At 44.9% G+C, this 144,179-nt stretch overlaps 1 protein-coding gene across 1 annotated transcript; it reads right to left on the minus strand.

The window, feature by feature from the left end:
* Positions 1–18,475: 18,475 nt before the first annotated feature.
* Positions 18,476–118,402, minus strand: LOC147628797 (uncharacterized). The gene is made up of 8 exons (XM_086814049.1): positions 115,554–118,402; positions 59,556–59,630; positions 59,363–59,434; positions 59,201–59,281; positions 58,407–58,504; positions 19,394–19,519; positions 19,248–19,296; positions 18,476–19,052 (listed from the first exon to the last, which is right to left on the minus strand). The coding sequence occupies exons 1-8, from the start codon at positions 118,200–118,202 to the stop codon at positions 18,894–18,896; spliced, it is 3,309 nt and encodes a 1,102-aa protein (XP_086670175.1). The 5' UTR covers positions 118,203–118,402; the 3' UTR covers positions 18,476–18,893.
* Between the last annotated feature and the right edge of the window lie 25,777 nt (positions 118,403–144,179).

The raw sequence follows: 144,179 nt of genomic DNA on the forward strand, positions 1-144,179 counted from the left end.
ACACGTCTACCTCTACCTCAACACCACAAGCAATTACCTTTACACCCTTGATGACTCCTAGGCACTTGATGCATGCATTATTGGCTAGTCTAGCTTTATAGGGAGATGGAGCATTGACTTGTAGCCCTAATCTATGCATGGTTTTCTCTGTCATAACACACATTTGGGCACCCCCATCCACAGACACCTTAGGAATCTTATATCCCTTAATCCAAGCATCCACTAGAGGAACAACATCTTCATCAGAATTAGATTTAATTAACTTGACTGATTTTGTATGTTTTCTTCTAGTGCTAACTGTCTTTGACCATTGCCTTCTCAGATTAAGTGCTATTTGTAAGAGTTGTGGCCATGTGATGTTGGGATGTTGAGTGCTCATATTAGAGATAAGATTATAGCACTCGTAACCTTTACCTAGTAAGAAGTCCTCCATATTGATCTTCCTTCTTGGTCATGGAACTTTCTTGCTTGTTCCTTTAGGGCCCTTGCTTCCCCTCCTCTTGGTGTCTGATTCTTCATCTTTGGCCCCTTCTTGAACTCTTGCCCTTTTGATTGGCATGGCATCCATCTCTTCTATTGTTTCTTCTCCTTCAAGCAGGTCTCCATGCTCTATTACATTCATTGTCCTCTCTTCTCCTTGTGGTAGAGGTGGAATGTTAGCTCTAGTTGTTGAGAGGGTGGTTGCCATTGAAGAAGTTGGGATACTTGGGGAGCTTGAGGAGGACCTGGCTGTTGTTGAGGTTACATGGGCCTTTGTGGTGGATAAATGTCACCTGAGATCCTTCTTGGATATGGGAAATTATACATTCCATGCCTTCTCTTGTGCTTGCCTTCTTTGTGCTCGACCTTCCCTAGGTGGTTGTGTCCTAGGTGAATGGAATGTATAATTGTAAGTATTACTACTTTGAGTAATGCTATTACGGAAGGAAGACAATCATGATTTTAAATGACTTTAGATTTTTACATTTTCACTCTATGACTTAGATCCAAGGGTTTAAACTTTTCCCAAATGATCATTTAGTAAGGGTCATGAATGGCTTATGGTGAAACACATCTGCTACTACTGGATAGATAGATATACATACTACATAAGGTTTTGATATTGGATTCTCCAACACACAGACTCGAGCCCTTCTGTTTGGGCTATAGCCTTCCGACAAGTGACAATCGTATCTTAAGATTATGATTTAAAATTTGAAAGAGTTGCTTAATGTACCTTTATAAAACACATAAATAGATTGTTCATGTAATGCACTGCAGAAGGAGATCTGTCGTTCGAAATTCGAAATGCTTGTATTGCATCCGCCCAATGATTGGTTCGTTTGTTAAGGCTTGTAAAAGCAAGTCGACCAACCGAACCTTCGGTGTAAACACGAATCATATTTTGGCCCACACATTGGAGATGGTGAGTTTCTCACAATCACATCAAAAGCCACTTTTTCTACACCCCAGATGGTCTCACCAAGATCATTAGTATCACCAAGCTCATTATAATGCATCTCAAAATTGTTGACAGTGGCATTGTAAAACACATATAATCTTGTTCTTGGACCAAACAGTGGTGAAGGTGCCCCAGTGGGGTGGAGGTGCTAGCACTCATTCTGGGACCTTGCATTTCTATCCATCTTAGATTTCGTTTATCCAAGAACACCACCCACAAGTGCACACTTCTATCATTGCCCACCCCTTGATGGAACAAAAGGACTTTTGCAACGGTAAAGACATGATTCCAATCATTAACCCAAGCAAAGGTGTACTTGTTCATGTATCAACATTAGCCACCCAACACAAATTGATTAAGATTAGTAGTCACTCGTGGAACCAACACAAAATGGTTAGTAGTCAAGTCTCGTGGAACCAACACAAAATGGTTAGTACTAACTCATGAAACCAGATTCAACAATACATGCTAACAATAAAAATTTACATTATTAAATTAGCACTTGGACAATAAATTAGCCACTCACCTGCCACTCCCACTATGAAATATGGAGCTCTCTCACTCACTCACACACACACACACACACACACATGTTTGTATCAAATTTATCTTGCAAATCATAAACTAGGGAGCATGTTGATTAGCATTGAACCACAAGTGGTTCAATCTCTCTCTCTCTCTCTCTCTCTCTCTCTCTCTCTCTCTCTCTCTCTCTCTCTCTCTCTCTCTCTCTCTCTCTCTCTCTCTCTCTCTCTCTCTCTCTTCGTTCTACGTAATGTTAAGTGTGCAATATTGAATTATTGTTATGATCAATACTGTTCTATGAGAAAGAGAGAGAAGTCTCCTCAAGAGTGAGTAATTGTAGAGAGAGAAAGAAAGAGTTGAAATATTGTGTCTGAGTGTGTGTGTGTGTGTGCCTCTCCTTCTACAAAATCTTTGCACAACAAGTTATTTTTCAAATTATATTTGGTGGAGAAAGAGGGAGGGAAAGATTATCTTTCCCTTCTGGTTGAGGGTATCACCATTACCATCATGCAATTTGTTTTCGCAAAGGCTCTGCTAGGGTGAGACAATTTTCTATGGAGAGATAGATAGATAGATAGATAGATAGATAGATAGATAGATAGATAGAGAGAGAGAGAGAGAGAGAGAGAGAGAGAGAGAGAGAGAGAGAGAGAGAGAGAAGTAGTTGAGATGATTTGATATGGAAAGTTGAGAGAGAGAGAGAAGATGATTTACTAGTGCCTGTCTTGCTCTACAACCTTACTTCTCCCTGTGTTTTTCTTCTCCTTGCTTTTTTCTTCCCCTGCGTTTTGCTTCTCCACGCTGTATTGGCAAAGATCGAAATGTTTTTTTTTTCAGGCCAAATCTTGTGAGATAGTGACTTTTAAAGTTAAATCATCAAAGGTCGGTCACACTTTTTCTTTCTTTTTGGGCCGCATCCCCCCACACACACATAACCATAAGCATAATTCTAATAACTACCTACATTTCAAAAAAATTATATTATATATTATTTTGAATTTCTTTTTAATGATTTTTCAATGATGTCATGCCACAAAAATTGTTACATGGGTCATACCATTGAGGGACTGTGGTGGCCCCCGCACCCCACCATAGGGGGGCTTGGCGGCCCCCCTGCCCCCCAAATCCCCCATCTCGAGGGGTTAAGCTGCCCCCCATACCCCCAGCCTTAATAATTCCTGGTAAATTGGGTATCCCCAACCGCTCAAAAAGACAAGCCAATTACCAACAATAAGGACAAAAGTTTGGGAAATCATCCCTTTTTTTGGGCCCATAACGTCTTGTTCGAGCATGTATGTTGCCCCCATAACATCTTGTTCGAGCATGTATGTTGGAGATGTTCAAGAGCATGATGGATAGCCCTCACATATATGTACATACATATATGTATATATGTATATATGCATATATATAGGTGTGTGTGTGTATGTATATATATATATGTGTGTGTGTGTGTATGTGTATGTACGTGTGTGTATATATATATATGTGTGTGTGTGTATGTACGTGTATATATATATATTATATATATACACATACATACATACATATACATACATATATATATATATATATATATATATATATATATATATATATATATATATAAACACATACAAACATATATATATACATATATAGATATACAATTATATATATATACACATATAGATATAAACTCACATAGACACACATACACACACATGCACACACACACACACACATATGTATAAACACATACACTCACATATAGATATATAATATTTTGTTTATATATATGTATATAAATATATACATACATACCTACATACATACATACATATATAAACACATATTTCACATATAGATATATAATATTTTATTTGTATGTATGTATGTATGTATATGCACACATACATACATACATACATATACATACATACATATATATATATATGTGTGTGTGTGTGTGTGTGTGTGTGTGTGTAAACATATACACTCACATAAAGATATATAATATTTTATTTATATGTATGTATGTATGTTTACACACACACACACACATACATATACATACACACATACACATGCATATACATACATACATACATACATACATACATACATATATATATACATATATATATATATATATATATATATATATATATATATATATATATATATATATATATATCTACATTTGTATATATGTGTAGATATATCTAAAGGTATAATGAGGACAATTGGCCAGAACTAGGGCCTTGTTAGAGTTCCACGTTAGAGATTGATTTGGACACTTGGTCAAAACTAGGGCCTTGCTAGAAATCCATGTTAGAGGTAGATTTAGACACTTGGCCAAAACTAGGGCCTTGTTACAAATTCATCTTAGAGGTTTACTTACACTTGGCCAAAAATAGGGCCTTCTTAGAAATCCATGTTAGTGGTTGATTTGGACACACTTATTCACAAAAGTAGAACCTTGCTAGATTTCCATGGTACAAGTTGATTTGGACACTTGGCCAAAACTTGGTCCTTGTTAAAAAAATTTATTAGCCCCATTGATTTGGACACTTGGCTAAAGCTAGGACCTTTCTTGAATTCCAAGGGTAAAGTTGATTTGGACACTTGGCCAAAACTAGGGCCTTGCTAGAAATACATGTTAGCCATTAATTTGGACACTTGGCCAAAACTAGGTCCTTGTTAAAAATTTGGATTAGCCCCATTAATTTGGACACTTGGCTAAAACTAGGGCCTTTCTAGAATTACATTCTAGAATTACATGGTACAAGTTGATTTGGACAGTTGGCCAAAACTAGGGCCTTGTTAGAAATACATGTTAGCCATTGATTGGAACACTTGTTGGAAATACATGTTAGCCATTGATTTGGACACTTGGCCAAAACTAGGTCCTTGTTAAAAATTTGGATTAGCCCCATTGATTGGACACTTGGCTAAAACTAGGACCTTGCTAGAACTCCATGGTACAAGTTGATTTGGACACTTGGCCAAAACTAGGGTCTTGTTATAGAAATACATGTTAGCCATTGATTTGGACACTTGTTAGAAATCCATGTTAGCCCATTGATTTGGACACTTGGCCCATTGATTTGGACACTTGGCCAAAACTAGGGCCTTGTTAAAATTTTAGATTAGCCCCATTGATTGTTGAGATATCGAGCTCATCTAGTGAGGCGGTGGACACTAATGACCCACCTGGGGGATAGGCCCCACACTTACACCAATGGCATGGTTGGTGAGATCATGGGTGATATGCGGCCAGTGGGATGACAAGCTGTGTGTGATAGCCATTCTAGAGACTGGCATAGTTATAGCGCCAGCTCATTTTAGTTGGGTTCACACTATAGAGAACCCTAGTATGTATTTGGTTAAGTACCTCTTCATATTGTGTGTACTCTTATCTTTGTATATGGTGTGTTGAGTGTTGTGTGAAGAAGAAGAAGATATTCAAAGAATATCTTGTCACTATTGGCTTTCATGTAGCCAATGCAGATTTCTCACTGTCTCTCACTATATGTGAGACACAGTGATAGAGGTGTTGTACTTGTTGTCATCTATAAAGATGACTTGATCATTATAGGGGACCATGATGCAGAGATCTTTGATGTAACGATCTTGCTTATACAAAAGTTTGAGATGAAGGATCTGGGGGAGCTTAGATATTTCTTACGCATTGAGGTGATTAGGTCACCACATGGTATTGGATTACTGCAGAGACAGTATGGGTTGGACATGTTGTCCAAGTATGGTATGACAGGCTGTAAGCCTATCTCAGTGCCATTGGATCAGAATGGCAAGCTGAGTGCAGATTCAGGAGAGACAGTATGGGTTGGACATGTTGTCCAAGTATGGTATGACAGGCTGTAAGCCTATCTCAGTGCCATTGGATCAGAATGGCAAGCTGAGTGCAGATTCAGGAGAGATTTTGGAGGATCCTACTATGTATAGGCGCATAGTAGGAAGCTTGCTCTACATGACGATCACCAGGCCAGATTTGAGCTATGCTGTTAGTTTGGTGAGTCAGTTTATGCAGGTTCCTCAGAAGCCGCATTTGGATGCATTGAGACGCATACTGAGGTTAGTGAGGTCTACTTTGCATTGTGGACTATTTTATGAAAGTGGGACAGAGATATGTGTACATGGGTACACATGCTGATTGGGCTAGTAGTATCTCAGATAGAAGATCTACTAGTGGCTTCATGTTTTCTCTGGGGAGTGCTGCTCTGACTTGGAGCAGCAAGAAGCAACCTACGGTTGCTCTATCCAGTACACAGGCCGAGTACAGAGGTGCTGCTATGGCAGCATGTGAGGTAGCTTGGTTGAGAAAGCTACTTGCAGATTTGGGTCTATCGATGGATAGACAAGTTGTCATTTTTTGTGACAACATTAGCAGTATACAGTTGGCCAGGAACCCAGTTTTTCATGCTCGCATGAAGCATATAGAGGTCCACTACCATTTTGTCAGAGAGAAGGTTTTGGCAGGAGACGTTGACCTTGTTTTTGTCATCACACAAGATCAGGTCGCTGACATCTTCACCAAAGCATTGGGTACAGAGAAGCTCCGCAGATTCAGGTCTTCGCTTGGTGTACATGAGATGGAGTTGAGCTTGAGGGGGAGTGTTGAGATATCGAGCTCATCTAGTGAGGCGATGGACACAAATGACCCGCCTGCTGGGGGGGGATAGGCCCCACACTTACACCACTGGCATGGTTGGTGAGATCATGGGTGATATGCGGCCAGTGGGATGACAGGCTGTGTGACATGAAAAGATGCAGGAGGGGAGAAGAGAGCTTGAGCTTTTGCAAGCACACACACACTCACAAAAACCTAAAAGAGAACACACAAGGTGAGAGGCTGAAAATCTTCTTCTTCTTCACTCAACACTCAACACACCATATACAAAGATAAGAGTACACACCATATGAAAAGGTACTCAACCAAATACATACTAGGGTTCTCTAAAGTGTGAACCCAACTAAATGATATGGCACTATAACTATGCCAGCAGTCTCTAGAATGGCTGTCACATTGCCTGTCATCCCACTGGCCACATATCACCCATGATCTCACCAACCATGCCAGTGTGGTGTAAGTGTGGGGCCTATCCCCCAGGCGGGTCATCATCAGTGTCCACCGCCTCTTCACTAGATGAGCTCGATAACTCAACACTCTCCCTCGAGCTCAACTCCATCTCATGTACACCAAGCAAACACCTGAATCTGCGGAGCTTCTCTGTACCCAATGCTTTGAATTCTAAGAGATAGATTTGGACACCTGACCATTTCTTTAGAGTTGTGGCATTTGTAAGCAGGAATGGGATATGTATAAATATTTGGGTAATAATCCCAAAAAAAAAAAAGTAGTCCATGTATTCAGTGGAGTTAAAGGATTTTGCCACCTGGTGACCTCAAAAATATTCATTTGTATATAGATTTGGAAAATTTGTCAATTCTATCAAGTGGTAAGTGAAAGAAGATGATACTAATGATAGATTATAACGTATATTCTACTAACTAAATTTGGACACTTGATCTAATTTGGAGAACTGGAAAATGTCATCTCAAATTTCTCATGGAGAATGTGTCAAGTTGATCATCAATAATGTGATGGTGGCAATAGGCAAGATACATGCAACCCATGAGGAAGATATGTGCCATGGAGAAACACTTGGGAAAGACCATGTCTCTATGAGCATTGATAAATGCTTCAACCATGACATTGCACTACCATTCCCAACGTTAAATACAAGAAAATTAGTCGATGCAATTGTAGCATTGTCAAATGGTGTAAGAATTCTCTAGAGATCTTGGGTGTAGCACCTAACATTCAAGAAGTTGTGGGCTCAACCATGGACGGTGGACATGATTCAAGAGTAGTGCCATATGATGGAATTTCAATTCGTGAGAGTTGGAGAGAAAAAACTGTGTTATTGTGGTCAGAGGGCAAAGAAGAATGTGTTGGGAAAGGGGACATATTGTTGGTCTTTCCATATGAGGCTACTAGTTTTGAAGCTTTAGGTGGAGATGATGTGAGTGTGGTGGTTGATCAAGCCATCCAACAAGTTCAGTCACCAGTACCTTCTTTATAATGGTGTTAATCTCATTAGGTGGCCTATTAAAAGACTCACATTTAAGGATGGTTCAGCACTCCTCATTGAAGAGGATTCTAATGATATGGATGACCAATTCATTGATGAATGTGTTGATGCTCCAACTAAGAAGAGGAGATACTACATGGTGAAGAGGCAGCCCAAAGTGTTGGGAATAATAGGGAATTCAAAGAGGACAACACTAGATGTTGTTTCCCAGAGAAAATGTTGCCAAGTTGCTGATCATGATGCAATGATACAACTCCGCAAAGTTTTTTGGGGAAGTTTCTTGCAATCTCGCATTGATTATGTGTATGATTCCATGGAAATGGCATGCCATGTGGATGGAGTGGGGACAAGATAGTATAGCTTCACATTCAATGGTATGGAAGTATGTTCAAGGCCATGGTATGAGATGCATGGTATTCCAACTACAACATTTTACAGATACAGGGGTCAGTTTGAGAATGGTATACAAAGGTCAATGCATGGAAACAAGGGGATTATAAGAAAGGCATGGGATCACACTAAACCAGGAAGGGAAATAATTTGAGAATTTATACAAAACAATTCTAAGAAGATGCCTCACACGAGCAGGACCATGACAGATGGTTCTAGGGAAACCCAACTAGTTATTCCAGGTGTCTACAAACAGGTGGACATTTTGAATGAGGTTAATATGACATTGAAGAATATCATTCAAAAAGAAATGTCGGTATCAACATTTAGTATGATCTAGAATACAGAATTCAAGCATGTTAGCCTTGCCAAAACAAGCAAGTTTTCAAAGTGCACTATATGCAGTGGAATAAAGGATCAGTTTGGGAGCCACAAAGTGCCAAGATGAATGTAATAGATTAATGCGTCAAAGCAAGGCCCACATGTTGCAACAACTTAGTTGTGGGAATATCTACTATGCTTGAAGATTGACCTCACAATTAAATCCTAATAAGTACTTATGCATAATACATGATAAGATGGACCAAAAGAAAACAGTGATCCCAAGATTGAAGGTGCATTTCAAGGAGAGACAGATAAGTCAACACAATTGCCAGTGTCACTAATAGGAATGATAACCCATGGACATGGACAAGGGCACTATATGGACATTTTGCTATCATCTTATGGCCATCTGATCAAAATTTCATAATAGTTTCTCTTTGCCTTGTGTCTAAGAAACATGAGTATGGAGATCTTTCCAATGATGGTATGCCTAGATCTACTAGCACATTGTTGAATGCTTTAAACTCTAGAAAGGCTCTTGATCAGCATTACCCACATGAGGGTGGATACATGGGAGCTTGCTCAACTACATTGAATGATGTTGGGATAGCAAGACAAGTGTTGAACACAAATCCTAGTTTAGACTTCAAGAAGTTGCCAGAGAATTTGATGTTGCAATTGGACAATTATCCATCAGAGAACAAGAATTGGTATTTGTTTGCCTATCTATCATTGTTCGTTGCCAAAGGAGTATTTAAGATGGTCTAGTTAGGATTTCTGATGGTTGGTCATACACATGAGGATATTGATGCAATGTTTAGCAGATTTTCTAAGAAACTAAGGACTAGCCAGACATTCACGTTCCCACATTTAATGAAAATATTCAAGGATAGCCAAGTATCTGTTCCAACCCCATTCTTGATGACAATGTCCCAGACTTCAAGGGATTCATTAATGGGTACTTGTCTGATGGACAAGATGTGCTAGTGGGGCACTCAAAACCATTACAATTTAGATTCTTCATGCAAGAAAAGGTTATAGTCATACAATATAAAGTGCATCCTAAATCCATTGAATGGCTACCAAAGGATGGTGGTATTGAATTATGGAAGAAGGTAGTGATGGTAACACAATAACGATAGGGGTTCCATGTGTCGTTCCAATGTTTGAGTACATTAAAGATCACTTAGATATGGTAAAAGGAATTAAGGATTACATACGATATTGGAAAAGATGGGCTAATGTTCAAGGATCTGATGCAAATTTCACCTTGTACATCAGCCCAATGATTGAGTATTGGGAGGCCATGGTTCAGGTACTAGAGAGACCAAGTGTCCAGGACGGAGGCTTCTATCAAAACTTTTGGCCAAGAACTCTAGGCACACATGTGGATGACATAACTATTGATATTGATGATGAATTCTTAGGATAATTTGGAGGAACTTGATGATCACTATTGTGGACCACAAAATAAAAGGCCCAAGAAAGCTTTTCAACCCATGGTTGATGTTATAAAGGTAGACTTTGTAATTATGCGACCATCAAAACCAATATATCCTATATGGTTGGGTGTAGCGCAAAGTAACATAGATGCCAACAGAACATCTAAAAACTACAAGAGGATTTTAATACAATACTGGGCATGAGTATGCAAAAAGAGAAATGTTAGTGATGCTGATGTTTATAGAGATTGTTGGAACAAATTTTGGATATGTAACAAGAAGGATCCTATGCGTTGGGAACTGTCAAACACGATAGTGTTTGCATGGGCACTAAGGGGCAAAAAGTGCCAAAAAAGATTAAGATTCTAGCAAATGTGTGTACTAAGGCAAAGGAGAGTTTGGCAACATCCGAGGATTGTGATGAAGGCCAACGAGTTCAGATCATTATAGTACTAGTTGGATCTATGTTGGTCACCTTTTGTTTATGAGTTAGTACATGGTAGTCTCCTACTATTTAGAATTTGATTATTTTTTATACTTCTCTTTAAAATTTTATGGATATTTTCTTGGCTACACTATAGCTTAAACAGTGTTTGTAAACACCCCATATGTGTTATTAGCAACCTTGAGTAGCAACACTTTCTCTTTCAAATTTAATGAATTACTAAATTCATCGAAATTACCAAATTTAATCTAAAGATATCAATTTCATTTTTTCCAAAATGCATGGATTTTTTCCAATTCCCTAATATGGACTTAATGCAAGAAAAGGGGCCACCTACTATGAAAAGCACATGTGATATATCAACATTTATGGAATACACTTCAAGAAGGCAAAAAGAAATGCAAGAAAAGGGGCCACCTACATCAAAAGCACGTGATATATCAACATTTATGGAGCCTCAAAATGTTGACTTTATGTATCTTAAAAAATAGGAGAAATTATCCAATCATAAAATCCACATATGCTTGAAGAATATATTGGGATATTCTTTGTAAAGTTGCCTTTATAAAAAAGGGCACAATCTAATGGAAGTGCAATAAGCATACAATCTAATGGAAGTGCAATAAGCATACAATCGAATGGAAGTGCAATAAGCATACAATTTCTCTAACTTTTGTGTGTGTCTCTCTCTGTGCCCAATTAGTGCACAGTTATCTTTATCTCATTCCATTAGCTATGTTTAAAACATGAGCTCCTTCTTCTACTCTGATCCACCCGAAACCTAAGAACTACCGCTTAGAGTCAAAAGATAGGGCTTTGGTGCCTATAAAAGGATATTGTACTTGATAGTTTTATTCTATCAATCATTTTCTTGTGGTGTGCCCAATTTTGTCTCTTGTGTGCTCAAGCTTCTCCTTCTCTCTCTTCTTCACTTTGTATCTCTTGTGTGCCCAATTTTATATCTCTTGTGTGCTCAAGCTTCTCCTTCTCTCTCTTCTTCACACTCCATAATCATGGAGATATTTCATCCTCCATAGCTCCATGATTGATCTCTTGTGATTTGCCAATAATTGGAAATTGTTATTTCCATTGTTTAGGAGTTAGAAAAGCAATAAAACAAGATTTTCATCAATACTTACATGGTGGTAACTCTATAATCATATCATGATTATGTAGGGAACACCCATTTGTTGCATTTTTTGAAAGCCATTGATCCTCTTGTATACTATCATTTGAACATTCATGTTTGTTGCAAAGGAACAATATGGAAAATTTGAACTAGAAAAATTATGATTTGCACTTTTAAATCATTGATTTTATGGTCGAAACCTACAGAATCATGTCCATGAGTTTGTAGAATCACGCCCGTGACTTTTTATCATGCCCATGATTTTTTATCATGCCCATGATTTTTTATCATGCCCGTGATTCTTTGACAAATCCAGCTATCCCATCTACTATGGGATTACGCATCAAAGGAGGCTTATCTCACAGATTTCATCTTATCCAATCGTGATCATGGATCACAACCCGTGATTTGCCAATCATGACTATAGTGCCACATCATAAATCACACCCATGATCATTGATTACGTCATGATTGCCACGTCACAAATCACAGAGATAAAACTTAGCAATTTCATAAGATAGACATCTCAAACAGTTTTAGTAGGGGTATCAAGGAACTCGTTTGAACATTCATTGGACTTGTTTGCATGAAGACAACCACAATAATTCTATAGAGGATCATGGTCAACTCTCAATTGTGCAAAATCACGTCAATTGTATCTTGAGAATCAACAAGGAAACTGCTCAAGGATGTTTCTAGGGACTTATTAATACTGAGAATAAACAAAAGCTTCACGTGATTTTTATCGTAAGTGATCACGTAATTAAAAATCACTTTCATAATCATCATGATTGTGATTATGTAGCAATTTGTTAAGTTTAGACTGTATAATTCCAAGTGCGTGTAGATCCAAATTTTGATGAGTTAAAGCCATTTCATGCACTTAAGGTCGGGAAGGCTTGTTGGTGACGTGCATCTAACTAACCAGGATTCTCCTACCAAAGAGAAGTTTAGGGTCAGCTCGCAAAACCAGCACACAAAGAACTCTGTCTACTTTTGCAGATGCTGAATTATTTTGAATTGTCAACTAGCGCGAAATCCATGGAGAATCCTCTTAACGAGAAATTGGTGGAGAAAAGGGTATTTCTTCTCCGTGACACTATTTCGAGGGTTCATGGAGTTACTCCGAGGAATCCTACGATATGGTCACGAGCCTGAAAGGAAAGCTCTATAGGCTGCCAAGGAACATCCATCAAGCTCGGATAGAGAAGTAAGCATAGAAAGAGCTAGAAGTATAGGGCTACAACAACTGAGAGAACCATTGCCAAAGGAGAGTAATCCTCAAAGCCCCCCCTCCTGATACAACATACTTCGAGAATACAAAGGAATCCTATAAGTGCCCAAAGAATGGGGGTAGTATACTTCCCCACTTCCAAAGCACTAGAGATTGAGGAAAGAATGAGAGAATCAAAAGCCAAACTTAGATGGCTTAAACAAGAGAAGATCAGCTTAGATCTCCACAGGGAGTTGGTGGGTTGAGAGATGTGCTTTCATACAGTAATGCACGGAGAAGGTTCTTCCAGCCTCAATGGACAGCCTCAATGGACTAAGGCATGATAAACAGGACACGGTCGCATGAGGCAGTCTAGAGAGATTGAATAGGAAATGGAGGGTATACCACCTGTAGAGCCTATTCTAAATGAGCCTCAAGAAGACCTAGCTGCTCTCGCAACAATATTTGTTGAGATATCAATGATACGACCACTACTTCTAGTATTCATAGCATTCTTGGGAGTGCTTATGTGGATAGAGTTCATGTATTTAAGTAGTCAGGGATAGTGCATAAGAGTAGTGATGATTTCATTGAGATGAGACATCGTACGAGAGGTAGGATTGTACATATGGATCTAGAGAGCTTTATATTTGATTTAGACATTAGAGAGGTTGACTTATTTTGGGATATAGGTTATACATGGACACCATTGATGGACATAGACCATGCTCATGATGATGACTTTAGAGATTGTGAGGATGACATGGTCAATGATTTGGTGGATGATGCCACTTTCATCTCATGTTTGGGTACACTATCAGTATATTCAATAATGATGATGCTTATGGTGATCCTATTGATCATGCTTATGGTTTGGAGGACCACATATGCGGAGGGTTTCATACATGAGGGAATGTTGCATATTTTAGATCGTGCCTATACACACATTGATGAAGTGGATCATACCTCGGATGATTCGAGCTATGCTATAGTGGTTGATGACATTGGTTCACATGGGTTCCTGCACGATGCCGACTTTGAGATGTGTTTCTTTAACTTCCATGATTGTCTACACGACCTAGTTTCTTTGGAGCCAGGATATTCATATTTGGGTGTATCATATGCCACTTGGGATGTATGGTAGATGATTACATGGCTTACCATTCAAATGCACTTGTGACATCTCTTGGTCTCGATCTAAACAAACCATTTGATATTCTAGCTAGCAGTTTTTTTCCCATTTGGCATAGATACCTTGGATGTCAGTTCCATGTTATGGTCGCAAGGATGGGCTCATGAGCCCTCGAACTTGAGCTTTCCTTTTGACATGGGAGCTATTGTTAAATTGGATTCGAGGGTCCATGATGCATACTACATTTGTCCATTTGACACACGAGAACTCATACCTAGCTTCATCACTGACATTGCTTTTCTACATTTTCCATTCGGTCTAGGTGGTTTGAGAGTCATTGCTTTTGAGTCCACATGGCTTAAATTTATTTTTCATCCATGCAATCGCAATTGTATAGATTACCTCATCTGTGGGGTAACACTCATATCTTTCCCATTTGATCCTAGAGAATACACGACTAGCCTCATCATCAGCAGGAGTCCCATATCTTTTTCATTTCACCCTGGGGGTCATGAGATTCATGTATTGGTATTTGTTCCTCTGCGATGGTGACACTTAGTCATGTATTGGGCTTTTTGTGTATAGCCTTTGTATTTTTTTGTGCATGATCACCCTTTGGTTTCGAGGATGAAATCATTGTAAGAGGGGTCATTTGTAATGAAGTAGATTTGGTATGAATATGGGCATAGGACCTAGGCCACTTGGGCTTAGGGCCATTTACATGTGTACTTTTGGGGACCTTGGACATAGGGCTCATGGACATTATACCCTTTTGATGATATTTTACTCTATAAACATCTTATCTTCTTGGCGCTTATGCCCAAGCTTTGATAGTGACCTTCACCCATGTCTAGACTTTCATTTTTGTAATGAAATAGATTTGGTATGCATATGATGGGGCCCTAGGCACTTGGGCTTAGGGCCCATCCCCATGTGCATGTGCATACCAAATATACTTCATTACAACTGCGAGCCTAGAATGGGGTAAATTTTATGATCAACCGCGTTACTACACATGTGACAATTCACCAAGAAAAATATCATAGAAGTTAGCTTTTATGTCTCTAAAGCGTAAAACATCTCCAAGACCAAGAAAGAGATGGCTTGGCTCGCTTCTTCTTCTCAAAACCTATAAAAAAGCTTCCAAAAGCTTCAAAAGTTCATGTGCAAGTATAAAAGAGAGCGTTGTGAGGAGAGAGAAACCAAAAAGGTAGGTGGTCACTTTTCTTTGTGTTTTTATAAATACTTTAAAGGCATAACATGCTATAATTTTTATTGGAGTTTATACCTTGGGTAGCCTAACGTCCTTGCAGGAAAGCAAGCACACAGAGGGTGACGAACTGGACGAGTCTCGCCCGTGTGAAGTCAGGATGGCCAACAAGCAAAGCACCTCATCTTTGAGCATGTGTAAGACCATCATTTTTTTTGACGTTATCGGGGCCGAGGAAGACGATTTTGGCACACGAGAGACTGTACAACAAGCAAGCAATCTAGGCGGCCAGTCTGAATCATAATTGTTGAGGTCAAAGTTGTTGTATGGAGACACGAACTCTCCAAAGCTATCTAGCTTAATTGTAGATGAGTCCGTGTGAGGTCAAAGTTGTTGTATGGAGACATGAACTCTCCAAAGCTATCTAGCTTAATTGGTGTATCTCGTATGCTGAGAATTGGCCCTGATTTCTGGGTTGAACTTGTTCAACATTATTGACCACCAAATTGTCGCAGCTAAGCCATCAACATCCACATTGTGGGCCACTAAAATTAGGAGTAAGAGTACCCTCCAATTCCCCACTAAACATAGGCGAATGGTGACTCACAAAAATCCTTTGACTCAGAGGCTACTCGCATAGCACGAAACTGATGCCCGATGTTTGGGATCTCCTCAGCACTCATAAGCGCGAGGTTGTGAGTAGCCTATGATCGACGATCTCATGATCAAAAAAAGCACTAGGTGCTAGAAGCTTCATATTTGAAATCAACTTTCATCCCAAAGCGACGTTGAGTTAAACCAGTTAAACCTGAGACAGTAGCAAACGGGCACATAAGGTTGAAGAAGAGTCTCTGACAGTTTGTGAACCGAGCTCGCAAGCTGCACCAATATGAAAGACTACTGGCTACAATAGCTTGCATGCCAGAGAAGAATTGGCACTCTCCTTCCTATAAAAGTTATCCTAGGTGTTCTCTCTAGATTAAAAGAAGCTTTAGGGAGAACACCATTTGTTTTGGGACAAAGGGCTTATTTCATACTTGCGTGAGCAACACTGACAGCGGTTATAGCTCTACATTAATCAGCAATCGTGAAACAATATCACACAAGACTCATTGCATCATCGACTTTAGTAGTGCAAACTGTCAAAGGTATTCCTATTTTCCTCTCTTTTATATTCGAACAAACTAATGGCCACTTTCAACACTGAAGGCGTATCTTCGGTCCACTTTCGAAACCGAGAGTGTTATTCAAGAAACGGGGGAAACAAAAAGAATATGACTAGCAAGTATAGTGCCCCTACTTCCACATTACATGCATCGACTGCTAATAAGCAACCAGCTACATACCTAACTTCTTAGCATCATAGATGTGTTAATGAGCGTCACTTCCATAACAAATGCCATCGCAAGAGGCATTCTCAAGAGAAGATGTATACTAGAAAACCTCCTAATCTGTTGGTCGACTTATTTTGACGAGGCTCGCATATCAAAAGACAGTCTCCCAACCAGTTTGCAAGCATACTTGCATACAATATAGTGAACAATCCAATTATAAAGAAGTACAATACACTTGCAGAGCCCCCTCACACAAGGTTGGGCATGTATGTACTTTTGCCAAAACGTTGTAAACATCATCATCAAGAACCACGTACAAGATGCCCCATTTTAGCTAATGACAAAAGCGGAGACATATAGTGAACTATCACTGCTGCAAAATTTAGCAAAGCACAGAGCCTTCAAAGCAAAGAGCGATCTGTACATCCGACAAACGCGAGTTCGCTTCGATACAATTGCGTGATGCTGCAATACTAGCAGAGCGCACTGCAACATTTAAATATAATGGCTTACCTTACAACCAATCTGACTTTGCTGATAACACTATTGAAACTAATGATCTCCGTTATCTTTTCCCCTTTGGACATGGAAACTACCAAGAAGATATCTGTTTCAGTGACCATATTAGAATAAGGATTGTAACATTGTTCTCGGTCTTCACATTATACAACCCATACCTGCTAATGATATGCCAACTAAAGCAAGCAATGTTGATTGCAAACAATTTAAACAATATAATGTTATAGCACGACATCAAAACATACAAGAGATTGAATAAGACAACAAGTGATCAGGATGCTATTGGGAATATCGTGCGCTACAAGTTACCGTCTTTGCCAGACACCATCTTGGCACCGAAAAAACTTAAAAGACTTGATTACCATGGTGGACATGTGAAGTCTCCCAAACTTGTTTGTGACATTCACAGTAGGCGAGGTGTCTGAAACGAAGTGGCAAGAGATAACATCAATCAAGAACATAGTTCATGAATTCAATCCAATTTTCACCTAGAAAGATTTGCACAATTGAGTGCGCTCTGCTATTTCACACACGGCTTCACTTTGAAGTGGTTTGTTTGAGCACACTTGTACAAGCATAGAAGGCTACAAAGCATTCTAGTATAACGCAAAAAAGCCGCTACAAAGCATTCTAGTTTAACGCAAAAACCCCACGCATAACTCGCAAAGAATAATCGTGTGCTTCTCCCTACTTTGCTAAAATAAACACTCCTCCCTCACGCCACTATGCTGCCTGTTACACAACTGCCACACTACTCAGCATGCCTCTACTGTACAGAGTACTTCTCCCGTACACTAGGGTTTGCATAAACGCCACAAAAGGGTTCGAGGGATTTCCACAGAACAATTTAGCATACACCTCTCTCTCTGTCTCTCTCTCCCTAAACAAACCCACACTACTTCCAAGCAAGCGTGTCAAAAAACGAAGTACATACCCTTCCACCAAAATCAACCCTAGCATAGAGAAACACTAGATTTCGCAACAAAACCCAAAACAATGAAGAACATACGCAAACCTTGTCTCATGCTTGCCTGCCTCTTAGTTTAGGATGCTCTATTCAACCCTAGCGTCCAATACCGAGGCCTTTAGCAAGCTACCTGCAGCATGCTATGGACTAGCATGAGTGGTTCTCACTCATGGTCCAGATACTGACCACATTACATCAGACTACACTCAACCAATCCCCCACTTATATAAGTGGATCTTATAGCTATATTACGATACCTTATGGGGTTATCATTTATGAATCTTAACCTCTAGAATCAACCCTGACTTCCATTTTCAACATATTCATTGCACATAATCATCTTTTACATAGTTTACAGCAGATTAGGTTGAAAGGAAGCAAGTCTTCTGGCGTCAATTCTCCTTTCTTCTCTTCCTACTTACTGTGCATCATCACTAGTCTCATGGATGTATCAACTCAATGGTAGATCAGCACACTTGAGAAAATTTCCACAAGCAGAATTAAAACTACATCAATTTACCCTGTGCCAAAGTGCACTGCTTGCTTCATATACAAAAAGTGCCGAAAATTGTTGACCAGCCCAATCCTTTCCTATGATGGGTTCAACACCCGAAATCTTCTCAAGCATATTTGTTACGTCCCGCCCTAGAGGGTTGATATAACTTGGAGAGAGCTAGGCTTCACCCCTTTTCCTTCAGAGAAAAAACAGTATCACCCTTATCTATCAAGCATTCTCGACGTGCAGCCAATTAAGATTGGTGATCCCTAGATCTTGGAAATCAAGGCTGCTCTCACTGGCTACTAAGCCAAAAATCTGCGACTCTTCATCAGATAGCCCTTCTCGGAAGATCCTTGCCATTTCTTGGGCTTCTTGGAATACTTGCTGCGACAATCAAACCAAGGAGAAACGTTAAGAGAAGCTACAGATTTAAGTTCACAGATGACAGTTTTCAGTAATCAGTTTGTCAGCTATCAATAATCAGTAATCAGTAATCAGTAATCAGTAATCGGTGAACAATTACCAATATCAATTATCATTTATCAGTTCAAAGCCAGCCAGGTTGAGACGTGGGATTACCTCTTTATCCCGGAAAATCAGACCCTTGTCGCTTTCCAAGTCTGCAATGCTGTATTTTTTCGGAAGATAGAAACGGGTCACAGCAAAGAAAGAGCATAACATATGATACCACTTTCCCATTGTTGGTTGATACACAGCCAGCTTACCTGAACGAAACTTGCTGTGGATTTCGGCCTTTGATCAGCATAACTTTAGCCTTGTCACCTTCTGCGAAAATATCCGCCACCGACCTTACAAACTCCTTCGAAAAATTTGAAATGTGCACAAAGCCTCTGCAAACAAAAATTTAACATTTGTGCTGCATTAGATTTGAGCCCTAGATTCTTACTGCACATGTTGTGTTAAAATGTCAGGTCTCCATGCAAGGCAAGGCAGCCTAGATCTCTGATTCAAGCCTCATCCAAAAACCGTGAGAGAAGAACTCAAGAAAAGCAAAACAAACCTAGCTTGGCATAACATGTTTAACCACCCAACCATTATATATACCAATGACCCCGGGCATCCAACGTGTACCTTCCCGGCCACAACACCATACTCATGCGCCCCCTGTGTCCCCGCTGGTACCCTCATGCTACACATCACTGGGTCTTTGGCCTACAACCGTCACCCACGAATATTACCCGTTCACACTTATTAATATAAGCAGTGATGTGCAATAGTATGTCGCCATTGGTTTTCCCACGCAACGTCTGCGTGTCCCACGCATTACTTGCGTGTTAATCCCACGTATCAGTGTGTGCGTGTCCCACATGTTGCCACATGTAAAGGTCATAACATTCTTTCCCCTGTTAGGAATCATCATCCTTGATGACAAATTGAGGATAACGCTTACAAAACTGAAACTCCATTTTCCAAGTTGCATCTATCAACGGATGTCCTTTCCACTCCCGAAGAAAACGATTTCGCAATCGTCTTTCTCTTCGTTCCAAGATCTATTCTCGTCCATGATCTTCTTGATCAAGTTTCTCCAAAGCAATCATACCATCAACTAGATTATCACCGTCGTAAAGATAACACTTTAATCAACTCACATGAAATACTGGGTGGGCACGATAGTCTTGTGGTAAGTCTAACTTATAAGCCACATCTCCAACTCATTTCAAAATCATCCATGGCCCACAATATCTAGGCAACAACTTAGTAAACTTACCCCCACGAAACGTCTCAATACTCCGAGGAACAAGTAGAAACACTTTCTCCCCCTCTTTAAAAGAACAAGCTATTCACTTGGGATTAGTATACTTAACCGCTCAATCCATAGCCCAACGGATATAATCGCAAGTTCTCGCTAAATTTAACTGCATCTAAGACAGAAATTCAACTGCACCAAGTGTCTTCTGAAGTAATCCAATTGTCCTTGGCATCAATGGATTATATCTATAATTCAATTCAAATGGAGAAAAGTCTGTAGACGAATGCTTGCGCGAATTATACGCAAACTCCAATAAAGGTAAATACTTTTCCCAATCACTCTATCATTCTCCGACATAAGCTCTCAACATATCCAAGATTTGGCTGACTATCTTAGTCTATAGATGATCACCGCTACCCATGCAGAGTTGCATGCCAAGTTTACTAAAAACATGCTGCCAAAATTTACATGTACACCGTGGATCTCTATCCGACACAATAAATTATGGCAAGCCATGTAATCTAAGCACGTTGGCAATAAATGATTTCGCTACTTGCGGAGCTTCAACTTTGTTCGTAGTAGAAACAAAATGTGACATCTTAAAGAATCTATCACAATAACAAAGATAGCATTATAATCTTTCTTCGTTTTCGATAAATCCATTGAAATGCTATGTCATTTCCTCTCTGGAATATACGACGGATGTAACAATCCGGACGACTTCACACGCTTGACATTGTAAACAATGTGTCACATAATAATTAACATGTTTCTTTAACTATGACCACCATTAGAAATGTTTAATGAGCTCAATTGTTTTCTTAATTCCCGGGTGTCCAGCACATTGGCTATCGTGACATTCTCGTGTCATTAATATCCTCAAATCATCTGAGTCCGGAACACACGACTTACCATTCCTCTTGAGAATTCCATTCTCAGTGGTAAATCTACGTTTACCAACAATAAATCAAACGGGACTGATTCCTCATCTACTTGGCCAGCCTTATTCCATAAGGCTTAAACATATGGATCTCTTTTTTAAGCTTCACGTATTCTATGAATGATCTCATTCTCGACTATAGTGAAACTCATCTCATGCATTATATGAGACAATGCATCGTCAACAACATTCTCTTTGCCTCGTCTATACAAGATTTTCATGTGAGACTCTTGAATCAATTCGGACCATCTTGCTTGACGGCCTCTTAAATCCGGCTAGTTACAAAAATACAATGTATCATGATCCGTGTATACCTTACTTAAACTCAGCTCCATATAAGTAATGCCTTCACACCTTGACTGCATGTATAATTGCATACAATTCAAGCTCATGTGTGGGCCACTTGCGTTGCAAACTATTTAGTTTCTTCCTTTCAAAAGCCATTGGTCGGCCTTCTTGGCCCTACACAGCTCCTATGGCAATGCTACTAGCATCTGTCTCAATGACAAAAGATAATGACAAATCCACGATCTTCAACACAAGTGCTGTTACAACCACCTGCTTTAATTTATCAAAACTTTGTTGTTGAATATCGGTCCAAACATATACAACGGTAACTTACAACAAGTCAGTCAATGGCGTTGCTATTTTAGAATAGAAAATAATAAACTTTCTACAAAAACCAAATAGTCCTAAGAAAGATCTGAGCGCAGTAATGTCTTGTGGAACAGGCCAAGCCAAGATTACTGCTACTTTCTTCATATCCATCTTTACGCCTAGCGCCGATATAATGTCCAAATATTCAACTTCCTCTTGACATAGAAAAGTCTTTTGTTTATTGACATACAACACATTTTCCCAGAGCATGCCAAATACTATAAACAAGTGTGGCTCGTGCTCTAGTAAAGATTCACTATAAACCAAAATGTTATCAATAAAATCTACCACAAATTTACCCATGAATGACCTAAAGACATCATTCATTAACATCATAAATGTGGCGGGCACATTAGTAAGTCCAAATGACATTACAAGGTACTCATACTGAAAAAAAAACGAGTACAAAACAACAGTCTTAGATACATCTTCGTCTTTAATACGAATCTGATGATATCCACTTTTTAAATCTATCTTCCTAAAGACCTTAACTCCACCCAGAGCCTCTATCAAATCATCGATCCTTGGCATCGGATATCGATGTTTTACAGTAAGTTTATTTATGGCTCTATAATCGATACACATTTGATAAGAACCATCTTTCTTCTTAACTAGAAAAATCAGAGAAGCGAACGATGAGAAACTAGGACGAATAAGTCCTTTCGCTAGTTACTCCTCAATCACCTTTGACACCTCGTTCTCCTCGACCAAACTCATCCGGTACGGAGTTCTATTGACCGCAATTGCACCGAGCACAAGCTCTATTCAATGCTCCACATTTTTACGCATAGGCAAAGAAAAGGACAGGTCAGATTTGAAAACATCAAAAAATTCGGTCAGAATCCTCTTGCAAAGATTTTGTGGCATTACAAGTTGGAGTTCCACTTTCATGCGTGTCTATAACACTTGGAACTTTTTGAACCCAACCTAAAAAGAGAGACTTACAAGATATTCTAAGCAATGCATTCTTGGGTAGATCTAGCTCACCTTTAAAGTGATGCGTCCTCCCCTCATGCATAAATTGATAGACATGCGTTGCGAAGTCGATGACAAGCTTCTTCCGTGCATGTCATTCTTTCCCTAGCACAACATCAAAACGTGCTAGTCGAGTAATATCAAAGTTGAGCTCCTTAAAGTAGGATTGAATGGTGAGACCAAGGTCTACAACCTGCTGATCCCAAACCTCTATTCCTTTGCCATCTACGAGCTCAATTGTGTACTGATATGATGATGGTTGAGTTTTCAACTTTAACTTCTTGACAAGTTGCGGACTAACCACATTATGACTAGAGCCCGTATCGAAGAGTACCTTTATTGGTTTTCCTTCAATCAAACCCTTCATGACAATAAGTTTTGTAACCGGAAACTAGTAACCGCGACTAGTCTCTGAAGATAAGACTGTATTTGCAGCCATGGATACCCGTTTCTCAATTGACACTAAGAGTATCCTAGTAGAATGCTGGGGTGTCTGTTTTGGAGTATCACCCAATAAATCTTCCTCGAGATCATCCCCGTGATCTAAATCTATAGACCCAATGGTCATATTTGCAATTATATGTGTTGCTTCTTCAATGGACAATCACGCCTTTGATGCTTTCACATACAAGCATAGCATAAGCCTTCACTTTTTTCTTTCTCAAACTGCTCTAGAGTGACAGAAGATCTGCAGTCAATCTTTCTTTTTTTTTTTTTTCCGGGAAAAAGATCCTTCTATTAGTTAATGAGAAAACGCCATAAGGCTACAAAGCTCACCTCGCAAGGAGGGATAGAACACAGTGAACTCCTGAGCTCCACCCCCGTGGCTGGCCGCTCTCTGGGGGGGGCTACCTAGTAGTACATGTGGGAGGTGAGAAAAGCCAGACTGGAGGCCTGTAGTGCCAAGTGACATCCTCGCCCCTCGCGGTGAGGAAAGGACCAGGGTGCCAAGTGCGGAGGAAAGCCTTGCGGCGCCCTCTCATGCGATCCGAGTCGCCCTGGAGTTTCCCCCAGTGTCCTCTCAAGGTGTGAATGATGTCCACCCAGAGGGCCTGTATGACCTCCGCCGGTGGAGTCGCCTGGCGGTCAATGGCCTCCCTGCATCGGGCTCTCCATATGTGCCAAGCCGTCATGCTGCTGATCATCTCCCATCTGTGCCCGACCCCCTCCTGAGGGGCTGCCGATGAGAAGTCTGGCGTCGGAACCACCGCCATCGCCCTGTCAGAGACCTGGATGGTCGCGCTGCCAGGGACGTCCTCATATCCAAGGGCCGGGCCGCTGTCCGTGGCCCAAGCCACCGCACCCCACGTCACCAGCATCTCACCTGGTGAGCCTGCAAAAACCATCCTGAGAGCGCGCTGCCAGACCTGCTGAGCCTGTGGGCAATCCCATAAGCAGTGCCGCTGCGACTCCTGTGCATGGCCGCACCGAGGGCAGGACGCTGGGTGTCTGCCAAAAGCTAGCCATGCCCCCACAGCCAGTCCTCTATGCGCTGTGAGCCAGAGAAAAAGCGTCACCTTCCGGGGCCGGAAGCTGGCCCAAAGGCGCTGCCAGAAGTCCCTAAGAAAGGCAGGGGAGAGCCCCTGTCGCCGCCAATGCTCGGCCGCCGCCGGGGTGCTCGCTATCCTGTGCCTCTGAATCCGCCGCCCCAGCCTCGCTGTGTACTGAAAAAAGGGGATGCCTGGGCTGGTAGGGGCCAAGTAGGGATCTCGCCAAAACCACTCACCTGGATCCCACTGAAGGCGAATAAGAGGCCTGCTGTCCCAAGCCCATAATCTCCAAGAACAGTCCTCTCCTATCGAGGCCGGTGAGGGGTCTACATGCCACTGTCTCTGATGAAAGCCGACCACCCGCACCCTCTGAAGAATACAACCCTGGAGTCCATCCAAATCTAGTCGTGTCCTCTGAAGCTGGCCACCCTCTCCCACCTCGAAAGTGAGTGGGGCGACTCTCTCCGCTGTGCCGCAGACCGCTAGAAGGATCTCATGCCGAGTAAAGACACCCATCCACTGTGGAGGTGGAGGGTCCTGTACTGGGGTCCGCCACTCCCGAGGGATGGCCGCCTCAATGTCCTGTCTCATCAACTCTCTGCCCCTCATCCCACTGAGTCTCCTCTCCTGGGTCTCTAGAGGCAGCTGCTGAAAACATATCCAGTCGTCCAGGGACTGGGCTGGGCCGGAGCTCAAAGGGCCCCACGACACGTGAGACCGCGATCCAACCATATGGCCACTGGGAAGTCGAATCAAGGGGTTCCAGATCAATGGCTGCCTCAGGCGCTCCTCATCGGTGCCCGGAGGAGTCTGGAAGAGTGACGGCCTCAGATGCGACCAGGCCCTCAGAAGGCTAGCTGCAAAACGCTCCTCGAAGCCAAGGCCCACTCCTCTGGATCGCTGCTCTGTAAAGATCCACCTAATGCTGGGGGTCCAGGGGCCGCTAAGAGAGGGGGTGCGGCTGAGCATCCTGGAAACAAGAAACTCCTTCCACGGCTCAGCGCCTGGCAGGAGGCCACGAACTACCAACTTGCCAAGCAATGCTCGGCTTTGGCAAATAGGATCAACAATGCCCAGGCCGCCTCTCTCCCTCGGCTGAGTGATCACCGCCCATGCCACCTTGGCCCTGGCGGGCCGCCCGTCGCCACCGGACCAAAGAAAGTTCCTGATGAGCCGCTGCACCTGGCCAATGCATGCCCGAGAGAAGGCCCAGCAGGAAGTGATGTACCACATAGTAGCAAGCAGAACCTGGTTGGCCACAACTACTCGGCCAGCCAGAGATAAACGAGCGGTACTCCAATACAGAAGCTTCTTCCGAATGCTCAGAAGAAGGGGGGCTATCTGCTGCTCCGGAGATATGTCAATGCCCACATAACATCCCAAATAACGCACTGTAGTACCAGGGGGCAGCCACTGAAAACCGTCAACTGGCCTCCAAGTCGGGGGGGGCATAGAGCTGACCCACAGCCCACACGACTTGTGCCAGTTGATCAAAGCGCCCGAAGCTCTGCAAAACCTGTCCATGGCTAAGGCGAAGCGGCGGAGGTTCTCCTCACCTCCCTGAAGATAGACAGCAGTGTCATCCGCAAACTCCGAGTCTAGGAGCTCCTCCGAGGTACGGATGGGAAGCTGGAGGCCCCGCAAACCTGTATCCTGTGCCGTCAAAAAAGTGCTCATGGCCTCCGCCACAAAAAGAAAAAGAAAGGGCGCTAAGGGGCACCCCTGCCGCACCGAGCGCGAGAGCTGGAACCTCTCTCCGCGCACGCCCTGTATCAGCACCTGGCTATGAGCCGATGAGTAGAGTGCAGAGACCCCACGGATCCACTGAGGGGGGAAGCCCATCCTCTCCATAGTGCCTTCCAAGAAGGCCCAGTCCACCCGATCATATGCCTTCTCGAAGTCGAGAAGGAGCACTGCCAGATCCTCCTGTCGAAATCTAGCCAGAGCCGTAGCCTCCCAGAAGGAGAAAATGTTATCCAGAATGCTCCTATCCTGGATGAAGCCAGTCTGCGTGGAGTGGATGATGTCCGGAAGGTGAGGCTGAAGCCGCCTGCTGATCGCCTTAGCTAGGACCTTGTAGGCCGTGCCTAGCAAGGTGATCGGTCTCCACTGTCTAATCTCCAGTCTGTCTCCTCCCTCTTTGGGGATCAAGTGGATCAAACCCTCAGCCATGCTGTCCGGCATGACTCCTGACTCCATAATCTCCTGGAATGCCAATCTGAAGCCCCTGTGTAAGAGGCCCCAGTACCTCTGGAAGAAAGCCACTGAAAGACCGTCCTCTCCTGGGCATTTGCCCCGAGGTAATGCCTGAAGAGCCTCCTCCAGTTCCGTATCCGAGAAGGGGGAGAGAAGGGAGTGCTGTAAATGGGCCGGCACAACCGGTCTCGTGAAGCTCCAGACTGCCTCCCGGGCCTCTCTCACCCTGTCATCTGCTGGCTCAGCAGAGAGAAGGTCCCTGTAAAAATCTGTGGCTATAGCCCGAACCCTGGGGGGATCCACCACAACCTGGCCATCAGCCTGCCGGAGACGCCTGAGACCCTCTCGTCTGAAGCGAGGCCCTGTCGCCTCAAAGAAATCTCGAGTCACTCTGTCCCCAGCCTGTGTCCAAAAGGAAGCCCGAGCATGGAATCGGAACTCCACCCTCCTCTCCTCGATGGATCTGATCTCCGTGCGAGCTGACTCCATCTGCTCTGAGATCCAAGGGCTCGTAGGATCCCTCTCCTGGAGTCTCTGGAGGGATGCTAGACTCCTCCGTAGGCTCCTCTCCTGCTCTCTGAAAGCCTCCAGCCGGTCCGAGGCAGCCTGTCTGAGCATCTGGCTAACCTCCTGCAAGCCACTGGCAAGATCGCTGGCTGCCGATCCTCTCCTGAACTGCAGCTCCTGCCAGACCTGCTCAACACCGATCGCAATCTCGGGCTCCTCTATGAGACAATCTGGAATCCGGACGCTCTGGCTCTGCTCTCCTCTCGTGGGGTCCTCAATCTGGAGAAGCACTGGATAGTGATCTGAAAACGAGGAGCCTGCAAGTATGCCCACAGTGCCACCTCTATCACAGGCCCACTCATCAATGTAAAATCTGTCGATGCGGGATAGGTTAACCCCTGTGGCCCGTCTATCCGAGCGCGAGAAAGATAGGCTCCCCTGCAACCTGCCAAACTCCGGGAGAGTCCACGGATCCTGGCCTTTCACCTGAAGCACTAGTTCCTCCCAGGCAGCTAGCTCCGGCCCATGAATGGTCTCCTGGCTGCCCCCCATCCTGTCCTCTGCATCCTCCAGCATGTTGCAATCCCCTCCGAGGCACCAGTGGTCTGCCAAGGGGAGGGACTGCCTAATGGTGCTCCAGAACTCGGCTCTCCCGGTCGCCCCATTAGGGGCGTAGAAGTTGAGGAAGCCAATGCGGTCTTCCCCAACCCGAAGGATGATCCACTGCGCACGACCCTGGACCAGAATGCCAGAGTCCACAACTTCAGATAGAAGCTGCTCGCTGACTGAGATGCATACTCCACCCTGGTTCCCCTGGGAGCCATATGCCGGTGACCAAAAAGTGTGACTCCTGCCTGGCAAGATCTTCCCGCAGGTGCGGGTACGCCCAGCAGAAAGGTGGTGCTCCTGGATGAAAAGGATATCGATGGGTCCTCCAACGAGAGCCCTCTGGATCTCCTGGCGAAGTCTGCCCCGGCCAATGTAGCAGCGATGTCCACCGAGACCCTGGATGTTCCATGAGAGGATCCTCATGGATGAGCTATGGCAAGTGAAGCAGCCTCCACTGGCTCACCCCTCTCAGCCGGCCCGGATGATCTGCCCTCCACTCTGTGAGTCTTGGGCGCCGGCTTGGAGGGAGAATAATCACTGTCTGTCCGGGTGCGGAGTCTCTCCAAAAAAAGGGTGACCTGTCTCTGTGTCCAGCCCCACTCCGCCTTCGCCCTGTCCAGGGCATAGGCGTGAGACCAATCCTCTGCATATATGTATCTAAAGGTAGGCTGCACCCTCGGGGCGGCATGGAGGAGAATCAGAAGCACCGCCTCAACTGAGGTGTGGACAGGATCCGCCCGCCAGTCTCCTATACCAAACAGGCTCATGCGGGCTGAGTGTAATCGGGTCTGCAATAGGTCCGTGAGCCCCAAGTCACTGAAGTGATGAGAAAACTCCAGTATCTGATCACGCAAAACTTCCTCTACAAAGTTGCAATCCCATGCTGTGTCTGGGGCAACACTGAGAGGAAAGGAGAAAGCCACCATGCTGCTCACCACAGAGGGAGAACGAGAGGGATGGCACACCACGCAAACTCGCAAGGGCGCGACCAGTGTCTCGAACGGGCCAGCATCCAGCTGGAGGCACCTGAAAAAACCGTAATCCACTGGTAGCCCCATCACTCGCGGGGGCCCCCCAGGGGAGGCTGGAGAGAACTCTGTGGCGGGCGAGGCGAGGATCGCCATCTCCACCGGCCCGGAGTGGCGGTGGAACAGCCGCTGGACTGAGCTCTGGCCTACCCAGCTGCGCTGCCCCGGGGCAGTGGGTGGTCTGGCGAAGTATCCTGGAGAGGCCGAGGGAGGGATGGGGGCTCGTGGCGAGGAGGGGGGAGAGCGAGGAGAGGATGGAGAGGCATCTGCCAGAGGATAGGTGTCAGGGGGGGCCGCCGGGGGAGGCGGGAGAGGGGGGGCTGGGGGGGGAGAAGGAAGGGTGGAAGGAGTGCTCTCCGGGTGAGGGGAAGGGGAGCCGGGGGTCGAAGAGTGCGGCCCAGGATCCTCAGGAATCTGCTCCAAGGAGGGTGGGGGGCCCCCCGCGGGGGGAGGTGGGAGCGGGGTCTCCACGTGGGAGGCTCCACCAGCGGCCTCAACGGGCACTGAGTCTGAATCCTCGTCCATCGGGGTGGGACCTGCTGGCCGCCTATCCCTGACAGGAGCATAAGTGCGGATAGGTGCCTGTACGCCAGCCGGAGTCGCCTGTCCGCCAGCCTGTGCTGCCTGCTGGCGTCTGCGACGACGGTCCCTGCGGGCCGGGCGTTTCCGCCGGCGAACCTCCTGCCATCCGCCAGCCTCCTGGGACTGCGCGGCATCCTCCGCCGGGGCCTGCTCGTCTGATGATGGCGCCTGCTGTGACGAGCCAGGGATGTCCGGTCTCTGAAGTGGATGGCTACCCCTCGGGTCTCCTGCAGGGGGTCCGAAGGCGGCATAACGTGAAGGATGAGCCCCCTTGCGGGGACAGGCGCGTGCGAGATGGCCCATCTCCCGACATATGTAACACTGGCCGGGGAGGCCCGAATACTCCACGCGCTGTATCATATGTCCTCCAGAAAGACAAGGGAGAAGGATCGTCTTCGGGAGGGACTCCGGTGACGGAACCACAACCCGAATGGCCGGGAGTCCTGCTGCCCGAGCAATCACTGAAGCCGCTGTCTGAGGCGTCTCCACCACCTGCCCGAACGCCTTGCCAATGGATGACAAGAGGGGCAAGTACTCCCTACGGAGTCCAGGAAAACAGATAGTGACGGGGAAACCTGTCGCACCTGCTAGCGGGTCAGAAGCGGGGTCGAAACCATGAGTCCATCGCGCCAGGAACGCCCGGGAAGAGCGGAGGGCAATGGGGCTCCGAGCCAGCACCATCTGAGCTGCCTGTGGGGACTCGAAATCCACCTGATAGTAGCCACGTCCCAAAAAATCCACGCTGACGATCTTGGCGGGCACACCAACAAGGCTGCCTTGCAGAAGGTCGCGAAGCTCTCTCCGCATCGGACGGCTACCCACTATCTTGCAGACCAAGGAGGAGGCCTCAAGAGCGGAAACTGTGGAAACAAACAACTGAAGATCTTCAGCTGTGAACTCCAGACGGAGACCGGAATCGGCAGGGTTAGTCGGAGCGGCTTCCATGGAGTCCTCCAGAGGGAAAAAGCCAGAAACCGGGGTCACCAACGGGAGGGACACAGCCCTGCGAGGAAAAAAGAGAAGCGGCGGGTTACAGGATAGCGGGGGCGGGGCGCGGGGGGGGGGGGAGCTGAGGCGGGGAGGAGTTAACGGTGGGCGGAGGGGCGGGACGGAAGGGAGGAGAAAGAGGGCGGAGGGGGGAGAGGTGGCGAGGGAGAGAAGAGAGGGGGAGGCGAAGGATGAAAGAGAGGCGGAGGAAGAAGGAAGTAAACGGCGGGGGGAGAGGCGGGGAATGCAGCGAGGAGGGAGGCGAAGGAAGAGAAGGCGGGGGGGGGAAGAAAGCGAAGAAGAGGAGGGAGGCGGGGGAGTGGAGGCGGGGGGGTGAAGGTGGAACGCGAGGCAGAAAGCGAAGAAGAGGAGGGAGGCGGGGGAGTGGAGGCGGGGGGGTGAAGGCGGAACGCAAGGCAGAAGGCGGAGGGGAGGCGGCGTAGAGGGGTGCGATGAAGAAGGCGGGGGAGAGGGCGGAGGAGACCGCGGAGGGCTGGCGGGGGAGGGGAAGGTGAGGCGCGATGGCGAGAAGCAGCGGGGGGGGGGGAGAGCGGAGCTCGCAGGCGACCTTGAGTCGTTGAACAACTCCACTGTTAGTTATCTGCAGTCAATCTTCATTGACACCTTTCTCTTAACTCCTGCAAGAGTCTTTGTAGAGGAATGTACACTAGCCATAGATGTCTTTCCCTTTTGCCCACTAGTGTAAAATGAGACTTGGAAACTTGACCGACTACTTGACTTTAACCCTTTCGACCATCTTCATGAATAAACCAAAGCCATTTCTATAGCTCTGGATAAGGTTTGACACTTCTCACGGCGCACTAATGATCGAAGTTTATTATTTAATCCCAAGGCAGATTTACGAACCTGTAAGAAATCTGGTAAAATTTACGAAATTTTCATCATCTCTCAGTACTAGTCTACATACTCCTGAACTGCAAGGTGGAAAGGTAAGGTAAGGTAAGTTATGGTAAGGTACACATTCAAGTACGTGTTGAGATTTTGAGGTACGTTAAATACGTAAGGTCCGTATATATATATATATGTATGTATGTATGTATGTATGTATGTATGTATGTATGTGTGTGTGTGTGTGTGTGTGTGTGTGTGTGTGTGTGTGTGTGTGTGTGTGTGTGTGTGTGTACAAAAAAATGAATGAAAAAACAATCCATTCTGAACATTGAACATTCAACAACAACACAATTACCGAAATGAGAGCTATCAATAAACAAAAGCATAAATAGATTTCACAAAATGGAATCACTCGAAATGTTCAGTACCCATGACTCAAATGCCATTGGCCATAAGTTACATACTATAAGCATTGAGCAATCAATCAAAATTTAAAAGTTAGAAGGCAATTTACTATCTAGAGAAGCCAAAAAATAATAGTTCTAGTCACTAGTGTCACTATCACTGCACATTGCAGAATGCTCAATGATCAATCCACTTCATCATCATCAAATGATGTATAAGATAAAGATCCAAGATCTCCATCTCTCAACATGTTTCCTTTCCTAGCATACTCTAGCTCTGCAATAGGGCAGTGACCGCAGTGGCACCTCGCACCGCATCATCATCATCTCTCACTGCAATGTCTATATCAATGAGAGGAATGGCTACGTTCACACGACTAGGAACTGGTAGCTTTCCTCTTCTGATGCTCTCTCTCCGTGTAGCCTCTAGATCTAGGTCTGGCATCTGTAACTATATGTCATAAGCTCGGGCACGTGCTCTCACCACTCACCGATCCACACTCTCAAGTTCCCTATGCAGTTGACGAAGCAACTCTTCTTGCTCATCTCTCACTAGTTGCGCAGCCTCATCTACAGCACCAAGCGTAGGATCTACACTCATCTTGATGCTATCTGGATCTACCTGTTGAATGCTAAGTCGTTAGTACCAAAAGTATGTGCGTATCGTGCGATAAAACACACACATAAGTTAAACAAGAAAGTGCAGGTGCCTTGTATCCTCACCTGCTTCGGTGTCCCCAACGTGTGGAGACTCCGCACAAGCTTCAAGTTTGCCTTGCAATACACTAACTTCTCTAACTGAGAAGTACTCAAACGATTCCGAATCTTGGTGTGTATGAGCAAGTATGAACTCCAATTTCGCTCACACGCACCTCCAGAGCAATCCTATAGGCACAAGCATAATGTTCATACCATAAAAGTTAGACTATACTTAACATTTTGGGACAAACTTACAAAGGGACCCACGGCCGAAAATTAGTAAGATTACCTGATAAAATACGAAGAGCCAAGTGGCACAATTTTGAAAGTCCATGGTAGCCATAATTATGGCACCATGTCATAGGAGACTTGCAAGTCTCCTTTCTCAAAGCAATCTTCTTCAAAAAAGACGAGCCCAAGCTATTCATATAGTTGATCATCTCATGATCAATCTGCATCTGCTCGTCTTTTGAATATATCTTGTCGACGTATGCATCTCGCATAAAGGATGGAGCAATGCAGTCATCCCATGGATGGGACGACTCATATACGTCCATCTATAGTCAATAATGGCTATAATGTCGTCCCGGCTGCAAATAAATCAACATTCAAGAATGAGATAGTCAAAGAAACCCACCCAAGTTCCCTAGGGTTTACATGTCCTCATTGTAACAATTAAACAATGTAAGGTTTAGGTAGATAAAATACCATTGCTATGTAAGCGATGAACAAGCTCTGACATGGGCCTTCATCTCCATGAAAAAATAGTAGACAAGTCCCAAAGTTGACCCCTCCAGGTCGGTCATGCGTAGAAGGACAAAAAATGGCTTGAGAGCCACTCTAATGTTCTGCACCTCCGTCCAGAACTGCTCATCAAGCACTTTCCTCTGTATATACCTTGTGGGCTCAGACTGAGCATGATGCATCAACCTGCACGTAGGATCCACCGCTGTATGGCGAAAGAGGATCTCGAAGCTTGAACAGCCTCTGCAACACAATGTACATGTATGCAAATCGTGTCTTCGAGGGACGAACCATGTCAAAAGGGCTATGGCTCCAGAAAATAGCTAGTGCCTGATGCTTCTTGCAAAAGAATGTAGTGATCTGTGTGGTATCGCCAACCACAAGTTGTACCCATGGGAGCTTCCCTATGCCCTCCATAAGCAAGTCTAAGCAATGGGTTGCATAGGGGGTCCAAACAATGCAGGGGAACTCAGCCTCCACCATCTCTCCATTGCCTTGCAGTTAGACGCATTGTCCATGACAACCTGTACCACATTATCCACGCCCACCTCAATGATTGTCTGTCGAATGTGTGTGAAGGATTGCCTGTCGAATGTGTGTGAAGATGACCTCCTCGAAAATGCGTTCACCTGCCTTCCTAGCATCAACCGCACGTAAGAAGTATGTGCCAAGGCAAGACGACACAAGGATATTGATGATGTGTCGTCTGCAGGTATCACTCCAGCCATCAGAGATGATAGTGCAGCCAAACAATTTCCACCCATCACTCACGGGTGCCAAAGCCTTATCTATTGCAGCCTTCTAATCATTCAAGACTATAGTGCGCATCTTGGTGTAGTCAAGGCCTGTCCATGTGTCAGTATGGCCAACTTTTGCGATAGCCCTAACCATCCTCTTCCATTGGTCAATGCGCAATACATTAATGGAGATATTGCACTCAATGAGAGTTCGTGCTATCTCCATCTCTGAAACCTTCTGTCTTTCATTTACCCATGAATGTGCAATGATGCGTGATTGCAAGGTGGATTGTCTTTGCTGTGATATGTAAGGGATTTGACTGTCGTAAACACAACCTTAGGCTGACTAAGATGCACTTAATGATGCTTAAGAAATAGGCAGATAGTGTCAATGCAATGCAATGCAGCTATATATGAATGGGTTACAATGAGATCTGAATAGATCTATGATGCTGGTGCTAGATGGATATCCTTCTCGGGATGAGATGGATAGGCTGAATGCTGATGCTGAGGACTGTTCCTGACTCCAATGCTGAGAACACTGATGATCTGAATTGAGATGATGCGCTTCTATATATATGTGGGAAGTGATGCTGGTCGGCCAGCCTTGCTGAATACTCACGACTGGCATAAATGCCTTAAATGCTTGTCGGCTGCCCACCATGAATACCATGTGCTGTCGGCTGGTCATCATATGCCGTCGGCTGCCCATAATGAATACCGTACATACTTATGAAGACTAAGGTGCTGATGTTGGTGATGAAACACCCCCATACTTATGCTAATAAATGCCTGACTAATACTTAGATGTCTGATTAATGCTTGATGATGCCATGCCACTTGTACACCTAATGGGTGTGCATGTGACATTCCCCTCTGCTTAACTGTTGTTGGGTGGTATACCTGGCAACCTTTCGACTCCTCTGGTGATCCTTCTCCACCGAACCACTACCCCCTTTTGACTTCTTCTGCCAGGACTAAGGTCGTCTGTAGGAGTTGAATCCTTTGAGACAAATACTTATCTACTGCGGGACCTGAATGGCAAATGCTGCTAAAACTGCTTGGAAATACTTGAGTCACCCCTCACTTGTCTGTGGAAACCTTTTACCTACCATCTCCGTCGTTCCTGAAGCTCTGAACCTCCTGAGACGATGTTGGAGCCAACTTCTGTTTTCTTCTGTGGAAGAGAACCCCCTGTTGCTGCCAGAGTTGAAGCCCAAAACTTATGTAGTCCTTTGATGATGGATGTTATTCTTCCCAGAGAATTCATGGGCAAACATGTATGCCTTGCAGATGCAAGACTGACTGCTAAGATGACTGCTATGCAAGCCATGTGCAACCCTATATGCTGTGCAAGAATGCAGATGGATGGGTTACTAATGCATACCTAAGGGAAAATCCCTAAGGGTGGCCTACAAGATTTTGAGAACTAGGTTTAACTGTGCGGAAGCGATTAACATGATGTCTGACTGAATGACTGATGGAATGAAAATGATCTAAGGCTGGTTACCCTGTAACGCTCTGATACCAATCTGATATGTGAGGGATTTAACCGTCGTAAACACAACCTTAGGCTGACTAAGTTGCACTTAATGATGCTTAAGAAATAGGTGGATAATGTCAATGCAATGCAATGCAGCTATATTAGATGAATGGGTTACAATGAGATCTGAATAGATCTATGATGCTGTCCTAGATGGATATCCTTCTTGGGATGAGATGGATAGGCTGAATGCTGATGCTGAGGACTGTTCCTGACTCCAATGCTGAGAACGCTGATGATCTGAACTGAGATGATGCGCTTCTATTCATATGTGGGAACTGATGCTGGTCGGCCAGCCTGGCTGAATACTCACGACTGGCATAAATGCCTTAAATGATTGTCAACTACCCACCATGAATACCATGTGCTGTCGGCTGGTCATCATATGCTGTCGGCTGCTCATAATGAATACCTTACATGCTTATGAAGACTAAGGTGCTGATGTTGGTGATGAAACACCCCCATACTTATGCTGATAAATACCTGACTAATACTTAGATGTCTGATTAATGCTTGATAATGCCATGCCACTTGTACACCTGATGGGTGTGCACGTGACATTTGCACGCAGGGGTACACTTCCTTGTGCACGAGTATCTGCCGCTACATCCCCTTCCTCCTCATCAACAAGACAAGCCCTCTTTCTGCTTCCTAATTCCTTCCTTTGTGTTGCACGAGGCATAGAAGAGGGTCAAGTTCCTAACTGACTAGGTAAAGGCTCGAGTCCATCGAGCAATACATCCTCAAAAGCATCCTCATTTGCGGTAGGAGCCATCAATGATCGCTTGCGGATGATTGCATCCTTCACTTCCGTAGGCACATGTTCACATGCACCAATATCCCCAATAGTGCCTATCCCTGTCAAGTGACGAAAAACACGAGTGATTGTACTCGTGCTTGTCTTTGAGTAGTACTTGCATTGCCACTGACAGGTTCCTGTACTTGTTTTGGATTGTCCTGGGGTCTTGACTATATTGAGGACATTGGTATGAGCAGCCCGATACATGTTTACTGCACGAGGCGTAGTGTAAGCTAGTTGCTGCACAATGTAGAGAAATAAAACTGTTGTAAGAGAGCCAAAATATAGAGTCTAGACTATGTACATTTTGGAGAATGCATAGGCGGAAGCATAAACAAAACTAGAGAGAGAGTAGAGAGAACTTCTGGACAAATCACCTTTTATAATAGCTCGACGCTTTACAATGGCAATAGCCAGCAAGAGAATGTTGAACTTGTGCAAGGAATGGATAGGAAAGTGCACAATGGGGTGACTCCTTTTATAGTGTAGTGTGGAAGCTGGCCGATAGCTCCATGACTCCTAAAATAGGAAAAAAATGACTAAAATAGCCAATAAATGGAGCAACACCAAATACATTGAGATGCATAAATTCTAACACCCCCTCTGCAGCTCATAGTGTGCAAGAGTCGGAAGAAGATAAGCTGATGAAGATGCAACCATGGACCCTCCAACACCGCGAATACTGGAATCACCTCGGAGCAGGCACCCGCCAACCTGTTTCATCGAAACAAAATGCCACCACGAACACCAAGGAACTTTTCTTGGCTACGAATTCCCACACAAGTGTGCAATGAACTCTAAGAATAGATGATGAGCTGCTGGACACACTGTCACCATTTGGCCACCCGAATGGTTCACTCTTGCTTTCACACTATGTACATATTAGATTGGTGTCCATGGCTTATGGATTGTGCCTATGCATGTAATTGACACGTGTCATGCTGTATAGTTGGATATGATATTCCGCAAACGCCTGGAGGATTGGCTTTCCACTGGGTCTGGTATCGCATATACTTGCCTGGAAATGCTTGGTCTTATATGGTTTTATGAACGGAAATTGCTCATGCCAATGCTGCATTGCATAGCATCTTTATGTGCTTGCCTGCAAATGAAATTGCATGCTGTTTTCATGCCTGCATGACCTATGTGTAGTTCCGGGCTAGGGGACGCCCGCCCGTGAACCGTGCGTGTGAAACTGTCTGCTGACATGGTTGTGTGGCATGTGAACAGGCGGTAAGTACTACCCAATGTAGGCTCAAATAGCCCTTAGGACTTAGCCAATATTTATAAGTGAGTGCGTTCCCACTTCATTAAAGCTTGGGCGTCCAAAAGTCACTTATAAATTATGACCACTTCCAAGTTCACACTCACTGAAGTCCCGAGGCGGACAAGACTCAATGTCCAGGACTTGATCCTCCCTTTTTACTCATAAATGGGCATCTCCCCATGTCCCTTCACCTGATTGGACCCCAATTCAGCAATTTACTTCTTGAATATGAGCAAGTGTCCTTCAAATCTTAGTGTATTTAAGTGTATTGTTTAGCATTGTGTTCAACCAAGTTACATTGGTATCAGAGCATACTGTTGGAAATAAGTGCACACTAGGTGTACTATTTCTAGTCTAGTTTCACTTAAGTCTTTGTGTCTTGAGTCTAGTGCCATGTGGCACCTCTACATTTATCCCATAAGTCAGTCTACTCAATCTTGTACTTCTCACCTATATATTGTAGGTGTCACATCAATGAAAGTATCAATCTTGTGTCTTGTCTACACTCATCTCAAGGTAACTCTTGTATTTCATTTGTTCTTGTTTTATTTCTAGTTTTGCTCTTGCTTTCATATTTCTTACATGGTATCAGAGCAGGCTGCTTCTGCCCTGTATTGCCTGCCATAGCTTCTCCCTAGCTGCGCTCAGCCTTTAGGACCAACCTACTCACACTCTGCACAGGCTGCGCCGACCTGAATCTGCTGTCCACCCTGCGCCGGCTCCACTCATCTCAAGGCTGCGCCGACCTGAATCTGCTGTCCACCCTGCGCCGGCTCCACTCATCTCAAGGCTGCGCCGACCTGAATCTGCTGTCCAACCTGCGCCGGCCTGATTTCAGTAGCTGCTGCATACTTCTCTTGTTTTCGTGAAGTTGCTACTACTCTCTCACTTGGAGCTGCTGCTGCCCGCCATACTGTTGCAGCTCTTCTTTGGCTGCCTTCTTCATCAACTCAAGGGTGCGTATCATCTCAAGGAAGCTGCAGATCGACTGTCCTCCTAAACGAGCTATTTTTGCTGCATTCAGTTTTGCCATTGCTTCCTCTTGAAGAGTCTACAAGGTACTGTGCATTGTCTCCATCAGTTTGCTGGTTAGTCCTTTTTCTTATCCTCATATCTGCAAACTGCTAGTTCCTCATGCTTCGATGGGCTGTCAAATGCTATGGCCTTGACAAGTGGTGAGAGAGCCGGCTTCTAAAAACAGTTTTGGATCTCTTCTTTCATTCATTTCTGCAATCTTGTAAGGGAATAGACACTGCCCTTGCATTTTAGCAAGAGGTAAGACCTTCCCACATGGCTTCTTCTACTCATTCTCTCATGTCTATCGACAAATTCAATGGGTCCAACTTTCATACTTGGCAAATCAAAATCAAGTGCCATCTTATGAAAGAAAGTCTTTGGGACGTTGTTCATCCTGCTGCTCCCGAAGATTCCGACATTGAGCAAGTTATCACTTATGCTCCCACTGCCAAGAATGACAACGCCTATGCTATCATCTTGCTCGGTCTTGGAGATGATTACATTCATCACATCTCCGACATACAGTCTGCTTCTCGAGCATGGATCACTTTGGATACCCTTTTTGGACCCCGCTCTAAAAATTCTAAGATTGCACTTATGATCTCATTCTTCGATCTATATATGCAGGAGGGAGCTACTATAGCCTCTCATGTCAATTATTTTCGCAGTCTTATGGTTCAGCTTGCATCAGTGAAGTCCCCCATCTCCGAAGATATTGCTATTGCTGTGCTTCTCAAAAGCTTACCTGACACCTATGCTACTCTTGTCACTACCTTCAAGTATCACAATAATCCTACTCTTGAAGGTATCATCAATGCTCTCCAAGAAGAGGAAAGAACAAAACAACAAAAGGTAACTGACACTGCATTTTTAGCAAAGAAAGGAGGATCTAAGGTAAGAAAGCCTTGCACCCATTGTGGAAAAACTAATCATTTGGAGAAGGACTGCTTCAAGGCTCATCCATGCACCATTTGTGGCCGTGATAATCACCGGGAAAAGGACTGCTACTCTAAAACCTCTACATCAGCCCCTGTATCTACCTCAGCCCATGTTGCTGCAACATCTACATCAGCAGATCTTGCTGTTCATTCCTCACATGATGAGGAATGGGCTTTCTGATTACTTCACCTTTCTTGTCTACCACTTTGACCACCGATGATGTAGGTCAAGGGGTTCTATGTCTTACTCATTCTGCTTTAGGACCTCTCTCTTGTCCCTACTTGAGAGGCAGAGATTGCCCTTGAGGAGGGATGTCTTCAAGATCCATCTGTTTGTCTACAGTCAGTTCTACAGTCAGTCTTCTGTCTATCTAGTCTTTTGTCTGTCTATCTATCTGTTGTCTGTCTATCTGTCTATCAATCTGACTGTGTCTTGTTTTAGATCCATCTTGTCCCTACCCTTGTGGACCCATATGAGGATATCACTTGAGGAGGGGTGTCTCAGGATTTTTTTGTCTCTCATGTCTTGTCTCTCAGTCTATCAGTCTTTATGTCTATCTTCTAGTCTTGTCTTTTTTGTCCTCCTCCTAGTGTCCACTTAAGGAGGGTGTTGGAAATAAGTGCACACTAGGTGTACTATTTCTAGTCTAGTTTCACTTAAGTCTTTGTGTCTTGAGTCTAGTGCCATGTGGCACCTCTACATTTATCCCATAAGTCAGTCTACTTCTCACCTATATATTGTAGGTGTCACATCAATGAAAGTATCAATCTTGTGTCTTGTCTACACTCATCTCAAGGTAACTCTTGTATTTCATTTGTTCTTGTTTTATTTCTAGTTTTGCTCTTGCTTTCATATTTCTTACACATACGGTTCTCTTTCACTTCTATCGTGAGAGACGATCACCGTGAACACTAGCTATCTCTACACTTAGAACATTATGGACAGCCATACAATGAATGTTGGAGATGCTAATACAAGAGGCAGGGACAATGAAATGCATGCCTCCAATGCTTTACAGGATGAGCGAACTCATGTGGTACACAATAGGGAACATGAATATGTGGGACAGCCGTCCCGTGGCAAAGAGAAGATGCAAGAAGAAGAGTCCATAGTCTTGAGGGCTGAACTTACTCGTATGCAGGCTCTTCTCCATGCACAACAAGAAGAATTGAATCTCTATCGCCGCGAGGATCCATTGGTACATGATCGTTTGAAGGCCAAGAAAGCTGAATCTTATATGGATCATGCAATGGCAATGATTGCTCAAGAGTTGCACATGCAACCGAGGGATGCAGCACGTGCATACTTGGCTCGTACCGAGGATGCCTATGCAGAAAAGGCATCCATCCCACATGTCTTGGAATCCCCACAAGTGCCCGAACAAGAACTTGTGTCTAAGAGGATGAATCTCCATGCGATGGGAGAGGAACAATCAGTGAATTCACGCCATACAAGAGTACCTCATGTAGCCCGTGAAGGATACAGTGTTTATGGCAGTGGTCAAAATGTATGTCAAATGCCATTGCCGGCTGAAAATGTGCATGCACAACACATGCAACATGGGCTGCAATTTTCTGTTGGTGCAGGTATTCCGCGTATCTCTCATGCCACTCATGCCTTCGAGTGTGCTCGTGAGGGAGAAGTTATGGCTGAAAATGTATCAATGCATGTTGAGGGGCCAGCCATGCCTCATGCTTACGGGCACATGTATCTATGCCTTATGCATCACCTTTTGGTCCAAAAATGAGGCCAGTTACAAGGGCTGTCCCAATGGACAAACATGGGGGAAAACATGTTGAGATGCATCAAAGTCTCGTGACTTCAAAGCCGGAGACAAATCTGCGAAGTTTGACACATATCATGGGGAATATGATGCATCAAAGGCACTTGCTTTTATTGCCCAGTTTGATATTGTTTTCAGTGATGAGGATTTCACTCAGAAATCCATGATCCGGCATGTAAGCATGTTCATGAAAGGCACTGCTGCCCATTGGTGGCTCACGGAGAAGCTCTCACCGAATCCTGTTAGATCATGGGAAGAGTTCAAGGAGAGGTTCTATGCTCAATGCTTGTCTCCCAATGCATTGAATGAGATAACAATGAAGTGGGATTGGGTAAAGCAAAATGAGGGAGAATCGGTATATGCATATGTACAAAAGTTTTGGAAAGTGCTCTTGGAGGTGTCTCCATTTATGCATGTCACCGAGGCGGAAAGGAAGAGAAGGTTTTAATCGGGATTGCAACCCGTGTACAAAGCGGGATTACAAATGTATCCTGGTCATACCTTACACCAATTAATCGCAACCGCCACCGCCACCGAGCAATTGGAACTCAAATTGAATCGATCCAATAAGGCTAAACCCTCATTTCAAGGCAAAGAGAGGGCTGTCCAAAACCTGCAAAATGATGGACAGCCACCTAAAAGGGACTAAAACCAAGCCAAATCAGGTCCAAAAGCTGAAAATAAGTTTGCTAAAAAGCGTCCTTATAAGCCGGCAAACTTTGGTCTTAGTGCTGAGAAGGAGGAGCAATATACGCGTGAAGGTAAATGCTTTACTTGTGGCAACACTGAGCACATGGCAAGAGCATGCCCAAATAAAGAAGAACAAAGCTGAAAATGCTAATGTACCGAAGCCTAATGTGCATATGGTTCCGGATGTGCAGGGCAACACTTCACATGATAGCAAAGATAGGGTTGTATGTAAAGCTTGGGGACAGCTCAAAGATCAGCCCGCTTTGTTCATGTTTGATGATTGTGCATCGGAGAATTTCATATCCACTCAGATGGCAGCTGCTTTGGGTATTGAAGTGAAGGACATGGGGAAGCAGGGGCTGCCTTTGTTGGTAGAGAAGTGCAGGTCATGCCTATTTTTGGCAAGTTGCGCATACACATTCAAGGCTATGTGGATCATGAGGATTTTCTTGTGGCGCCTTTGAATGGCTGTGATGTATTGCTTGGAATGCCTTGGCATACACGTATTGATCCATGCAAGGCTTACAAGACTAACAGGATCACCTTCATGCATAAAGGCCGAGAACATGTAATTGATGCTGGTGAAGAGGGTGATACTATTCCCCTTGTATCTCATGTACAAATTAAGAAAGTAATGAAAAAGAGTATTTTTGCGTACTTGATTTTTGTACGAGATCCTGTTGAGGAAAATAATGTACATGTAAACACTCTTTGTAACGATAGGCTGAAATTTTTGCAAGAGCACAATGATTGTTTTTGCTGATGAGTTACCACCTGTACGACCGGAAGATCATCGCATTGATCTTGTGCCGGGTAGCTCACCACCTAATAGGCCAGCCTCTCGTGTAAGTGCATCCCAAAAAGAGGAGATCATGAAGCAAGTAAATGAGCTTCTTGAGAAGGGTTTGGTTCAGCCAAGCTCTTCCCCATATTGTTCACCCGTCCTCTTGGTTCAAAAGAAGGATGGATCCTTTCGTATGTGTGTGGATTATAGAGCTTTGAATAAGCTTACCATCAAGAATCGGTTTCCGATCCCATGCATAGATGACATCCTTGACAAGTTGGATGGATCAGCATGCTTTAGCCGAATTGATCTCAAGAGTGGATATTATCAAGTGCGTGTAGTGCCTAAGGATGTACACAAAACTGCTTTCAGGACAGCATTTAGGCTTTATGAGTATCTTGTTATGCCTTTTGGTCTTACAAATGCCCCGGCTACATTCAATAGAATGATGGATCGCATATTCCGTGGGTACAGGAAATTTACAGGTGTCTTCTTTGATGACATCCTAGTCTTCTCGAAGACCGAAGAAGAGCATAAAGCTCATTTGGCTATTGTTTTTGAAGAGCTCCATAAGCATAAACTCTTCATAAATGCAAAGAAGAGTGAGTTCTTCTTGTCTGAGATACATTATCTTGGGCATATTGTGTCCAAAGATGGAATGCGGATGGATCCTGCAAAGATTGATGCAATTCGGAATTGGCCCGAATTGAGTTCGGTGCATGAGATCCGTAGTTTTCTTGGATTATGCTCTTACTACCGCAGGTTCATTCGAAACTTTGCATGGATTGCTTCTCCTTTGCATGATTTGACAAAGAAAAAGGCCGTGTTCAAATGGACTAATGTAGAAAGAGATGCATTCCTTAAATTGAAAGATGCAACTACTCATGGTCCAGTGTTGATCGTTCCGGATTCGCAAAAGCCTTTTTGTGTGGAATGTGATGCATCTGGAAATTGCATAGGGGCTGTCCTTAATCAAGAGGGACATGCCGTGGCTTATGAGAGTCGTAGATTGCATGATGCAGAGCTATCTCTTGGCATTTATAAGAACGAGCTCTTGGCTGTAATTCATGCACTTACTATATGGAAACATTACCTTCTTGGGACTGATTTCACTGTGAAGACAGATCACCAGAGTTTGAGGTATTTTCTTACTCAAACTAAGTTATCAGAGAAGCATATGAGGATGGCCAATTTCCTCTTTATGTTTCATTTTCAGATCTTGCACACACCAGGAAAGAAGAATGTAGTGGCCGATGCATTGTCACGAAAGCCGTATGTAGCAGCTATCTCGGTTGCCTCTCATGGGGACTTGTCTACCATGCGTGATTTGTATCATACGGATGCTGATTTTGCCACTATTTGGGCTGATTTGATGGCTGGTCATGCACATGCCTCATATGTGATCAAAGAGGGTTATCTCATGAAAGATAATTGCCTATGTGTGGTGTCTGACATGAGACAAAAGGTTTTGGATGAGTGCCATGCTCCTCCATATGCTGGTCATAGAGGCATAATGCCTACTACGCACATGATTGAGCGGTATTTCTTTTGGCCAGGTCTGCGGAAGGACATAGAGGCACATGTACGTGCATGTATCACCTGTCAAAAGGTCAAATTTGATAGGCAAAAGGCACCAGGTTTGCTTCAGCAATTGCCTATTCCCACGCAGCCATGGGAAAGTATTACAATGGATTTCATTATGGACTTGCCACGTACCCAACAGGGTAATGATGCAATTTGGACAATTGTGGACAGGTTTAGCAAGCAAGCTCATTTCTTGCCGGTCAAAAAGACCATCAAAGCTGAGCATATGGTTAAAATATATCTTGCACAAGTGTTCAAACATCATGGAATGCCGAAGTCCATTGTGGGGGATAGAGATCCCAGGACTACAAGTCTCTTTTGGCGGGCCTTATTTGATAATATGGGCACCAAATTGGACTTCTTATCAGCTTATCACCCTCAAACGGATGGGCAAAGTGAGGGTGCAAATTCAGCCGTAATGGATCTCTTGAAATGTTATGTGGCGGATCAGAAGTCTTCTTGGGAGAAGTACTTACCGCTTGTGGAATTTGCATACAACACAGTGCATGCATCTACGGGAAAGGCCCCGTTTGAGATTGTTTATGGTAAGGTGGTTTTGCCACCCATCCTTCGCACAAAGGATGAGATATTTGCAGCTGATGAGTATGTAAGAGACTTGGATATTGCTTTTGCTCAGGTGCGGACAGCCATTGCAAGGTCACAAGACAAGCATAAAAAGGCTGCCGACAAGCATAGAAGGCAATTGGATGTTAAAGAGAATGATTGGGTATTGCTGAAATTTGAGAAAGCAAGACTTGCAAAGAGGCCTGGCAAAGAGGGTGCATATCCTAAGCTTGCAACCAGGTACTATGGACCTTTTCGAGTGATCCAGAAGATCAATGAAGTGGCTTTCAGATTGGCATTACCTAGTCATTGGCACATACACAATGCTTTTCATCTGAGTCTCCTTCGAAAGTATGTAGGGCCGGAGCCCAGTGAAATGGTCATTGAGGATCCACCACAAGTGGATGAGCTTGAGGAGATCTTGCAACCAGAGCAAATTGTGTATCACAAGGAACGCAAGCTTGCTCTGCAGGGAAAGTTGTGAGGCCTTACCTTGTGAAGTTTAAGAACTATCTTCCCATTGATGCTAAATGGGTAGATGAAGAGTTCTTCAAAGATTGTCCGCATGTGCTTCAGACATATTTGGATGCATTTCAGTTGCGGACAACTGTTTAGAAGCGGGGGGGAATGTCACCATTTGGCCACCCGAATGGTTCACTCTTGCTTTCACACTATGTACATATTAGATCGGTGTCCATGGCTTATGGATTGTGCCTATGCATGTGATTGACACGTGTGATGCTGTATAGTTGGATATGATATTCCGCTGGGACTTGATGTTATCATGCCCGGAATATCTGGAGGACTTGGCTTTCCGCTGGGACTTGTGCCTTTGTGTACATGCCCGGAAACGCCTGGAGGATTGGCTTTCCACTGGGTCTGGTATCGCATATACTTGCCTGGAAACGCCTGGTCTTATATGGTTTCATGAACGGAAATTGCTCATGCCAATGCTGCATTGCATAGCATCTTTATGTGCTTGCCTGCAAATGAAATTGCATGCTGTTTTCATGCCTGCATGACCTATGTGTAGTTCCGGGCTAGGGGACGCCCGCCCGTGAACCGTGCGTGTGAAACTGTCTGCTGACATGGTTGTGTGGCATGTGAACAGGTAGTAAGTATTACCCAATCTAGGCTCAAATAGCCCTTAGGACTTAGCCAATATTTATAAGTGAGTGCGTTCCCACTTCATTAAAGTTTGGGCGTCCAAAAGTCACTTATAAATTATGACCACGTTCACACTCACTGAAGTCCCGAGGCGGACAAGACTCAATGTCCAGGACTTGATCCTCCCTTTTTACTCATAAATGGGCATCTCCCCATGTCCCTTCACCTGATTGGACCCCAATTCAGCAATTTACTTCTTGAATATGAGCAAGTGTCCTTCAAATCTTAGTGTATTTAAGTGTATTGATTAGCATTGTGTTCAACCAAGTTACACACACCGCACCCATAATCCCCAACATTGGACGAAAAACACATCACGCCTCGAACAATGAACTCGGAACAGATCCAGTCCATAAGCTCTGCTATACCAAAGATAACCATGTCCTACCACATGTCTACTGCTTGGAACTCCAAATCACGGTCCCCATGCACCAGAAAGTGGAGTTGCAATCAGCCCCCTCTCCCGCTCACAAGCCTCCTCTGGCTTGGAAGCACATGGGGGGAACTGCATGTGTACTAGAGAAGTACACCATTTGGGTCCTCTTGAGCCGGAAGCACCTTGGAAGCCCTAGAAGTGGGACTAGAATCTGTATCACTGTCGTGTGTCGTGTCTTTGCCCTTTCTCTGAGATGAAGCCTTATCCTTGATCTTGTTCTTCTTCTTGAACAAACAATCCTTGGACAGATGTCCTCTTTTCCCACAAGAGAAGCAACGACTCCGACCTTTCTTCTGAACTGAGGAAAGTGCCTGGTCCGAACTGTTGACTGACACCTTCAACTTACCCTGTGAGACGAGGACGGACTCTTCCTCCAATAGTAGGGAGCTAAGATCATCAAAATCCAACTAAGTGGATATGACCTAGCACCGCAAAGATCAAGAAATCACATCATAGTCCAGGGGAAGCTTGGTGAGGATAAGTGCTGCAAGCTGAGCAAAGGACAAAGCAGCACCCATAGCCAGTAATTGGTCATGGATAACCTTGGCCTTCATGAGAAACGATTGCATGAAATTGCCTTCAAGGAATAACAAACCGTAGAGCTGTCCTTGCAAGGTACCTGCCTCCATCGACGAATCTCGAGCAAAGAAATCCTCCAAATTAGACCATACCTGATGAGCACTGGTGAGAGTTTGCACGGCCAGTGAGACCTCCTCTATGATGGTCTGCACAAGCACTGAATGCGCCTTCGAATCCCAATTCTCCTAGTCTTGTAATTCCGCAACGAATTCATCCTCTTGATCCTAGAGTTCTGAGGACGCTCGAGCTTCCTCTCAGTGCCCTGAACAATATCCCACAAACCCTTGTGGATGAACCAGATCCGCATTTGAAGCTTCCAATGGGCATAGTTGGGTCCTTTCAACTTGTCATCCTTGTTCGCACAGGGGGGAGCCATATCCAGAGCAACAAGAAACACAAATCTCAGCTCTCAAAGACTCCTCTCAAGTGCTTTCCAACGAAGCAAGGCTCCAGAACCAATCAGCCCCCTCTCAAACCTGAGAGAGGGAGAGGCTGGACAATAGCAAAACAATCGAAGAAACCACCGGGAACCTCCTACCGGAAGGATAGGGACTCGTGCACAGCCACTTGTCTGGCAACTCCACAGGCAAGAAGCTCACCACAACTGATGCTGAAAACAGAAAACGCAGCCAATAACTCCAACGCTTGCTTCTGAAGAGAAAAACACAGACTGTAGGGCTGGCTGACAGCAGCAAGAGACCTGGCTGGACCAGAAAATACAGCAAGGCAATAAAACGCAGTAACTGAATATGCTGATCTGCAGCCAAAGAAGCTATGGAAGCAAAACGCACAGCAGAATAGAAGACGGGGAGCAGTTTGTAAAAGAATGGAGCAACCTGAACCTAAGCGAATGATACCATGTTGGAGAATGCACAGGCGGAAGCATAAACAAAACTAGAGAGAGAGTAGAGAGAGCTTGTGGACAAGATCACCTTTTATAATAGCTTGAAGCTTTACAATGGCAATAGGCAGCAAAGAATATTGAACTTGTGCAAGGAATGGATAAGAAGTGCACAATGGGGAGACTCCTTTTATAGGAAGCTGGCCGACTGCGCAGAGAGCTGGCCGACAACTCCACGACTCCTAAAATAGAAGAAAAATGACTAAATACCCAATAAATGGGACAACCCCAAATACACTGAGATGCATAAATTCTTGGTTGTAAATGCCTTGTCTTCACCACCGTTGCTAGAAAGGTTTGCTCTTCCTGCAAGAGTAAACCCTCCAGCTCTTCAAAAGTGACGGGATTACCACCTCCTCTCATAGAGAGGTTGAGAGAGGTGTGTGAGCCCCAGTACGAAGGTGGTAATGAATGAAGAGTGTTGGTGACCAACTGTTTGTCTGGGATAACCTCATCAATCTTGAGCAATTGTTCCTGCAAATCTTTCACTTTGATGAGATGATCTGACATGGAGTCACCCTCATCCATAGAAAGAAGACCCAATTGCCTCTTCAAGTAGGCAACTCTTGTCTCGTTGCGTGCCTGATACATTGCTTCCAATGTGTCCCATGCAAGCTTTGATGTCTTGCAAGACCGAATGTGTGGAATAATAGACCTTTTCACTGAAAGGGCTATCAAGGACATGGCATGTGCATCCTTGGAGTCCCATCTCTTCTGCTCTTGTGTGGGAGCAGGTTCTACCTCAGGAGCTCTTTGAGCACCTCCCCTTTGAGGCATTGCTGGCTGTATGGTAAGTGGGCGTGTGTCATCACCACACACGATGCCCCAAAGCCCTTTGACTACCAGCAAATTACGGATCATGAAACTCCAGAGGGAGTAGTTTGATGCATCCAACTTGTCCTCCAGGGTGAGCACACCAAACACATCTATAGCATTTTGAGCCATGTCGACAAAATACACCTACAAGCAAGCCAAGCACCAATGTGCACTGCCAGGCAACCAAATGTCTTGTGCAAATTTCTGCCTACAACCTAAAGCAAGTGTAAACGTGCACCAAATTGTCCAATTATACACAATGTGTATACATATGTGATAAATCACCGTTGTAATCCCCCCGATTACATGCTCCAAGCTGAAAAGCCCCAATTTTTATGCACTGCAATTGCTTCAATGTGCAGTCAATTTCCCAACTTTCAAAAAAGCCCCAAATTTCTGCAACCAGAAGAGACTTAATTTGCTGATTTTGACCTTAATTTGAAAAACCCCCCAAATTCCAAGCAAAGCAACATGTTCAATTTTTGGCAATTTTGCATCAAATTGAGAAGTCTGCATTTACCATATGGTGCTTCTTGCAATTTTCCATGCAAAGGGGAATTTTGCCAAACCCCCAAAGTCCTCTCAACATGCACCAGAATGTCTACAACAAATTTTGTTTTTTGTTTTTTTTTCTTTAAAAATTTTCAAATACCTCAGTAGGCGGCCTGCAAACGTTGACCTTGGCTGAATGAAGGTGGTGAGCAGACGCAGAGGTTCAGGGTGTCAAAGTTACAGGGCACGTCAGTGCTGAAGACAAGCTGCTGCGCCACGTGCGGGAGTCGCTAACGAGGAGCTTCTGTGTTGTAGGCTATGGCAGCTGATGACGGCACCACTGACGCTGACATTGACCACACGTCAGTCGACGGGACGGCAGGCGCAGGCGACCTGGAGACTACGGCTGACAGCCGGATCTCAACTTAGCCCTGGGCCGCCTCACGGGGTGCGAGCTCCACCAACAGGCGGGGCGACGATGAAGCCCTCCCCACTAGTTCTGCCCCCTGCGGTAGCTAAGACAGGCGACAGAAGGCAGGAGCAACGGACGGAACTACAACCGCCGGAAGTTCTGTGCGCCGACGGAAGTGCATTGCCGGATGGACTGTGCAGCCGGCGACAGAAAAACGCAGCGAGGGATGGACTGCGTAGACAGCAACCGAAAAACGCAGTGATGAACGGACTGTGTAGGCAGCGATGAAAAAATGCAGTGATGACAGAATTGCACGGGGTGCAACCCAGCTCTGATACCAATTGTTGGGGGACTCACACACTCACACACAACAAGGCTTCCTACAGATTAGGGTTAGTAGCATGATGAAGAAGCTCACACAAAAGAGAGAGAGAGAGAGAGAGAGAGAGAGAGAGAGAGAGAGAGAAAAGAAAGAAAGAAAGAAAGCTGTATTAATGTCTACTAGAGGCCGAACTCGACCTATGAGACAAATCAATGTACAACTGTCAATGTCTTCTGGATGTCCAAAAAAAAAATGGACAAAATGAACATGAAATAAACTATGAAAGTACTGAGCTAGTGGGGGGGGTGTGATGGATGGAGCACTACTGCTAGAGGCTCAGTATGCAACCTATATGCGCAGGGTATACAAGAATGCAATGCAGATCTGTCTAGCTCCAACCAGTACCATAATGGGGGTGTAATATGTGATACATAGGCGATGGCGAGGCAAAAATACCTCGGAGCATGATCTTCGGGTGTGAGTGTAAGAAAGCTAGCCGCTCCTGGATATGGTGCTAATGTCGAGCCCATATCTCTGTGATCTCCCTCTGATGTAGTCTAGGAGTCTGGTAGCCTGGTGCTCTCGGTCTTCGTCTGGCTCGAAGGTCCGCAGCGCGCTGAAGTGTAACGCCCTCCTGTGTCAGAATAGGCACTAGGATAGATCTCTGGAAGAAATCAGTGAGCTGGAGCTAGAGCTGTCGCCCACCTCTCCCTGTGGTATGAGTCCGTAGCAATGTCTCTCTGTGGCGCTGTGTCTCTAGCAAGAACTAGCCAAATTTGCGCTGGTCTGCGGACTCCATGATCTAGCGGAGTGAGGGATGTCCATTGAAGATGGTGGTGTATCTCTCTCTAATGACACTATATGCTCTGCATCTGCATACATAATGTTCCTCACTCTCAATCTCCTCCTGGCATCGTCTGCATATCCTCTCTGCTCTGGGGATCCGTGCTGCCCTACTTGCCTGAATCTCAAGCTGGTGTGATGACACTTTGAGCTGGCCAATCACCACTCGAGCACTGTGAGGCATGTACACATCCATGTATCCAGGTCTCTGTATGAATCCATCCGATAGCTCTCTGCACTCATCATCATACCACCGATTCTGGGGCATGCTCCCAGATCTATCTGTGTGTGCAATGTGTGTATGATGGGGGAAGCTGTGGGTGGTGGCCATATGTAGTAGAGATGACAGCTGGGTGGTGAGTGTGTCTAGAGGTGACAGGGGATCCATCTGGAATAGCGTGTCATATACATGATGCTCATATATGTCTGCCAAGTCATGGGTGAAGTAGAAGGTTGTATGCGATGCCTGTGTGGACTGTGTGGGTGCTGGTGTGGAGCTCGCCAGTGACAATAAGAGGTACGTGTGATCCGCACCAATAGGACAGGGGGGGATTGTGAAAGATGTCACTGCCTGTGTGGTCTCCATGGACCCCATGATGTAGCCCACTATGCTACCTCCCCCTGATCGTGGAAAGCATGTCAGTGCTCCTGAATCCTGCCACTGTCTCATCCCATTATAAATAACGAGATGGTGTCGCACTCCCAGCTCAAGTAAGTGATGACCATATTTGGTGTTATCCGGCCCCATGTCCTCTGACACCCTGCAGGCTCCCGTGTCCTCCACCTCTAGTGTGTGCATCACCTAGGGGTGCTCGAAATCATAAATATAACACCCTGTCTGCTGAGAGCTGTAGTCTAATCCACATGTATCTAGCCTCCTGGTCACCTGTAGGCGCTCCTGTAGCTCTCGCTTCAAGTGTACCGCTATACCTCCAGATCCTCTCGATGTGCTCTGCCGTGTGGTCCCCCTGTATGTAAACTCCCACTGACAGCCCTCTACTTTGGGTAGCCCCCTCTCTAGGCTCTGGTGTGTCTCTGTAAGTAGTATGATGTCCCGTCCCTCCATGACCTCCTCCATCCTCCCAGGATGTGTCCAAAGTGCTCCATTGCAGTTCCAAACTAATCTAGATCCTCCATAGCCGATGTCCCATAGGCCGCCTGGCGCTAATCGGTGGCCTTGTTATCGATGATGACACGGCCATCACGATAGAATGCTCTCTTGCCCTCTTTCCGGGCCTGTAGGACTCTCGGCATGCATGTTTTCCTGTGTTCTATCTGCATCCTTGTAAGGTCGTCATCCAAATAGATGGGATCTCCCTGTAATCCTCGTAGAATCACCCTCTTTCTCATGAAGGTGACCCTCTCCGTCTCTCCTGCAAACTCTAGGATGAGGGCTCGCTTGCGTGTTGAGTCTTTCCCGGCTCTCCATGCTTTGGTGAGGGGGAGAGGGTCCTCTTGCCTATAGCCGAGCTTCATGCATAGAAGCTGTCCATCTTTCTCGGGAGTGGAGTCCGGTGTCTCGGCTATACCTGTGACTCGAATGTTGAGGCGGCGGGCATGCCTCATCTTCTCCTCCTCAGTGGTGGTGTGAATGATTTGGTGTTCTTCCCTTTGAGTCTCCTCCCTCACTTCTTTACGGATGTTCTTCTTCACCACCTCAACCCATCCTGACTGCTTGGCTTCGAGTTTTCCCTCCATGTCCTTTGTGATCTCCTTGGAGATCTCTTCTTTGATAGCTATGAGAGTGTTGTCATTGATCTCCGCTTCTTCCTTCTCGGTGTTCTTGACGGCTACCAGTTCCACTTTCAATGCACTCACCTCCTCCTTGAGTGTTGTGTTCTCCTTTTCAAGGTCCGTGACCCATGCTTCGAGGGCCATGATGTGCCGGTGTAGTTTGTTCTCCACCTCATTGAGCTCGGAATCGGATGTCTTCTTGTTCTCCTTGATTAGTGCCTTCATTGCCGTCTCGAGGGCCTCGAGCTTCTCTTGGAGACTTGGAGCCATTCCTTGAGCTTACTCTGCAGCACTTCCCACAGGCAGGGAGGAGAGAGAATGAAATGAAATGAAATGTTATATTAACGTCTTCAAAAGGCCAAAGTGACCTATGAGGTGTAGGCACCATCTCCGATGTGAGGATCCGCGAACCCTCGAGCGTCTGGATCTGCCCAACTAGATAGCTCTCTAAACTAGAGTCCCACGGGGTGCCCATTGCTGGGCTGTCGACTGTGTGTCCTCCCGGGTAGTCCCTTTAAAGAAGTCAGTAATCTGTCTCTGTGTGGACTCCCTGACAGTCGCGCGTCTGCTCCTAATAATGGACTCTCCGAGCCTGCGGATCTCCAGGAGATAAAAAACCCAAGCATCGCTGATCACAATAGTCCATGACTCTAGCCAATGGTCCAAATCCCTCTCTGAAAAGGCAATGGTAGTGCCCTGGAATCTCATAATATGCTGTGCAGCGACAGATGTAGTGCTCCTCCGTCTCTGGCTCTATCCAACAAATCTGACAAATCCTGTCCCTTGGAGGTATGCCTCTAAATCTGCCTGTCTCTATCTCTAACTGATTTGGGGGCCTGAGGAAGGGTGGGTGGGAAAAGGGACGCGGAGGGCCTAGCGGAAAGGCAGACGGGCCAGCATAGCGAGCCAGCCCAGGCGAGAGAGAGGCGAACAGTGAAGCGAAGAGAGAGACAGAGGCGGGCGATAGCGAAGCGAAGAGAGAGAGAGAGAGAGAGAGAGAGAGAGAGAGAGAGAGAGAGAGAGAGAGAGAGAGAGAGAGGCGAAGAGAGAGAGAGAGAGAGAGAGAGAGAGAGAGAGAGAGAGAGAGAGAGAGAGAGAGAGAGAGAGAAATGAAATGAAATGTTGTATTAACGTCTTCAAAAGACAAAAGTGACCTATGAGACCAAAGTTACAACCATATGACATCTGATACACTATCTGGAAAAGAAAAGAAAGAACTGAAGGTAAGTATCTAGCCCTACAATACATCAGTAGGGAGCATCCGGAAGCAGCAACTAGGGAGAGTTTTTTCATACACATTCAAGGCTGTGTGGATCATGAGGAGTTTCTTGTTGCGCCTTTGAATGGCTGTGATGTATTGCTTGGAAAGCCTTGGCACACACGCATTGATCCCTGCAAGGCTTACTAGACCAACAGGATCCCCTTCATGCATAAAGGCCCAAAGCATGTAATTGATGCTGGTGAAGAGGGTGATACCATTCTCCTTGTATCTCATGTACAAATTTAGAAAGTAATGAGAAAGAGTGTTTTTGCGTACTTGATTTTTGTATGGGATCATGTTGAGGAAAATAGCGTGCATAAAAACACTCTTAGTAATGATAGGCTGAAATTCTTGCAAGAGTACAAAGATCATTTTGCTGATGAGTTACCAAATGAGTTGCCACCCATATAACCAGAAGATCATCGCATTGATCTTATGCCGGGTAGCTTACCATCTAATAGGCCAGCCTATCATGTAAGTGCATCCCAAAAAGAGGAGATCATGAAGCAAGTAAAAGAGCTTCTCGAGAAGGATTTGGTTCAACCAAGCTCTTCCCCGTATTGTTCACTCGTCCTCTTGGTTCAATAGAAGGATAGATCCTTTCGTATGTGTGTGGATTATAGAACTTTGAATAAGCTTACCATCAAGAATCGGTTTCTAATTCCATGCATAGACGACATCATTGATAAGTTGGATGGATCAACATGTTTTAGTTGAATTGATCTCAAGAGTGGGTATCATCAAGTGCGTGTGGTACCTGAGGATGTACACAAAACTGCTTTCTGGGCTTTATGAGTATCTTGTTATGCCTTTTGGTCTTACGAATGCCCCGACTACATTCAATAGAATGATGGATTGCATATTCCGTGGGTTCAGGAAATTTACAAGTGTCTTCTTTGATGACATCATAGTCTTCTCGAAGACCGAAGAAGATCAAGAGCTCATTTGGCTATTGTTTTTTAAGAACTCGATGGAGTGCGGATGAATCCCGCAAAGATTGATGCAATTCGGGATTAGCCCGAATTGACATCGGTGCATAGGATCCGTAGCTTTCTTGGATTATGCTCTTATTACCCCACGTTCATTCGGCACTTTATATGGATTGCTTCTCCTTTGCATGATTTGATAAAGAAGAAGACCACATTTAAATGGACTAATGTAGAGAGAAATACATTCCTCAAATTGAAAGATGCAACTACTCATGGTCCAGTGTTGATGATTCCAGATTTGCAAAAGCCTTTTAGTGAGAAATGTGATCCATCTAGAAATTACATTGGAGCTATCCTAAATCAAGAGGGACATGCCATGACTTATGAGAGCCGTAGATTGCATGATGCATAGCTCTCTCTTGGCATTTATGAGAAAGAGCTCTTGGCTGTAATCCATGCTCTTACTATATGGAAACATTACCTTCTTGGGGCTGATTTGATTGTGAAGACAAATCACCAGAGTTTGAGGTATTTTCTTACCCAAACTAAATTATCGGAGAAGCATATGAGGTTGGCTAATTCTCTCTCTATGTTTCATTTTCAAATCTTACACACCCCAAGAAAGAAGAATGTAGTGACAGACAGATGCATTGTCATGAAAGCCGTATGTAGCAGTTATTTTGGTTACCTCTCATGGAGACTTATCTAGCCATGCGTGATTTGTATCATACGGATGCTGATTTTGCCACTATTTGGGCTGATTTGATGGCTGGTCATGCACATGCCTCATATGTGATCAAAGAGGGTTATCCCATGAAAGATAATTGCATGTATGTGGTGTCTCACTTAAAGCAAAAGGTTTTGGATGAGTGCCATGCTCCTCCATATGCTGGTCATAGAGGCATAATGCCTACTATGCACATGATTGAGCAATATTTCTTTTGGCCAGATATGCGGAAGGACATAGAGGCACATGTACGTGCATGTATCACCTGTCAAAAGATGAAATTTGATAGGCAAAAGGCACCAGTTTGCTTCAGCCATTGCCTATTCCCACGCAGCCATGGAAAATTATCATAACGGATTTCAGTATGGATTTGCCATGGACCCAACAAGATAATGATGCTATTTGGACAATTGTGGACAGGTTTAGCAAGCAACCTCACTTCTTGCCGGTCAAAAACACCATCAAAGCTGAGCATATGGTTAAAATATATCCTGCACAAGTATTCAAGCATCATGGAATGCTGAAGTCCATTGTGGGGGATAGAGATCCCAGGACTACCAAGTCTCTTTTGGCGGACCTTATTTGATAACACGGGCACCAAATAAGACTTCTCATCAACCTATCACTGTTAAACAAATGGAGAAAGTGAGACTGCAAATTCAACCGTGTTGGATCTTTTGAAATGTTATGTGGCGAATCACAAGTCTTCTTGGGAGAAGTACTTACCGCTTGTGGAATTTGCATACAGCAACACGATGCATGCATCTACGCAAGAAAGGCTCCGTTTGAGATTGTTTATGGTAAAGTGGTTTTACCACCCATCCTTCGCACAAAGGATGAGATATTTGTAACTGATGAGTATGTAAGAGACTTGGATATTGCTTTCGCTCAAGTGCGGACAGCCATTGCAAGGTCACAAGACAAGCATAAAAAGGCTGCCGACAAGCATAGAAGGCAATTGGATGTTAAAGAGAATGATTGGGTATTGCTGAAATTTGAGAAAGCAAGACTTGCAAAGAGACCTAGCAAAGAAAGAAAGAAAGAAAGAAAGAAAGAAAGAAAGATTTTATTAACGTCTTCCAAAAGACCGAACTCGGCCTATGAGACAAATCGGAGTACCTGTATGGGGTGTATATCCTAAGCTTGCAACCAGTTACTATGGGCCTTTTCGAGTGATCAAGAAGATCAATGAAGTGGCTCTCAAATTGGCATTGCCTAGTCATTGGCACATACACAATGCTTTTCATGTGAGTCTCCTTCGCAAGTATGTAGGGCCGGAGCCCAATGAAACATTGAGGATCCACTAGAAGTGGATGAGCTTGAGGACATCTTGCAACCAGAGCAGATTGTGTATTACAAGGAACGCAAGCTTGCTACAGCCAAAGTTGTCAGAGGCATTACCTTGTGAAGTTTAAGAACTATATTCCCATTGATGCTAAATGGGTAGATGAAGAGTTCTTCAGAGATTGCCCGCATTTGTTTCAAACATATTTGGATGCTTTTCAGTTGCATACAACTGTTTAGGAGCCAGGGAGATGTCACCATTTGGCCACCCAATTGGTCCACCCATGCTTTCTCATCATGTATATACATTGAACTAGTGTCCACGGTAGTTGTATATGCCGGAGATTGATACCACTCCCGTTGGGACTTGTGCCTCTGTGTACATGCTCGGAAATGCACGGTGAATTGGTGTTCCATTGGGTCAGGTACCTCGTGTACTTACCTAGAGCACGTCTATTTTGGTATAGCGTCATGAACGGAGATTATCCATACCAATGCTGCATTGCATAGCATCTTTATGTGCTTACTTACAATTGAAATTGCATGCTGTTTTCATGCTTGCTTGACTAATGTGTAGTTCTGGGTAAGGAGACGCTCCCCCATGAACCGCGCGTGTAAAATTGTCTACTGACATGGTCATGTGGCATGTGACAAGTAGTAAGTATTGGTCATAAACCTAGCCTTAGGAATTAGCTGTAATTTATAAGTAAGTGTATACACACTTCATTAAGTTTTGGGCGACCAAAACTCACTTATAAATTATGCCGAGCCCGGTGTTCACACACACTGATGTCCCAAGGTGGACAAAACCCAATGTCCACCGCCCAAACCTTATTCCCTTTGTACAAAGGGAGTAACCAGCCATGTGTCTGTTCTAGCTTGCACCACAAAGCACCTACATGACACCTAGAGAGGACAACTCACTACCTCACTCTTTCCTCTCTCTCTAACAGTAGGTGCCTCCTTCATGAGGCCTCTTGGGCTGTATTTTCTGCACTTTCTCTTTTCCAACTCCATATCCAAGCTTACTAGGGTGTTTCCCAAGAGTATTTCCGGATGCTATTCACTCTCCTACACACTCCCAATGACTGAAATTCAACTAAACAGCTCTCATTTTTTCTGTAATTTCTGGTCTTTTTGGTGAAAACCCTAATTTCAGCCTTCCTTTCTCGAAGGGGAAGCTTTCTCAGGGTTCCCTTTATCCTCTTGAAGACTTTTGTCGCGAAGGATTGCGACAAAACGAAGATTTCAACACTCCAAGAACTTCTATCGCGAAGACTTCCGCTGTCATCAACTCTACATACCCTTCCTGTGTAGTGTTCTCTTGTCCTACTTGCTCTCTTGCAGATTGTTGCTACCATGTGTTGGTGGAACCATAGAGAGCAGATGGTAGGGAACATGGGTACTTGAGAGGGTAGTGTGAGTTGCAAGTCTACACCGACAACCACCTTGTTTGCAATACTCTATTCATATGCATTGGTATGGAAATCTGGTCAGAAATGCCCATGACACTATGTACTTGATTCTCCCAAGATCAATATACTTTATTTGAGGGAGGGGCCGGCCGTTCCAGCTCATTGTGCGTCTCTTGTCAATTCAGCAAATTACTTCTTGTATTGAGCATGTTGTTTATTAAATCTTGGTGTATTTAAGTGTATTGATTAGCATTGTGTTCAACCACGTTACAGTCGTAACATAAAGCATAAGACAACTATGGCCGTACAAACCTTAATAACTCTTAGACTACCTGATTCTTGTATTGTTGACTTGCACTTGCACACCGTAAGGATAGACCCTTGTGACAATAACATCATGCACTGTCCCAACCTGAAGGTTCTTACTCATCTGCCAGAACAAACAACAAATAGTGAGCTCTGCTATATAAAAAGAGCAGCAAGACAAGTGCAAGAGGAACAAGATATGACACAAAGCCCAGGCCGCACCCCAGCTCCACATGTGCATCCTTCCTACAACCAGCCTATGTTCATCCTACCCTCCCTCCATTCCTCCCCTCGCCTCTGTCCCTCCCTCCTTTCCCCTTCCGCTTCCCCATCTCTCTTGAGGACACACTTATTGTGAGGTCAAACCTACAGGCCTCAGAGAGTGGGTGCCAAGTGGCTCCAAAAAATTCACTAGCAATAAGCAAAATAAACGTTTAGGTCTAGGCCAGGGGCAGGCATTAAGGATATCTTTCCTTAATCTTTTGAGACAAAGAAAGGAGAAAATGCATAAGCTCATAGAGAGACTCTGCTGGCTGCTGACAGCCTTGAATTGCCAGATGAAGTGAAACTCTAAGACCCAGGCAGACCAAACAACACACACCCCCCCCACCACACTCCCTGTGCCTGCAGCCCCACTGGCAGCCCACAGGCTCATTTCCAACCTTGTAAAGTGAATACTGGAGAGCTAAAACAATTATTTTATCCAGCTGATTTAGACTGCTAATATCAGGCTATGGTCTGCACAGATCCAATAAGCCAAGAGCAGATCACAGGCAGTAGCAGTAGACCATGGCAGGGTATTTGATCAAATGTAGCATACCCAGGGTTTCAGTTCACTTATGATGATATTCGATGCCTGTTCATCAGCCTGAACTATTGAAACCGTAAGAGTTCTGCCAACCTGCAAAAACAAAAAACAATGATATCAAAGCTAAGTCTTTCAAACTCATTAGCATGCCATGATACAAGTGACTTTACATACATAATCCTTCAGCACAGCAGTATTGTCTGGCCTTTGAAGCAGCTCAGACCTTGGTAGAAAAGCACGCACACCCTGCAGCACAATCATGAAGACTTGCAGCAGTCACTTCCAAAGACATAAATCTGAATAAAGCTTGAAGATTTGGCTTCCATCTTAGATTGCAGAGTCCAACAAAGACAGCTGCCAATATTACCTCCAGATGGCCCAGGAGCCCCCCCTCATTCCATTGCGCGATTTCAAGTTGGATCACCTCACCTAACCCCATCAACTGTGATTTATCAGAAGGTTAGGAAAGTGTCAAGTGTCATACAGCAGTTTTTTCATTTTTTTTTATAAATCATAACAAATCAAAGCTTAAAGTAATAACAAATCAAAAAATACCCTCTTCCTGAGACCCAGCCTTGTGAGAGCTATCCAGAGAGCCTTGAGGGATTCTACATCCTAAAACTGCCTTAGAACTACCCCACAGCTTTCCACTCTCAAATGTTCTATTTCAATGTCCAGCTTACAACATCATACTTGCAAAATACCCTCTTCCGGAGACCCAGCCTTGTGAGAGCTATTCTTGAGAGCCTTGAGGGGTTCTACTGTTAGCACATTCATCCCCAGTTTCTGCCCATGTTTGGTGTCTTTTTGGTCCCTTTTGCATGGCCCTTGATTGTGGGCTGGCCACCCCTTACTTTATATATTTTTCCAGGATTTTTCCCAGCCTGGATGCATTTTCCAGGTCGGCCAGCTTCAGTATGCCCAGTCGGCCAGCTCTCCCCACCTATAAATAGGTGGGCTTGCCACTCACTTTTGTATCTTGCCTAGTCTATCTTTTGCTCCCTCACTTATGAGACTACTTATGTCTCTTGCTTGGGACTGTATCACTTCAGTATATTCAGCATAGTTGCTCCATATCTCTCTCTCTCTTGCACTCTCTACTCAGCACACTCTAGTGCTTATTTGCTTCCGCTCTGTGCACTCTTTCATGGTATCATAGCTCCCGTTTCAGCGATTCCCTCCGCTGCCCCAGATTCAGCCCTATCTACAGCCCCTTTACCTCTGCGTTTTTCTCAGATTTGCAGCCCTCTGGTTGCTGCGTTTTCTGGACAGCTTCTGCTGATTGCTTTCCCTTCAGTTTGGCTTCATCGCTTACAGCCAGAAGGTAATTTCTCATCAGCGTTTTTCTTCTACTTGGAGTTTGGATCTAGGCGGCTTGTTTTTTCAGGAAATCAGCCCCCCTTTGGCTGTGTTTTCCTCTCCGGTGGACATTCCCTTTTGCAGAGGGGGTGTTGTGGTGGTTCGGGCTTTGGTGGCAACCTTGGTACCTGTCGTGGACACTCCTTCCAAAATTGTGCATATTTATGAGATTGAGCCCAAGCTTTTGTGATGGCTGCCCCGACTACACTTGATATGTTCTCTGAATCTGCAAAGTTGGATGGTTCCAACTATACCTTGTGGAAGGTGAAGGTGAATCAGCCTTGCGTGGCGTGAATCTTTGGGATTGGCTTGTTAGTCTCGTAGAGATCTGCAAATGCCTTCCAAACTTCATGTGCAGCATCTGCTGTACGCACATGAGAGAGAACAAGATCTTGACAGTTCAACATCAGAAAGGAGAAAACACGACGATCATTCGCTTGCCAAATATCAATCTGTGCCTGAGTCACACCACCGGAAGCAAGGGTGGGAGGGGTGGCATTGGCAGTCCGGGTCGGATTTTGGCGTTGGAAAAGCAGCTTATGAACTTATCAGTTTATGCCTTTCCATCTTTATCTTCTTTCATCTCGAAGATGAAAGATCTCCGGGACAAGCTTGCTGTTTGTGGCAAGGATATCTCTACAGAGGATATGGCTATTCGGCTTCTCTCCAAGCTTCCGGAGAGACCAGTTACTTGGGAGGAAGTTCTCCCCTCCATTATGCAGATTGAGTCTCGCTTTGAGGAGCGGACTAGCACCTCTGGTAGTTCTGATGGAGCTTTGGCTGTGCGAGATAAAGGGAAGAATCAACAGAAGAAAGGGAAAGGGTGTTCTGACAAGAACTCCAAGGATAATGACAAGGATAAAGACAAAAGCAAATCTTCTAAAAACAAGGACATTGAGTGTCATTATTGTGGCAAGAAGGGTCATAAATCACCCCAATGTCACAAGAAGAAGCGGGATGAAGAAGCAAAGAACTCTTCCTCTACAGCGGTGTCTCAGACCAAGAAGGATGATGGTATTCTTCTATTAGCAGGTACTCGTCGTATACTTGCTCTTGTGACTTCTCAATTGCAATCGTGGATTGTGGATAGCGGTGCTACTACTCACACGACACCCCATCGAGATTGGTTCCAAGACTTCACTGCCAGGTCAAGCGAGATCACTTTGGGTGATTCTTCTTCCGTGCCAGTGCATGGACATGACACCATCCCCATCTTCCGCTCTTCCAAGGACAAGAGGTACTTCTCTAACGTTCTGTACATTCCAGATTTGGCTTTTAACCTTTTGTCAGTGAGTGCTCTTACAGCTCAGGGTGCGGAGGTGATCTTCTCTCCTTATGAGATTACCATTCGTGATAAGGAGACTGGTAGCATCTTGGCTCAGGGAGTTTAAGATAGTGGTTTGCACAAGTTGACCACTCTGCTTTCTTCTGGTTCTTCTACTGCTCTTTGGCATGCTCAGTTTGGCCATCTGAGCTATCAGCTTCTATAGCGAGCTTCAAAGGATAGGGTTGTTGAGGGTTTACCGACCATCAAGGCTCCATCTTCTGCTTGTTCCTCTTGTTTACAAGGGAAGCAACACCGAGCCGCCTTTGCGAAGGAGGCGACACAGAGATCTTCAACATCACTTGCTCTTGTTCATGCAGACTTATGTGGTCCTATAAGTACCACGTCTTTGAGTAAGGCGCTGTACATGCTCATGATGGTGGATAACTTCTCCAGGGTTTTCTTTTTGAGAAGACCAAGAATGAGGCTTTTCAGCACTTTTGTGATTGGAGAGTTTAGGTGGAAAAAGAGATCGGTTCCTCGGTCAAGGCTCTCAGGACTGACAAAGGGGGTGAGTTTACATTCCAGGAGTTTCAGCAATATTGCAGAACCCATGGCATTCGGAGACAGCTTACTACAACATATACTCCATCACAGAATGGAGTTCCAAAGAGGAAGAATAGGACCATTATGGAGATGGCCCGTCCTATGCTTGAGCATTCTTCATTACCTCGACGTTTCTGGGCTAAGGCAGCGTCTACTGCTGTCTACATTCAGAACAGGTCTCCTACTGCTGCTACATTCAGAACAGGTCTCCTACTGCTGCTCTTCCAATGTAACACACGGAAGCTATGGGGGTCTTCTTTCAGCCCCAAACACTACAGAGAACACGCTGATGCAAAACGCAGACATGAAGAGAGAGTAGAGAGAGAGAGAGAGAGATATGCTAGAAATTCAATATATTCATATAGTACAAAAAGGTACTCCTAATCTACAGCCATAGGCTGCCTTCATAAAAGGTGGGAAACACCCAAAAACTGTCCTAATGCTGGACCCATTTCCTAGAGGAATGAATGAATGAATAGAATGAGGAGCAAAACTTGCTATTTATAGTCTCTTGGACTGCATGGAGAGCTGGCCGACTGTTGTCGGCCAACTGACTGGACATTAAATCATAAATCTTGATGCGCTTGTAGTCGCCTTTGTCTTGGTTCAGCTGATAGCCTGTTTTGTATCAGCCGACAGCTCCCTAAGCCTTCCTTGTCCTTGCTCCAAGTCCAAACTGGTTCTCTTCTGCATCTTGTGCTCCAAGTCCTAGCTTTAATGGTATTTTTCTTGGCTGCCTCTTCTGGATTAGCCCTGAGAATGTACATGGCATTTTTCATGCACATGACATCCAGATAAAACTACATATGAGGCTTTCCATGGTGAAAAGCCCTCTGTTGTTCATTTCCGGATATTTGGTTGTTCGGCGTATGTTCATGTGCTAAAGGAGCATCGCTCCAAGTTGGACTCGAAGTCTCAGCGCATGACTTTTCTCGGATACAGCATTGTGTCCAAGGCATATCGTCTTTATGATCCTCTGGCCGGTAAAGTTGTTGTGAGCCGTGATGTGGTGTTCGACGCGACTCCTACATCTTCAGAGGGAGGTGGTGAGCTTCTTATTCCTCCACCTCCGCCTCCGCCGCCTCCTTCTCCTCCCTCTGCTTCTGTTACACCTCCAGCTGTGGATTCTCAATCACATGATGATGACTCTGCTCCTCCTCCAGCGATTTCGAGCAGATCTGTGCCTTGATGGTACTATCAAACAGTTCGTGATTCTGGGTTACGTGAGCTTCCTTCTGCTCCTCCGCCTGGTTCTCTCAAGCGATCTTCCAAAGTTACAGGGAAACAAATTCATGAGGGCAACATGTTTGTTAACGATGCTCTTATGTCCTCTATCATTCATGGTCCTTCTGATCCTACTTCTGTGGACAAGGCTCTTTCACATGAGCCTTGGCGTCGTGCTATGCAGGCAGAGCTAGATGCTATTGAACGGAATGGCACTTAGATTTGGTGCCTAGGCCACTACAGCGTAAGGTGATTGGTGTGCGCTGGATATTCAAATCGAAGTTCCGAGCTGATGGCAGCTTGGACAAGCACAAGGCGAGGTTGGTTGCCAAGGGTTATGTTCAGCGCCTTGGAGTCGACTTCAATGAGACCTTCGCTCCGACAGCCCAGATGACTATCATTCCCACCGTTCTTGCTCTTGCAGGACGTCATAGATGGCCCGTATTCCAGATGGATGTCAAGTCAGCTTTCCTAAATGGAGAGCTTACACAGGAGGTTTATGTTGATCAGCTGCCAAGATTTGTTGTTCCACGCAAACAGGATCAGGTGTACCGGCTGAAGAAGGCTTTATATGGTCTGAAGCAGGCTCCGCGGGCTTGGTACCAGCGGATTGATGAGTTCTTTTAGAAGCTTGGCCTGCTCTGTTCTCATGCAGATTCGAACCTGTATATCCTCCTTGAGGGGGGTTGATTGTTATCATTGTGGTCTATGTTGATGACCTCATCTTTACAAGCTCTTATTCTGTGAAAATCCGTTCAGTCATGGATGCTTTGGAGACAGAGTTTGAGATGACGGATCTTGGCCTTCTACATTATTTTCTTGGCTTTGAGATTTAGCACACCACGAAGGGCATTTTCTTCTCTCAGCAGAAGTACACACGGGAGATTCTTGACAGATTTCAGATGACTGGATACAAACCAGTATCTTCTCCAATGGATACTAGTGAGAAGCTTTCTCTACTTGATGCTTCTCCAGGGATTGATCAAGGACAGTATCGGGTTCTCGTCGGCTCTTTGGTTTGGTTGACCTACTCCCGATTGGACCTGTGTTTCGCAATCAATTTATTGAGTTCTTTCTCATCCGAACCCCGTCAGTAGCATTGGCGGTGTGCTCCAAAGTTCTTCAGTACTTGCGCGTGTGTCACCATTTGGCCACCCAATTGGTCCACCCATGCTTTCTTATCATGTATGTACATTGGACTGGTGTCCATGGCAGTTGTATATGCCGGGGATTGATGCCACTCATGCGTTACTGTGGACTTGGCTTTCCGTTGGGACTTGTGCCTTCGTGTACATGCCCGGAAATGCTTGGTGGATTGGTGTTCCATTGGGTCTGGTACCTCGTGTACTTGCCTGGAGCACGTCTATTTTGGTAGTCTCATGAACAGGGATTGTCCATACCAATGCTACATTGCATAGCATCTTTATGTGCTTGCTTGCAATTGAAATTGCATGCTGTTTTCATGCTTGCTTGACCAATGTGTAGTTTCGGGTAAGGGGACACCCGCTCGCGAACCGTGCATGTGAAACTGTCTGGTGACATGGTTATGTGGCATGTGACACGTGGTAAGTATTGCTCATAAACTTGGCCTTAGGAGTTAGCACTAATTTATAAGTGAGTGTATACACACTAGTTATGTCTGCTGACATGGTTATGTGGCATGTGACAGGTGGTAAGTATTGCTCATAAACTTAGCCTTAGGAGTTAGCACTAATTTATAAGTGAGTGTGTACACACTCACTTATAAATTCGTGCTAAGTCCTAAGGCCAAGTTTATGAGTTAGCACTAATTTATAAGTGAGTGTGTACACACTCACTTATAAATTAGTGCTAACTCCTAAGGCCAAGTTTATGAGCAATACTTACCACCTGTCACATGCCACATACTAGTGAGTGTGTACACACTCACTTATAAATTAGTGCTAACTCCTAAGGCCAAGTTTATGAGCAATACTTACCACCTGTCACATGCCACATAACCATGTCAGCAGACAGTTTCACACGCACGGTTCGCGAGCGGGCATCCCCTTACCGAGAACTACACATTGGTCAAGCTACACATTGGTCATAAACTTGGCCTTAGGAGTTAGCACTAATTTATAAGTGTGAGAGTACACACTCACTTATAAATTAGTGCTAACCCCTCAGGCCAAGATTATGACCGATACTTACCACCTATCACATGCCACGTAACCATGTCAGCAAACAATTTCACACGCACGGTTCGCGGGCGAGCGTCCCCTTACCCGAAACTACACATTGGTCAAGCCAGCATGAAAACAACATGCAATTTCAATTGCAAGCAAGCACATAAAGATGCTATGCAATGCAGCATTGGTATGGACAATCCCCGTTCATGAGACTACCATAATAGACGTGCTCCATGCAAGTACACGAGGTACCAGACCCAATGGAACACCAATCCACCAAGCATTTCCGGGCATATACATGGAGGCACAAGTCCCAACGGAAAGCCGAGTCCACAGTAACACATGAGTGGAATCAATCCCCAGCATATACAACTGTTATGGACACCAATCCAGTGTATATACATGATAAGAAAGCACGGGTGGACCAATTGGGTGGCCAAATGGTGACATCCCCCCCCCGGCTTCTAAACAGTTGTCCGCAACTGAAAAGCATCAAAATATGTCTGAAGCACATGCGGGCAATCTCTAAAGAACTCTTCATCTACCCATTTACCATCAATGGGAAGATAGTTCTTAAACTTCACAAGGTAACGCTTGACAACTTTGCCTGTAACAAGCTTGCGTTCCTTGTGATACACAATCTACTCTGGCTGCAAGATCTCCTCAAGCTCATCCACTTCTGGTGGATCTTCAATGACCGTCTCACTGGGCTCTGGCCCTACATACTTGCGAAGGAGACTCACATGAAAAGCATTGTGTATGTGCCAATGATTAGGTAATGCCAATCTGAAAGCCACTTCATTGATCTTCTCGATCACTCGAAAAGGCCCATAGTAACTGGTTGTTGCAAGCTTAGGATATGCACCCTCTTTGCCAGGCCTCTTTGCAAGTCTTGCTTTCTCAAATTTCAGCAATACCCAATCATTCTCTTTAACATCCAATTGCCTTCTATGCTTGTCGGCAACCTTTTTATGCTTGTCTTGTGACCTTGCAATGGCTGTCCGCACCTGAGCAAAAGCAATATCCAAGTCTCTTACATACTCATCAGCTACAAATATGTCATCCTTTGTGCGAAGGATGGGTGGCAAAACCACCTTAACATAAACAATCTCAAACGGGGTCTTTCCCGTAGATGCATGCACCGTGTTGTTGATGTATGCCAAGGCTTTCCAAGCAATACATCACAGCCATTCAAAGGCACCACAAGAAAATCCTCATGATCCACATAGCCTTGAATGTGTATGCGCAACTTGCCAAAAATAGGCATGACCTGCACTTCTCTACCAACAAAGGTAACCCTTGCTTCAATTTGAGGACCCATGTCCTCCACTTCAATACCCAAAGCAGCTGCCATCTGTGTGGATATGAAATTTTCATATGCACAATCATCAAACATGAACAAAGCGGGCTGATCCTTGAGCTGTCCCCAAGCTTTACATACAACCCTGTCTTTGCTATCATGTGAAGTGTTGCCCTGCACATCCGGAACCATATGCACATTAGGCTTTGATGCATTTGCATTATCACGCTTCTTCTTGTTTGGGCATGCCTTTGCAATATGCTTGGTGCTACCACAAGTAAAGCATTTCCTCTCACTCATATATTTCTTTTTCTACTCCGGAGTGAGACCATAGTCGCTCAGTTTGAAGGGACATTTCTTGGTAGTGTTATTTTCAGCCTTTGGACCTTAGTTGGTGTTACCAGCAACCGTACCAGCTGTACCAGCCACTGTACCTGCTATACCAACCCTTGTATTGGCTGTACCAGCTTTTGTACTTGCTGTACCACCCATTGTACCGGCTGTACCAGCTTTTGTACTTGCTGTACCTGCTGTACCAGCCACCGTACCGGCTGTACCAGCCATTGTACCTACTGTACCGGCTGAATGGAGAGTTGTACTTGCTGTACCCTTTCTATTGCATGAAGACCCGTGGTTTTTGGGGAAGAATCAGTACCCACACGGAGGTATATGGATTATATTGTTGGCTCGGCATTTCTACAGCCTATGTTCCGGCTTGGTTGCCTCGTGTTGGGCTATGTTATGACATTTGTATATGGATAATCCGGCATCTCCCGTGGGGAGAGTAAGACCCTCAAAGCTTGTACATGATATTATTCTCCTTGGGTAATAAAATACTCCAAGGGGGGGGGGGGGGGGGTCGGCCCATTCCGGCCTCCATGCGGTGTCACACGTGCAAGCTCCATTTTCAACATTTGTGGATGTTTTGTCCAGCTTTATGTTTTATGCAAAGTGATGATGGATATGTGTTTATGCTGTGGCCATGTTTAAGTGGTTTAACATGCATTGATGGTATCAACAAGTGTGTCAAAGGCCCTAGTCCCCCGGGCACCTGCCGCGAGTTTCAGCTGGTTACTCCCTTTGAACAAAGGGGATAAGGTCTGGGCGGTGAACATTGGGTTATGTCCACCTCGGGACATCAGTGTGTGTAAACACCGGGCTAGTCATAATTTATAAGTGAGTTTTGGTCGCCCAAAACTGTACAAATAGTGGTAAAGCATATACAATGGCTGGTACAATAGTTACAGTGGCTGGTATAGCAAGTACAATGTTTGGTACAGTCGGTACAATGACTGGTACAACCGGTACAAAAAGTACAAGGGCTGGTACAACAAGTACAATGGCTAGAAATCATAATAAAATGATTATATACCCTTGCCTTAAGTATTTCTTTGCGATGGAAGCCTCCAAAACAATCCCCAACAGGCGGTATTCTTCATGGGTAGTCTTCAAGAGAGAAAGAAAGAAAGAAAGAAAGAAAGATTTTATTAACGTCTTCCAAAAGACCGAACTCGGCCTATGAGACAAATCGGAGTACCTGTATGGGGTATCCTCTGTCATCCCAACAAAATGAAAAAGTACTGAATAAAAAGCTGAATCTGGGTGTGCAGGGGATGGAGCTCTATTACTAGGAGAATGCAAAGCTATATGCATGGAGTATACAATCATGATATGCAACCTAGCTAGCTCCATCCTGTACCATACTGGGGGTATAAAATGGTATACATCAGTGAAGGGGGTGTCCACAGCTCCCTGAAGAGAGTAGCCATCATTAGAGCAACCTGTAACGGTGGTAGAGACTAGTGTGCAACAAGTAGAGACTAGTGTGCAACAAGAGAGCCTCCATTAATGAAGAGAGAGGGCTCCAATTTATAGATTTGGGATTCCCACGAGTGAAAATGGAAAGAGAAGGCTATGATGACAAGTGGAGAGCCACACAATAGCTGGAATGACAAGTGTGAGGCCACTTGTCTCACTTTGATCCACTTTCTGACAAGTGTGAGGCCACATGTCCCAATCTAAGAGATGGGTTCTCCCATAATCTTTACCTCTAAAAATACCCCAACTAGTAGACATTCTGTCATAGGCACTTTGCCAACTCTTGGTATCTGCTCAATCCCAGATGTAATGACGCGAACAGAATTTCCATCGGAGTCGGGCCAAAAATAGCAACTCTCCTAAATTTTAGGAGTGTGGTCCTTTGTATTCTAGGATAATCTCCCATTCCCAAAGCTTGTACTTTCCAAATATTTAGACATCCTGGAGTCCACCAGATCCCTTTCATACTAGGAAATGTCTAGACTGGTGATATCCCTCCCAGCTTCTTAAGAGTTGTACGCAACTTTAAGCTTAAAGTCATATATTCAAGATATAATCATGTCCCATCAAGTGGGCGAGACGAGACACTCTCAAAAATCTAACATAACCGAAGAATCCATGTCCCAAAGAAATGGGTGAGACTAAATAAGTCTCCATAATACCAATATCAAAATCATGTCCAAAGATAAATGGACGAGAATTCCATAGAAGATATGCTAGACACAGGCACAAGAGCCAATTGTGTCTCAATCACCAATATCAATGAGACAATCATATGCCAATGAAAATCACCAACCAGGTGCTAAGACACTTAATTAAGTGCCATGCACAAGAAACTAGTGCCTCGCACAGAAACATGTGCTATGCACACAACCTGGTGCCATTCAAGAGCACAAACCATGGTGACAGAAAAGCTGGTTCTCCATAGTTCTGGCAATCCTTTCTCCCAATCCCAATAGTTTCCATGTTCTCCCATACAATCCCAACTCTGATCAACAAGCATGGTGTGGAAACAATGAAACACTCACTCCACAATCGCAACACGAATCCACCTATATGGTGTGGAGTGTTCATTAAATTGCCCTCTCACAATCCCAACATGAATCCACATGCATGGTGAGATGAACAATGAACCTCTTGGCCTCTGTATGGAGAGATAGTGATTCTATTATGGCTTTAAAAAAAATAAATCCATGTCCCAAATAAATGGGCGAGACAAAACAGTCTCATAAGTCCAGATATCATAATCATGTCCCAAGTAAATGGGCGAGACAAATCAGTCCCATAAGTCCAGATATCATAATCCATGTCCCAAGTAAATGGGCGAGACGAAATAAGTCTCCTGCCAACAAGGCATCGGTCCACATGACCCTTGCCATAGACATAAGTCCCGTGCCAACCAGGCGTCATGTCCACTTTACCACTTGCACTCGGTGTTGGTACTCTGACCACACACCTTGGATGAGAGGTGGGCTCAAGTAACAAGATAAAACAATCACTCGCAGGCATAGATAGCCTGGTGTTCCATAAGCATTTCTGCTACACATAGTTTATAGACATTTCGCCCACCAATACTTTGTAGGCATTTCGGCCACCAACTCACACTTCCCTCTCAAGTGCCAGGTTCCCTTCCATCTGCTCTCTATTGTTCCACCCAGATATGGTACAAACAATCTTCAAGGGAGCACATAAGACAAGAGAACACTACACACAGTATGTTGCGCTCCACACTACCCTCTGAAGTGCCTATGTTCCTTCCATCTGCTCTCTATTGTTCCACCCACACATGGTAGAAACAATCTTCAAGAGAGCACGTAGATCAAGAGAACACTACACACATTATGTTGTGCTCGACACTACCCTCTGAAGTGCCCATGTTCCCTTCCATCTGCTCTCTATTGTTCCACCCACACATGGTAGAAACAATCTTCAAGAGAGCACGTAGGACAAGAGAACACTACACAAGCTATGTGAACCATGAGTTTCATAAGTCCAATGCATCCCAAATAAAGGGAGCCAAAAAGAATAATCCATAAACCTGAGGATAGATCCAAATTCCTAGAAAAGAAGTCCAGGAATCCATAGACCTGTATACCATAACTCTTACCACATACTCCGTGCTAACCACACACCTTGGAGTACAGGTGGACTTTATCCATAAAAGCATCATATCCATGACATATCCAAAGATTTCTTCTCTATAAACTCAAACAGATTCGTCCATAGAAATTGCTTGTGAAGCCCAATATCTATATAAATCTCATCCAAGAAAGAAATCTCCATAGATATAATCCATCCCAATAAAGGGAGCCATAAACAATGTTTCCTTGAAACCATCTCAAGGCAAACAACACCACCTTTCTCCTTGCATGGCTATACAAGGGTTAGTGAACATCAAAAACATTTCATAGTGAATAGCAAAAGCACCAACTTTGCAAACTCAAAGTATACTTAGCTTTTCTTTGCCAAATTGGTCATGAAGCCAAAAGAAATATCTCCTCACCATATCCTTAAGATATCCCGAGATATATCTCCATATAGCTTGCCCGTAAGCTTGATAATATAATCCACAATATCCATATGAAAAGAGTGCTAAACGTGTGCACATAAAGCCAACTCCACACTTCCAAGATAAAATTTTGTGAATTCATAAATCCTTAGATCAACAAGCTGTCTACTGCTCATGCTCTTGCTTCATAAGCTATGAAGCGGCTGGCCATGCTTAACAGCAATGATAGTAAGTGTGGTCCCCACTTGAAATCTTTTCTCTTCCTTATTGACAGAAGGAAGCCTCCACTTCCAAGAAAGCCTATGCTCTAATACCAATGTAACTTGCGGGTGCCCGGGGGACAAGGGCCTTTTGACACACTTGTTGATACCATCAATGCATATTAAAACATTTAAACAAGGCCACAACCTTAACACATATCCATCATCACTTTGCATACAACATAAAAGCTGGACAAAACATCCACAAATGCTGAAAATGGAGCTTGCACATGTGACACCACATAGAGGCCGGAATGGACTGACCCCCCTACCCCCCCTTGGAGTATTTTATTACCCAAGGAGAATAATATCATGTACAAGCTTTGAGGGCCTTACTCTCCCCACGGGAGATGCCGGATTATCCATATACAAATGCCATAACACAGCCCAATACGAGGCTACCAAGCCCGAACACAAGCTGTAGAAATGCCGAGCCAACAATATAATCCATATAGCTCCGTGTGGGTATTGATTCATCCCCAAAAACCACGGGTCTTCATGCAATAGAGCTGGTACAGCAAGTACAACGCTCAATTCAGTCGGTACAAGTACAATGGCTGGTACAACAAGTACAGTGGCTAGTACAGCCAGTACAACAAGTACAAATAGTGGTAAAGCAGATACAATGGCTGGTACAGTAGTTACAATGGCTGGTATAGCAAGTACAATGTTTGGTACAGTCGGTACAATGACTGGTACAGCCGGTATAGAAACTACAAGGGCTGGTACAACAAGTAAAATGGCTAGAAATCATAATAAAATGATTATATACCCTTGCCTTAAGTATTTCTTCGCGATGGAAGCCTCCAAAACAGTCCCCAACAGCCGGTATTCTTCATGGGCAGTCTTCAAGAGAGAGAGAAAGAGAGTAGCCATCATTAGGGCAACCTGTAACGGTGGTAGAGACTAGTGTGCAGCAAGAGAGCCTCCATTAATGAAGAGAGAGGGCTCCAATTTATAGATTTGGGATTCCCATGAGTAAAAATGAAAAGAGAAGGCTATGATGACAAGTGGAGAGCCACACAATAGCTGAATGACAAGTGTGAGGCCACTTGTCTCACTTTGATCCACTTTCTGACAAGTGTGAGGCCACTTGTCCACTTTCTTGCCACATGTCCCAATCTAAGAGATGGGCTCTCCCATAATCTTTACCTCTAAAAATACCCCAACTAGTAGACATTCTGTCATTTGCACTTTGCCAACTCTTGGTATCTGCTCAATCCCAGATGTAATGACGCGAACAGAATTTCCATCGGAGTCGGGCCAAAAATAGCAACTCTCCTAAATTTTAGGAGTATGGTCCTTTGTATTCTAGGATAATCCCCCATTCCCAAAGCTTGTACTTTCCAAATATTTAGACATCCTGGAGTCCACCAGATCCCTTTCATACTAGGAAATGTCTAGGCTGGTGACATCCTTCCCAGCTTCTTAAGAGTTGTACGCAACTTTAAGCTTCAAGTCATATATTCAAGATATAATCATGTCCCATCAAGTGGGCGAGACGAGACACTCTAAAAAATCTAATATAACTGAAGAATCCATGTCCCAAAGAAATGGGTGAGACTAAATAAATCTCCATAATACCAATATCAAAATCATGTCCCAAGATAAATGGGCGAGAATTCCATGGAAGATATGCTAGACACAGGCACAAGAGCCAATTCTGTCTCAATCACCAATATCAATGAGATAATCATATGCCAATGAAAATCACGAACCAGGTGCTAAGACACTTAAATAAGTGCCATGCACAAGAAACTAGTGCCTTGCACAGAAACATGTGCTATGCACACAAACTGGTGCCATTCAAGAGCACAAACCTTGGTGACAGAAAAGCTGGTTCTCCATTGTTCTCGCAATCCTTTCACCCAATCCCAACTGTTCTCATGTTCTCCAATACAATCCCAACTCTGATCAACAAGCATGGTGTGGAAACAATGAAACACTCACTGTAACATGCGGAATCTTCGGAGTAGAATCGGTAACTTCAATGCTCAGAAATCAGCACTCTTTTACGACGGAATTAACGCACAAACTAAATGAAGATGTACAAAAAATAGAGAGAGAGAGAGAAAGAAAGAAAGAAAGTTATATTAACGTCCACGGGAGGCCGAATCCGACCTATGGGACAGATCAGGTACATCCATTTACATTCCACTCTGGGTATCAATGCCAAAGAGGCATAAAACTGAAAAAAAATAACTCAAAATGAACTCTTAAGACTCTTAAGAGTTTAAATTACAATGGGTTCTATTGCATCTAGTTCGAAATTGAGGTTCAGAATAAAAATAGCTATATTTCATCCATGGATGGATTTGCTCTTGAGGGACGTGGGGTACGGAATTCTTTAATGATTGCTTGTCCTCCTCTATATATTGCCCATTTGCCATTCTTTCTTGCTTCTTTAACTTTATTCAGCTCTGCCGATCTGTTCTTGAGTTGTAGCGGGGTGAGTTCATCAGCTATCCATACCTTTGTCCCTTGGAGAGACCTTGTTTGCTTCATCACTGCTATTTTCTCATTGTTGTCCATATAGGAGACTTTTGCCTGTGTACCCTTTACTATAATAGAAATAGGGTCTCCTAAGTCCACGAAGGGGACTACTTTGCTCAGTTGTGCTGTAAGTACATCTGTATCTAATATGTAGTCTTCTCGAAGCTCTTGAGCTATGTCTGCCCTATCCCAGCCTTGAGGTAGACCACCGACTCTGATTACCTTTTTGTTACTTTCCATTCGTTCCTTTTCTTTGACCGCTGATATGACTTCTTTAACAAAATCTTGTGAGTTAACTGAATTTACCTTTGAAACATGGTTTGTCGTTTCTGTTTGCAGTGTTGTAGGTATGGGTCCTTCTCGTGCTTCCTCTTGCTTCGTCTTCATGGCTTGCACTTGCACTTTCAGTTCGTTGATTTGTTCATCTTTCTTGATAGTCTCGTGTTTCAGTGCTGCTAATTCTCCCTGGAGTTTCTTCAGTTCTTGCATGAGGTAGGCTTCCCATGGTGTCGGCTTGCTCACGTGTGGAGGAATGGGCGGTAATCGTGAAGCGGTGACTGAGGCAAAAGACTTCTTACTTTCCATGTGTTGCTGCTAATAAAGGAGAGGGCTGTTGGTGGAACGAGTCTCCCCTCAAGGGTACCCTCTCCCCTTTGGGGGAGACTCAGAAAATGCGACCTACAAGATGCTCAGCTACAGGTGCAGGGGAGAGTTATGTTGCTGCCTTGGGGGCCTGAGCAAGGGTGGGTGGGGAAAGGGAGCGAACAGTGACGGACGAGGAGCGAAATGTGAAATGGGCAGAGACTGAAGCAGGGGGGGCGACGGGGTGAACGGGGCGAACAGCGACGGACGAGGAGCGAAATGCGAAATGGGCAGAGACTGAAGCGGGGGGGCGACGGGGTGAACGGGCCGAACAACGACGGACGAGGAGCGAAATGCAAAATGGGCAGAGACTGAAGCGGGGGGGGCGACGGGGTGAACGGGTCGAACAGCGACGGACGAGGAGAGAAATGAAAATGAAATGAAATGATATATTAACGTCTTCAAAAGGCCAAAATGACCTATGAGACCAAAAAGGTTACAACAATTGGTGGATCTGATACAATGTCTGTGTAAGGAAAGCTAAAAACAACTAAACAACTAACTGAAACTGAAACAACTATGAGGAAAAGTACGGTACCAGGAACTCCTAATGGATAACATCTAGGAGGAAAACTCCAGCAACAAAGGAAAGCATCATACACATCACTATCCAAAGATGTCTCTCATCGGTCGATGGCGGATATCCTCAATGTCCTCCATGGTGAGTACTCTGACTGGACGTCTCCCATGCCGTGCTAGTATGATCCTGATCCTCTGTTGTAGTCATCGCCGGTGTCAAGATGGGCCTCTCATCTTGGGACGCCTGGACCGCCCCAGCTCTATAGCCCGATCAATCAGTGTACCTCTGGTGCGGCTGTACTCTGGGGCTAGCTGCAATGCCTGCTGACCTGACTGCTCAATCTCTGGTCGAAAGAAGTCTGTAATCTGCCTCTGTAGGTGTCTCTCCCTCTCTGATCCCCTCCCTCTCAGGAGACCCTCTCTATGTCTACGCAGCTCCAGCAAGTACAATCCGAGGCATCTCTGATCCTGGTATCTCATGACTCTAGAAAGTGGTCCAAAGCCCTCTCTGAACAGGTAGTGAAAACGGCCTCGTATCTCATAATATACTGGACAATGACATATGTAATGTAACTCTGTCTCTGGCTCCATCTGGCACAGCTGACAAATCCTGGCCTCAGCTGGTACTCCTCTGAATCTGCCAGTCTCAATCTCTAGCTGGTGTGAGGATGTGCGCATCTAACCAATAGCACACCGTACCCCATGAGAAAGATGAGTATCCATGTAGCTGGGTCTAATCACAAACCCATCCTCCGTGAGCTGGAGAAGATGATCTCTATAGAAAGCCATCTTCGTACCAAGCTCGTGTGTCGGCTGTATCCATGTCCTCCTAGTGTCCAGCTGAGTCAAGTCTTGCCTGATACGTCTGGTAATCTCTGCCCGTGTGAGAGAGAGGGAGGGTGCATCCAGGGAGTACTGAAATGGAGGTAGCCTGTCCATACTAAAGCCATGCAGTTGGAACCAAGCTGTCATCTGTGCATACCAACATGATCCGTCTCCCTGTGATGCCAACTGTCGTGAAGACTCCAGGGCTAAGCGAGCATATCTGTCTCTAGGGAGAGCCCAAGTGCTATGTATAAAGGAGACTGATCGAGTGAGTGCCTCTACTACCAATGGGGGGGCAGCCATCTCTGCACGGATAATATCATGTGGTACGGAGGCCTTGGCCCTAATCATCCGGGAAATCGTAGAAACCAAGGACCTCTCCATACGTCTACATCCATCAGTGCTACCAGCTCGGCTATGGTGATCCACTGAGGGTCCCCATATCTCCACTCCATACAGCATGGCTGAAGTGACCAAAGTGTCAAAGAGCCACAGCTTTGTTCGAGGTTCCTGAAACTGAACCTGCGAACACATCCTCTCTAGTCTCCCCAATGCTGCATAAGCTCTGGTCAATCTGGTCTCCGCTGCTCTCCTCAAGGAAAATAGTGGGCCACTAAAAACCACACCAAGGTAAGTATATGCATCTGTATACTCCACTGTCTCCTGACCATATGTAAAGGTGGGCATTGACCTCCTAACCCACTGTGCTGTGGTGTTAAACACCATCACCTTGGTTTTACCAAGGTTAACAAACAATCCACTGTCCTCTGCAAACATGTGCAATGCATCCAAATGACGCTGCATCCCCTTTGGAGAATCTGAGATCAGCACAATATCATCAGCATACAATAACAACGGAATCCATGTCCCTGCTAGCTGTGCTCCTCTGTCACCCTCCCGCTCTACATAGTCCGAAACCTCATCCACATACATCCCAAATAAGGTGGGGGAAAGGGGGCAGCCCTGTTTCACCCCAATAGTGGAGTGAACCATCTCAGATATACCCTGGGTAGTACGTACCTGCCCCACAACTGTCCTGTATAAAGCCATGATTCCCCAAATCAGCTCTGTGGGCACTCCCATCTCCTATAGTCTGCGCATCAGTCTGGCTCTCGGTACTGTGTCAAAAGCTTTGCGGAAATCCACAAAGCAACAATAAATCCTCCTGCCATATAATCTGCCCTCCCTCAATAATAGCTCTGAGTGTCAAGATATGGTCAAGAGTGGAGAAACCTCTCCTGAACCCTGCCTGCCCTGATGCACGTATGCCCTCTCTCTCTGCCCATCTACTCAACTCCTGCTCAAGAATAGATGCATATAATCTAGCCAATGTGTGACCAATCATGATGGTACGATAATTCCCAGGAAGCATGGGATCCCCTGACTTGAAGATAGGCACAATCGTGGACATATTCCAAGTCTCAGGAAAACCCTCACACATGGCTCGGTTAAACATCATAGCAATAAGCTCTGCAAGCATATCTCCGGCATGAATAAAGTGCTCTGCTACCAAACCATCATGATCATATGCTCTCCCAGTCCTCATCCTGTCAATAGCTTTCCTTACCATCTCAGCAGTAAAGAAAGCACACGTCTCTGGGCATGGCTCCGATGGGTCTGGCAGGGGCGGCTGTCCTGGTGCTGTGTACAAGGATGCTGCATACTCACCCCAAATCTCTGTGGAGGTAATGGCTGGTGATGGTGAATGCTCATGGAATAGTCTCCATGCCTCGCCTGAGTCCTGACTCATAAACAACTGGTACAAATCCCTCTCTAACTGAGCAAGATAAGCCCTCTTCTTCCGTCACACTAGGTGCCGGAAGGTAATCCGTGACTGTCTGTGAGTGGTAACACCCATGAGCACCTCTCTCTGTAATCTGATCCTCATCTCTCTGCACTCCTCATCATACCAACTGTTCTGGGGCATGTTCCCAGATCGTCTCCGTGTAGGCTGACTATGGGGATATGCCTCTGATGCTGCAGCATGAAGCGTCTCTATCAATATCTGAGTGAGCTCATCTAATGGCCGTCCCGGCTCCTCGGCACATAGGCGTCTCTATATCTCATCCGTGTATACGGTGTCAGTCTCCCTCGTAAATGTATAACGAGTGTGTGTGGAGACCTGTCCCAATGGAGCGGTGCTGAACTGAAATGTGAGAGTGAAGGACAAGATAGCATGATCCACTGCTATTCCAACCGGCCTAGTGCCTACCATAAAATCCTGAAGAGAGGGAATGAGACTGGGCTGAGCCATAACATAGTCCACTGTACTAGCACCATGCCGATGTGGAAAGCTAGTGAAACCGCCCGATGTTGGGAATCTCTGTAGGCCATTCAGGATGGCCAATCCATGTGCAGTCCCCATGTCTATCAAATACCGCCCATACACTGTATGTTCCTCATCCTGTGAGAGTCTAGATAGGCCCATATCCCTAACATCAAGCTCCCTCAACATCTCCTCTGAGGTATCATAAAATACTGTCTGGTTATGGGCGGTCCTGGCATTGAAGTCTCCCAAGAGAATGATGTCACCATCCCTGGAGAACTCCCAAATGTCATCATCCAAAATAGAAAAGGGAGACTGCCCGCTAGGTGATGCATACACTGATGTACTAGGAGCAAAATAGCATATAGCAATGTAGAGATATCTGCCGGTCTCTGCCCTCAGTCTAACCCACAGGTACCTAGCCTGCTCATCTCTGCGGACTATATGTATCAGTGGCTGTAGCTTCTCTCTAAACAATACTGCCACTCCTCCTGAGCCCCGTCCTCTATGCTCTGAACGACTCTCCTGTCTACAAGCTGTCTCCCATCGGTATCCACTAACATGTGGCATGGACTGTCCAGGAGCCTGATGCGTCTCACAGTAGAAGATGATGTCCCTCCCAGTGAAACTATCCTCAAAAGCCCCTACATCAAGGCGTAGAGATCCATTACAATTCCAAGTAGCAACTTTGAGTGTAGTCCCATAGGTCTCGCGCCGTCATGAAGAGCGCCTCTCCATAATCACCACTCTACCATCTCTATAGAAGGCCACTTTCCCTTTCTCTCGGGCTGCCCTTATCTCGGGCATAACTTCTTTCATGTGGGCAAGTTGCGAGAGTGTGAGGTCATCTCCAAGAAATACTCCCGTTTGCTTGAGTATAGGAGGTCTCTTCAAGAAGTCCTTCTTGGCTTCCATGGAGGGGAAACGAATGATAAGTGCTCTCTCCTTAGAAGAAGATTCGCCACTACCTTCCCTCTTCTTTCCCACTCTCCATGCCTTTGTGTGCGTGGCTTCAATGCCCATCATAGAGAAGAGCTCCTTGGTTTCCCCTTCCGCATCATCACGGTCTTTTAGAGAGAGAGAGAGAGAGAGAGAGAGAGAGGACACAGTATTGGGTCCCAAATACCCTCTGTAGGGCCCCCACCACGGATGGTGTATTTGCTTTATTAGAATGATGTAAATCTGAAAGAAAATACAAAAATCCTTGACCTTTCTTGGCTGGGAATTCCCTGCCCTTGACCCACAGTCCTTCACCGCTTTGCTTAGCACCTTCTTAGCTTGTCTAGCCCCTCTATGCTTGAGCTCTTGATGAGAAATGAGATGAAATGATGGGATTGTGGGCTCTCCCTTTTATAGTACTCCTACTATAGCAGTCGGCCAGCATAAAGCCAGGCGGCCAGCATTTAATGCTCCCACGACTGAAATTCCAGCATAAAATGCTGAAAAAAATCACATTAAATGCTGCGTTTTATTCCTAACAAGCTGGGCATGATGCGCCTGCTTCTGATTGGCTGTCACGTGCATCCCACACTTGGATGCCACGTAGACATTTCTGTACAGAAGGTGCAGGACCTGGGATGGTGAACTGGTCCCATGTGAGCCCAGTCCGGGACGAGTCAGCCAGGGATCCATCTCAGTCGTCCGAGGTCAGGTGTGCATTGTCCTGCACATGAGTCCAAGGTCAAGTGTGCACTGTCCTGCACATGAAACAGTGCCAGTCCCACTGAGTCTCCCTCTGGAATGATGTCAGATGTTCTGTGTATCTGGTTTGCAACTGGATGCCAGGCCTCTGTAGGCATGTAGGTTTGCATGTAGAGATGGGGCCAGCCCATAGGGCTACCCCAATGCGAAGATTTGCACTTGCACTCTTAGTGTGGGCATGGGGGAGGTGTAGAACCACCCCCAAGGAGCCAGGAGGGCCCAGGCTATGCCCACCAGCCATGGCATGGGCTGGAAGGGGCTGTCGGCCAGCTTTCAAGCAGCCGACAGGTCTAATACCCTACCCAGCAAGTCGGCCAAGTGTAGGGAGCAGTCCCACACCCATGCGCTGATTGCCCAGCAGCCAGGACGCTGTCCCAGAAGGCTGCGCAGAATGGCCAACATGTGGCATAGTGTGAAAGCACTTTATTAAAAAAGAACCTAGTCGTGGGGCTTTTATTAGCTGGCCGACTGGATGCAAAAGGGGGTATAAAAGCCCAGCCAAGAAATCAATGAGGGCATCTCATAATTCACCAAGTGCATCAAGCAAACAAGGGCCAGGACAGCCAAGAGGTTGCTAACGCAAAGGGGTGAAGGACTGAAGGTCAAGGGCAGGTTTTCCAGCCAAGAAAAGGTCAAGTACTTTGTATTTGTTTTCAGATTTATATCATTCTAAGAAAGCAAATACACCATCCGTGGTGGGGACCCTACAGAGGGTAATTGGGACCCAATACTGTGTCCTCTCCATCTCCCCTTTCTCTCTCTATTTTCTGCACATCTCCTTTCAGTTTGTGCGTTAATTCCGTCGCAAAAAGAGTGCAGATTTCTGAGTTTTGAAGTACCGATCCTTCTCCGAAGCTTCCGCATATTACAGTGGTATCAAAGCTCACTTCAAGGACAAAGATTCAGCAAAGAAAACCAGAAAATTTTTTCGCTCGTGTGGTTGGTTTTTAGACGCCGGTGGACTACCCCTTTCGGAGTGACTCCTGTCCCTCGAAGGAGGGTTGGTTTTTAGCCTCCGGAGGCCTCCGGAAGTCTCCCACACAGATAGTGGATGGTCAGATTGCGTTCCGGAAAGGAATTGCATTTTCCCGCTATGGCGAGCTTTGGCGACGAGAGAGAACCAGAACCATGGGACCAGAGTGCACCAGGCATCCCAGCTAGGGCACCCGGCTTGAGTGTCACAGACATGTTCCAGCAGATGATGCGAGCAATCGCAGACCAGACAACCAAGTTGGATGAGCAGAAGGCGCGGATTTTGGCTCTGGAGGAGCGTTCTCGCTCTCCAGCGTCGCGTTTTCCATCTCCTCCTCCCTCTCCTTCCGTACCCCAGATACCAGATCCTCGTCTCACAGGGACCCTCTCGAGGGGTCACAGCCGCAGCCAAGCTCCTTGCTTGAGATGCAGATGCGTGCATTGGAGATTCGACAACGAGAAGACGACGCCATGCGACGAGTGGAACACGAGCGTTACCTCAGAGCTCTGGACGCCAGATTGACACCGGCGGCGCCCTCAAATCATTTTCCCGATAAAATGAATTTCAGTAAGTACAATGGTAAACTCGATCCCACTACTCTTTATTCATGGTTACATCAATTTGAAGCTTACTTTGCCGCAGTTAGGAAAACAGATACTGACAAAGTGATCTTAGCTAGTTGGTACTTGGAAGGTGAGGCCATTCCTTGGTGGACTCAGTGGGCTCATGCCCACACCAGAGCAGGTCTGGCAGCTTATGTGTGGGACGAGTTCGTCCGCGACCTTAAGCAGCGGTTTCTACCGCCCCACTACCTTGAGCGACTCGAAGACGAGTTCAGGAGAGCGCGTCAGAACGCACAACCAGTCCTTCAGTTTGCCAATAAAATTTCGACCTTGTGTCTGCAATTAGGCTTATCTGATACGGACAAGAAAGGGCAGTTTTTGTATGGCCTAGACACGCAAATCCAATGGGAGGTGCGTATGTTTAGGCCAGCCACCTTTGAGGACGCACTCTCGCTTGCGCAGAGTGCAAAAATGAAACACAATGGTGGCAAGCCCAAGACTTCCCAGCCGGCTTCTCCCAAGGCTAACGCCTCGGGGGGCAAAAGCCAGAACCAGACGGGGTCTTCCCCAGGACAGAGCCCGAGAGCCTCTGGCTCCAAGAACTCGAACAATGCGTCTAAGCTTACTCCAGACCAAAAAGCGGAGGCAGGTAAGACAGGTGGCAAGTTGAGTGCTGAGGAGCTTGCTCAGTACAGGAAGGAGGGTAGATGTTTCTTTTGTCACACAAAAGGACATACTTCTCGGGATTGCCCGAAGAAGCCTCCAAAGGCCACCGCCGCCTCCACAGCTTCGGTGGTGAGCACAGCTCCCACACAGACCCCAGCGGCTACCCCTAGTTCTTCAACCCCCGGTGCTTCAGTTGGAGCAATTATTAGCCGGGAGCTCGAAGATAAGCAGAAGGGCGCCCATGACCAGGAGTATGAGCGCAACGAATTGCTCAAGTCCTTTGGCTACATAGGTGGCCAGAGAGTCGTTGTCTTGTTTGACAGCGACAGCACAGAGGATGTGGTCACGGAACAGGCCGCTAGGCGTGCCCGTTTCGACCTGACTCCGGTGGACAAACAAGTTGAGGGTTTTAGCAGAGGTATGACAACGAGCGTCAAGTATGAAGCTCTAGGTGCTAAGTTAGTGATTCAGGGCATAGAGTTTGTGCGTGACTTTATGGTTGCCCCTCTTGTAGGAGCAGACATAATTTTGGGTATCCAGTGCTTTCACAAGTTTCTTCCTGATGTCAAGTGGGACAAGCACACGTTCCAGATCGATCGGAATGTGTCCCCGGTGACCATTAAGTGTGAGCCAAGTATTCCAAACTTTCCGCTCATAAGCCACTTGCAAGCTAAGCGAGCAGTTAGGAAAGGCGCACAGTGTGCGATGATTTACATCCAGACAGCCCAGACGGTGGCCAGTGCTTCCGAGAAGTACTCGGTTCTCCATGAAAAGTTCCAGAAGATTTTTCTTCGGGACAGTCTCCCTCCCCAGCTTCCCCCATCCAGACCGGAGGATCACAAGATTGACCTCCTCCCAGGCTCGGAACCCCCGAGCAAGTTTCCGTATCGCCTTTCTAAGGCAATGGAATCGGAGTTGGACCGCCAACTCCAAGAATTGTTGCAAGCTGGCTTCATCCGCCCCAGCGTGTCGCCATTTGCAGCACCGATCTTATTTGTCAAGAAGAAAGATGGGTCTTCTCGGTTGTGTGTCCATTATCGTGCACTCAACAAGCTAAATATCAAGAGCAGATTCCCGATGCCTCGAATTGACTATATCCTCGAGAGGCTTAATGGAGCTAAGGTGTTCTCCAAACTGGATTTAAAGAGTGGGTACCACCAGGTACGGATTGTTGAGGGGGACATCCCCAAGACAGCTTTCCGTACAGAACGGGCCCACTATGAATTTGTGGTTATGCCATTTGGATTGACGAACGCCCCAGCTACATTTAACCGCATGATGATGCGTATTTTCCGGGAGTTGATTGGAGTGTGTGTGTTCATATTTCTGGACGACATACTCATATTTTCAGCTACAGTTGAGCAGCATGACATTGACGTGGAGAAAGTCCTTAGGTTGCTGGAAAGCAACGAGCTCTATGTCAATGAAAAGAAGTCAGAATTTTATCTGTTCTAGGTACAATACTTGGGATATATAATTAATGCTGAAGGCATTCGACTTGATCCGGCTAAAGTGGCCGAGATTGTTAACTAGGAAGTACCTCAGACCGCTTATGACATTAGATCATTTGTGGGTATATGCCAGGCATATTCCACCCACATTGACAAGTTTTCTGATCTCTCGGCAGACCTCACCGATCTGCTAAAGGGAGTGAAAACAAGAAGGCAAAAGATTCGAATGACTCCACGAGCGTTGGAGACATTCCAGAACCTCAAGGTGGCTTTGTCAGAAGCGCCTTGTTTAGCCCTTGCCTCGTGGGACGAACCATTTCAAGTGATCACCGATGCGAGTAACATCGCAATTGGAGGTGTATTGCAACAGAATGGTCATCCGGTAGCTTACATGTCTCGTAAGTTACTGCCCGCCGAAAAGAACTACTCAGTCTATGATCGTGAACTCCTAGCAGTTATACAGGCCTTGAAACATTGGAAACATTTCCTGTATGGCCGTGACTTCGAGGTTCGCACTGACCATCAGGCATTGCGCTGGATTCAGACGATGCCAAGTGCACAGTGGAGTGATCGACAACACCGCTGGAGTCAAATATTCCAGCAGTTCGGTGGTATGATTGAGTACCTTCCAGGAAAGGCCAATCCAGTGGCCGATGCTTTGAGCAGGAAGGGACAAGTATCTGCGATTCAGACCACTAGACTTGACCTTGTTGGTACAGGACTAGAAGACATAAAGCACACGTACGCGGATTCCGAGGAATTCGGTACACAGTGGGAACAGGCATTGGATGCCACACGACCATGCCATTTTCTGATACGCGATGGTTGGCTTTTCTACAAAGGCCGATTATGTGTCATGAAATCATTCCGGGCAGCGCTTCTCCATGATGCCCATGACGCCATTACAGGTGGTCATAGGGGCATGAATTCGACTCTGGAGAAATTAGAACGGCAATACTATTGGCCAAAGATGAGGCGTGATGTGTTTACATATGTACAACGCTGTGACATTTGTCAAAAGGTGAAAGCTCCTCGCGGAAAGAAGATAGGGTTGTTACAGCCTTTGCCAATTCCTGAGGGTCCTTTCCAAGACATTTCGATGGACTTTGTCACAAATCTGCCTCCCAGTCCGAGTAAGCGTAATACGTAGTGTTTAACTATTGTTGATAGGTTCAGCAAATTTGTTATGCTTATTCCTTGCAGGGCTAATGTGACCGCCGAGGATGTTGCCCAACTATTCATTCGGCATTGGTACCCGATTGGCGGGATTCTTAGGACCATAGTGTCAGACCGAGATGCCAAGTTTACCAATCATTTTTGGAGAGCATTGTTTGATAATTTTGGTACTAAGTTGAATTTTTCCAGTGCATTCCACCCACAGACAGATGGCCAGACAGAGATATACAATCAGTTGGCCTTTGATGTGCTGAAGTGTTACGTCCACGATCAGCAAGGTAAGTGGGAATCGTTTTTGCCTTTAGGTTTGAATGACTCTTTTTCTTCAGCTATTGGTAGGACTCCATATGAGGCAGCGTTTAACTGCATAGACACCTCATTAATCTTTTTCCGGATGGGAAATGGTCCGAAGCTCCTGAAAGACAACTTTGGGCATCGCTTCCCCACCTGCTTCAATCTTTGCTTCATAATCCGAAGATACACCCAATCCCCTTCCGAAAACATCATGTCCCTTCGGTCTTTATTGGCCTGTCGGGTGTAGGCCTCTTGCGCTTTAGTCAATCTGTCTTTAACGGACTCTAGGATCTCCTGGTAAGACTCCGTCACTCTGTTCGCCTCCGATACTGAAGACGAAGTCCTGGTTAACAACGACTGGAAAGGCCTTCCAAACGCTGCCTCATATGGAGTCCTGCCAATAGCTGAAGAAAAAGAGTCATTCAAAACAGCTTGAACTAAAGGCAAAAACGATTCCCACTTACCTTGCTGATCGTGGACATAACACTTCAGCACATCAAAGGCCAACTGATTGTATATCTCTGTCTGGCCATCTGTCTGTGGGTGGAATGCACTGGAAAAATTCAACTTAGTACCAAAACTATCAAACAATGCCCTCCAAAAGTGACTGGTAAACTTGGCATCTCGGTCTGACACTATGGTCCTAGGAATCCCGCCAATCGGGTACCAATGCCGAATGAATAGCTGGGCAACATCCTCGGCGGTCACATTGGCCCTGCAAGGAATAAGCATAACAAATTTGCTGAACCTATCAACAATAGTTAAACACTGCGTATTACGCTTACTCGGACTGGGAGGCAGATTTGTGACAAAGTCCATCGAAATGTCCTGGAAAGGACCCTCGGGAATCGGCAAAGGCTGTAACAACCCTATCTTCTTTCCACGAGGAGCTGTCACCTTTTGACAAATGTCACAGCGTTGTACATATGTAAACACATCACGCCTCATCTTTGGCCAATAGTATTGCCGTTCTAATTTCTCCAGAGTCGAATTCATGCCCCTATGACCACCTGTAATGGTGTCATGGGCATCATGGAGAAGAGCTGCCCGGAATGATTTCATGACACATAATCGGCCTTTGTAGAAAAGCCAACCATCGCGTATCAGAAAATGGCATGGTCCTGTGGCATCCAATGCCTGTTCCCACTGTGTACCGAATTCCTCGGAATCCGCGTACGTGTGCTTCATGTCTTCTAGTCCTATACCAACAAGGTCAAGTCTAGTGGTCTGAATCGCAGATACTTGTCCCTTCCTGCTCAAAGCATCGGCCACTGGATTGGCCTTTCCTGGAAGGTACTCAATCATACCACCGAACTGCTGGAATATCTGACTCCAGCGGTGTTGTCGATCACTCCACTGTGCACTTGGCATCGTCTGAATCCAGCGCAATGCCTGATGGTCAGTGCGAACCTCGAAGTCACGGCCATACAGGAAATGTTTCCAATGTTTCAAGGCCTGTATAACTGCTAGGAGTTCACGATCATAGACTGAGTAGTTCTTTTCGGCGGGCAGTAACTTACGAGACATGTAAGCTACCGGATGACCATTCTGTTGCAATACACCTCCAATTGCGATGTTACTCGCATCGGTGATCACTTGAAATGGTTCGTCCCACGAGGCAAGGGCTAAACAAGGCGCTTCTGACAAAGCCACCTTGAGGTTCTGGAATGCCTCCAACGCTCGTGGAGTCATTCGAATCTTTTGCCTTCTTGTTTTCACTCCCTTTAGCAGATCGGTGAGGTCTGCCGAGAGATCAGAAAACTTGTCAATGTGGGTGGAATATGCCTGGCATATACCCACAAATGATCTAATGTCATAAGCGGTCTGAGGTACTTCCCAGTTAACAATCTCGGCCACTTTAGTCGGATCTAGTCGAATGCCTTCAACACTAATTATGTATCCCAAGTAATGTAACTAGAACAGATAAAATTCTGACTTCTTTTCATTGACATAGAGCTCGTTGCTTTCCAGCAACCTAAGGACTTTCTCCACGTCAATGTCATGCTGCTCAACTGTAGCTGAAAATATGAGTATGTCGTCCAGAAATATGAACACACACACTCCAATCAACTCCCGGAAAATACGCATCATCATGCGGTTAAATGTAGCTGGGGCGTTCGTCAATCCAAATGGCATAACCACAAATTCATAGTGGGTCCATTCTGTACGGAAAGCTGTCTTGGGGATGTCCCCCTCAACAATCCGTACCTGGTGGTACCCACTCTTTAAATCCAGTTTGGAGAACACCTTAGCTCCATTCAGCCTCTCGAGGATATAGTCAATTCGAGGCATCGAGAATCTGCTCTTGATAGTCAGCTTGTTGAGTGCACGATAATCGACACACAACCGAGAAGACCCATCTTTCTTCTTGAAAAACAAGATCGGTGCTGCAAATGGCGACACGCTGGGGCGGATGAAGCCAGCTTGCAACAATTCTTGGAGTTGGCGGTCCAACTCCGATTCCATTGCCTTAGAAAGGCGATACGGAAACTTGCTTGGGGGTTCCGAGCCTGGGAGGAGGTCAATCTTGTGATCCTCCGGTCTGGACGGGGGGAGCTGGAGAGGGAGACTGTCCCGAAGAAAAATCTTCCGGAACTTTTCATGGAGAACCGAGTACTTCTCGGAAGCACTGGCCACCGTCTGGGCTGTCTGGATGTAAATCATCGCACACTGTGCGCCTTTCCTGACTGCTCGCTTAGCCTGCAAGTGGCTTATGAGCGGAAAGTTTGGAATACCTGGCTCACACTTAATGGTCACCGGGGTGTTTGACACATTCCGATCGATCTGGAACGTGTGCTTGTCCCACTTGACATCAGGAAGAAACTTGTGAAACCACTGGATACCCAATATTATGTCTGCTCCTACAAGAGGGGCAACCATAAAGTCACGCACAAACTCTATGCCCTGAATCACTAACTTAGCACCTAGAGCTTCATACTTGACGCTCGTTGTCATACCTCTGCTAAAACCCTCAACTTGTTTGTCCACCGGAGTCAGGTCGAAACGGGCACGCCTAGCGGCCTGTTCCGTGATCACATCCTCCGTGCTGCCGCTGTCAAACAAGACAACGACTCTCTGGCCACCTATGTTGTCAAAGGACTTGAGCAATTCGTTGCGCTCATACTCCTGGTCATGGGCGCCCTTCTGCTTATCTTCGAGCTCCCGGCTAATAATTGCTCCAACTGAAGCACTGGGGTTGAAGTACTAGTGGTAGCCGCTGGGGTCTGTGTGGGAGCTGTGCTCACCACCGAAGCTGTGGAGGCGGCGGTGGCCTTTGGAGGCTTCTTCGGGCAATCCCGAGAAGTATGTCCTTTTGTGTGACAAAAGAAGCATCTACCCACCTTCCTGTACTGAGCAAGCTCCTCAGCACTCAACTTGCCACCTGTCTTGCCTGCCTCCGCTTTCTGGTCTGGAGTAAGCTTAGACGCATTGTTCGAGTTCTTGGAGCCAGAGGCTCCCGGGCTCTGTCCTGGGGAAGACCCCGTCTGGTTCTAGCTTTTGCCTCCCGAGGCGTTAGCCTTGGGAGAAGCCGGCTGGGAAGTCTTGGGCTTGCCACCATTGTGTTTCATTTCTGCACTCTGCGCAAGCGAGAGTGCGTCCTCAAAGGTGGCTGGCCTAAACATACGCACCTCCCATTGGATTTGCGTGTCCAGGCCATACAAAAACTGCCCTTTCTTGTCCGTATCAGATAAGCCTAATTGCAGACACAAGGTCGAAATTTTATTGGCAAACTCAAGGACTGGTTGCGTGTTCCGACGCGCTCCCCTGAACTCGTCTTCGAGTCGCTCAAGGTAGTGGGGCGGTAGAAACCGCTGCTTAAGGTCGCGGACGAACTCCTCCCACACATAAGCTGCCATACCTGCTCTGGTGTGGGCATGAGCCCACTGAGTCCACCAAGGAATGGCCTCACCTTCCAAGTACCAACTAGCTAAGATCACTTTGTCAATATCTGTTTTCCTAACTGCGGCAAAGTAAGCTTCAAATTGATGTAACCATGAATAAGTGGGATCGAGTTTACCATTATACTTACTGAAATTCATTTTCTCGGGAAAATGATTCGAGGGCGCCGCCGGTGTCAATCTGGCGTCCAAAGCTCTGAGGTAACGCTCGTGTTCCACTCGTCGCCACATGGCGTCGTCTTCTCGTTGTCGAATCTCCAATGCACGCATCTGCATCTCAAGCAAGGAGCTTGGCTGCAGCTATGACCCCTCGAGAGGGTCCCTGTGACGAGGATCTGGTATCTGGGTGTCATGTGCATCACAGATGCCATGGACATTTCCAAGGCTAGATCCAGAAGAGGCAAACAGATAAAGACCATGAACCAGTAGAAGATGGACATGGAGCAGGACTTGGAGCAAACCTTGATCCAGATAAGTGCAGTCGGCTGGCTGCAGAAGTGAGTCGGCTGGCTGCAGAAGTGAGTCGGCTGAACCAGGGGACAAGGGCAGCAGGCTGCGCATCATGAACAAGAAGATCAGTCGGCTGCGTTAAAAGGAAAAGCATTAAATGCTTTTAGAACTGGCCGACCAGCAGTCGGCCAGCTCCCACATTGTCCAAGAACCCTATAAAAGGCACCAAGTGCTCAATGTCTTATTCATTCAGCCCACTAGGGGTTTGAGTCAGTAGGATCCTAGTCTAGGGCAGAATTTTGGGTGTTTTACCACCTTTTCGAGAGGGCAGCCAAGGACTGCAAAGATATGTACCTTTTTGTACCATAGTATATACTGAAATTCCAACACTTCACTCTCTCTCTCTCTCTCTACTCTCTCTCTACCTGCGTTTTTGCATCAGATGGTGCGTTTTTGCATCAGAAGGTTTCCAAGAGTGTTTAGGGCTGAAAGAAGACTACCCAGAGCTTCCGCGCGTTACACTGGGATACGGAAGGAGAGGGAGGAGGAGATGGAAAACGCGACGCTGGAGAGCGTGAACGCTCCTCCAGAGCCAAAATCCGCGCCTTCTGCTCATCCAACCTGGTTGTCTGGTCTGCGATTGCTCGCATCATCTGCTGGAACATGTCTGTGACACTCAAGCCGGGTGCCCTAGCTGGGCTGCCTGGTGCACTCTGGTCCCATGGTCCTGGTTCTCTCTCGTCGCCGAAACTTGCCATAGCGGGAAAATGCAATTCCTTTCCGGAACGCAATCTGACCATCCACTATCTGTGTGGGAGACTTCCGGAGGCTAAAAACCAACCTTCCTTCGAGGGACAGGAGTCACTCCGAAAGGGGTAGTCCACCGGCGTCTAAAAACCAACCACACGAGCGAAAAAATTTTCTGGAATCTTTGTCCTTGAAGTAAGCTCTGATACCACTGTAATACGCGGAAGCTTCGGAGAAGGATCGGTACTTCAAAACTCAGAAATCAGCACTCTTTTCGCGACGGAATTAACGCACAAACTGAAAGGAGATGTGCAGAAAATAGAGAGAGAAGGGGGAGATGGAGAGGACACAGTATTGGGTCCCAATTACCCTCTGTAGGGCCCCCACCACGGATGGTGTATTTGCTTTATTAGAATGATGTAAATCTGAAAACAAATACAGAAAACTTGACCTTTTCTTGGCTGGAAAACCTGCCCTTGACCTTCAGTCCTTCACCCCTTTGCGTTAGCAACCTCTTGGCTGTCCTGGCCCTTGTTTGTTTGATGCACTTGGTGAATTATGAGATGACTTCAATGATTCTAGACTGGAGTATTTATACTCCCTTTTGCATCCAGTCCGCCAGCTTCATGAAGCTCCACGACTGGGTCTTATTCAATTAAATGCTTTCACACTTTAATAAATGCTGGCCATTCTGCGCATGCTTTCTGGGACAGCTCCTGGCTGCTGGGCATTCTGCGCAGAGGTGTGGGACTGCCCCCTACACCTGGCCGACCTGCTGGGTAGGGGTATTAGCCCTGTCGGCTGCCTGTCCAGCAGCATGAAAGCTGGCCGACAGCCCTTCCAGCCCATGCCATGGCTGGTGGGCACAGCCTGGGCCCTCCTGGCTCCTTGGGGGTGGTCCTACACCTCCCCCATGCCCACACTAAGAGTGCAAGTGCAAATCTTCGCACTGGGGTAGCCCTATGGGCTGGCCCCATCTCTACATGCAAACCTATATGCCCACAGAGGTCTGGCATCCAGTTGCAAACTAGATACACAGAACATCTGACATCATTCCAGAGGGAGACTCATAGCGCGGACTGGCACTGTTTCATGTGCAGGACAGTGCACACCTGACCTTGGACTCATGTGCAGGACAATGCACACCTGACCTCGGACGACTGAGATGGATCCCTGGCTGACTCGTCCCGGACTGGGCTCACATGGGACCAGTTCACCATCCCAGGTCCTGCACCTTCTGTACAGAAATGTCTACGTGGCATCCAAGTGCGGGATGCACGTGACAGCAGCGCCCCGCCCCCCCCCCCCCTCCGCCAACTCGCTCTCCACTCCTCCCTCTTGCGCGCAGCTCCCGCCCCCCCCCCCCCCCCCCCCCCCCCCCCCCCCCCCCCCAGGGTTTCTCCTTCGCCTTCCCCCCCCCCCCCTTCCTTTTTCTTGCTTCCGCCCCCCGGGGGTTTTGTTTTCCTTTTTTCTCCGTCTTCCGCCTCTCTGTGTGCAGCTTGCTTCTAGCAGGATCTCCGCCTTCGCCTAGCCTTCGCTGTAGCTTCAGACTCTGATGGAGACTCCTCCCGTCCCGCCTCAGAGGGACTCATCCGCAGCCCCCTCGCCCGCCCCTGAGGACACCCCCATCAGGCTTTCTCTTTCGCCAGAAGAGGAAGCGAGCCTCACCGCAGAGGTGGAACGCCTCCAGGCTCATTCCACCATCTGCCGTATAGTCGGCACTCGCCCCAGCAGAGGGGAGATCCGGGATCTTCTTCAGGCCGGCCTTCTTGCAGATGTGGGCAAGATCCTGGACGTTCAGCTACTGGGCCGTGAACATTACCAGATCGAGTTCGAGGCCGCCCAGAGCGTTGCCAAGGTCCTTGCCATGAGTCCCCTTGACATCAGGGGTGCTCGGGCTTTCTTCAGACCTTGGCAGCATGGATTTGACCCAGCAGCGGCGGAGCAGGGAGAGCGCCTTTTCCATGTTACAGTTTGCTTCCTTGGACTCCGCCGGGAGTATCTTCCGCTCCTCTCTAGGCTAGGAGCATTGGTGGGCTCGGTACTAGAGACTGGCCCCTCCGCAACTTCAGTGGTGGCCAGAGCAACTGGGCTACCTTCGGTCAGAGTGTTGGTATCTAACATCTCCTCCCTTCCTAAGGTCATTCAGCTACCTAGGATAGGGGGGGGATGGAAAGATCAGAGAGTGGAGTTCTCGGGGCTCCCGAATCAGTGCTTCATTTGCAGGCAGGTCGGCCATCTGGCCAAGGCCTGCCCTCGCAAGAGACCCCGACCCTCACCACAGCAGCAGGCCACTGATGGCCCGCCCACAGATGTGGCTCGGCAGGCTGCCTCCGGGACACCTGCTCAGGCCACAGAGACCTCGGAGTGGCAGCCTAGACAGGGGCGCCGTCGAGGGAGACAGCCACAGCAGCACGCCCAAAGACCGCTGCAGCAGCAGCCACAGTCTCAGCCTCACTGGGTTCCTGTGAGGAACAGCTTTTCTCCCCTCCAGAAGACCCCCGCGACGACGACTGAGGACCAGGAGATGCCAGCACCCCCTCCTTCACCCCCCCCACCCCGTCCCCTCCCACCGCCTCGCTTCCACCATCACCTCCTCCCGTCCCCGCTCTGGGTTCGGCAGCGGCTCCCTCTCCACCCCCCTCGCCCCCCCCCTCCTCCCCCTCCGCCCGCCTCACCTTCCCGGGAGGCCCTTGCAATCTCCTGGTGTTAACCTGCACTCCGGAGGGCGCTGAGCACCGACCTCGCTCGAGCATCACAGAGGAGACCTACCATGCCGATTCGGGCTTCACGGATTTCATCTATCCGCAGTCGGCTGAGTCGCCTCGGCATTAGACAGCGCTCGGAGGCTTTTGATTACGCCTTCACACGACTTTTTGGAGCAGAGGGCCCCCATGAGCCAGCACCCATCCGAGTTCATGTAGTGATACCTCTGGCCCGCGGGGAGGAGGCACTAGATTCAGCGTGGCCTTCTCGTTCCCTCTATGTGGCCCTTGCGACCGGGAGTGGACTCTAGAGCTCGCTCTCAGCACTTTGAAGACTCAGGCAGTTGAGTTTTCTCATCATATGAGCGATCTGGAGGTGACAAATGTGATAGGCCGACTATGGGAGTTGGCTCATTTTTTCTTGGATCTCGAGAGTGTGGATACCTCAGGGATTCGTCATTTGGTCCTTCGCATAGTGGCAGACTTAGCACGCGACCCTGGATATGTGTGTATACACGAGGTTGCTCTGTCAGAGCGGGAGGCAGTCGCCATGGGCCACAGCCACTGGCGCCTGATCCGTGATTCTTGCAGTACACCGGGTGGGCAGATTCGCAGCCGCTCGGATGGGGACTACTCTCCATCCAAGCCGCTTGCAAAGGCCCGCCGTACGGCTGAGACAGCATCCACCTCAGCAAGGCATCCATGAGGATCATCTCATGGAATGTACAGGGCCTTGGCGGAGCACATTTTATACGCTATCGTGGTTGCTTGAGGTAGGAGCTTCAGAGATGCCTCGTTGGTGGCAGCATTGATATTTTGATGATGCAGGAGCACCACTTGGGTGCGAGCAGGATCCGGAGATATGGTTCGGTGATGCCTGGTAGATGGGACACTTTTTGGTCTGCAGGGTTTGGTCCTTTGGGTGGACAGGGAGGAGTATGCATGGTCATTGCAGATGTATGGCGGCAAGCCATTGTGGATCAAGGGATCATTGTGCCTGGTAGAGCACAGTATGTCATTCTGAGGATGCATGATGAGCTATTGGGCGTGCTCAACGTCTATGCGCCCAATCATGCTAGTGATAGAGCAGAGTTCTGGACCCAGGTTACGGATGCATTGCCAGAGGCCGCACATTGGTGTGTCGGGGGAGACTTCAACATGCTTGAGGACCCGGCCGATAGGGTGGGAGGCAGTCATGTTACAGTGCACGGCACGGAGCTTGCAGCTTGGGACCGGTTTTGCATGTCACTGAGGATCACGGACGCATGGCAGCATGGGGCTTTCTCCCGGTCTCAGGACAGTCTTAGTTTCTCTCGGTCGGATCGCCGGCAGGGAGGGACTAATCTATCACGGATTGATCGCTTCTATGTGGGCGACTGGTTAGGGGAGCGAGGGGGCTCTATCGGCATTCTCGCTGGCACCTCATTTTCAGATCATGCGCCGGTTATCTTGACATTGGAGGAGAGGACACGGGAGCCCAGCTTGCAGTTGAGGATCCCAGAGAGGGTACTTACAGATCCCAGTCTCGCTGAGGACATTGAGAGGATCTGGCATGATAGTCAATCCTTTGACCAAGATGCAGCGGGCCAGTGTGCCCAGGGACTCATCGAGCTTAGCTCTTTTCTGCACGCTGCAGCTTTGACGCGGCTGGGAGAGATTCGCGAGCAGGCATCGGCTGAGACGCAGCCTTGCTTCGCTACAGCGCCTTCAGGAGCAGCAGCCTGCATGTGAGTGGGTGGCGTCCCAGCTGAGCCAGGCACGCCAGGAGGTTAGAGAGGCAGAGGAGCAAAGACATGAGTTTTACTATCGTCGTCAGGCCTCTCAGTGGACGCAGCTTGGTGATAGAGTGACTGGAGAGTTTTTTGAGATCACTGGACCCCGCCATGCGCGAGCACGAGTCCGTCAGCTTGGTAGACCGGATGGATCGGTAGCTACTGAGCTCGGGGACATCAGAGCCATTGCCACTGCATTCTATAGAGACCTGCTTTCAGCAGAGCCAGCCACTGAGGATCGAGATGCTTGCAGGCAGACTGTGTGGGCCCATGTGCAGAGGAGGGTCACAGACCGTATGCATACAGTTCTAGGTGCGCCTCTGTCAGAGATTGAGCTTGCTGAGGCCTTGAGGGTCCTGCCGCGACATAGTTGCCCAGGGGAGGACGGACTGACGCCGGCCTTTTTTATGCGCTATTGAGACCTTTTGGGGGGGTTGATTATGAGGGATGATATTCAGGAGGCTCTCACAGAGGAGTGGTTCACGCCTCTCGAGCCAGTGGCCCCACGGTGGATGGGAGCCTTTACACAGTTGGAGATCCTGATTGCTGTCAGAGCTTGCACTGAGGATGGCAGATGCCTCTACTATGAGATTCAGGATGAGGGCAGACTTCAAAGAGTGGAGGTGGAGTCGCCTTTGGTTGCAGAGTGCACCTTTCAGAGGATACGGGTAGTGGCCGCCGCTTCTCGGAAGTGGCATATTGACCCCGACCCTGCTGCTGATGTGCTCCCGGATTGGCGCATATGGGCATATGCAGCGTGCCCCTTGGCCCGGCTACAGTGGGACCCCGGGGAGTACGAGTGGCATGATCCTTATGCATCCCTTGAGGCCACAGAGATTACCTTTTTCCAGTATACTGTTCGGCTGGGGCGGCATATTTTGACGGCGAGGAGGACGGTCTCTCCAGCTCGGCAGCGGGGCATTGGTGGCTACAGGGACTCCCACAGGAGTTCCTGGAGGATTTTTGGGCTCGGCTCTGGGCTAGTCGACAGGCCCGCAGGATCTCGACTCTCCAGTGGCTGGTCGCCCACAAGGACTCAGCAGTTGGCACTTGGCTTGTTTACAGTGGTCTTCCGGCGGCCTGCGTCCGATGCGGCCACCCTATGGAGACACAGAGACATTGCCTTTGGGATTGCTCTCAGGCGCAGCAGATTTGGCTGCGTATTCTGGCTCCCCTCTCTCCAGAGGGTATGTTTACGTGGGGTGCCGCTGCTTGGTCGACTTCGTCAGGGCCTGCTATGGGCTATGAGATGGAGCAGGGCAGTCAGGCCATCAGATTCATTAGGGGCCAGCCTCGCCTGGTTCCGGCACCAGATTTCTCGTCCGCCAGCTGGACACAGGAGAGGGATTTACGATGGGAGCTCCTCAGCAGCCTCACCATCTGGTTCACCTGGAGGGCCCGGTGCTTTACGGCCTTTGAGGGGAGATTGGAGCCACCGGCAGAGACTGTACGGGGGATTTGGCAGGAGTTGATCCACACCCTGCGAGGACAGTATGACCGCATCCGGGGAGACTCGGATTGAAGGTCCGGGAAAGGATTAGGGTTAGCACACAGTAGAGCAAACACACACACACAGTGAGAGAGAGAGTGAGTCGTGCAGCTCCTATGATTCTATACTAAAAAATGAGGTACAATCCCACCACATAAAGGTGACCCTAAAAGATAAGGGTTCACATGGGCCGGCCATAAGTGTGCCGGGTGGACCAAATAACTAATAAACTGAACTAGAGTGAACTGGGGGAAAAAACCTCCACTAACTGAAGTAAAAAGTGCCCCAGTGGTCCTAGACTGATCACTAGCACTCCCGTGGGTGCATACAGACGTGTAAAACCCAACAAACCCCCCTGGAGTGATATGTGATCACTGTAAATATCAAGCACCAAGAGGCTGTAAGTGCAAGGCAGTGCGAAAAGCCTCGAACTTTTCTCTGGAAAGTGCCTTGGTGAAGATATCTGCCACATTCTGATCTGTAGGACAGAAGATCAGACTGATATCACCTGCATGGAGTCTCTCCCGAACAAAGTGATAGTGGATCTCGATGTGTTTCGTGCGAGCATGAAACACAGGATTCCTGGCCACTGCAATGGCACTCTGACTGTCACTGTAAATGGTAGTAGACTCCTCTACTAATACATCCATATCAGTCAATAACCTGCGTAGCCAAATGCACTCCACTGTAGTAGTGTATGCGGCTCTGTATTCTGCCTCACAAGATGAACTGGCAACTGTGGTTTGTTTCTTGCTTAACCATGAAATGCATGAAGAGCCAAGAAAGAAACAAAACCCACTCGTGGAACGGCGAGAGTCAAAATCACCTGCCCAATCTGAATCACTGTAAGCATGTAGAGGCATAGACCCCCCTGTGGCATACCATAGGCCAAAGGTCTTGGTGCCCTGCAAGTAACGGAATACACGCTTGACAGCCTGCCAATGTGACATATGTGGGCTGTGCATGAATCTGCTGAGCTGAGAGACTGCAAACTGAATATCTGGCCTCGTATTACACAAGTATATGAGGCAGCCCACAGCCTGTGCATAGGTGGTAACATCAAAAGAATCACTGTCATCATGGATGGACAGTTTCAGCCCCGTTTCCATAGGAGTGCTCATGGGCTTGCAATCCTGAAATTTAAACTTTCTCAGAAGTGTATCCACATACTGAGATTGCATCATACCAATACCCCTATCATTCTGCACAAACTGGATGCCCAAATAGTAATGTAAAGGCCCCAAATCAGACATGTCAAATGTCTGTTGCAATACCCTCTTGAAAGCTGCAATTTCATCGTCATGTGATCCCATAAGCAAGAGATCATCCACATATAGACTGATGATCAGCAGATATGTCAATGTTTTTTTAACATACAAAGTGGCTTCGGATGGACTATTCACAAAGCCCTGGTCAAGTAGGAAGGCATCTATCTTTGCATACCAAGCTCGAGGAGCTTGTTTCAAACCATACAAGGCCTTTTTCAACCTGCATACTTTGCCTTCATGACCATGTGCTGCAAAACCATGTGGTTGCTGTACATAAACTTCCTCCTCGAGGTCCCCATGCAAGAATGCAGTCTTGATGTCGAGTTGGTGAACAACCCAACCATGATGTGCACCCAATGCGGTTACACAACGAAGTGTTGTCATACGGGATGTAGGAGCAAAAGTCTCCTCATAATCAATGCCCTTTTTCTGAGCATAGCCCTTAGCTACGAGACGGGCTTTGTACCTGTCAATAGAGCCATCTGCGTGTCTCTTGATCTTGAAGACCCATTTGGTACCAATTGCTCTTTTGCCTTTGGGCAAATCAACTAAATCCCATGTGTGATTCTTTTCAATAGAATCAAACTCAGCCTGCATGGCTGTTTTCCAATGCACATTTTCACATGCATCCTCATAACTATCAGGCTCATCATCATCCTGTAAACTGGCTGCCATAACCATGTCAATGTCAATAACATCTGCATGCTCAAATGACCTTGTCTCTCTACGAGTGCGGCCAACAAGAGGTGCCTCAAGATGGCTGTCCTGCAAGGTACGAAGATACCATCTCGGTATCGGCCTTGCCCCCTGTGTTGCAACGGGTTCTTGAGGTACCATGTGCTGAATATTCGGTTCAGCTCTTGGCTGATTTTCAGCATGCATAGGTGGACCAACCGGCTGAATTTCAGCATCATGTACTTGTTGCCCATCTGTGGAATAGAAATCCATAGGCAGTAGGTTTTCAAAGACATCATTTGTAGCCTGAAAAGCATCAAAATCAGCAATGGATAATTCTGATTTTTCATCAAAAATCACATCCCTGCTGACAAACAACTTCTTGGAGGAGGGGTCGTACAACCGGTAACCTTTGCTTTCACGGCTGTACCCCACAAACAAGCATTTAGTGGCCTTGTCATCTAGTTTCCTTCGCAACTCTTGCGGTACGTGGGCATATGCAACACACCCAAAAGTACGGAAATGTGACACTGTAGGCTTGCGATCATACCAAGCCTCAAAAGGTGTCAATGTCTTCAGTGCCTTGGTAGGGCATCTGTTCAATACATGACAAGCACACATGATGGCCTCCATCCAAAACACATGTGGTAGCTTCTTGCCCTTAAGCATGCAACGGGCCATCTCCATAAGTGACCTGTTCTTTCTTTCCGCTACCCCATTCTGCTGAGGGGTGTACCTTGTAGTGTACTGATGCTGAATACCTTTTCCAACGAGGTAAGAATTCAGCCGGGAAGACATGTACTCCCCCCCTCTGTCTGACCGTAGGGTCTTGACTCTACAACTAGAGTCAGTCTCTGTAAGTGCAACAAAAACCAGAAATGCATCATAGACCTCTGACTTTCTAGTCAAAGGGTACACCCAACACATCCGAGTGAAATCATCAATGAATGTGGCAAAGTAGAAGTAGCCACCCAATGATTTGGTCTGCATCGGACCACACAAGTCACTGTGTATGAGCTGCAATTTCTGTGTTGCCCTCAAAGCTTGATCACGGGGAAAAGAGAAGCGATGCATTTTGCCCAAAATACATCCCTCGCATATGTGATCCAATGGTTTCTCCAATAGAGGTAAATCTCTGACCATAGAATGTCTCTGAAGCAACAATAAGCTGCCATAATTGACATGCCCCATGCGTGCATGCCACAACTCCGCATCTACCATAGATGGAGTACGATCAGTGAGTACATAAGCGGACTGATCTATAGGCTGAAATGTATCAAGCTGATACAACCCATGGCTCAATGTGCCAGTAAGCAGTAGACCTTCCGTCCCCTTGCTTCTGACAATACATCTATCGTCATCAAAACTGACATGCAAGCCACACTGTGCCATAGAAGAAATGGAGAGCAAGTTCTTCTTGATGCCTGGCACAAATAAGGCATCCTGTAGGCGAAGAATGGAGCCATCAATGGCTGTCAACTGGATCTCTCCTATGCCACGAACTGGGTAGGATGCATTGTTGGCACACTGAACTGACTTGCCAACAGGGGCAGGGCTTACATTACAAAACAACTCTCTGCGAGATGTGATATGCTTTGAAGCACCACTGTCAAAGTACCATGTACGAGCATGATCTGTCATACTGAGAGCATGTAAAGAGGGTGCATAACTGCAAGTATAGAAGCAATAATCCCTGTCTACTGCATAGGAAGCAGTCTCAGTGGATGCTACGGAATGAGAGGCATCTGTGGCAGACATCCCTGACTCCTTGTCCTTCTTCTCCTTCTCTTTGGCAATCCTCTTCCTGCAATCTATGATATAATGGCCTGGCTTCTTGCAATAGTGACACTTGCCCTTCTTCTTGGGCTGTCCATCAGACCCTTTAGTGTCCTGTGAGGAGCCACCACCACCTGTACCTTTTGACTTGGGCTGAAACTTGCCCTTGCCTTTATGATCAGCAGCATAAGCTTTATCGGCAGCTGCCTGATCCACCCCCAAGTTCTTCCTCGTTTGCTCTTCCTGCAACAACAACCCAACCAAGTCTTGGAACGTCAACGGTTCCCGGGCATGTCGCATGGAAAGAGAAAGAGAAGTATGAAAAGAGAGGTAGGATGGTGGCAAAGAATCCATAGTCCTTGAGACTATCTGTGCATCTGACATAATCTCATCTACATTGATGAGTTGCTCACGCAAATCCTGTATTTTGTTCACATGTGAACTCATTTCCTCTCCTTCATGCATCTTGACATTCTCCAATTCCTTCTTTAAGAAGGATATACGAGCCTCATTCCTGGCTGCATACATATGTTCCAATGTCGTCCACGCTATCCTCGATGTACCCGCAGACCGGATATGAGGAATAATGGAACGTTGGACCGACAAAGCAATCAATGAGAGTGCCTGTGCATCCCTCGAATCCCAAGCCTTTTGGGCGTTTGTCCTTTGAACTGGGGCTACCTGCACCTGTACTCCTCTCCCACGAGCACCCCCCTGCGGAGGAGTCTCTGGGGCAATAGGAACTGGACGTGCCTCGTCCCCACTGACATAATCCCAAAGATTCTTGGCGACCAACACATTCTTCAGCATGAAACTCCACAAGGAATAGTTTGTCCCATCAAGCTTGTCCTCTTTGGACACAAAAGTGAACACATCATTCCCTGGAGCAGCCATTGTATGCAGAACAAATGCCTGCAAATGCCCAAATGTGTACAAACTCTGCTGGCAGACTTCCAAGCAGAAAAAAATACTCTACAAGAGTATCAACCTGTGTGCAAAGAACAAAAACCCTCAAAAATTGCCTGCAAGCTGTGTCCTTTGAATGTGCTTTCAATGCACCAACTGACCAACCTTGCAGCAAGTAAACCAGGTACATATGCAGGTGCTGATGACAGACAGCTGGCTTGGCTGAACGTCGAGCTGAGCTGTAGCAGCTGGAGCTGGAGCAGTTGTACGGCGCAAAGCTGCAGGAGGGCAGCGTAGAGTATGCAGGAGGGCGGCGACTGTACGGCGCCTGGAGACAGCAACAGGCGGTGGCCTGGTCTGCTGAGTTGCTGGCGGCGGCGACTTCTGGTCAAGGGCAGAGCTGTAGCAACAGTACGGGCTGCTGTCAGGCAGTACGGGCAGACACAGCAGCAGTACGGGCAGCTCTCTCTGATGGCGGGCTGCAGCAGCAACTGACGACGGGTACTCTCCAGGCTCTGATACCAAATGAAGGTCCGGGAAAGGATTAGGGTTAGCACACAGTAGAGCAAACACACACACACAGTGAGAGAGAGAGTGAGTCGTGCAGCTCCTATGATTCTATACTAAAAAATGAGGTACAATCCCACCACATAAAGGTGACCCTAAAAGATAAGGGTTCACATGGGCCGGCCATAAGTGTGCCGGGTGGACCAAATAACTAATAAACTGAACTAGAGTGAACTGGGGGAAAAAACCTCCACTAACTGAAGTAAAAAGTGCCCCAGTGGTCCTAGACTGATCACTAGCACTCCCGTGGGTGCATACAGACGTGTAAAACCCAACACGGATGAGGCGATCTTGCGGCGCCAGGCCTTTCACACCACTTGGCGCTTTGGCCCCTTCTACACCTTACACACGGGATCTCCCCGTTGGCACTACAGGCCACCTGTTTGGCTTTTCCCCCCCCCCTATTGTATGATTTAGCCTCTCAGTCCTTTGTACTGATGCTTGTATTTTGCAGCACCTAGGGAGAGTCTCCCGGGCTGCCTTGCTGTATTCACTGCTCTGTTTCTCTTATGAGCAAGAGAGATCTTTTGTAGCCCTACGGGCGTTTTTTATATAACTAATGAAAGGATCTTTTCTCGGAAAAAAAAAAAGTGTGGTCCCCACTTGAGATCTTTTCTCTTCCTTATTGACAGAAGGAAGCCTCCGCTTCCAAGAAAGCCTATGCTCTGATACCAATGTAACTTGCAGGTGCCCGGGGGACGAGGGCCTTTTGACACACTTGTTGATACCATCAATGCATATTAAAACATTTAAACATGGCAACCTTAACACATATCCATCATCACTTTGCATAAGACATAAAAGCTGGACAAAACATCCACAAATGCTGAAAATGGAGCTTGCACATGTGACACCACATAGAGGCCGGAATGGGCCGACCCCCCCCCCCTTCTTGGAGTATTTTATTACCCAAGGAGAATAATATCATGTACAAGCTTTGAGGGCCTTACTCTCCCCATGGGAGATGCCGGATTATCCATATACAAATGCCATAACACAGCCCAACACAAGGCTACCAAGCCCGAACACAGGCTGTAGAAATGCCGAGCCACCAATATAATCCATATAGCTCCATGTGGGTACTGATTCTTCCCCAAAAACCACGGGTCTTCATGCAATAGAGCTGGTACATCAAGTACAACCCTCAATTCAGCCGGTACAACAAGTACAATGGTTGGTACAAGTACAATGGCTAGTACAACCGATACAGCAAGTACAAATACTGGTAAAGCAAGTACAATGGCTGGTACATTAGTTATAGTGGCTGGTACAGCAAGTACAATGTTTGGTACAACCGGTACGGTGGCTAGTACAACCGGTACAGAAAGTACAAGGGCTGGTACAACAAGTACAATGGCTAGAAATCATAATAAAATGATTAAATACCCTTGCCTTAAGTATTTCTTCGTGATGGAAGCCTCCAAACCAGTCCCCAACAGCCGGTATTCTTCATGGGCAGCCTTCAAGAGAGAGAGAAAGAGAGTAGCCATCATTAGGGCAGCCTGTAACGGTGGTAGAGACTAGTGTGCAGCAAGAGAGCCTCCATTAATGAAGAGAGAGGGCTCCAATTTATAGATTTGGGGTTCCCATGAGTGAAAATGGAAAGAGAAGGCTATGATGACAAGTGGAGAGCCACACAATAGCTGGAATGACAAGTGTGAGGCCACTTGTCTCACTTTGATCCACTTTCTGACAAGTGTGAGGCCACTTGTCCACTTTCTTGCCACATGTCCCAATCTAAGAGATGGGTTCTCCCATAATCTTTACCTCTAAAAATACCCCAACTAGTAGACATTCTGTCATAGGCACTTTGCCAACTCTTGGTATCTGCTCAATCGCAGATGTAATGACACGAATAGAATTTCCATCGGAGTCGGGCCAAAAATAGCAACTCTCCTAAATTTTAGGAGTGTGGTCCTTTGTATTCTAGGATAATCCCCCATTCCCAAAGCTTGTAAATTCCAAATATTTAGACATCCTGGAGTCCACCTGATCCCTTTCATACTGGGAAATGTCTAGGCTGGTGACAGCTTTCATCCATTCCTTTTGCTCCTTGGCTGATGGGTCTTCTTTTGTGTTTCTTGAGGCTTCAACCTCTTTTGTTTGCTCATCTGACACTGCTTCCATGTCAGTTTTACCGCTTCTTATTCTAAAGATTCCACTTCTCGTGTCCTCCTCTGACACTGCTTCTGTGTCATTTGTAGTTGCAGCTTCTCCCGCTGGTTGGGCGTACAGTACTTCTGCTAAGTATTTGGACACAATCTTTTCTATGTCCAGCTAGAATAAGAATATGAGATGTGGGTTTTTTCTGAGGATTCTTTCCTCCTCGTCCTCTTCAATTTCTTCTAGCATTTTCAGTCCTTCTGCATACAATGGTCTGACAACTGGATTGACTTTCCTCTTTGGATTTGTGGAGATTCTCACCTTCTTTTTCCCTTTTCTGATTGTGATATATCATGTTTGATCTTGCGTTTTTGGAGCCATGGTCTTCCCAGCAACATTGGATATGCTTCCTCATTTTCCATTCGAAGAACAAGAAAAATGATAGGGAAATCATATCCAGCGATCTGAATGTGTTCCCCTCAAACTAATCCTAGGGCGGGACTCTGTGCTGATCTACCATCTTCACAGCAAAAGGAGTATGGTCATAGTTTGTGCAGCCAAGTTCTTATGCTGGGTTCTAACAATATGTTTACTCCTGAGCCTCCATCGAGTATCTCTCGATGGATCTGCTTCCCCTTTAACATTACTGTTATCTGGGGTACATCATTGTCTGTCATTGTGACTTTTTGTTGTTTCGATTGACTTGCAGTCTGCTTCTGACTCGCTATTGGAGGAGTCAGACAAGTTGTTGTGTTCTTCCTTGGCACCAAGCAGATTGCTTAGCAATTTCCTCCTATAGTTGGACACTAAGGACAGGAGTTGATCAAGGGATATGTCCAGTTTTAACCCTTTCATATCCTCCATATGTCATATTGTCCTGCCTTCTCCTATGGCTTGTTATTTTGAGGAGGGAATTGGTTTGCTTGCTACAGTCTTCTTTCTGCAGCACGCGAGGATTCTGCCTCACCGTTGCTCCTTGATGCCGCTTGAGTTCTTTATGTGGGCTTGCCCACTCCCACCCTATTATGTTGCTCTTGTGCAGGCTGTCCCTGTTTCATGAGCACACTGTCTTCTATTGACTGTGGCTGCCTTTGCTCTTCTTCTTCCTTTGGTTCTTCAACTTCTTGTTGTTCCTTGCAAGGCTTTACCTTCTCGCAACTTCCCTTGTTTTGCCATCCTAGCCATCATGCATCGCCATCCTAGCCATCATGCAGGGATTGTTCTCCTGCATCGTTACTTCGTCTGAATCCTTGCGAGGCTTATCTTGTTTTTGTTCTTTTGCCTCCTCCGGGCTTTCCTCTGCTCCTCTTGGGAATTGAAAGGTTTTCTTCCAATACTCCTTCTGTGCTTCTTGCACCTCCTTTGTTGCAAAGTCTCTGACTTGATTTTGTTTTCCCTAGTTCACATTGTTTTTCTTATGTCTGGCTGGTTCTTGTTGGAAATTATTTCATCCCTAGACGTACTTTCCCATGCATATTCATGCTTGTATCTGGCTCCATATGAAGCCCTGCATTGGCATATCTTAGAGCAGAGATTATTCAGCATTTTTTCTACCATTTCAAATTAGAGTCACATCTGGAGAAGCTTACCATCACTGAGTCAGATAACTTGATTGAGAAGATTGGAGAGTTCTCCCGTATCAAGCTGCAACTTGAGGAGTACGGGAGCACCATCAACAATCCCATCCATAAACTTCTTGGTAAGTTACCTACTTCCTTTGACTCTTTCAGGGATAATATTTATTTCCGTGATCCTCTCCCCCCTTTTGAGGAAGTAGTGAGTTATCTCCATGACAAGTGCATGCTTCGCGGAAAAGTCAAGTTTTGTTGCCTCTGACAAGGGCAAGGACAAAGGCAAAGGCGGAAAAGGGAACTCCAACAACAACAAGCAGAAAGTCACCACAAAGTCATCTTCTGACAACAACGATTTTGACAATTCTAACAGCATCAAGGGTTCCAAGATGAAGGAATCTTGTGAGTTTTGTGGCCGACTTGGTCATTCACAGGCCAAATGTTTTGCCCATCGCTTCCCGCAAAGCTAAAGCAAAGCAGGAGTCCTCCTCCGATGGCTCAGATACTTCATCAATGGCAAAGGAGAGTACGAAGTCTCATGCTAAGATGGCTTTTCTTGCTGTCTATGATCCCCCTGTTCTTTCATCTTCACAGGAGCAAGATGAGTCCATCCTGGTAGTCACAAAGGAGACTTCTAATTCAGAAGTCAGTGCCCTAGAGGATTATTTACAGGAGTTTCTGACAGAGACCTTATCAGTTCCTCTAATCCCTTTGGATGAGTATCTTCCTTCTCTTGTGCTGTTACATGCTGATGCTATTATTGCAGATTTTCTCTCCTCTCTTTCAGAGGAGGATAATGGTTCTTCTACAGAGCAGGTGGATGATTTTGTTGAGATATCCTCACATATTCTGGAGCTTCCTACTTTGGCGGCTTCTCTCCTGGCAGTTGCTTCTCCTTCTTATGTTTCAGAGGAGGCATCTTCCACTATCATGGAGCCTATTCCCACTTCGAACCTGGCAAATTCAGCTATCACTGATGATCAATTTGTTCCAGTGGTTGTTTCAATTTCTTGTTCTTCAAAGGAGAATTCTACTTCGGTCCCAATACTTGTTGCAGATGCAGAGGAGGTACCACATTTTTCGGAGCCATCTATGGTTCCATCTCTTGAGGGCATCTGTCTCCAGATTGATCTGGTGTTTCCTCTTCGATATCTTCTCGATCTTCTCGTGGTTTCTTCCGGAGACCTTCTCGATATTCAGATGTACCATATCTTCGCGAGCTTTGTGCCTTCTATGAGGAGGTTGTTCCTTCAAACTCTTTGGAGAATTTTTTGCAGCATGCCGGAGTTGGTCCACCCATCTGGCGCTGAAGAGGAGGTGTTGGAAATTATTTCATCCCCAGACGGACTTTCCCATGCATATTCATGCTTGTATCTAGCTCCATATGAAGCCCTACATTGGCATATCTTAGCAGAGCTTATTCAGCATTTTTTCTACCATTTTTTGGTATTTTTTAGGCATTTTTTTGCTACAGCCAGGCTGTCGGCTTGCTACAGCTGACCAGCATACTGAGGTACTATAAAAGGGCTGGCTCCCTTTTCCGTCAGGTCATCTCATTTTTCAGCTTCTGCAATACCTCCCTCACGCTGCTCCACATGATGTACTACCTTTTCTGGTGATATTCAGCAGTGATTTTCTTTTCTCCTTTATGCTTGTTGTCCATATACAGTGTTGGGGGTCAATCCCATTGGCAAGACAGCACCCCAAGTCAGAGGTAATTCTGTCAATGCCTAAGCCCAACAGGTTCAGAACTCACTGGCTATCAGTTAAAACAGAAAGTGCACAAAACCACAATGCTCGCTTTCTCTCTCACTCACTCACTCGGACAGTACACAATGAATTAATGCTCAAGGGCTCTGTATTACTATCAAACTTGTACAATGCTATGTGCTCTAGACTAACTCTGTCCTATTGATCCCTTCTATCTCTCTATATATCTATTGATCCCTTCTATCTCTCTATATATCTATCTTCTAACCGCTAACAGCCTCCTCCCTTCCTATCTTGGAAGGACCTTCTTCTTGTCCCTTCCAACCGTTGCCTACTATTACAAGACTCATTCTGTTAACGGAATGTTACAATAAAGTACATATGATTACAGTGGGTACGCGTGTGCACTACCGTCTCTATACAACTGTTAGTGTGTTGGCGTTTTCTTGTCGGCCTTTGTCTTCCGGCTACTTCTTCAAGTCCCACCAATCAACTCCTGTAGGACACTCAATACCTCGCTTTGATGAGAGCTTGTTTGGCATGGACTCCACTCCACCTGATGCATCTCCAGATTTTCTGGATGATCCATTCCCAACAGATGTTAGTGATCTTATACCTCTTCCACATCCCATCCTCCTCCCCCTCCTGCTGCAACTCCAGTGCCAACTACTACTTTACAACCACCAGTTCCTGTTGCACCAGCATTTGCAGCTCCCAATCCCACTACGAGTCCTTCTTTCACTCCGGGATTACCCCCACCAGTGCTTACTTCATCACCTCTCCCAGCAACATCGAACGAGTCCTCTATTGTATCTGGATCTTCTTCTTCACACTTTGAGAGAAAGGCTCGCCTACCTCGGTGGGTTCAGCAACTCTTTAGAGATTCTAGTCTCACTGATGCACAACTCCATAACTAGATCTCTACTACCATCCCTGGACGTCGCCGTTCATCTCGGGCTTCCACATCTCATCACACAGTGAATTATGCTCTCATGAGTTCTCTCCAAGAGATCGATGAGCCTACAAGTCCAGAGAAGGCTCTTTCACTGACGCATTGGCAGCAAGCCATGGAAGCAGAGATGTCCTCTATTGAGAGGAATCACACTTGGTCTTTGGTGCCACAGCCTTTACATTGTCGTGTGATTGGTGTGAAATGGATTTTCAAAGTCAAGTTCCATGCAGATGGTACTTTGGACAAGTACAAAGCCCGCCTTGTTGCTTGAGGATATGCTCAGAAGGCAGATGAAGACTTTGATGAGACATTTGCTCGTAGAACTAGGTATTCCACCATCACGATTGTATTGCCTCTGGCTACACACTTCAAATGGCCCGTGTTCCAGATGGATGTCAAATCCGCTTTTCTGAATGGAGATTTAGTGGAGGAAGTTTATGTTGAGCAACCTCCTGGTTTTGTGATTCAAGGACAAGACACCCATGTGTATCTAAAGAAGGCTCTTTATGGTCTCAAACAGGCACCTTGTGCCTAGTATCAAAAGATTGATGTCTTCTTGTTATCTCTTGGCTTTGAGAGGGCTTATGCAGACAGCAATCTCTATGTGCTTCTTTTTGATGGGGATATTTGTGTCATTGTTTTGTATGTTGATGACCTCATCCTTTCTAGCTCAAATATTGAGTTGGTCACACAGGTTCAGTCCAAGCTTTCAAAGACATTTGGGATGACCGATGTTGGCCTTCTTCGTTATTTTCTTGGGCTGGAGAATTGGATTGTATCTCCATTTCTCAGCAGAAGTATGTGAAGAAGCTGCTCTTACTTTATGGGTTGTCAAATTGTACCTCTCTCTTGTCCCATGGATCCCTATGCCAAGTTATCCAAGGAGGATGATACATCCTTGGTCCAGAGAGTAGCGGCAGATTGTTGGCTCATTGCTTTACCTAGCCAACACCCGTCCAGATATCTCCTATTCTATGACGGTTCTCGACGCCGCTCAAAGGTCTCATTGGCAGGCAGCTTTGAGAGTTCTTCGTTATCTTCGAGGTACTTCAAATTATGGCATCACCTATTCCTATGGTTGGTTTGACAGATTCTGATTGGGCAAGCTGCATTGATACTCGGAGGTCTACATCTGGATATTGCTTCATGCTTGGTACAGGATTGGTTTCTGGGAAGTCTCAGAAGCAAAGGATTGTTGTTGCTTCTTCCACCGAGGCTGAGTACAAATCCTATCTTCTCTCCTCCACTAAGGCACTTTTGGATTCATCAGATTCTGGAGTATTTGTGCTGTGTCGACACTTCCCCGAGTACCATCTTCTCGGATTCTTAGAGTGCTATTGCTCTAGCTCAGAATCATGTGATACGGGGACGATCCAAGCATATTGAGGTGCATTATTATTTTGTACGCGACTCGATCGAGCTTGGACTTCTTCGGCTGGCCTATTGTTCTACCAAGGACAATGTGGTTGATCTCTTCACCAAACCACTTTTGAGAGCTACTTTGGAGCTATTACTTCAGCGTGCTGGTATTGGACCGCCCCTCTGGCGCCGAAGAGGAGGTGTTGGAAAATATATCATCTCCAGATGGTCTACATGTACCCTAGCATGCTTGTACTAGTCATTTCTATGAGGCCCTACACTGTAGACATTATTTAGGATTTTTCATTTTAAGAGTCTTTTTTAGGCTTTTTATAGCATATTTATGCTTCACGATTGCTGTTGGCCTGCTCTACGGCTGGCCAACTAGCTCATATGGGACATACATATGTAAGGGATCACACCCTTCTCATCATTTCCCATCTCATTCTTGCATATTTGTTGGAGGTCATTGGCTGTTGCAACAGTCTCTTATGCTTGTAAGCACCTACGGGCTTCCCTCGTGCTCATTTTCAGCAATAATCAACTGTCCACAGCCTTCTACAGTTTGTGCTTTTGCTACAACCTATGTTTTCTCTTTCTTTCAGGTCCCATGTGAGCCCAGTCCAGGATGAGTCAACCACGGTTCCACTCTACGCGTCCGAGCCTCGAGGCCATGTGTGCATTGTCATGCACATGAAGCAGTGCTAGTCGGTAATGTGAGTCTCCCTCTGGAATGATGTCAAATGATCTGAGTGTTGGGTTTGCGATCGGACAACAAGCGTCTGTAGAAGCATGTAGGATGGGGTCCAGCCCATAGGGCTACCCCAGAAGAGAGTATGATGCTCCCGATGTGGGCATTGGGTATGCTTAGGCTACCCAAGAGGGGCCAGGCATGCCCAAGGCCTTGCCCACCAGCGCAAGGTGATGGAGAATGCACAAGCGAAAGCATAAACAGTAAAACTTATGAGAGTGCAAAGGAGATTGAGAGAGTTGGACATGATCACCTTTTATAACAGCAATAAAGCTTTACAATGGCAATAGCCGCAACTGAGTGTTGAACTTGTGCAAGGGAAGTGAATGAAATGAGTGAATAATGGGGAAACTCCTTATATAGTGCAAGAGAGACCTTGACGACTACCTCTAGGGCTGGCCGACTGACCCTGGACAAAATAAATACGAGAAAATGCATAAAATACCAAAAAAATGGTAGATCCCCAAATCACTGAGATGCATAAATTCTAACACCCCCTCTGCAGCTCATAGTGTGCAAGAGTCGAAATAAGATAAGTCAATGAAGATGCAACCATGGAACCTCCAACACAGCGAATACGGGAATCCCCTCCGAGAGAACACCCGCCAACTTGTTTCCTCGAAACAAGATGCCACCACGAACAGCAAGGAACTTTGCTTGGCCACGAATTCCTACACAAGTGTGCAGTGAACTCCAAGAATAGATGATGAGCTGCTGGACACACCGCGCCCATAATCCCCAACAGTGGACGGAACACATCACATCCCAAAAGCCTCGAACAATGAACCTGGAACAAAGTACAATATGTGCTTACAAAGTGCTAAGGATGCAATGATGGAGAGTGTACCTGAAGTGCTTGTGGAGAATGTTGTACGTACAAGATAACCTTGTTTTTGGTTTCTTAGATGATGTGCCATCGATGATTATGGGTGGTGTCTTGGACATGCAAGATAGTAAAGGAGGTGCTCAAAGCTATATTGATGTTGCCATTTGATCCAGTAGGGGTGGAGTATGGGGATGAGATGCATGGATTGCACCCTTGTTTGGTGTTTGATCCAGGTGGAGAGTCATATTGAAGAAGATGATGGTACGAATAAACCAAGTTACCTGTAGTGTTTGAAGAAGGTTTTTACCAAAATGTGGTTGAGCATGAAGACTCTAACCACAGAGGGTTGGGCAAATAATGATAGGTTTTTTTGTGTCTAGATGCTGATGCCCAAGATATGTGCCTACCCGAACCCTAGGAATGAGAATAAGCCTGTAGAGTATGGCTAGAACCTTAGGGAATAAGGGGCTTATGCATGGCCAACTTCTAAATAGAACTAGACGTTGCCAGCTTCAGTTAAGAGAGGAAGAAGTGCTTTGCATGGACAAGGCAAAGGATCGAGAGAGATAGAGGGTTGAATGACAGAGAAAGGGGTACCTCGTACGGATAAGGTCTTCGTACCAAATATGAGGTTCAATGTACAACACTTATTTGGCCCGTTTTTTAATTATTTTAGTCTGTGGGTCATTGCTCAGTAGTTAATAGATTAGTTTTCATTTCAGTACTACCATTGTCTTTCATGCTATTTTTGTATGGATGCTAGATATTCCTTATTTTATACATACATACATACATACATACATACATACATACATACATACATACATACATACATACATACATACATATATATATATATATATATATATATATATATATATATAAAACGTGAACGTACTTAAAGTACTTATCTTGATGCGTACTTTATGTACTCGTATTGGACATGTGCCATACCGCACCGTACCTAGTACTCAACCACTATGGTGTCAGCTACCGTCAGTTGTGCATCAAGGGAGATCAACTGAGGGTGTAGAAGGGTAGATATGATCTTTTTGGGTTAAAGGGAAGTGGTTTCGGGTTTGGTCTAACTGTCAGATTTTCAATCAATGAGCAACAATTAGTCAAATTTAGTTGTGGGCTGAAAGGTCAACAGGCAATCAACAACTGCTGTCAGTCTTGGGTTTGTTGTGTTGGATCTTGGTGTTTTCTGAGGTTTTTGAGAGTGTAGTGGTGTCAGAGGACACTGGGGTGAAGAGTTCTGAGTCATCTGAGTCAACTAAATCAGTTGGGTCAACTAGGTCGGGTTTGGTCAGGAGGAAGTCAGCAACGGAGTGCTAATAGGTTCAGTGAAGTTCAATCGACCAACCTCTCGCACAACACAGGGAAGAGCATGCTCCAGCCATATCATGGATGACAGCTCATGGGGTGAAGTGAAGCATGTTGTCGACATCACCAAGCCTATCATCCACATGCTCCGAATTGTGGATAGTAGAAAGCCATGCATTGGTAAGGTGTACAAAGGCGTCGACAAGATGGTGGAGCACATCAAGGAGCTAGAAGTAGACGAACACAAGCGAGAGCAGCTCCGAAAACTATGTGAAGATAGGTGGGATCAATACCATTCAAATATGTATGCGGCCAAATTAGCGCTACATCCAGAGTTCCACAGCAATGGACAAGAGAGGGATAATGAAGTCTCTGAAGGTTGGGATCTTATTCTTGCAAGACAGGTTCCAAATGCTGTGGTACGTAGAGCAATTAGAAGCCATCTCCTTGTATAGGAGCAAAGCTGGAAAGTTCGATTCTACAGATGTGCAAGCGGACAGGACACATGTGGGAGAGCCTCTTTGGTGGGAGAATCATGGAGCAGCAACTCCAGATCTTCAACGTCTTGCCATCCGCATTCTTAGTCAAAATGCAAGTTCCTCTCTTATTGAGCAACTATGGAGTGTCTTTAGCCATGTTGCCTCAAAGAAGAGAAAGGAACCGCCTGTTAACAACATGAACAAATGATTTGGTGTATGTGGCAGCCAACTTGCACCTTTTGGCTCGAGTTGCAAGTAGTAATCTTGACAATGAGAGCTTCGTATCCATGAAGGGAGATTAAGATTCAAATTCCAATGAGCTTCCAGCTTCACTAGCTCACAATGAAGCTACGAATGAGAGTTTGAATGATATTCTAAGCTCTATTTGACATTCTCCTTTTTAGAGTGCCTTACTAGCTCTTTGTATTCATTTCCTTAGCTATACAAGCCCTCTGTTGTGCCCTTGTTTTCTTCATGAGAAATCTATGAGCATGGCTAGCTGTTGCTACTTTTGAAAATTGTTCTCTTTGAAGTTTTTCCCAGTTTGTACGCTGTAAATTATTACATTCTTTACTCTATTTGTCTATCTTGTAGCTTGTTCGCAACATAATTAATGTCTCATTTCTATCTAAACTCTATCTCATGATAACGTGTCGTTCCCGTTCCCTTTACGAGTACAAACGTCCTCGTTCCCCGTTCCGAAGTCGGGCCTCGTTCTCGTTCCTGTTCCATGACTATGGTTTCTTTTCTACTATTGTTTTAATTTTTTTGCTTGTGCCGATGTGCACACCCGAAGTGGAATGTACTGAATTGATGTAATTGGTTTTGTCCCATAAGCCTTCGAGACATTCTCTGGATGTTAATATGACTGTCTTTCTTTCTCTCTCTCTCTATTTTTTGCACATCTTCTTCTATGTTGTGTGTTATCTTCATTGCGAACGATTCTAAGCATTGAAGTTACCGATTCTTCCACCGAGCTTCCGCACGCTACATTGGTATCAGAGCCTTCTTCAAGTGTGAAGATTCAGCTAGATAACCAGAAAAAAAGAAAGAAAAAATTTCTCTCGTTTGTGTGGTTAGTTTCTAGACTCCGGCAGACCACCCCTTTCGGTGCGACTCCTGTCCCTAGAAGGACAGTTGGTTTTTAGCCTCCGGTCACGTATAGATGGATGGTTAGATTGCGCTCCGGAAAGGAAGTGCATTTTTCCGCTATGGTGATCTTCGATGAAGAGAGAGAACAACAAACTTCGGAACAAAGAGCACCAAGCAGTCCTTCAAGGGCGGCAGACATGAGTGTGCATGATATGTTCCAGCCATAGTAGCAACGGAATGGGAACGGAACGAAAGCCCCATCAGGGGAACAGGAACAGACCAAAGGGAACACAAGAACGAGGGGGAACAGAAAGGGAGAACGACCGAGATAATTCCTAGAAATGACAATAAATCTTAACATACATTACTCATTTTAAAACCCATATTACGTAGCCTAAAAACAAAAAAGACATACTTATAGAATTTGCAAAAATTTAGATGTAACCAAATCAGAGACACACTAAAGGCTAGTGTACCACACAATTTGTGAATACATACTAATACATCTCAAAGTTCAAAATAAATTAGTCCACATCATACATGACATAAGTGACAAAAGACACAAAATGTGGCCCACGGCCTAGATAGAAGAAACAACCCAAGTCCCAAGCAATAAACTTGCCCAAAGTGGCACATGCAAATGACACAAAATGTTGGGCTCCAGACTCCAGAGTCCAAGCCTCAAGGTGACATGCAAATGATAAGGAGATATCATGCATGGCTACTGCCAATGATGCCTTCGAGAAGACTATCATCCAAGAAAGCCATATCATCAAGACCAACATCTGCAACATCCAAAGCTTCAACCCCATCCTAACTAGGATCTGCATATACATGTGTCTCCTCATCATCCGAGGACTCATCAAGCAATATAAACTTCTCTGGTTTGGGAGAAGCCATATCATCAAGCAAGTGCAGATTAGCACTTACAAAAATCAAGTCATTGACTTGTTTTGTCCCAAATTTGTTCCTCTTCTTGGATGCAACATGGCCGAACACACTCCATAGTTGCTCGATGGGAGAGCAGTTTGCAACTTGATCCTTAGTAAGTTAAGTGACAGACTAACACCTAAGGCTTATAGCTCGTGCTTGACATGTCCTTGGACTAGGGCTCACAATGGGGTCACGGCGTACAATAAATAATCCTTAAAAAGGTACTAAATCTGTACAAGTATAGCACTGATGATGAGCCAGTGTGGCACATGGCACCTCAGGGTATGGGTGCATGTGACACTCCTGCATGCAGCTGATTTGGCCTCTACAATTCAGCAAGGACATTCACTTGTTGCTATACTTTACTCTTCTCTGGTCCTGGTCCATTTAGTATCCTTCCCTCAACTCATGTGAGGCTAGACAGCTGACTATTCACTTAGCGCTAGATGGTCAATTTTTTCCTTTGTGTAAGGCTCATACTTGAACACTAATGAATTAAGCCAAAGGACATCCCAAAGCATAGATGAATGGCCAGGATGACAGCAGGCAGTAGAAGCATAGATGAATGGCCAGGATGACAGCAGGCAGTAGAAGCTAGAAGAAATGTAGAATACAGCTCAGTTAACAAGACTAGCAGCAGGAGGACAAACAAGCAGTGTCTTGGGCCTCACAAATATCAATTGTGGGCTAATAGTCTGGCACAAAATAAAAAAAAGGCAATCTCATGATGAATATCTTGATCGGCACACAAGCAGTCCTAAAACAAGCGCTGCAATCGAGCCACTTACCACCATATCACAACAAAGTGATGTAAGCATTACATGCCAATGCATCTCCCAAGCATTAAATGACAACAAGAACTTCAATCCAGAATCCGCAATCCCTACCATTGGTACATATTACAAATACCAATTTCTAAAGTCACACACACCCAGCAAATGATTGCAAACCTGCTTGATCCGATGCCATGCAAGTCTTCGAGCTGGTAATCTGCACGAAAGAATGGCTCTGCCATCGATCAAGGTTCTGGACTGGACTTCTGCAATGACTACAGTACCAATGTTAACAGCTTCATCATGATAAGAACCATCATTAGCAACCCTGTCTTCCACTAGCAAGCTTCTACCATGGGGTGCAACAAACCCTTCAAATGTCTGACTGCCATTGGTTGGAGGAAACGTAAAAAAAGTGTTGTCAACAATCTGTGGAAACAGTTGGAAGTCCCTGAAAGACATCAATGCAGACAGCTCTGCTCCAATTTCTAGGTCCACTTTCTGATCATTAGCAGAAATAACTGCACCTAAAACAATATCTCCCTCCCTTGGCTCATAGAACTGTGACTTTGATGCCGCTTCCGCAAGATCACTTGGAGCATTGGTGACAGTGGCAGGACTGGTAAATGTTGGACTTCCCACAGAATCAGACAGCCCTGGCTTGGCAGCCATTACTCCATTCACCCCAGTCCATGCATTCTGCAAAGGCTGGATTTTCAGTAAGGCTTCTGCTGGCATGTTCCTCTCAGATACATTCTGCATGGACCCAGCACCCAGTGCCTGCTCCTTGGTATGTGCAGATTTCCAATCCAGAGGCATTACATCTATGACATTATTAGTGAATCCAAAACCTGCCAAATTGCTCCAACCAAAGGCATTATTTTCAGCATTAGATCCCCCTGTGGAGCTTTGAATGGTGCTCCTTTCTTCGTTTCCAGATAGCAATGGCTTGCTGTCTGATATCCCTTCTGCAGGCCTGGTTTGACGAGACAAGAGTTGGGCGGTGTCCCTGTTTACCTCCACAGGCCTGGATTGCGGGAATGAGAGCATGCTGCTGTCCCTGATTTCCTCCAGAGGCTTAGATTGAGAAAACGAAGGACTGCTGCTGCCCCTGGCCTCTTCTACTGGCCTAGTTTGTGGAGATGATGTCCTGCCATCACTGGTTGCTTCAACTGGCCTGGTTTGGGGGTATAATGACCTGCTACTCCCACTGGACTCTTCTGAAGGTCTAACTTGAGAGGAAATAGACTGACTGCTGTCCCTTGATTCTTTCACAGACCTCATCTGGGGAGCCAACGGAATGGTCTCTTCCACATGCCTAGATTGAGGAATCAACGGCCTGACATCCCCAGTTTCTTCCAAGCATCTACTCTGGGAAACCGAATTCCTGCTGTCTCTAGAATCTTCAAATGGCCTCCTGCTGTCTCTGATCTCTTCAACCAGCCTGCTTTGAGGAAGCAAAGGCCCACTACTGGCCCTGGTTTCATCCGTATGCCTGTTTTGAGGAATGAAGGACCGGCTGCTTTCCCCCTCATGCCTTGTTTGCAGAGAGAAAGACCTAGTGCTGCCTCTGATTTCCTCCACAGACCTGGTTTGAGGAAACAAAGACCTGCCAGTTTCCCTGGTTTCTTCACATGACCTTGTTGAGGGAGACAACGGCCTACTGCCCATAATTTCTTCCGTTGTTGTCGTTGTCGTTGTCTGTAGAGATAAAGGCCTGCTGATATCCCTTACTTCTTCAGTGGCCCTGGGTTGATTGGAAAAAGGCCTAACTTGGGGGGCGAAAGGCCTGCTGCTCTCATCCGTGGTCCTAGTTGTGGGGCACAAAGGCTCTACGGTCCTTGTTTGAGAGAACAAAGGCCTGCCACTGTCCAAAGCCTGTTCTGTGATGCTGATCTGTGAGGAGGAAGGCCTTTGTTCCTTGGCTTCTTCCACACTTCTAGTCTGAGGAGACAAAACACTTACCTCCGAGGTCTTGTTTTGAGGAAAAGATGGGGATACATCCACAGTCCTATTTTGAGGAATGAGAAGCCTGCTGCTGGCATCCCTGGTTTCCTGCACATTGCTGCTCCGAGGTGACAAAGAGCTACTACTGCTGGTGTCCCAGGAAGCTTCTTGCACTGGCCTGGTCCGGGGGAACAAAGGCGTTGCTTCAGCAGCTAGCTGTGTGGTGGTGGCTGGCTGTTCCACAGACTTGTATTGGGGGAACAAGGGCCTGTTATCAGAAACTCTAGCAGATGGCAGAGGGCGGCTCTGGGAAAACAGAGGCATTTGAGGATTTTTCGCAGCCTTGGCATCCTCTTCGGCCTTCTTGGCATTGAGAGAGTCCAGAAACATAAGCAAGCTACTGGTAGGCTTCTCCTGTTTAGGTATGTAGTCTTCACCAACAGTCTCACCATAGTAATCTTCGAAGGGGCCACCAAAGGGGATGCGGGGAGGGGGAGGGGGTTCAAAGCCTTCCATGGTGTTGGAGGCGTAAATTTTGAAGTCAAGGTCGGACGAACCAGGGCCATCGGAGGCCGCGGAACCACCGGAGTCTGGTGGCAGAAAAGGTGGTGCGGTGCTCTCTTTTGGGCGGGATTGTGTATCTAGAAGGTTTGGGAAGAACTGGGGATCGCGTACCTTTGTGCCGGAGTCCACAGCGGTGTCCACGCGCCCAGGGTAGTTTCCATTATAGGCCACCACCATAGTAGAAGAACTTGTTGTAACGGTTGAAGCGGCGACGCTCCTTCCGCGGCCCACACAGCCAATCCTGTCATGGACAGACGGCGATGGATACAGAAAGTGTGAGGTGTAAAGTGGACGCAGCATATAGTAGGACGCCATATTCAAAAACCAACCCCCGCCACAGCGACACACAGAGCTGTGCGCCGGAAAGCACCTCCACACAACGAATGGCTAAGCGCTCCAGAAGCTTCCAACGATACTATATTAACGAAGTAACTTGAGCGAGAAGAGCGTAGCCTAGCTCCCACCATTGTACATTTTGCTCTCCTCTTACGTACTACTTTGCCTTGTTGATTAGCGATCTCCTCTCTACAATATGCCCATAGTATTAGTTGCCTTGTTTGTCTCCTTGCTTCCATAGTATTAGTTGCCTTGTTTGTCTCCTTGCTTTCCAAGTTTGCCATTTTTGAATCTTGCATAACTATGCCATTTTTGAGAACTTTAAGGCCACCTAAAAGAAGCCACTTTACATCAGTAGAGAAAGTCTTTCCATACAATAAAGTTTGTCCACTTTATTCTTTAGGCTTAATCAAAAAGGCATGTTAAAAACTTAGATCGTTCAACTACTCCAAGCACCTGCTTTTTTCCATCAAAACCTTAGAGTAAACTTGAACATTGTATACAAGGCAACGAATCAAAATGCATTTACACAAGTGTGTCTTGTTGAAATATATAAGTGAATAGAGTGTGTGCAAGAACAAGCCCTTAGCAAGAGACTGTAAAAGAGAATCTGTAAATGAGAGAGAAGCTGTGAAAAGGAAAGAGGTATCTACTGGGAGAGAATAAAGGGTAGCATGAGAAGATTTAGGATGTGTGGAGATATTCTGGGAAGAGGTGGAGAGAATCAAGCAAGAGAGGTGGAGTGAATCAAGGAGAGATCAGTGGGATTAGAGAGGATTTGTGCACATGTGGGAAAAAATCTTCGTTTGTCAACATCATGTTCGCTGAACAGATCTTCTTTAACCTTGAGCGTAAATGGGAGCTCCTACCTTACTTGGTGCTGCGGAAGTTCACGCTCAATGAGGGACGGTGCACACTTAGGCACTAGGTCAAAGGTTACAAAAATGTGGTAAGTCATGGTTGGCCCTAGTTTTCATAGCATGTTCTTGTGAGGATGCTTACGCTAGCACCTCCATCTAGGATGCCTTTGACCACATGTCTGTTATAGGAAATGGGCAAGGCTGCATTGGTGTCATCACCTTCAAAGTAGTGGCCCAATGCATTTACGTGAATTGTTGGTGTGCCTTCGGGTTGTGGGTTGTGGTGATGGAGTAGCCTGGATGATGGGGCTCAGATTCATTCGAGGAATCTGAGTTAGCTCCCTCCTCCATAGAACCCTATAGTTTTCTTTCCATCCAATCTCGAAGATCATTCCATAAATTGGGACTAACCTTTTTACAAGGTGCCAATGGGCATTTTGGATTTGGGAGGAAAGGAAGGTTGAGAGGCCGGCTAGGTCGCATTGATGAGTAGGAGCTTCTTGAGGTGCGGAGCCTTGATCATCATAAGGTGGACCAGCAAAACAGTATATGGAAGTTCAATTTGGTCCTTATTTGACGGGTTTGGAGGTCGAGATTTAGGTGCTGTAGGAGGGTAAAAGACCTAAGAAAATCTTGTGCAGGCACCACGTGAGTCTCTGTCGAACTCTGTGTCACTGTCCTCATCGAGTTGTTTGATGTGAACGTGGATTTGGGTTTGGCCATTTGTGGAATAGGCACTAGAGGATTTGCGGGCACATGTGGGGAAAAATCTTCATTTGTCAACATCATGTTGGTGAATGGATCTTCTCGGCCTTAAGTGTAAACGAAGGCTCTTGCCTTACCTGGTGTGGAAGTTTAGGTTCAATGGGGGACGACGTGCACTCAGGCATTAGGTCAAAGGTTACAAAAATGGGGGCCAGGTCAAGTTGAGCATGGTATTGCTCTACTAGTGCTTGGGCCTCTTGAAGACGTTGATTCTCGAGGATGGCATTGGGATATGTGACTAGCCGTTTTTGCCATTTGGTGAGTTTTTTGGGGGACTGTATGGGGGAGTGGCATTTTAGCATGATCATCGCTCCTGGAGGAGGATGATGTGGTCTTTTTGGAGCTAGTGCAGATGCTAACCCAATCATCCCTAAGGCCAATGTTCTTAGAGCGTTGTTTCTTTTGGGATGTGGCCTTCTTTAGCTTGGCCTTCAACCGTGTGACGACATTCAATGGGACACTGGATATCTTCCCATGTTGAACGCTCAACACATTGAGGGATGGCATGCCTTTGTCTATGGAGTGAGAAACTGATTGCAAAGGGTAGTCTCTGAAGTAATGGTCGATTCCAGAGCCATGACATTGTGGTGTCACTGGGAAAGCGTTTCTTTTGAGGGCATCCAGCCACTCTATGGGGTCCTTGACAAAGGAAACACAAAAGAGGTGGTTTCTTGCAGGTGCACCTATAGTGTTCACAAGTGGCTTAGGATCCATGTGAAGCATTGGCAAAGGGAGATGATGTGTTAGGGGTGCCTTAAGGATGGTGGAGCGCATGGGCTCCATAGGTTTAGTAATGGACCTAGTTTGAGTCTTTCCATGAGTAATAGGGTTTGCCTGGAGAGGCAATGGTTAGAATGGAAAGATTTGCATTGGAGAAGGTCATGGTAGTGCTTTGTTTGAGTGGTTAGTTTAGGATGGTGCCACCAGTAAGGCTTGGGGCTTGGGAGGAGAGGAAGGTAATATTACAAATGAGCTTTGGGTTGTCATTTTTGGCACGGTGGCCAATTGCGTGGAATAGCTCTCTCGCATGTTGTCATTGAGAAAGATTGCCCATTTGCATGCTTGATCAATGGTGGAGGGGTCCTTGACCAATATATGGTCGTGGAGTCTTGGATTGTGCAAGCCCAAGAGGAAACGGTCCATTAAGTGCTTGTCACTCAATTTTTCCCTCTTCGTAACGCGAATCAAGGTACTTGATGTGTGGGATGTAGTCGCACTTGTTGATGTGTGCGATGTAGTCGCGTAATGTTTCCTTGGGTTTTTGTTCCAATTGGAATAATTGGATGATGCGGCTCCATTTAGGCCCGTAGGGTGCAAAGCCAAGTATGAAGGCCTCTCTCACTGCTTTGAAAGCGCCTTTGTGCCAAGGGTCCAAGGATTGGAACCATTGCACTGCCTTGCCCTTCAAGGAGACAGACTTTGGTTGCATTGTCAAAAATTTCAAATGTCTGATATATTTGGTTAAAGACCTCGGTGTGGAACACGACGTCTCCAACTCTGTGGAATTTCGACAGAAGTTTAAAAAATTTCACCCACATAGGTTTCGTATTTGAGGTTTGTAGATGTAAGTGTTGTGACACTCCCCTTCCTAGAGCTTGTGCTAAGCTCGGAATGTTAAGTTGTGGCGCAAGGGGAGGTGGTGCAAGGGTAGGGGGTGGGAATAGATCCGTGGATAGAGAGGAAGTTACGTGAGTGTGCTTGGGGCATCTATCCACATTGGGGTGCAAGTATGGAGGGGCCCCATTAGCTAAAGGCTCTTCAAAAATCGTTTCGCCCTCATGGCCAAACATATGTGGCAAGGTGACTACATGCGAATGTGCCATTAGGGCCGGGGTGCAGCCGAATGGAATGGAGGCACTGGGGGCATGCAACCACGACAAAAGAGTGTGCGTGAAGAGAGAGGGAGTGCGTGTGCATGAGAGAGAGAGAGAGAGAGAGAGAGAGAGAGAGAGAGAGAGAGAGAGAGAGAGAATTTCTATGTAGGAGATAGTTTGTGTGGGAGGAGAGAGAGTGTGCATTTGCATTAGTGTATGTGCGGTGTGTACATGTGTGTGTGTGTGTGTGTGTGTGTGTGTGTGTGTGTGTGTGAGAGAGAGAGAGAGAGAGAGAGAGAGAGAGAGAGAGAGAATTTCTACGTAGGAGATAGTTTGTGTGGGAGGAGAGAGTGTGCGTTTGCATTAGTGTATATGTGGTTTGTACATGTGTGTGTGTGTGTGTGTGTGTGTGTGTGTGTGAGAGAGAGAGAGAGAGAGAGAGAGAGAGAGAGAGAGAGTAAATGCATGCATGTGCGTAGATCTGCATCTATGTGTAGAATGTGCTTGAGAGAGAGTGAGATGGGGTAGACCTGGAGAGAGAGAGAGAGAGCGAGAGAGAGAGAGAGAGAGAGAGAGAGAGAGAGAGAGATGTAACGAGGGAGAGGGTGAAAAGAGAGAGAAAGAGAGCGAGAGATAGAGAATAAAAAGTAGCTTTTAATAAAATATAAACAGAAATATAAATTAAATAAAAAACATATATTTATATGTGTGTATACATGTGTGTGTGTTTTTATTTACATTTATACATACATACACACACACATGTATGTATGTTTGTATATGTATATACATATATATATATGTGTGTGTGTGTGTGTGTGTTTCGATGTGTGTATGATATATCTATCTATATATTTAAAAGTGACCACAACTTATCACCCATCTCCACACATTAAAATTTAATCAAAATTAATTAAATTATGTCGATGTTTGTATTTATATTTTTAAATACATGTATATATGTATAAGTATATGTGTCTATGTATCTAAAACATTATATTGTGCATACGCGTGTCTGTGTGTGTGTGTGTGTGTGTGTGTGTGTGTGTGAGAGAGAGAGAGAGAGAGAGAGCGCTTCTATATATGTGTGCATACGCGTGTGTGTGTGTGTGTGTGTGTGTGTGTGTGAGAGAGAGAGAGAGAGAGAGAGAGAGAGAGCGCTTCTATGTGTGGGGAGAGTGTAAGAAGAGAGAGGGAGTGTGTGTGTGTGTGTGTGTGAGAGAGAGAGAGAGAGAGAGAGAGTGGGTGTGTATATGTGTGTGCATGTGAGAGAGAGAGAGAGAGTTTCAACATTTGAGAGTGTGTGTACGTGACAGAGAGAGGGAGAGGGTCATGTGCATGTGCATGTGTGTGTGTGTGTGAAAGAGAGAGAGAGAGAGAGAGAGAGAGAGAGTAGAGTAGAGTAGTTTATTATCGTCCACAACGGAAGGCCAAATTATGACCCATGGGACCTTTCTAGATATACAATGAGTCTTCTCCCCCATGGTAGGAAAGGGTAGCTATGGTGAAAGAACGATCTATGCAGCGTGGTTCTCCCGAAAAAGCGTAACATGCGGGGGGGGAGAGAGAGAGAGAGAGAGAGAGAGAGAGATGGTTGTAGAGACGGAATAGTTCTTTTTTGGAACCTTGGTCGACCGCAGTAATGCGCGGGTGCAATACTAGTTTCTCAATAAACAGGAGATGTATCAGAATTTAAAGATGTCTGGTATGTGGATTCTGGTAGCTCTAACCATATGACCAATCATGGTGGTGAGTGGTTTAGAGAGGAAAAACCAAGCTATGTAGAAACAAGTGATGATACTGCACAACCCATTACGCATGCTATGGTAAAGTGCCATTATCTATGCAAGATGGCAAAATGTACTTAGCAAATGTACTTCATGTTTCAAATATTATGTAAGAAGAGTTCAAAAATCAATGCCGCATAGTTGCAAAGCATTAGGGGAATTTTGGACTCAACTTTGGGCTCTCTAAGAAGTGCCAACTAAGTTTAGAGAGAGATAATCCAAAAAGCCTAAAAAATAAGGTGAAATTGATTTTGGCATATTTTCTCTTGGCATTTTCTTGAGATATAGAAGATATATTTCTATTCTTAAATGTACATAAAAATGATAGAATATTGCCAGTTCTCGAAGTCTTCAATCTGTTCATGTACTATATGTACTACGTGAACAATGAATTGGTCAATTCTCCAAGTTTAATGGCCTATATCTCAAAATCTCTACGTACAAGCCGAAATAGAATATTTCTTGAAATTTAACCCAAGGATCATCTAAAAATAGTTCGAGTTCCCTTCTTGCAAGAAAGTTCACCTCAAATTTCGAGGTTTTTGACTTCCCTCCCTACAAGAAACTTTATCTCAAATTTCGAAGTTATTACATATCAAAGTTTGCAGGTATTGGTACCTTTAAAATCAAGGTTTTTCTTGCAAATTAGTTGGACTCTTTACTTCTTTTTACTATTTTGAAACCTTTCTCTTTCCATTCAGATTTTTCTACTAATCAAGAGCAAGGAGGAACACATAGAGAATCAAGAGGATGGCAGAGGGATCAAGAGCAAGGAGGAATACAGAGAAAAGAGACATTTACAACCTGCACATCGAGCTTGAACATGAATATGAACCTCTAAGTAAGAGAAATAAAACTAATACTTTGTGTACTGCTTCTAAAGAAATGTTGAGGATGCAAGGGAAGAAAAACATAGATTTATGGATTGATGGAAGGTTATATCCAAAAGACCCTTTTACAAACTCCACACCCCCATTTAGGAATATGACATCTTTGCTTAACTTTGTTGGAGATGGCTATAATGGGCTCCTAGGATATACACATCATTTAGAAGCAACAAGCAATGTTCTTAAATTAGAAAGAGATTTGTTTGAGAAGGAGAACATTCATTTGAAGAAAACCATGGAGCATTGTGTGCAGAAGTTATTAAGCAATAAGGAAACCATTTCAGGGCTTGAAAAATAAATGTCTGAATTAAGACATAAGCAGACCTCATTAGGTCTTTGTAAACGACAAAAAAAACTAAGGGATATTGAGCAAATGAAGCTAGGAGGTGGTGGCATCAAGAAGAGAATACATGCAATCAAGTAAGCTCCTTTCTATTAACTGGTTTATTGTTTCTATTGTGATATTTCATGAATAGCAATCATTATTGCATATGTTCATGTATATCAATTTTTGCATTTCAATATGATATCAGATCATTATTCCACCCTGATAAAGAATCAACGCGACAGAACCTTCTGGCACATATTTAAGTCTTCTTTTAGATCGCCAGTATGCAGAAGCATTGATGAACGAGAAGAAATATAAGAAGGTCTCAGAAAAGCAAATAGACGACTTTTTCAAAGATAATTAACTCAATCCACAGGATGTCCAGGCAATACTTGATGAGGCTGGTATATCACACAGAGGGTGCTCAGCCATTTATAAGACTTTGCAGGACAAGATAAAGGATTCTAGTATGAAAGGATCATTATTGCCAAATCCTTCTTTGGTAAAAAAAATGCGTAAACAAGTAAACGAAGAGGTACTGCAAGCACTATGAACCCCATTTCATATTGAAGACACCTATGCTGCACCAACAGGAGATGTGGTCTACAATAGATACAATAATATTTTCTACGACTTGGAGGCCTTACAACAATCATATGCTGTTCAGTTGTTTGAAGTTACTCCTGAAGAATGTGATCGTGTCCTCAAATTTGTGCTAAAGCTTGATGAGTGTCAAATTGTGAAGGAGAGAAAGTTAGAAAGGGTTACCATCACACTGATGTGAACAGGACATTTGATACATCTATTCTAAAAGATGATCCTAGATGGTTTAGTGTTCAATCTGAAAACAATATATTGTCGTTGGGATCGTTTGAGGTAAAATTTATTAGACTCGGATATGTTTGTGAAAAAAGAATTACATATAAAAAACGCTAATGGGTGTTGCATTCTTATGTTTCTTATGTATTGCAGGTAGAATCAAATAATTTTGATGTTCTGCATTGGGTCTTTCATAAGACATCGATACCCGAGATCATCAGCCGAGTAGAGAAATGGTAAAATCTTGGATGTGGAAGGCATAGGACAATATAAGGTGGAGTGGTATATGGCGGGGTGATCTTAAAACTATGAAATGTATGCACAATGTGTCAAAGGGTGCCAATTCAAAAAGTCCCTGCTTATATTGCATGTGCAGTACAAAGGTGTTTGAGAAGAGGTATTGGAAGAAGACACCGGATAGGCACTTGAAAGACCCAAACTTCAAGCCAATTCTCGATATTCCATTGTCAAGTGTCGACATTTGTACAATGCATGCTCTTTGCAGAATCATTGAAAAAATCTTGTTTTTATACATATATTTTGCATGGACTCTATAGCCTAATACAGCAAAGGTTACATCCATCAAAGCACTAGAGAAAGTTCTATCAGACATTGGTTTGCATGGTGGGACATGCAAAAATTGAACAAGATGAAAAAAGGTCTAAGGATGGGAAGAATGTACCTAAGAAACCTTCCATTGGGGGTGTTAAAGCAAGAAGGTTTCTATTTGAACCAACACCAGAAGGTCGTAGAAGAAGATGATCAGTGGTGCAGATCATAAAATACAACAGATGGAAGTGCGTTCACAATGTAGTAGTAGACCATGTAGGCAATGGTCAAGCAAGAACATGGAAAGCCAAGGTTTGGAAATCTCTAGACACTATGTTTAAGTTCTGTGACAAGAAAGTGTGGACGAAGGAGGACCATGAGATATTTCAAACAGTGCTAGATGAGTTCAAGAGATCAATGATTGATGCATGGATGGATCAACACATCACCCACTATATGGTATTAGATTGATTATGCATTGAACTAGTTCTTATACTGTATATTAAAAAATATACTAATTAATGTATTCTTTTATTCTCTTGAAGCATATTATATACCATCATACCCCTTGGTTTGTAAAGAAGTATGGTAGTTTATCAGTATGGTCACAACCCAGGGAATGGAGAAAACACATTATCAAGCACGCTCCGGGTATTTCAATCATACAAGACATGGTGGAGGAGCAGAAAAAGCTAACAGTTTAGAGGAATTACATCAGTGGACATATAGGAAGCTTGTACACAAAGCCAAAAAGAAGCAGCAGTTCAAAGCATCCCAAATTAATCAAGCAGTAAAACTTATGAATAAAGAAAGAAAACAAGATATATGGAGGAGATCTAATGCAAGTATTAAGCATGCAGAATGGCGAGTAACAAAACAAAGAAATGGGAAGATTTGGATACCCATAGATCCATGATTAATATTTCAAATTCAGAAATGATCATATGCAAAACTGTCATGACATTACACGAGAGAATATTATTACAAGAGATAGGAATATCCTACTACTCCTTAACCTGCTCACTAACATCCTCGGGTGCATGAAGCCTTGCCCTTTTTGAATATGGCTCTGCAACATCCTGTAATAATTGGAAAACTGGAGGAACCCTCAATTTTGTGAATCGCAAAAGCTCCCTTTTGCCATAATCACTTAGCATATTGGGATCCTTAATCCCACATGCCAATCCATAAGCAGTATAGGCTAAGTAATATTTACTCCTTAGTGCATAGACTCCAGGGCCCTGCCCAAAGATTCGAAATACTACTGCTTCTCCAAAAGCATGACTTTGTCTGCATTCCACCTGACGGGATATGCCCCAAGGTATCTGGATAATGTCTTGATTGCAAACAAAGAAAATTCTGCATTGTTTCTTGAGAATTTCTTGTGGAATATAATGAATTGTGGAAACTTCAATTGGTTTATGTACTCTCCCAGTGCTGAGTCCATTCCGAGTCCTCCCACGCGTTTGCCTGCTCCGCGACCGAGAAACTCATCCTCAAACACAACCAGCTGCAAAACAATATTGTCGATGAGCCAACACAACAAATAGAATAAGCTACTCAGCACGATAAAAAGTAATTAATAAGTAAACACACCTTCTGATTTTTATCATTAACAAGTAAATCATTTGTCCATATATTAATTATTGAGTTAGTGTCTCGGACCGTTGATGAGGACGCCCCTTCCCTTCCCATGTGTGAAATATTAAGTCTTTGCTGAATAGCCTAAAATTTTCCTTTAGTGGGAAGGTTGGATTCATAGCTTTTTGCATCCTTGTACATTATGGATAATGTGTCGACAGCAGAATGGAACTCACTGTCCTTGACATTTGAATCCAATAAGAGATACTTATCCAAATCTGGATCCACAAAATCTTCATCTTCCTCAAGATTCTGTGCAATGATGGCCAGACGGTAGTCTTCCCTTATGTCAAAGATAGCTTGAATATCTATAATTAACAAGTATTCTTTGTTACCAATAGGAAATGTGGGGAGTAGTGGGGTTGGAATGTCCCCTGCTTTCTCTATCATAGAGGGCTGCTCGTCACCTGCTGTAACCACTAAGGTGTCTTCTCTTCTGAGTGCATCAATATCCAACTGCTCACTTAAGTCCCTCTCTGCAGCCAAGTTTATCTCCTCCGCAATCTCTTGAACTTCATCTTTTGCTCTTGGAGGTTCCTCTGGCTTCTCCTCAATTTTTTCATTTGCAACTTCTTTATCCTCAAGCAGCACATGCAGGTAGCAGATAAATCCATAGTGGTAAGCAACGAGACGACACTTGCGATTGTGAATGGGGCACTTACTGTGTGTCTTCTTCTTATCATCTGGAACCTTTAAAACATCCCTATTTAACTTTTGTCTCAAGGTTGTTGAAGGCACGATATCATTCACGTGCATGTACTGGACGCCGTCAAACATGACTGTACCACTCAAAGTGGTCTGCTACAATTGCTGCCCTTTCTCCTCAAGATGCGAACGAGCAGAAACGATCATGTCTTCGATGGAGAAATTGAAATTAAACATGCGTGAGATTTCAGGATGGCGATGATGCTGTCAAACTTTATATAGGAAGTCAAACAACTAGGGTTTCTTGAAGGCCAGCATTAGACTCAACCTCAATCCCAAAAGGTTCCATCTACAAGCCAGAAAATATGTCAGGACGACGAAAGTTCTGTGTAAGATAATAAAGGATTAGCCAAGATCAGTATAACGCGATAAGCGTTGGAGAAATCTCACCGACATCTCTAGTCGCGTTGTAGTAATTTGATGAAATATTAGTGAGAATGAAATTGCAAGGAAAAATGTGCCAAAATCACTGCAACACGATACGTGTGGGAGAATTCCCAAGGAGCCCTCTCTTCACGTTATAGTGATTTGATGCAATATTTCAAAGGCAATGACGATTGTAAGAAAAATCACTACAAGAATGATAGTAGGACAAATCACTATCTATAACGCGATATGGGTGGGAGAGTTCTCACCGACTCCCCTCTTCGCGCTGTAGTAATTTGATCAACTATTTGTAAGGAAAAAATTAATTTCTTAAAAATCTAAACGATGAAATCTTTGAAAAAGTAAAAAAAGAACGACAGTAGGACAAATCACTATAACGCGATATGCTTGAGAGAGTTCGCACCAAGACCTCTTCTTGCGTTGTAGTGCTTTTTCAAGAAATTTATGCAAGCAAATTACCATTGTGGACAAAATCACTACAACGCGATATGGGTACATTAGCTCTCACCGAGATCCCTCTTCGCGTTGTAGTGATTTGATGAAATATTTGGGAGAAATAAATTAAATTCTTAAAAATCTAAAAGCAGCAATCTTTGATGGAATATTTATAAAACAATTATACAACTTGAAACACGAAAATATTCGAAAACATACCGCGAAGTTCACTAGGAGAGCAAGAAGCAACCAACGAAGTAGGAGAGGAAGAAGCAAGGTGAAGGTGATGACTACGAGAAAAATTGCACGAGAGCAAGAAGCAACTTATAACGAATGTTGGACAACTTATCCACGAAAACTAACGGTCTGTACATGTGGCAGACATGCATGATGGCACACCACGTGCTCTGCGCACATATGATGACACGTGTCAAAATTTGATTGATCATAATCATCATGAGTATGACTCCACGTCCTCCTTGGCACGTGTGGACATGCTCTTTCGCACGTGTGTCGTACTTATTCTCGGTAAATGTGGTACTCGTCCTCCTCGGTAAATGTCAAGTGTCCTTGTCTTTTGCCGCCGTTTCATTCTGCCTCCTTCAGCTGCGTGTATTCCTCCGCCGTGCCTCATCTACGCCATCTCTACGATTTATCAAGGAAGAGTCCATCACTTCAACATTTTCCCTGCGTAATTCTTTGGTAAGTTATTAAGCAATCACTCTTGGTCTTAAATGTTATATTCAATCATATATATCATGTTTTACCTACGTTAATTAGATATTGGGTCAAACGAAAGGCAATGTCTGACAAGTCACCAGGACGCGAAGAATGAATTACGATTTTTTCTGATGTAGCCATATCGCATTATAGTGTTTTGGACATACTTTCTTGTCCTATACATTGTTCTGTGTGGTGTATGTTATCTATTACTTATTTCCATGACCTACTTTGTGAAATGAAACACTCAGTGCAAGAAATCACTACAGCACGTTGAGGGTATGATGATTAGGTCTGATATGTCTCTATCGCGATGTAGTGATTTGGACCTATTTTATCGTTAGGTGTTGTTAGGTGTATTGTTCTTGTGTTATTTTGTCAAATGAAAGGGTCTCTTTGAGAAATCAATACAATGCGAGGAGTTGATCATCCATATCGCGTTGTAGTGATTTGAAGCTAATTCGTTATCCAAGTTAACTTTTTCAGTAGTTTTTGTATTATTGTCCTATGTATTTATTGAGAAGCTTATCATGTAACATTATGACTATTTTCAGATGACGCGTACGAAGAAGACTACAAGGCTCTCATCTACAGATGATCCTCAATTAGGTAGAGAAGCTAGTTCGGGAAAGAAAATGTCTACACTGTGCTCAATGAGGAGACACATATACGACCAACATAGATCCGTCCTTATTGAACTAAGGAAGGTGGAGAAACATATGCATTGCGTGGTTCTGAAGTTGCCATTCCAGCGTGGTCCGGTCTATATGCGAGAATTTTGGCATTAATATGTGTTGGCAGGTCTCTGCCCTAGGATGTTTGCAAGAGGTTGCGGAAGACTGGCTTGTCGAGTTTTTTCAAGATAGCTATGTCCTTGCCACGCATGTACACAGAATCACTGTGATGCCGAAAGACATGAACTCGCTTCGTTTGCTCAGGTTGAGATATGACCGTACGCTAGAGCCTGCCCTACTTAAGAAAGTTAAGATCACAGAGAATGAAGGGAATTTTGGAAATCCCGCCTTTGACGAAGAAAGTTAAGATCACAGAAGTGACAGAGGCTAGTCATTCACGTGACACAAGGCTCAACGCAAGGCTCAACGCACAAAGGATTGGCGACCAAGCCAGGAGAGAGAGAGAGAGAGAGAGAGAGAGAGAGAGAGAGAGAGAGAGAGAGAGAGAGAGAGAAGGAGAAGTAGTTAGAGAACTTTCAGTATTGACAACAGTATTGTTTCGTGCATATCGGTTAGAAAGCTAATAACTCCTCTCGAGGCCATAATCCAGGACACACTACTAGAACACACAAGGACTGTGAGATGTAGAGTCTCGCAGCAGCAACGAGATAGCCATAGTTGTGGTTGGAGGGTGTGCTACAACGCAAAGTTGTTGCTACATTTAGTTCTCTCATTACCCGCAGAAAATGTAGGCATTCTCCTTTTTTTTAATGATATGTTACTTTCCTTCCTCATTCTTTGACGGCACATGTCTATTTTTTTGGCTTTTTGTAGAATCCACGATTATCAGAATACTCCGATGTGGATTTAGGGCTGTTTAGAGAAGAGGCCATTGAGCATATTATTGTCAACACTTATAGCATGCCGCCTAATATCCCTGTTGCGTTTGTGCCCCCTCCACCACAACCGCGACTAGGACCACCGCTACGGCAGTACCCCCAAACAGGTTTGTTGTTGAGCTTCCAGAATCTGATGAATCTAAAGATGTCAATTTGGAAGCTTCAACCTCGCAACCAACGACAACAAGCTTCAGTTCCAGAGAAGAGCAACCACCCCAAGAGCGTCCGGAAGAGCAACTACCCCAAGAGCGTCCCGAAGAGCAACCAACCCAAGAGCGTCCCGAAGAGCAAGCAGCACCCCCTCAACGACAAGCCTCATCGCTCCAACAACAAGAATCATCCCACACACAATAGCATGCTTCATAGGAAAAAATGAGAACATGCTATCAATGTTTTAAACATCCAATAAGAAAATGTAGAATATTTGTCTTAGTTTCTATTGCTCTAAGAAATACAAAATGTTGTCATGATTGATGTAACTATATGCTGTCAAAAATACATTTATCTCCATTTATCTCTATGTGATGGTCGTTTGCAAGCACCATGAAAACTTGCTTCCTTTTTGTAATGTCTTTACATTGAATGGTCCTTTCTTTTCTCCTTGGTACCTATTTCCAAAAATCAAAGTAATGTATATAAGTAATAATGATTATGGCGTAGTTTTGGAATGAATGCTTTTTCAAGGTTAGATTGAATAACATACCTTATGGCCGTTGCACTTGAACACATAATCATCAGGCACTTGTAGGACATCCTTATTTGCCAAGTCTGTTCTCACTTGATGCAGTGAGATTTTTTACCTTATATTGAGTACTGTCAAGAGCTCATGTTCAAACCAAACCTCTAATAACATCAATGGATTTTCAATGTCATCCTCCAAGTCCTGATCAATTGCTACAAGTTTTCCATTGACATAATGCCATCTCATATAATGAAAGGCCAAAATAAAATTCTGGGAGCCAATCATATATTTACAGACAATAGATTTCTTATGGATTTTGCAGGTAACCCCATTTAATTCTTTCACATCCCAATTTTGACCTAAGAAATCCAAACATTTCTCTGATTTACAGATAAACATTGACAATGTTTTTTTGACCTCCTCGTCATAAAAGAAGTCGACAAAAACATGCAATGGCACAAAGACAACGATTTTCACTTGACGATTTGCTACATTTGGTCTTATACACCTTTGCATGTCTTGGTATATCTTTAATCTAAAGCACTCACTTGTTTCTGCTGTTGGTATGGGCCATTCTGGTGGACTATCGAATGAAGGCAATGGTAATGCTTTCAAAGATCCATAACCTGTAACACTGTGAGGTGCCGCATAAAATTCATTATAAAAGAAAACTCCTCTCTCTGCCAGACCTGCTGGATGTTTCTTTGTATAGCTGCTCATCAATAGATGCATGAAAAACATCAAAGATTCCCACAATACTATCTATAGACTGCTAGAGTCAACCAAGTTTGAAGGATATATACCTATACAGACGAATACAAGAGAAGCATAAGTATAGAAATGAAACACATTACATAAACATAATGTAAAAACATTTACTTACAGTTTGGTCTAGGGAGTAGGATTCCATCAGGCAAACGTTGCAGACACAGTTCTAAGTGCATGTAGGCATGTTGTATAAGGACTTCCTTAATGCTCCTACCTGTGTCACAGAGTTTAAAGTCTTGAACTCTGCCTTTGTAAAGTGTCGCGAGGATGAACTCATTCTTTCTTTTTTTTCGCTTCCTAGTCTGCAACATAATCCAACTACCAATAGAGATTGTGGTAGGAATCCACCTTTGATTATCCATATCAAAACTGTTGTATACTATAATAGCTCTAGTAGAGGAGCAGGGATGCCTAGGACGTCTGGTTTCCATGGAAGCAAATAGAAAATAAAAGCAGATTTAAGAAGATGAAAGAAGATGAGATGGCAGAAGAGAGCCTCCAAAACGTGTGAAATTTTTAGAGGGAAATCCATTCATTAAATGATGTAGAAACTTCAAAGAGAACATTTCAAATTTTTAGAGGAAAAAAGCACTTTTATTAAATGAGCTGAGATTTATTAAATGACCTGACAACACTCTATTTTTCATATATATTAAAGAAATGACATCATAAAGTGGGGGATCAAGGGAGACCAAGGGGAATTTTTCCCTATATAGAGGGGTTAAGTTGACCCCAACCCACTATGTGGGATAATAGATTACCACATGGCAACATGAGAAGCGGAGGGTAAGAATCCATTCCAACATCCCCCAGGATGTAAAGCCCGAATCCAAGTAGCAAAAGCTGACGAGGTTCTGATACCATGAATGTGGAGCGCATAGCACTAAGCGAGTGGAGGTGCAACACCCCACTTGAAGATCCCATGTAACCACCAAAAAGGTGGGGGATTAAAGGAGACCAAGGGGCATTTCACCCTATATAGAGGGGTTAAGGTGATCCCAACCCACTATGTGAGATAATAGATTGCCACATGGCAACATGAGAAGTGGAGGGCAAGAATCCATTCTAACAAGGTAAAAGTAGCCATGTTTGTGCGTGGGACGTGTCATTGCAGATATTAACACATGGCACAAGTGCATTGGTCATGTGAATATACAATAACAAGGGTGGTCGACGTCTATGCAAGCCCAAAATATTGTTACAGGTTTGCCAAAGTTTAAGATTGACGGTATGCATAAAGTATATAAAGCATGCCAACTTGGCATAAGTAAGCCAAACATGCCTTCTTGAATGAAAACCATGTTAGTGTAAGGCCATTGGATGTTATACATTCGGATGTATGGGGGCTAACCAAGACTATAACAATTTAGGTTACAGATATTATGTTATATTCATTAATGATCACATGAGAAAAGTGTGAGTTTATTTGATGAAGGAGAAAAGTGAGGGCTTATTTGATGAAGGAGAAAAGTGAGGTGTTTTCTCACTTTCTAAGATTTAAAGCCTTGGTCTTAACGAGAAGAAAAAAGGTATACAAATCAAATGTCTAAGATCAGATAGTGGGTGAGAGTATTTTTTCAATGCGTTTATTGTTTTCTTGAGAAAGCAAGAAATGACAATTCACATGCAGGTACACACCACAATAGAATGGTGTTGCAAAAAGGAAAAATAGGCACATTGCAGAAGCGGCATGTGCTTGATGTCTAAAAAGAATATGCCAGATTATTTTTGGGCAGAAGAAGTAACAACTGTTGTGTACATTATGAATAGGACCCCCACTATAGTTGTTCATGCTATGATGCCTAAATAGAAGTTTATAGGCATAAAACCAGATGTATCCCACTTAAAATTGTTTAGGTGTATTTCATACGTGCATGTTCCTAATGAAGTGAGAACATAGCTGGGATCCAAAGGCAGAGATATACATCTTCATTGTGGTAATGCTTTAGAGTAGAAAGGTTATAGATGTTTAACCCTACCACTCGTGAGATACGAGTAAGCAAAGATGTCTTTGATGTGATGAGTAGCTAGTATGCACTAGTGACGGCAACATAAGATGTAGATGTAAGAAGTAATGATGTTTCCCAACATTTAGAGCAGCAAATCACAGGTACTTAGTGGGCTTGGAGAGTCCTCTAGTAGTGGATCCAATGTTAGTCCATGGTTAAGCAAGTTGAGAATAGGTGTAGGTACATATGTATGACGCAAAGGGAAGGAAAATATAGATTAACCTTTTGTGCGCGTGATCTATCAGTAGGTCACTCACATGTGGATGGTGACTCTAGTGGCTTAGAGCAAATTCTTGATGAGGATCTTGGCTTTCCATCAGGGTTACTCATGGTGCAAGGAGAACTAAGGCTATCTTAAGGACACTTTGCAGTGATCTAGGTGTACATAGGCCTGCAAGGGTTAGATACCCTATCAACAGGTTGAGATATGATGGATATACATCCCATCATTATGCTTACATGGTTAAAGAATATATAGGAATTGGAGCCCACTTGTTTTGAATAGGAACTTGGGAAAAAAATGTGAAGATGCCATGAATGAGGAGATGGTAGCATTGGATGCAAATGTAACATGGGAGTTAGTGCTTGCCTAAGGAAAATAAGGCAATTGGATGTAAGTGGGTGTATATGGTCAAGCATAACACAGATGGACCAGTGAGGTATAAGGCAAGATTGGTTGTCAAGGGTTATGCACAAACCTATAGCATTGACTATGAGGAGACATTTAGCTCAGTTGGCGAGGAGAATGTTAAGTAGTCATTGCTATGGTTGGCTATGGCAGCAAAGGGTTGGTCTTTGCATCAGATGGATATAAATAATGCTTTCTTGCAAGAAGAAGTGTACATGATGTAGCCACCAGGTTATGAGGGTGATGCACACCCAGATTTTTTGTGTAAGTTACACAAGCCTTGTATGACTTGAAGTTGGTACCCAAAGCATGGTCAAACATGATCATGGAGTATCATGTCATCATTGGATTTCGGATATCCAATGTGGATTTTTGACTTAATGTGAAAAAGAAAGATAGAGGGATCATGTTATGTCATTTATATGGATAACATGATTATCACTGGTAATAGTGATATGACATAGATTTTGTCATGAGACTTTTGAAGTAGAAGTTTGAGATGAAGATTTTGGGTGAGCCACGATATTTCTTGGGCATAAAGGTGGTGCAATCACCTCATGGCATTTTGTTGTTACAAAGACAGTATGGCTTAGATATGTTATCCCAAGTATGGTATGATAGGTTGTAAGCCTATTTCTATGCCATTAGAGAAGAACACAAAGCTTTCCATAGATACAGGTGAGCTTTTAGAGGATCGCACTATGTACATGTGCATAGTGGGTAGCTTGATCTACATGACCATTATTAGGCCAGACTTGAGCTATGTTGTTGGACTTGTGAGTCAGTTTATGCAGGTCCCTAGGAAGCCACACTCGGATGTGGCTAGATGGATTCTCAAGTACATTAAGTACACAGTTGATTATGGACTTTTCTATGAGGCTGGTACAGAGATACAACTACATGGGTACACAAATACTGATTGAGTTGGTAGTAACACAGAAAAGAGATCTAATAGTTACTTTATGTTTTCTTTTGGGAGTGCTGCTGTGAGTTGGAGCAGCAAGAAACAGCTTGTCGAGTATAGAGGCAGAGTCCAAGGACACTACTATGGCAACTTGTGAGGTAGATTAGTTTTAGAGGCTACTTGGTGATATTGGTGAGCCCATGAATAGGTCCATTGTCATTTATTGTGACAACATGAGTAGTATATAGCAGGCCAATAACCCAGTATATCCTTCTAGGAGGAAGCACATTGCGGTGCATTATCACTTTGTGAGGGAGAAGGTTCAAGGTAATGTAGATCTAGTATATGTCAGCATAAGAGGATCAGGTGGCTGATATCTTCACGAAGACACTTGGCATAGAGAAGTTCCATAGGTTTAGGAGCTTACTTGGAGTGCAATGCGTGGAGTTGAGCTTGAGGGGAAGTGTTGAGATATTGAGCTCAATTAGTGTTGCAGACATTAATGACCTGCTTGGGTGATAGCTTTTGCACCTATGCCACTGGCATGGTTGGTGAGATTATGGTTGATATACTACCAATGAATGACATGCTATGTGTGACAATCACTTTGGAGTACTAGAGTTATGGTATTATTATAGCGCTAACTCATCTAGTCACATTATGGACTGACCATTATACGTTATAGTAGGAGAGTACTTTTCCTTATAGTATGTACTCTTATATCTTTATGTTAATGGTTTTAGAGAAGAGAAAAAGAAAGAAGAAAATTCAGCCATCCATCTCTCTCTTGTGTCTTTCTCACTCTTGTGTGTGTGTGTGTGTGTGTGTGTGTGTTTGCTTACAAGGAATTCAAGATCTTCCTCTCCCCCACATCTCTTTACACATGAGAGCTCCTCTTTCTCCACAAGAATCCCAACCACCAAAAGACATTGTCTTCTTAATATGCCATCAACCTTTTGGTGTCATGCCACATATTCCTCAAACTCATGGTGAAAAAACTTGATTTTTTCAACCTGAGAGACAACTTTGCCAGTAGTCATTGTTGTTATTTATGATCCCATGCAAGAAGTTTTTCCTCTTCAACTGTGAGAGTAGCATAGATTTTGAAGTTTATAGAACTGTAGTAAGAACTATTTGGATTTTCCTTAATAAATCCCTCCTAACTTTAGCAAAGTGTGAACCCCCAATGATATAATAGTTATAATTTTGGCATTTTACCATTTTGAAGCTATTTTTATTGGGGCGATCTTGGGAGCCTACCAAAACAATAAATGGAACCACTGTGGCATGGGGATTTATCTTCATTTTCTTCTTAAGATTATTAACATGTACTATGTGTGAGGTTCTCTAATCTCCAATGATCTTCTACTAGATGTGTGTATCAATAGGTGGTTAAAGTATATTTTCATTGGTAAGTTTAAAATTCTACCAGTGAGCATAAGTTTTTGCTATTTAATTATCTTCCTTCTTTTATTTTGCCAAGTTAGGAGTGCACCTATGCCAAGCTCACCATAGGAGTGATGATGTCAGGCTCCTCATTGTGATCGCCCTTTTAACTTCTCTTTGTTTCCCTTCTTTCCCATGAGAGTCATAATAACAAGACCTTGGAGACTCCTAGGGGGTGACCTCTAAGCTAGAAACATTAGAGGCTACACTAGCTAGAGTTAAGAAAAGCCCTAAGCTCACTAATAGATTGTCATATTTTTCCAAGGCACAATGAGTTGCACAAGACTACAAAGACCCACTTAAAGATTATTTTAGCTCACTAGAAACTCTCTAATGTTGTTCGTATCATCAACAATAAAAGAAACATCATCTCTCTCTTTTCTTGTATAATCCACCTTTATCACTTTGCCACCAGACTTTTGACCTCTAAGAAGATTACCCTTCCTAGAATGCCTAGCAATGATGAAAAAAAGACCACTATCGACCCCAAAAAGACTCCACTCATGTTGAAGATAAGCAATAGTTTTGATTGATGTAACCTACTAAGAGTTGATGTTTATCTGGCGGTGTGTTTATTAAACCATGAGAAGTTCTCCCTGGGGGTATATAATAAATTTTTATCTTTGTCCTACTCGCACAGGAACGGACATAGGTTCATCTTCCTTCTGATACGAGGCATTCTCTTTTTCATCTTCATTAATAGAGGACGATCATGAAGCTATAAACCCCTTCTGGTTGAAGGCTTCAATTATCACAGTACCCCGGGGAGGAAAGTGGCAATGGTCCCAAAACTTGGTTGAGTTTGAGTTTGTACTTCTTTCTTTGCAAAAGCATCCAGCATTATGTTGGTAGGCTTGACACTTGGAGCACCATCTCTCTTCTCACATTGTTGTGAAGCCTCCACTTGTTGGAGGAGGAATCTTTTCCCAAGTAAAGTAGTAGCTTAAATTTCCTTTGCGTTTTTTTTAAACGCTCCTTTTTCTTCTTCTTTGTAACTTGTATTTGAGGAGATGAATCAAATCCTAGAGTCTCAACGGTGGGCCTCTTAGAGGACTTCTTCATCTCATCACCCCTACTTCATAGATATAAAGAAATAGATTTAGTGAAATAATTATTAATTGGTTCAGCTAATTATATGAAACAAAAACCATTAAGGTGGAGCTAACCATTAAAGGGAGACATAATAAGGCATTCACAAGTCTATTACAAGTAGATTAAGACAAAAACTTATAGGAAATAGAGCAAAACAAGCCTCCACTTGTTGGAAGGGGAATCTTTTCTTAGGTAAAGCAGCATCTTGGGCTACCTTTATGATTTTTTTAGAATTCTCCTTTCTTTTCTTCTTTGTAACTTTTATTTGAGGAGATGAATCAAATCTTATAGTCTCATGTGGCAGTGGGCCTCATAGAGGACTTCTTCATCTCATCACCTCTATTTCATATATAGATAAACAAAAATAGATTTGTAACAATTATAAGTTCGTTCAATTAATTACTTGCAACAAAAACCATTGAGGTGGAGCCAACCATTAAAGGGAGCCATAACAAGGCATTCAGAAGGCTATTATAAGAAAAGCAGGACAAAAATGTATAGGAAATAAAGCAAAACAAGCTGCTACAATAAGAAAAGGAAATCAATATACATTAAGTACACCAAAAATTTGATGAAATTAACCAAAAAACTACTTTTATATGACCAAAAAAGAAGCATTGAAGAATGAATTAAGCGACGAAGTAATTTTCTAGCAAAAAAGCAACAAGTGAAAGAACATTGAAAGAGGACTTACATTATTGTAAAGCAGTATGGAAAACCAATGGGAGAGATGAACTCATGGGCCTAGAATTTGATGCACCACATTGAAATGGTTGGCAGGTCATTAGGGGCAGAGGAGAAGGCATAAGAATAATTGCCAAGATGCTAGGTAGAGCTAAAGCCTTTGAAGAAAATACTGGGTGTAGATTGTTCTCAACCTTTAGTTTACATACAAACTTGATGCAGTGCATCGAGTTCATGGGGAACTTGATACATTACAATGGAATCAACTAAAGAAAATACTGGGTGTAGATTGTTCTCAACCTTTAGTTTACATACAAACTTGATGCAGTGCATCGAGTTCATGGGGAACTTGATACATTACAATGGAATCAACTAAAGAAAAAACTCAAAAGTGTAAAAAAGGGATAGCAAGAAGATTTGCGCAAGTGATAAAGTGCCCAGGGAGAAAGCGATTGTTTTTTAAAGGTTTGAGAACTTTTAGGACTATTTTACTAATAAAAAAGTTACTTTTTAAGTATTGCATCACGATCACTATTTCAGGCATGCTTATGTGAGGAAAGTTGATGCACTGCATCAACTTCTTCACATAAACTTGATGTTGTACATCGAGCCAATTGCAACCCAAGCAAGAGGGAATGCTAGTCATAACCTCTATGGTCAAGTGGGGATACCTGCAATTATTACTTACACATGGGAGTGTGAGTGATGCCATTATTTAATTCCATATGTGTGACATATGTTTATCGGCCATATTTTATGTGTGGGATGTGCCTTTTATTTATATCAATTTCTAGGGATTAATGTGTCTAATTAGCTATGTGCACTAGTATGATATAGTTAAAATTAATGTGTTTAATTGGCTTTGCACACTGACTAATATTATTTTGATATAGGCGATGATTGAGTGTGGCAGACTATTTTTTAGTCACTGGTGAAACGTGTTGGTCGACACCACAATGAGATACTTTGGAAGACATGTAAACACTTATTATGGTTACATATTTGGCATTTACATTTTTGAAAGGCTAAGGCCTCAAACCTTTGTACATACCAATTAGTATTTTTGCTTTTAGTAAGCCCTATACTTGGTATTTTTAGCTTGCTATATTTTTGGAAGAGCTTGTATGCTCAAGAACTTAAAAATCTCTTTAGCTAGTCTTTTTTGAAAAACAAGCAATAATATATTAAATAGGGATGGGTGGTACGATGGGCCACACTCATTTAGGGAAAAATTGAACCCAATCTTATGTGATAACCTCTCTCTTATTTGCAATCTTTCATGTTTATTTAATTTGGTAGAAATTTGTTTACATAAGGTTCATGCTTTTAATTTGTTTCAAGTCAGCTATGGTTTGCTCTAATTTTTGTATTTGAGAAAAATAATTCTTCTCCAAGTGTCATAAAGGTCATGACATGCCAAAAACTTGATGCACAACATCGAGTTTGTGTGGAGAAGTTGATGGATTACAGCAACTTTGTGCATGAAACTATGCTTTTTTAGACCTAAATAACTCATCGCCTCATATAGCCACCATGCATGTTTTTTTGACTGTCACTAAATGACTATCGATAGTCATTTAGATAGTCACTAAATGACTATCGATTACACTATCGTGGACAGGTTAAAAAAAACTAGTGAGATTTTACTATAATGGCCCTTTAGGCCAAGGGCCATTATAATAGTCATTTAGATAGTCACTAAATGACTATCGATTACACTATCGCGGACAGGTTAAAAAAAACTAGTGAGATTTTACTATAATGGCCCTTTAGGCCAAGGGATGCACCACCCCTAGACCCCCCTAAGAAGGGGGCGTGCCCTCCCCTTCACCCCTCTGGCCATATGCCCTATCGATGCCTATAAATTGTTAGTCCAATTGCTTAACGTGGCAGTGCCTCTAGATACAACTCTTCTACAGTTAGGTATCGAAATAACTCACCACACATGCATGTAGCCTAATGTATAGTGTGCCAGCTTTATCCAAAACCATGTCATGCGCATGTCCTAAAAAGTGAAGAGTTGATGCATTTGTTAACCACATATTGGTTAGCACATCCCTACAACAACTATGTCCACACACTTATGTAATGGGCACCGGCATATACATTCTAAATCCCATCATTTGATGAGGGAAACGCCCTAAAGACGCTCCCAAGTATTAAGCTTCGAAGGACAGACAAGAGGATCTTGGTCAGTTGGCCAATCTATAGAGAAAAGCCTTGTAACTATGTTTTGGGCGCCCCTGGTGGCCTAGTAGGAAAAGGCCTGGAACTATAAAAGCCAATTTCTCTTGTTTGTAACGCATTATCCCATTTTTGCAATAGAAGTGGAGTGTTCTTTCTCTCGTTAAGCGACTCTGTCTCCCTCTCTCTTGCAACTCTAATCTTGCATGTGTGGTGTACTTAGGGTTAGTGTTTGGGAGTGATTAGTGCTAATCACTTGTTACCTCTTGCTTCCTCTCTTCCTCTTGCTTGAGTGATTAGGGCTACCAATGCAATCTTCTTCCATGGAGATCCCACACGGTGTTCGCGAGAGAGGCTACATCACCCATTGGATTAGAGCAACTGCCTCAGGGTGACAACAACGAGTGCAGGAGGACGACAGTGAGACGAGCGGCTAGGTGGAGCTCTTGAGCGTAGCTCAAGCTTGGTGGGGATAGGCAACTTCCCACCATACGTTAGGGTAGGGTTTCCTTAACATTATTGGCACTGCTACCGGGGAGCACCAATCTGCTACTTGTTGTCAAAGCCATCTTTGATTCGAATATGATGGAGTCTCCATAGCCCGATGCTAGGGAAGCTCTTTGGCATGTGGTTTTTTTATTTTTTTTGATGTTTTATATGGTTGTTTTTGATGTTTTTGTTGTGATTCATGTACAATTTTGTGTTTAGAGTAGGATTACTACTTGTTTGAGTGAAAAAACTTGAGATTTGGGTGATTAGAGAGCCTAATCAAGAGGGTTTTGCTTAAATTTAGATTAATTTTCTTAATTTTTAACTTAATCTTATTTATTTTGCTTATTTTCATAGGTAGGTTAGCATTGTTATATAGAACCATAATCCATAAAAAAACCTAAAAAACCATAAACTCTCTTAATTTTTACTAATTATCACTAATCTACTGGTTCGTGTGATTAGTGGACTTAAAGAGAGCAAAAAACCAAAAATTGAACCTAATTGCTTGTAATTAGACTAGTTAGAGTGGCATTAGTGTTTTTAACACTTTCCTTGACCCAAATCCATGTTTAGTGCACTCCCATTAGGCCTTAATTAGCACTAATTAGGTCTCATTTGCCTAATTTTTCTTCTTTTGAGTGGGTTAATAAGAGACATAATTAGTGAGATTATTTAGGGATAATCACATCTTTGGATTAGCCTAAACATTACTAATCCACCTATCGAATCCCCATCCCTAAACTCCTCCTATTTAGGAGCAAAGAAGAGGGTTAAAAGGTGATTAATAGTTAGAGTGCCTGGATTTCTCCATGCACTCAAGGAACTCCTAGCCAACACTAGCTCTTGTGGGTGTGCACTCCTAGTTACTGGGAAGAACTATATAGCCTGAATCATGACGTAATGCTCATATGAGTCCCGACCAACGCTAGCTTTCATTGTGTAGTGTCCTAAGTCACTATGGATGGAGTCGTCATCCGGCAAAAAACATGCTCTAGCATTATCTGGAATCCTCGAGACACCCCTCATCGAGGCACACATAAGGAATGGACTTGCATTCATCCGAGATGGGTCAGGTCCTCGGAGGAATGCCTTTATGTGGTGATGTACTTGATCGTGCATGACAAATATCTAACCTGTGAGGTACCTTCATAGGCAATCATTGTTGTGCCACACAACACCATATCACAAACAATTTGGAAACCAATATATCATGCTCAAACAGAATGCATCAAAAGTAAGTATCAACAACTTTGGCAAGTAAACCATCGTAGTTTGGATAGAGCAATCTCCATAGTCTTTACTATCCAACATAAATCCTAAACCAAAGGGTTAGGATTTAATCATAAGAACTTGGTTCCAAATAGTTATGCTTCTCAACTTTAAATTTTTTTTCCAAATAGTTCTGCTTATTAACTTAAAAACTTTGTTCCAAATAGTTCTCCTTCTCAGCTTAAAAACTTTGTTTTATGTTATACTTAATCCTTGATTTGAGAAACTAGAACTCTTTACTTTATTTGAGTGCCTTGTTGAAATAGTGGAATTTCTCATGGTCTTTAAATTCCTTAGGTCTCTAATCGACTCAAGAGATAAGGCTCAATTTTTTTGTGATAGCCCTTAAATTTGATCTAAATATATTTCCTAAGGTTTCTTAACCTTAGGCATACAATATAAATCTCTCTATTACTCATTGTTTAAAGTTTGAGGTTATCTATTATTGGGTAAGGTTCAAGATGAATTATTCCACTATAATTCCTATTTTTTTTAATTTTTAATTTGGAAATCTTGGTATTATTCTGT

Source organism: Cibotium barometz, chromosome 19 (assembly GCF_041138505.1).
Source record: "Cibotium barometz isolate CiBa-2024 chromosome 19, ASM4113850v1, whole genome shotgun sequence".
In the NCBI taxonomy this organism is placed as follows: Eukaryota; Viridiplantae; Streptophyta; class Polypodiopsida; order Cyatheales; family Cibotiaceae; genus Cibotium; species Cibotium barometz.

Coding starts and splice junctions, on each gene's coding strand:
- LOC147628797 (XM_086814049.1), bottom strand. CDS start 118,202: ATGGCGTCCTACTATATGCTGCGTCCACTTTACACCTCACACTTTCTG. Junction 59,435..59,555: donor GGCTCCTGGGCCATCTGGAG/GTAATATTGGCA, acceptor ATTGTGCTGCAG/GGTGTGCGTGCTTTTCTACC. Junction 19,053..19,247: donor TGATTTTCCGGGATAAAGAG/GTAATCCCACGT, acceptor TGATTGTCGCAG/CAAGTATTCCAAGAAGCCCA.